The sequence below is a fragment of the Rutidosis leptorrhynchoides genome, chromosome 10, assembly GCF_046630445.1.
Source record: "Rutidosis leptorrhynchoides isolate AG116_Rl617_1_P2 chromosome 10, CSIRO_AGI_Rlap_v1, whole genome shotgun sequence".
Lineage (NCBI taxonomy): Eukaryota > Viridiplantae > Streptophyta > Magnoliopsida > Asterales > Asteraceae > Rutidosis > Rutidosis leptorrhynchoides.
Genome location: NC_092342.1, coordinates 81,863,460 through 82,007,638, shown reverse-complemented (window position 1 = coordinate 82,007,638; position 144,179 = coordinate 81,863,460).

Sequence of the window (144,179 nt, the reverse complement as noted above, 5' to 3'; positions counted from 1 at the left end):
CCAAACCCATATGGTGTGAATCCTATATTTTACTTTTCTGTTTTAAGAACACTATCGAAAACCACCATTTAATTACCTGAAACAATGAACCGCTACTAATGCTAGTTTCCTTCTTCATTTCTCCTTTGTGAACCCCATTAACACAATCTTCATTCACCACCACCCTACGACCACTATAGCCCAAACCGCCACCACCTGCGTGTTACAGCTACTAATATACGCCCCGTCTCCTGTCAACCAAACCGAAACCAAAATGATTGTTGACCCCTCCTGTCCTGATCTATACTCGACCCAAACTAAATCAACACTTCACATTTTCATCTGCAATTCACCAACTTCACCATAAGAACTATCGGTCACCATTATTGCTACGGCTGCTATTTAGTTTTCTGTTATTTTCGATGAACCCCCTTCCAACTGTCGAGCAATCACCTGCAAATTTTTCAATTTCATGTTTAATATGAGAAAACTAAACACCATTCAAAAACTTGTAAAATTCTACTCACCCTGATGACCAATCACCACCAATCCCAACCTCATGCAGCTGCAATATTTTCTGTTGTGCTACACCTTTTTAGCTATCGGACCAATCTACGAAAACTGATGCAGTTCGGTCACTATTGCTTCCATTCTCAGAATCTGCACGACTAACCCAAACATCACCTAATCAGGTAACTGCTAATTCATTGTGATTATAATTTTCCTTTTGATTATTTCATGATTCTTGTTAGATCAACACGTAATAAAAATCATAATAATCAAGAAACAATCGAAGGCCTGATGTATGCTGATGTCCAATTTAATCAAACCCATTCAATTATGCATATACTATAATCGTTTTTGTTCCAAGATAACAAATCAACACCTCCTGTCACTACTTGGGTTCGAAAATTACTACTGCCCTGTTTAGGGTTTGGCTCACCCTTCGAACACCCCTAATTTTTTTATCATCGTCAAACCATCAGAAATATCATTAATTGTTACTATTAATTTACTAAATAAATATACAGAAAGTATAGACGGATTAAGGAAAATTACTAAGAATATAAATGAATCGATTATTACCTGAATTAACTGATGAATTGAATACTTAATCGATTGGCGATGGATGACGATTAAAGATGATTATGAATACTGATATCGATAAATCCATAACCTACTAATCATTGATTGCTGCTTAATCGATTGGTGAAGAAAAATACGATGATGTTTCTGAAACAAAGAAGATTGAAATTAATGACCTGCTAATTGGATTGATTGATACTCGAATGATAGTGAGGATGGACCAATGATCTATTCATCATCGATGGTTAAGAAGAAATCAATGGATAGATTGTTGAACCGAAGATCCCACGAGCCATCACGATTTTTCACCTTCTTCGCTTGTTTCTGCCCTTGTTGTTCTGATTGAGCCACCAACAAACGCACCCTAACTTTCTTTTTAATTTATATTATTAATTATTAATTATTATTATTATTATTATTATTATTATTATTATTATTAATATTAGTCATTATTATTATTACCATTATTATTATTATTATAAATGTCATTATTATTATCATTATCAAATTATTATTATATATATATATATATATTTTTTTGTAAATAAGTATCTTTGATATATGAATGTATTTACCACACATAATACTATAAATATATTAACATTACATATTGTTATATTTTAGAATAATTATACATAATAATATTACAATGTATATATATATCACATAAATATATTCATATAAGTTATACTATAAAATACATTTAAAACCTTGATATAAAATAAATTGAGAATATTAACATAATTATATAATACTTTATGCAACAAAATTAAACACTATTATTATATTAATACTAAGATATAAAAATAAATGACGTATATTTTATATAACAATTATAAATTAGTTATTAAATTTATTTTTAAAGAATATTACTCTAATAATAACTTATTAAGATAGTTTAAGGTATGATCTAAATATAATACTTAGGTATATAAATTTGATAAAAATAATTATATAACATATATAAGAGTATAAATATATCGATATATAACATTTAAAATCACAAAAATATTGCTAAACTAAAAATATTAAATAACAATTGTTTTATAGTTTTATGACATTAATTGACATAAATAATTGGTATAGGTCCGTGAATCCGAGGCCAACCCTACATTGTTCAGTTTCGTCATATGTATTTTTACTACAAAATACAGTATGGTGAGTTCCTTTGATCCCCTTTTTACTCTTTACATTTTTGGGACTGAGAATACATGCGCAACTTTTATAAATGTTTTACAAAATAGACACAAGTAATTAAAATGACATTATATGGTTGAATGATCAAAATCGAATATGCCCCTTTTTATATAGTCTGGTAATCTAAGAATTAGGGAACAGACACCCTAATTGACGCGAACTCTAAAGATAGATCTATCGGGCCCAACAAGCCCCATCCAAAGTACCGGATGCTTTAGTACTTCGAAATTTATATCATGTCCGAAGGAGGATCCCGGAATGATGGGGATATTCTTAAATGCATATTGTGAATGTCGGTTACCAGGTGTTCAATCCATATGAATGATATTTTTGTCTCTATGCATGGGACGTATGATTATGAGAAATGGAAGTATGAAATCTTGTGGTCTATTAAAATTATGAAATGATTCTTTATGATAAACTAATGAACTCACCAACCTTTTGGTTGACACTTTAAAGCATGTTTATTCTCAGGTACGAAAGAAATCTTCCGCTGTGCATTTGCTCATATTAGAGATATTACTTGGAGTCATTCATGACATATTTCAAAAGATGTTGCATTCGAGTCGTTGGGTTCATCAAGATTATTATTAAGTTAATTATATTTAGATATATTATGAAATGCTTTACATGCCTGTCAACTGTCGATGTAACGAAAGTTTGTCTTTTAAAAATGAATGCAATGTTTGTAAAATTTATCATATAGAGGTCAATTACCTCGCGATGTAATCAACTGTTGTGAATCGTTTGTAATCGATATGGACTTCGTCCGGATGGATTAGGACGGGTCTTCACACCTAAGAACAACAATGGAAATGCTCGAGGAAGGGCGTTCAACATCAATTCTGCGGAAGCTCGTGATGATCCAAAGCTAGTCACGGGTACGTTTTCACTTGATGATCAACTTATTTATGTTTTGTTTGATACTGGCGCTGATAGAAGTTTTATATCAAAGGATATTTGTCATAATGTTAAGAGACCTGTTTCTCCCCTAGATAATGTGTATTCCATAGAACTAGGGAATGGTAACTTGATGAGAGCTGATAAGATTTATCGTGATTGTACTTTGACGTTAGAAAGTAAGCCTTTTAGCATTGATGTGATACCTATTAAACTGGGAAGTTTTGACCTTGTGGTTGGAATGGACTGGTTAGCTGATAACAAAGCCGAGGTGGTCTGTGACCTAAAGGCTATTCGTATTCCTATTGCTGATGGTGAACCTATGATGATTTATGGTGAAAAGAATGGCTCACAATTACATCTCATTAATTGCTTGAAAGTCCAGAAGTATGTGAGAAAGGGATGTATCGCGTTCATGGCTCATGTAAGCCAAATTGTACCAGAAGAAAGGAGACCCGAAGACGTTCCTATAGTTAAGGAATTTCTTGAAGTTTTTCCGGAGGAATTACTATCGAGAAATTGAGTTTCAGATAGACTTAGTGCCAGGAGCAGCACCGGTGGCTCGCGCACCGTACGGACTTGCACCCCCAGAGCTTCAAGAGTTGTCTAGTCAATTGCAAGAATTGTTAGACAAGGGATTTATTAGACCGAGTTCTTCGCCTTGGGGAGCTCCGGTCCTGTTTGTTAAGAAGAAGGATGGGTCGATGAGGTTGTGTATCGACAATTATTAAAATAAACCCGAGCGTTTCGTTGCTCAAAAAGCAGTTATCAAAATCGTAACGTTTTTATCGTATTTCATTATCCGAAATAATTATATGAATTAATATCAACCCATATTAATTATTGTAACCCTCCGAAGATCAAGTACGCATTTGTTGCACATAAATACATGATAGCTAAATAATCGCCGTTAAATAAACTAACGGAAGGATAACGGAAGTAACGGAAAAATCAGGGTTGTTACAACACCCCACCAAAATACCATCTGACGGCGTGTTAATTCCGGTCCCACAGTTAACAGTTACGCCCTCTATATGAGACGTTTAAAGCAATTGCATTTAATTTTATTTAAAATAATAACTTTCAAAAACAAAAGTCAAAAATCCCAAAATAGAAACTGATCGTAACCACAAGACAACAGTATTTAAACAGTATAAAAGTTTTAAATGCGAAAGTAAATAATATTCTTTAAAATCAAATGCTGACTCCATGGCCAGACATGCAGCAAACACAGCGGAAGCATACCTCTTAAGGACCTGAGAATAACAACACGCAAAAACAGGTCAACAAATAATGTTGGTGAATCTACAGGTTTAAAATAATGTAACAGTATCTAAAAAATAGTTATCAGAAAAATAGTTTAGTTTCCTTGACCACGAGATTCTATCGCTTGCATAAACCGAGCACCTGAATACTAGCATTAACCCGAGTATAGAAACCACTACACCCGACCTTACCTCATAAAATGTTATACATTTGTTCAAATGTATTTAATGTTCAAAATAAATGCACCACTGCTTTTATAGTGGGTGTGGTTGTCAACCTAACGTATCCGTCCATCTAAATTGTGCTTACACCGATGGTATTAAAAGTATTCAAGCTAGAGGCTTTTTGAACAAACTCATTATGCATATGTGTAGTACTCATGTCAATATAAAAGTAATTGAAAATGTAAATATAACATCGTGTATTCTCATCCCTGAAAAACAAGTAAAAAGCGGGACTGTAGACTCACCTTTGAATAAGCTCGGAATGAAAGACAAATGACTTGTACGGTTTAGACCCGAGTAATGTAACCTAAGTATATGTATGTAGGTTGGTCAATATATGTATCTTATATAAGTGTGGTTTCATAGTGTACGTTGTCTTATTGCTCGACTCGACGCGTTTCAAAGTAAAATTTACTATATCATGCAAGTCAAACAAAGTCAACCGAAGTCAAACCGAAAGTCAAACTTGGTCAATGTGGTCAACTAAAGTCAACATCAGTAGGTTCATGTCAAATATTGGTCAATAAGTCAAACCTAAGTCAAACAATATGTTTTAGGTCATGAATGATCATTTTCACAATTTCAGTTTATCGTTATGCACAAAATTTATGAACACGTAGCATACTTAGCACATTATCCCAAAAAGTCTGGCCAGGGACTCATACGACAATTAAAAGTCAGGAATCAGAAGGGATACATTTGGGGTTTGCCCAGTCAGTTTCTGACCGCGTACTGATTTCATTTTGGCTATAACCGGAGTTAGAAACATGCAATTGATACAATACCAGTGGCCATAGTTCAAGGACAAATCAAACTAACACATATAAAAAATATAGCCACTTTTGTTTAGACAATTTGTACAGTTTATTCGTGCAAGTTGATCATTCAGTTTTCAGCTCAAACCAGAATTCACATAAAGTATGACTCTATTGTGCCCAATGCATAAGGTTTCAGAGATTGACATAAACTAACAATAAGTCACATATCATATTAAGTTTCATTTTCCAGAAGCATACATACTCAATCAATATACAAAATTCACAAAGTACAAAACCGTGTTCAATTTACAGATTCGATTCCCATTTTGTTAGTCACATTCGCATACGATTATCCGAAGATCTAGATACAATTAGCCTATGATATCTACATGAAAGATGAAGTACTTTTAATCTATTTTTCAAATATGCAAAGCTTCAATCACAGAAGTTAACACATTTTATTATACAAGGTTATTTTCATGCAAGTGCTGTATAAAACTACATTTACACTAATTCTAGCATATCTCAGGCTATACATAAGCAAACGACATGATATCCTAGTCTAACTTGAGTGTTTTTAAATTATATTTTCAGTGGTATAAGTCTCACATGCCAATTCATTTTCTATCAATACCAGATTTCTGATCAAGCAACAAAAACACAACGATAATTCAAATCGACATAACTTAATCATACGGAAACGAAATCAAGCGAATCCAAAGCCTAAACTCAATAGTTTTTCGCAAGGAATCTGATTATAAGATAATAATTAACATTTGAAAAACTTAATTTTTCTGATCAAACAAATACAAATTCGTTTTTAAACCCTAGCGCATCAAACAATCAAAATAACGATTACAATTAACACGTACGCGTATAGACTTGAGCAATTGACAACATAACTATGAAACTTTATAAAAATCAGATTTTTAAGAATTAGGGTTCATGCAATTATACCTTTGATCGCTAAATTAAATACACCAACGCGTAGAGGAGATCGAGAATTACAACTTTCGTGTTCAAGGTTTTATCAAAAGATCAAAAATTGAAGGTGATGATGATGGTGATGTTGGGCGACGGTCAAGAGGGCCAGGGAGGGAGAGATCGACTATATTTTTAGGTTTTGGGAAAGAATGCAAGTTACTAGTTAATTTATACATGGACAAAATACCCCTAATTGCAATTAAGTCCCTCCATTAAATTAAAAATTAACAAATAAGGGGGTGGGGGGGTTCGGCCGAATGGGGCCCACTATGGGTTCCCGGACTCTCGTTTTGTAATCCCGTTTATTCGTGGTCCGTTTTAAGTGTCGTTTAGTCGTACCGAAGGCCCGCAACGCTAATCCGATCGTTAAACGCAACCAATCGTTTAATTTATTAAAAACCCAATAAATTAAATATTTTAAAAAGTTAATAATTAATTAAATTAATTATTAAAATAAACCCGAGCGTTTCGTTGCTCAAAAAGCTATTATCAAAATCGTATCATTTTTATCGTATTTCATTATCCGAAATATTTATTTGAATTAATATCAACCCATATCATTTATTGAAACCCTCCAAAGGTCAATTACGCATTTAATACACGTAACCACATAAAAGTTAAATGATCGCCGTTAAATAAACTAACGGAAGGTTAACGAAAGTAACGGAAAAATCAGGGTTGTTACACAGGGCTTTGCAGATATATACTCCTAGTGAATTACTACTACCCGATTGTATGAATTTGATTTATCGTGGTGAAAGGGTAGATAGGAATTTTGACGCGAACGCCGTCTGGAGGCGTATGTCAAACTATAATGTTTTTACGCTGGGAGGTAAACACTCCTACTTACATATTAACAAAGCCGAACTTCGTATAATTCATAGATTTCTGGCTAACTCGATTACACAGAGAGGTCACAATAAAGAGAAAATGACCTTACATGATTTATTTTACCTAAAGTGTATTCGAGACCCAAGAAGCTTTGTTAATATCCCTTACTGTGTTGGTTTTTATTTGTCTAAGATGGTGGAAGGAATACAGGAAGGGGGAATAATAGGAGGAGGTATTTTTGTTACTCTTATTGGAGAGTATTTGGGTGTAGATAGGGACCAAGGGAGTCCACTTTTGGAATGTAGGGAACAGGTTGAGCCTTTAGGATTGAAGGTCTATCAGGGTGCTAAGGTATTAAAGAGCAGACGCAACCAGCCAGTACCCTATGAAGGTAGTCATCCTCAGGTAGAGAGAGTTTCAGATGAGGAAATGGAGGAAGCAGATGACATTAGCGATGTCATTAGGGAAGCTATGACTGACGTCTACCAGCGTATAGATGAGGTAGATATGACAAACGCGGAGAGATTTCGTCGGATGGAGCAGTGGCAAGCCCGGAATAATTACGAGCATTCCAGGCAATGACAGCATGATAGATGGGACTATCATCAGCGTCAGATTATGAGTCGGCTGTCACCTCAGGATCACTACGTTCCGACTCGATCCGCTTACTATCCTCCACACCAGCCCGAGATGAGACCACCATATACTCTCTACAACCCTAACCAGGCCTACCAGTACACCTATCACCAACCATGAAACCCGGACGACGACATGAACTGGAACCCCTATCCAGATGGATATAGTTCCTGTTGGTGATTTCTATGATTTTTATCTTTTTTTGATTTTTATTTATGTTTAAACATATGATATTGTGATACATTAATGTATTGTTAAATATTTTTATTATTTGGTACTAATATTTCATATTTGATTTGAAATTGGGATTTTAAGTCCCATTTCAAATTACAATTCATGTTTATATTTGTATTGTATGTATTTTATTTCATGTACACAACAGGGTAAAACAGCACATTTTCGAAGACTGGCATTAAGTTCAGCAAAAGCTACTAATTTTGACGACAAAAAGAAAAACAAAAGTGATGTAACAACAAGATGGAATGAACAAATGATGTGCACCATTTATCATTCAGCAAACAAACGCCAATATGTTTGGAAACTTTGGTAAAATTTAATCATTTTTCTACGCTAATCACCCTCAATAATTTAAAATTGTTACTGATTTCTTGCAAATGAGGGCATTGCAAGATCTTAAGTGTGGGAAGGGGTTAAATTCTTTCGGATTTTTAAAATTTTTGACTTATACACTTGGTTACCATTAAAAATACTAGTAATGCAGTAGTTGTATTAGAATCTAGTGCTCTCTGATAATAAAGAACAGCCCTAGTCTTATATACTGACTACCCAATTCTAGTAAAATTTTCAAAATTTTCAATTAAATGAATTCAAAATCATGTTTATACATATTTATGAACGATAAAACTAGGTGTTAACACCGAAATTATTGTTACCTCAGAAAGGACATAAATTGAGAAACAACCCAAAATGTTAGAATTCATTTAAAATGGAATAGAGGACAATAAAAAGGCAAAGAAAGGAAAATAAAAGCCAAGTGTGGGAAAAATTACCAAGTTATTTTGAACATATATCACATATTTTTGTACAAATAACTGAAGATACTTTTATTTTGGACAAAATTAACCGTTTTACCCAATTTCTTATAATATATTTGAAAGAAAGATGGATCTACACGATGAATCAATTCCATCATTAAAAGAAAGTAAAGTCTTCCGAAAAAGACACGCGCTTCTTGATTTAGGTCAGGAAGTTGTCGTCCAGACCAGCTGTAGGTTGACGAAAAATCTAGAAAAGTCATCTCTAAAATCAGCAGGAAATCCACGGACCTCAGCATCAAACAGGGTCGCCAAGTGATCAGACTTATCCTAACCATGAGAGGATCTGTCTCGTAAAATGGGGAGGGCGCCATGCAAATTAGCTTGATAAGACTAATGAATCAGATCCCCAGAAAAGGATAATCTCTTTAAAGATTAAAAATCAGCTTTTAAGCCTGATATTACTCAATCCTAGAGATTGACCTTAAAGATTGAGAATTACAAACTCATGGAATTCGATGATATCTAAACTCGAACTTGAACGAGAAAATATTTTGATCAAAAATTACAAACCGATTTATTTTCTGAAAGACCCATTTTTAATGCGTTCATTACCATTGAACGTAAAATCCTAGGAATTCACCTGGAATTCATTAGGTCACCTGAACCAAATTGGGTGTCAATCGTAAGAACGGTGGTTGCATAGCATGGTCAAAGACAGGACCTTGTGTCAGACCGAAAAACTATAGGGTGAGCTTTAGTATTGCTCCTACAAAGGATAGTAATTGCATCCGACACGTTATAGACCATAATTAAAAGCATGTCAGGGGACATTGCCTTAACAGTTGCTTGTTCAACGCTTTCCTTTACAACCGGACGGTAGTTTACCGAAAGGTAATATACGGAGCAATTATACTGGACGTGTTGCTTTCCAAATACAAGGTTAGCAAGTGGGTGACACAAAACCGCAAGTTTTGAGCTAAAATTTTCAAATATGAAACCCACCAAACCCACAAAAATATTTTGCAAACACCGGTGAAGGGTTATTCCGGAAAACTTATCTAGGGTAAAAGCTAGATTGTATTTTCAAAAGATCAAATGTTTTCATAAAGATCCAATTTCCTTAAGGATCTAAATTTTTATAGTCACGTTGGACTGTAAACCACATCGTTACTACCATTGTTCATACCGCCGTATAGAAATCACTGATGTACAAAGTGTGAAGAATAAAGAAGTGATTCTAGTATTTTTATTTCAAGACTATATTTCTTGAGGACAAGCAACGCTCAAGTGTGGAAATATTTGATAATGCTAAAAACGAACATATATTTCATAGCATTATCCCTCAAGAAAGACAAGCTTTTAGTTGCAATTGTTCTATTTACAAGTAATATTCGTTTAAATAATAAAAGGTGAAGACAAAAGACAGATTCGACGAATTGAAGACGCAAACGACCAAAAAGCTCAAAAGTACAAAGTACAATCAAAGTGGTTCAAATTATTGATGAGAAACGTCTCGAAATTACAAGAGTACAAGACGCAAAACGCAAAATACAAGATATTAAATTGTACGCAAGGACGTTCGAAAATCCGGAACAGGGACCAGAGTCAACTCTCAACGCTCGACGCAACGAACTAAAAATTACAAGTCAACTATGCACATGAATATAATATAATATTTAAAATCGTCGGCAAAGCTAGGAAACAAATCATGTGAGCTGGAAAGAGTGGCCATACGATCGCATGGCCTGAAGGCCTAAATCCCATGCGATCGCATGGCAATAGGTAGCAGGCCACATCTATAAATTTCGCGTGTTTTGGCTCAGTTTAAAACATCTTTTTCTCTTCCATCACTCAACGATATATATATATATATATATATATATATATATATATATATATATATATATATATATATATATATATATATATATATATATATATATATATATATATATATATTATAATTTTAAATTTTAAATTTAATTTTAATTCTAATAATAAGGGTATGTTAGCGAATGTTGTAAGGGTGTAAGTCGAAATTCTGTCCGTGTAACGCTACGCTATTTTTAATCATTGTAAGTTATGTTCAACCTTTTTAAATTAATGTCTCGTAGCTAAGTTATTATTATGCTTATTTAATGCCGAAGTAATCGTGATGTTGGGCTAAATATTAAAATTGGGTAATTGGGCTTTGGACCATAATTGGGGTTTGGATAAAAGAACGACACTTGTAGAAATTAAACTATGGGCTATTAATGGGTTTTATATTAACTAAATGATACCTCGTTGATTTAATATATAGACTTATAATTTGACGTATTTATATATAACCACATACGCTTGACTGGGCACGGTGGGCGGGATATCTATAAATACCAATAATTGTTCATTTTGCCGGACACGGGATTGGATTAATAGTTAATAGACTTGTTGAAACAGGGGTGGATTACATTCAAGGGTAATTGGTGTAATTGTTAACAAAGTAGTAAAACCTTGGACTACACGCAGTCGATAACCTGGTGTATTCATTAAACAAAGTATTAAGACCTTGTTACAATTCGAATCCCCAATTAGTTGAAATATTTGACTTCGGGAATAAGAATAATTTGACGAAGACTTTCGCACTTTATGATTATGACTGATGGACTATTATGGACAAATCCGTATGGACATATCAAATAATCCAGGACAAAGGACAATTAACCCATGGGAATAAACTAAAATCAACACGTCAAACATCATGATTACGGAAGTTTAAATAAGCATAATTTATATATTTCATATATAATTGCACTTTTAATTATCGCACTTTTATTTATTGTCATTGTATTTAATTGCACTTTTAATTATCGTACTTTTTTATTGCACTTTTATTTATCGCAATTTCATTATCGTTATTTACTTTACGCTTAAAATTAAGTTATATTTATTTTTAATATTTTACATTAGGTTTTAACTGCGACTAAAGTTTTAAAATCGACAAACCGGTCATTAAACGGTAAAAACCCCCTTTTATAATAATAATACTACTTATATATATTTTTGTATTTTTACAATTATAAAAAAAAAAAATATAGCGTTAAGCTTGGCTAAAGATCCCTGTGGAACGAACCGGACTTACTAAAAACTACACTACTGTACGATTAGGTACACTGCCTATAAGTGTTGTAGCAAGGTTTAGGTATATCCATTCTATAAATAAATAAATATCTTGTGTAAAATTGTATCGTATTTAATAGTATTTTCTTGTAAAAATTAATAGTATTTTATACCACTTCGCTTTAACATCAAGTTTTTACAAGTTTTAACGTTCGTGAATCACCGGTCAACTTGGGTGGTCAATTGTCTATATGAAACCTATTTCAATTAATCAAGTCTTAACAAATTTGATTGCTTAACATGTTGGAAACACTTAATCATGTAAATAACAATTTCATTTAATATATATAAACATGGAAAAGTTCGGGTCACTACAATTCGAACATGAGTTTCATGCTTCACAATAAATTCGGTGGCCACTGAACTATGTTCAAGTGGTTAAATGTGTTGGTAAGTTGTGATTAGGGGCATGAGCAAATAAACCGAAATACCGAAACCGAACCGGTACCGTACCGGCACCGGTACCGAAACCGAACCGAAAGGGATTCGATATCGGTTTCGGTTCCAGGAATCAGACGTTTTCGGTTTCGGTACGGTACGGTACGGTTCCGGTAATTTTTTCGGGAAATCGGTACTTGGTACCGAAACTTAACATTCCAGATTTTATTCTTTATAATAGGCCCATATCATATATCATATATCATATATAACTTATATACTCCATAAAGATCTAGTTACCAATTAAGCTTTAACCTTTAATCCAACTAGAATTATAAACAATACGAGTGTGTTTATCCCACACAGGAAACTCCTATATATGTTTACATGAATTTTTGTTGAACTGTGTTTTTTTTATAAGCAAACAATGTATGCATTTATTCTGATAAAAAGTATCGTAATGTGGCTACATATAATAATGTTTGTAAGTATTGTCATTTTTTCTAGTTTTTTTTTTTTTAGTCTTGATTTGCATTTTGCTAGACACACTATGACAGCCTCCATATTTCGAAGTTTTTTACAACTTGTGATTTCTTAAAAGGCAAGTGAATAGTAGTACAAAAATATAAAAAAAAATTCAACAAATTTTTCACTTTTTTTTTTTTTTTTTTTCTGTTTTCCCGCTTTTTATTGTCTTTGGATAATAATGTAAACAAAAATAAGGTAACTTTTAAAATCGTTTTAAGATACGAATGATACGTTAACTATTTACTTTATTATATTGTTGTTTCAATTAACAATTATTCGTATTTAATATATGACAATTAGTAATTTGGTACATAAAAAAAAAGAGAATTAATTCCCGTTACACCATGCTTTCTACCTCATTATAATCACTATCATTATCATTATCATTAGGGTGGTGATATATTTACCATCATTTTTACTTTATCCACCATAAATTATGCATTAACATGTTGTAATGTACAATCTGTAAATGTACAAATGTGTAAAGTAAAAATGATGTTAGATTTATCAATACCCTTGTCATTATCATTTCATTATTATAATAATAACAATACATAAACAACATAAATTTAGTATAGCGTTTTATTTAATGAAAATGTAACACGATTTAATTTGGCAGAGTAATACTTTTGAAAGTAAACACCAAAGTTCGCATGTCACTGGTGGATGGATCAATCTCTTTTGTTTAGTCCAAGTTAGTGTCAGAATTTGAACTCGGGTACAGATGGCGCGAGTGTAAAATTTAATAAATTTTTCAAAGTCAGCGGGGGTAAACACTGAAAAAATCTTAATTTTTTTTCCCGTTAAATTCCGGTGAAACGGATACCCTTTTATAATACACTCAGTTACCCCTTGGTCCAAACGGATAAGAAAACATTAAGGTATATAAGTTGTTTATTAGTAATGTCACGACAGTGGGTGTTGTCAATTTCTTTTCCATGATGAAAAAATCTCACTCAAAGTAGTTAAATAATGGGCAAATAATGAGAAATGGTAACGTTATCTAAATTATTAGTAAATGTAATATGATTTTTTTCAGATTTTTATAAAGGTAACGTGTTTTTTAGTTTTCGCTCAAATAAGATTGCAATTTAAATATGTGTGAAATTGGAGTTATATTGCCTAGCTGGCAGCCACTTCATCACCATGTGGACACCACATCGACGCCACGTCATCATCCTTTTTTCTTTTAAAATTATAAAAGGTGCACTATATTTATTGGTCATTTTCATATTATCTATTTAATTTTTGAGCTCTTAAACCATTAAACATTATACGCTTGTAATTTGATAGGAATCCTGTTATTGAAATTAAATTGATACTTTGTGTGAACTTCAAGTCCGATAAAGTGTGAATTGATACTTTGAGCTCTTATACCATTAAACATTATACGCTTGTAATTTGTTATGACGGTGGAGTTTCGTACCTTGTTAATTTAGATCGGGTCACTTCCAACGTGAAAAAAAAATGAAGGAAGTTATGATCGAACCCGAAAGTGATGCATGTTTGCCGTGTGTTTCTCCTATTGTGCTCAGTCGGATCCCCCTGTTTTGGTTGAAGTGCCTCTGCAGCGGTAGATGATCCGTTACATGTTGATGCTACTGTTGTTTTTGAATTGGTTGATTCTGTTCCTTCGCTCCCGTGCCAAGGTAAAGTGTGTGAAGGCCTGGAAGTTCTGTTTAATTTACAAGGTTGAGTTTACGTGTTTGCCCTCACAAATCCAGTTCTGATTCAGTTAATACTCATGTTTATATTTGTAGGGATTTGTGTTTTTATTAGGCGTAAACCTTCTCCGTTTGGTTCTAACCATGGGTTATCGATCCCGTAGCAGTATCCTATTAGTGTTTCATGTACATTGACTCCGTACAAGGATTCATTGGTTGGTTCCTCGCCTATCTGTACCATGGTTATGGTTGCAAACAATGTTCTTGAGGTCGATTACGAAGTGGCTACCCCTAGCATCATGATAAAAGGTTCCTCTTCGAAAATGGGTTTAAAGGGGTCGGTCCCTTCCGAGTCAGATCTGGTTGTTGGTTGTATTACGGTTGTACCGATTGACTTTAAAATGGTTGCCTCCAAATTTTGGAAAGCCTTGTGATACTTCGAGCCCATTATCATCGGTTGTGGCTAATGAAAACGGTGAATTGGGGTCGGTTCATCTTTTTGCCGCTTTTTGACAATACGATGAATAATATGGTAGTTAATTCCGATAAGGTCGAACCCTTGACCATTAACTCATATGATGTGTCCTTGAAGTCGACTAAAGCGAAGAAACCAAGAGGAAAATGTTGGGTCCAAGGAGCCGAAAAAGGGAAATTCGCGAAGTTCTTAAAAGATGCTCAAGTTTTTCTTTTTGGGCGATTGCGGTGTAGCGGTGATGTGATGACCAGCCAAAATCGCTATTGACGCGGTACGTTATTCATTGATTTCACAGTGAGGTTTTGACCTCTACATGATACGTTTTGTAAACATTGCATTCTTTTAAAAAGGCACACCATAATTGAATATCAAATTCCAAGGTTTTTGACGTGTGATGATTTCTACATATAGACAATCACCGTAAATAATAGTTTACAATACTACATCCGTTGATAATGCAGACAAAATAAGATATATGGTGATGATTTTGTGAATGCAACGTTTTCTCGAATAAAGCATGTATGACTCCATGCACATAGCTTGTATAACGTATAAGCAAACAGCGGAAGACTTCTAGTAACCTGAGAATAAACATGCTTAAAGTGTCAACACAAAGGTTCGTGAGTTCATAGTTTTAATATTGCGCATGATCTGTATATAAAGGTGGATCACAAAATTTCAGTTGTTTCATCCAGAAACGTTTATCAAAATATTCTACGAAATTGAGCACCCTGGTAACTAAACTTAACGTATATATATAATAAGTACCCCTGTTTTAACATACATGCAACCAACATGTACGATACACGCAAACCAACGTGTACTAAACTCAAATAGCATACGTCTGTTTTATAGTTCAGGCTAGGGTTTCTATACCTGGAACAGACAGGGATGTCAAGCCCTATGGATCCATATACAACTACTCGCGCCCACCAGTTCTTATAACCGGCAGTTACTAGTTACCAAAGCTAAGGGATTTTTGGTTCAAACTCAGTGCAGAATTAAGTATGTACTTGTGTCCATTGCGTTTAAAATAAAGTGCATGTATTCTCAACCCAAAAATATAGATTGCAAAAGCAATTAAAAAGGGATCTATAAAACTCACCTTATCAGCACATAAATTTATTCACCGAAATGTGACCGAAACTCGAAATGCAAAGTAACCGTAGATCTCAACCTAGAGAATATATGTTGGTCAATAAATGTCTAACAAGCTAGGTCGGGTCATAGTGTATCACAATCTTAATGCTCGAGACCGACATGCAAAAGTTAACAAAAGTCATCTCAAAAGTCAATCTGACCCAATATGATCTTTAAATCTATACATGTTTATTATCTTAACATAGTATAAGTCTTGATAATTGAACGAATTTATAGTTTATCAAACTCAAAATATTATTTATTTCAAGAGCTAGATTATATTTGAATTATCATGGCAATCGAAAATATTTTACTATTTCACATAGTTTTTCAATACTTGTAAAATCAGATTATAGTGTTTATAAAACTTTAAAACATGATAAGACAGTCAACTTTGATAATTGTTCTACAAAACGAGACGTGCCTTGTATAGAAATTCATTTACTCGATTAATAATATCTAAAAATCCAATTTATCAATCTCATATACAAGTTGTTTAAATATTAATTTACAGTTTCAAACACAATTTCAATTAACGTCAAACCTAATTCAGTTGACCATATTTTTTAATCCGTTCATCGAAATCACGCGATTTCTAAATGAAAAGTTATTAATTTTTCTATGGCTTTCCAACGACATGCATATCATATACTTTATATCAGTAGTATATGTATCAAATTCGTGATTCATCATAAACTATCTAACGACAAAATTAAAGCATACAAGCATACATAAACATATATACTCGAGCACTAGACATAGATACCCTATATAAAAGATAAGATATGAATGCTCACGTATCAATATTGTGATTCAATATTGCAGGAAAATACGTATACGCAACGGAGATGATAAATACTAGGTTTGACTTGCGAACAATACCCACGAACATTACTCATAACCTCCGTAGCTATAACTCATAGTTTCCTTAGCTTAAACTCGTTTGAATACTCGTTTTGAAATCGTTCGAGCATACTCCCGTCGTAATATTTTATGTATAATACTACTAATAATAATACCAATACTAAAAATAATAAGATTAATAATAATATTAATCTTAATAATAATAATAATAATAATAATAATAATAATAATAATAATAATAATAATAATAATAATAATAATAATAATAATAATAATAATAATAATAATAATAATAATTGTCACACCCCCAAATAGGGCCTAGGGTATTTGTGACTAATTATATCAAATCACAGTTGTATAAACGAGAACGACTCTATATGAGACGTTTTATTGAGTTTTGCAGCGGAAGATAAATAGATTACATTGTATTTAGAGCATTAAATGTTTTTAAATGAATTGGTAAGTAATGCATGAAGACTCCAAGCATGGCAAGAAATCATCATCAAAGCAGCAGATATACAACGGAAGCAATATTTAAGTACCTGAGAATAAACATGCTTAAAAAGTCAACACGAGGTTGAGTGAGTTCATAGGTTTGTCATAAATCAATAGTTCAATATAGTATTAGACCACAAGATTTCAGTTTAAAGTTGATTAATACCAAATATATCAATCGAAAGAGTTGCTGTTTGTAATTTCGCGACTAAACAAAAGTTACCCCGTGACACCTTGTACTGTCAGTGTCGTTGAATCATTATTATGTACCAAAGACCAACTGTCAAATGGACAGAGACGTTACTCTCAATAGCGCTATTCATAATAACTAAGTTTGCATCTTATACCTCAACAATTAACGATATTACGGTGGGGATTTGCTTGACAAAGCACGTATATAGCATAAAAGTTTGAGTACTTGTGTCTAACGTGTAAAACAGTGATAAAAGTCGCGCATGTATTCTCAGCCCAAAAATATATATAAGAAGGGAGCTATGAAAACTCACGATACGATACGATAGTTTGTAGTAAATATACATAGGATGGCACTGAACAAGTACAGAGTTGACCTCGGATTCACGAACCTATATCAAGTATATATATTAAAACATATACTTGTAATCGAATAAATTTATATATTCTTATATATAAATTTATTAGTTAGGCCATTTTTATATTAATATCATATAAGTTTCTTATATTCATTTTATATATTCTAAATAGATAAAGTATAAATTTTATTATGTTATGTGTATATATATATATATATATATATATATATATATATATATATATATATATATATATATATATATATATATATATATATATCATTTGTTTGTTGAAATAGTGATTATGATAATACTAAAATAATATTAGTAATGATAAAAATAATAATAATGATAATATTAACATCAATAATAATGATAATAATATTAATGATTCTATTAATGATAATAATAATGATAGTTTTAATAATAAAGGTAATCTTATTAAAAGTGATAATTTTAATACTTATAATAATAAGAATGATAATAATACTAAAATAATAGTTTTAATCATAATGGTACTACTAATATAACCTAAATGATAATACTAGTAATGATAATAATATTAATTATATTAGTGATAATAATAATGATGTTTTTTTTATATTAGTAATACTAATAACAACAACAATAATAATCATAATAATTACTAATACTAATACTAATAATAATAATAATAATAATAATAATAATAATAATAATAATAATAATAATAATAATAATAATAATAATAATAGAAATAAAAATAAGAGTGTATACCCTTTAAAAGCTTTTCCTAAAAAAATTGCCCAGACCAGGCTCGAACCCGCGACCTCTCGCTAACCTACTAACACCCTTAACTAATGATCTGTTTCATTTTATCTGATTATATCTCATCCCAATTATATTTAATACTTCTTTTCTGTTTTCCCTTTTTCTCCATCTTCTCCAATATTACATCGACCATGAACGAATTCAATACTAAAAAAAACGAATTTGTGGTTTCCCTTAAGACTTGTAAACAACCATAATACTAGAAAGAGGGGTTCTTGATAATCAAAAAAATAAAAACAAAAAAAACAAAAAAACAAAAAACAGCCTCTACTGTTCGCTGTTTCTTTTTAAAAAAATAAATTTGATTTTTGATTTTTGGAATGTTTTAGCTCATGATCCCTACATGAAAAAGTTTCTAAATCATACCTATAAACTTTCTCAATCATCAATTTAACTGGAAACTTCAACACGATTACGAATCTCGCGATGAACACTTAGTTGACTTTTCGAAATTTAAAGTTTGACTCAAAAATTCGAACTCGATAAAAGGAATTGGATTTTGAAACTTTGCAGGTAGATTGAGTAAAGGATTCCTAATACTTCTGCAATTCTAGATTTTGAAAATTGATTCGTTTTTGAATATTTTGAAAAAAGGAAGAAGAACAGAGGTAGCGAGTTTTTAATGGCTTTTCTGTTTTGATTTCCAATTAACAGCAATCTCCAACTATTATATAACTGTAATGTTGTTGTTAATCTAACGTGTAAAGTAGAGATTTTTCATTGTTAAATGATAATGGGTCGATCAAAACAAAATTTTTTGCCAGTAGGATATAAAAAAATAATCAAAAGATATATAAAAAAAATACTGGATCACGAGTAAATAAAAAAAAAATATAAAGCAGGTATCACAATATAAAAAAAATACAGATAGTGATCTTACCTAATTTAGGTATTTGTTGTCTTTTTTCATTTCATTTTTAATTATTATTATTAAATAAATACATTAATAATAATACTAATAATAATTATATTAATAATAATAATAATAATAATAATGATAATAGATAATAATAAAAATTATGATAATAATATAAATATGACAATATTAATAATAAAAATGATAATTTTAATTATAATTAATAATAATGATAATAATCATTATAAAATGTTAATAATAATAATAATAATAATAATAATAATAATAATAATAATAATAATAATAATAATAATAATTATTATTATTATTATTATTATTATTATTATTATTATTATTATATTAATGAAAATATTAATAAGTTGTTTTATAATTATAATAATAATAATGATATTTCATTATATTAATATTAAGTATTAATGATATTTATAATAATCTTAATAATTTTAGTAAAAGTGATAATACTATTAATGTTATTAATAATTATTAATAATAATAACATTAATAATATTTGTAGTAATAATACTTGTAAATAATGATTAGTGATATATTAAAAATGATATTAATAATAATATTAATATAATGAATTAATATTAATGAATAATGGTTCGTGAATCGTCAGAATTAGTCGAGGTTAAATGAAATCGTGTAAAGAATTTGTTTCAATTTTATCGGAAATTTCTGGGTTGTCACAGTATCCCCCTGTTAATAGATATTTTGTCCCGAAATTTAGTTGTTGCCATCATTCGGCGTTGTTTATAAACATGTGAGGATATTTTCATTTTATTTGGTTTTCACATTCCCAGGTATGCTCGGGGCCTTGCGTGAATTCCAACAGATAGAATATTATTTTGTTTCAAAAGTTTAAATCATACGAACCATAACTTCTACAGGTTCTTCGATGAAGTGCATTTTATTTATTAATGCGGAGGTTATTTAAAGGATTTAACAAGAGTGTCCTTTGACTAGGTTATCCTCAAAAGAGATGATGATGCTATACAAGCATTTCAGTACATATGAAATGTGTTATGAATAATAGTGAGCTTATTTAAACCTTGAGCGTTTATGCCACAATATTAGGGTAGACAAAATAGAGAGGAGTTCGTGAAAATCACGGTCATGAAATTTGATAGAGATCGTCATTGTTTTCATCAAGAATGATGAATATGATTTGAAAAATAGAGTTTTATCATCATTGGATAAAATAATTCGATTATAGGAAGAGTATAAATGAAGCTATCATAAGAGTGAAATGTGGAGAATAAAGATTTGTCTTACTTTTGACGTAGTCACGGTTGATTTTTGAAATTCAAGGAATTAAATAAAATCTTTGTAATCTATAAGATTTGATTCTCCGGTAATTAAGGAAATTAGGATTAGGATTTTCTTTGATTAAATGCGGTAAATTGCCTCGATTGCCATGTCTGGAATTTCGCTATAAATTAGCTTCTTCCATTTCATTATCTTCACCGCTTCTATACTTTCTTCCTCAATTCATACTTCCAAAAGATTTGTCAATATGCTTCATCCAGTTCTAATTCTGGATATAGTCCTGACTTTTATATCTATCGTGCTTCTTTTTCATCTGTCGCCGGAAGAGTCAGTTTACTTCTACTATGCTCTTGGTTTTATTGTGTTTTTAGTTCTTCCGTATCTTTATATTGCTATACGCATTGATATACATGGTTTGTAATTTCAGTGTTGTTATCGGGCTTTATATTTTCCCTTATATGTCGAAGCTTCATGCTTTTGTAAAGCAAGTAATGGTCTAGAATTCGTAGGTATGAAGTTTCGAATGAACATAATTAATGTTCTAAGAAAGCAATAGCACGATCTTGATTTGTCAAATTACCAGATAGAATTATCAAGAATATATGTTCTTGATATGTTTAGAGATTAGGTAGAATGTAAGAGTCGTGTAACATGGCAAATGATGATTATAAAGTCTATGAATCATCATCTTCCATTAAAAATTTAGCATGACTTACTGTAATATAATTACGTTGACCTGGCGTCATTATATTATACTAACTCATGCTTCAATTCCCAACACTACTTCAAATCATTCAAAATTTAAACTTATATGTTACAGAAATATAGGAACTAAAACAGTTTCCTTTATGATTTAATAAAGATATCGCAAAGAGATAATTAATTGCGTACAAGAATCGTTATGAAGATATCTTCAGAAATATAAAGGATATTTATAACGAAAGATACGATGATATCTTAGAATTTTCTAAGATCAAATGATAATGAGGAAAATTCTTCTGTAAGGATTTAAGATAAGTAAGGAGCAGGGTAATTGCTATTGATTTCAGCAGATACTGAATCATCTAGATTCTTTGAATACAGGCTTAGTCTTTGTGATTTATCCACAGCTTCCTTTATGTTTTGCTCAATCCGTTTTTCAATACCAGATTTTTTTTTGAGCTTTTCCAACACACAATTCTTTATTATCAAGCTTCTGGTCATTAAGACCATCTAAAGCTTTTACTGCTTCATCTGCATTATTATGGTTAACGAATCTGAATCGTTGGTTATAGTTCTAAGGTGTTTTCAAGAATTTTGAGTTGAAGTGTTTAAGCGTAAGATGCATCCATCAATAGATCTAACGGTTGAAGAAAAGTTGTAAATTTCAAAAGTAATAAATGATAATTTCGGTGGTTTGATGTGATAATTCATCACATAATACGAATGAATATAATTCAGGAATGTAGTGATCTTCAGGAAGTTAACACCTGCTGAAGCTTTACTTGGATTTTGATATGTCAAAATCAGAATATGTAATTGAAAATGGTTGTTCTTTAGTGATCGGATACATATATCTGTGGATGTAAGTAGAATAGTTACTGACTATTGAATCAGAATTGAAGAATATACAATGTAACATATTAATGTGAGATATAAATATTTCTCGGGTATTACCTACCCGTTAAAATATATTCACCATTAACAGTTTGTACAAAAGAATTTTAATTACAATCTTTATGAAGATATATGTTCATATATATATATATATATATATATTCTTTAGATATAATATAGATTTAATGAGTTAATATTAAATTAAGCTCATTTGATTTACGGTTGGAACGAGAATAATGAATCTTCAAAACTTTAAAGTTTACATAATCATCGCGGAATATTTCTCTAATGAAGTTATGAATCAATACTTCATCGTTCAATGTTATTGATATACCTCGGTGAATGATGTTGATGCTTGCGGAATCCTTGTGAAATTCACTTAGCCACATACGTATTTGAATAATACACTTAGTTTATTATGAAATGGAGTTTATTATGCTGAAGCAGTGATTAACGATTGTTAAGTCATTAACAAAGGATGTACATCATAGCATATTAGTGATATGAATTAACCAAGTAGTTACATACTAGTTAAGATTCACACGTAATAGCTTAGTACGAAAAGATTTATTATTGTTCCAAACCATATATATATATATATATATATATATATATATATATATATATATATATATATATATATATATATATATATATATATATATATATATATAATTCTTCAGGAAGAATGAGTCAATACATCTTAACTCATTATTACTAATATTCTTTGGTGGTTGTGGTGTTGTTGTTGCTGATACTGGTGGTGCTGTCGGTGCTGGTTATGCTGCTGATGCTGCTGATGCTCTTAGATTTTGCACCATATTCTCTAGAGCCACTATTCGAGCGCGAAGCTCGTTGACTTCCTCTATTACACCGGGATGATTGGCGGTTCGGACAAGGGGATGAATAAGATCTAGAATTCTAGATATTATATATTCGTGACAGGATATCCTGGAAATGAGGGTGAAAATGGTGTTCCGGATTGGTTCGCCGATAAGTGCTTCAGGTTCTTCGCCAATAGGGCAATGTGGTGGGTGAAAAGTACCACCTTCTTCACTTCTCCATTGATTAAGTAGACTACGAACTCATCCCAATTTATCCAAAATAGATGATGGCTAATTGGTTCGTTTATTCCGGTTACGCTGCCATTGGAGCTCGAGGAGTTCGAGGAATCAAGTGAGAAATCCATCTTATGTGATTGGAATTAGGGTTTTTGATACAAGTTGAGGGTTGAATACTGAATGATATATTTGTCTCCTCGAATATGTATATATAGCAAAAAGATTTCTGTAATTTACGTAGAAAATTTAGGAAAAGTGTTAGACAAACTCCATTGGGATAAGATATGATTTGTCTATACTCTATTTATGCAATAATTGCAGTATGATGTGTCAAGATAAAGAACGATAAGTATGTAATCAGATAATCTTTCGATTAAAGACTTTCAATTCATAATGGCCTATTCAGGTCTAGGGGCTTGAGCTATAGGATCCTTTAAATTGGTAATCCAAACCCTTCCATTCTAGAGTTTCGTAGACGCCACTCATCAAGAAAATTCAATGATAAAAAATAACGAGAAAGCAAAGATTTTGAAAGTAATGAATATGAATAGTAGAGATTTCAAGAATCATGGATAACATTTCATGTAATACACAAAATTATGATAGATGACAAAGGAATGTCGAGAATTTCAAAAATACCCCTGTAGCATTTAAATGTGGTGGCGGAATTGGATAGTACTTAGGAGAGTGAGCAGAGTTATTAGATTGGCTTGACATTCTAAGGAAGATTAATGAATTTAATAAGCATAGTTTCTAAGGTATAGTGTAGCATTTATCAACTAAAGGCAACAATTAATTTAACGACCCGTCAAAGTACACTTGACGACCATCGTTATCTTGGTCCCACAGCTTGATCATAACTCTATATGAATTTAATAAATAACCTTGCATTCTTTATTTAAAAATGATTTCCTATAAAGGAAACCTATCAAAATATGTAAGTTTAGAAAAACCATACATTATTACTTAACCAAAAGTTGACCTAAACAAAGTCTACAACATCCACTATTAAATGTATCAAAATAGAATGCAAGTTAATGTTTAACAAAAGCTGTCATCATAAATATGCAGACTCTCTAAGCACAGCGGAAGCAATCAATCATGAACCTGAGAATAAAACATGCGAGTAACTATCAACAAAAATGTTGAGTGAATTATAGGTTTAATATTGCAAGCAATATTTAATTTAAACCGTAAAAATTTATGTTTAAAAACATAAAAACTCCTTTTTGGACCACAAAATTATATGCTAGAAAACATATAAAACATTATTCCATTTGCCGTGAGCCACCTGGTAACCACTTAACCATTAATTTACCCTTGCCAAACACAATAAATAATATACACCGAACAAGTGTATCTACAACAAAATACGAAGTACTAAACATTCCGATTATAAATTGCTAGCGCGACTAGCTCGAAATGGGGTTGTCAAACCCGATAGATCTATCCGTAGGATTCGCGTTCACCAGTAGAAACCAGTGATTACAGTTACCAGACTAGGGAATATTTTTGTTCAACCCACAATGAATAATTTAAACCAACTTCCACTTATGTCCAAAATATAAAATAAATTGCATGTTTTCTCATCCCAAAAGCTTTAAAATAGAAAAATGGGACTATAACTCACCTTAATAGCAAACGAAGTAACCACACAAATATGCGAACAGCAAATGAAGTAAAGTGATCAGGAATGATCACAACGCCGACCTATAAATAAAGAAGGTCGATATAAATAACTAACTTAGGTCAAGTCTTAGTATGATAGCTATTGTACATGTTGCAAGTAGTCATAGAACAACACTCAATATGCATCGGTTTGATCGGAACAGCTTACGGACACACACTTTCTATTTTTAGAAAGTTTCTATTTTTAGCAGGTTTCCATTTTTGGAAAGTTTCTATTTTTGGAAAGTTTCTATTTTTGGAAAGTTTCTATTTTTAGAAAGTTTCTATTTTTGGAAAGTTTCCAAATTTAGAAAGTTGCTATTTTAGGAAAGTTTATAAGTTAGGAAAGTTTCCTTAATTAGAAAGTCAACAAAAGTCAACTGAAAGTCAAAGTCAACCGAAAGTCAACTCAAAAGTCAACCTTGGTCAAACATAGTCAACGTTAATTTTAAAAGTGTAAGTTATAATAATAATGTAAGTTATAACGTTTATTAAAGTTAGATATGTCTAATTATGTCATAACATAAGTTTAATTAAATTAAAATAAATTATTAAAGTTAATATAATTTTAAATGATATAATTAATATAACATAAGTATTTAATTAATTAATTAAATATTAGTCATAATGTAAGTATTATTAATTAATAATAAATTTTAAATCATATCATAAGTATTATTAATTAATAATGAATTATTAATCATATCATAAGTTTCTAATTATAATTATTAAATCATAAGTATTTAATAATTAAATTATAATTAAATAATAACTAAGCCTTATAATAATTAAATAATTAATTAATCCTTATTATAAGTCTTATAATAGTAATCTCATAATATAAGTTTAATACTTATCATAAGTATTTTCCATTAATAATGAAGTATCATTAATCATATGTTTAATTAAAATGTTAATTAAATCATAAGTATTAATTAAATGATATAATAAATATATATCATAATTTGTAAATAATAATAATTACTTTTTTTTATCATAAGTAATTAAATGATAATGAAATCCATTATTTATATCATAAGTTTAATAATTAATCACAAGTTTTAAATCAAAAGTTCATCGGGTCGTTTCCTGAGCCCCGGGTGTCGGTTTTCGGCGAGCCTTACATATATCTCCGCCTAAGCAAACCACCCGACACTTTGGTAAACTAAAGAACACACCATGGACAGCCCACAAGTCATGATGTACAGCCAATTCACTACTTGGAACTTCAATTCAACCAAAATCGTGTATTAGACGCAACGGGTGATTCGTGGCTCGGATTGAGATGACCCGAACATGAAAGTTCGCCCCACCATCAGTCCTAACACACTAACACACCCTAAAGTCACCAAATATGGTCACAAAGTCGGACCAAACCTGGTTCATACCAAAATCACATTTCAATCTTAACAAAATACCACTTTGATCATATTTAGGGCTCCGGGAATCGAAACGACATGAATCCGGAGTCTAAAATTAATGTCTTGATGAGAGGAACTCATCTAGATACTTTAATTTCACTTTTATATCAGTTACATAACCAGAAATGAACGAATATGCTGCTGTCCCAATTCAATCAAACCGAAAACATATATATTTGAGCATTTCTATGCATACAATCATCAATACAATAACATATAATCATCATACCATCAATATAACATGTAATAACAGAAAAATAAATGAAAAATTGAAAATCTAGGGTTAGAGTTTATACCCAAATCAAGAATTGATGAATATGTACGCGTAGAGATTGAAGAGATGAATCCGATTATGCAAAAAGCCCCTTGACCCAAGTACTAGAAGATGATCAATTGATGATAATGGTGATGTGAAAGTGGCGACCACAAAAGGGAGAAGAGGAGAAGAAAACTTTGAGAGAAAGTTGTTAGGTTTAATGAAATGGAAATAAATTTTGAAGTGTAAATGTGGAATGACAAAAAAAAGCAAGGCTCCCCCCCTCTACAAGGGTTCGGCCGAATTTGGCATGGGGTGGGCCCCATGGTGGGCCAACTTCATAATTTGGATAATTACTTTTAGCCCGAACGCCCGATCGAAGCCCGAAACGCGAAAACGCTACTACGCGATTAATTATTCGGAAAGATAACAAACGCGCGACGAAAAAAAAAATATAAATACTCTATATAATAACATGATCTTAAAATATCATATTTAAAATAATTAGGTTTTAAAATCCCAAAAACTCGACCGTTGGTTTGAAAATCGAGAATATTCGCCGGATAGATATCCGCGACACGTAGAAACGTAAAATTAAAGATATGAATACAAATATTCATATAACACATAATAATTAATATATTATTACAAAAATAATAATATAGGTCATAGAAATGACGTGGCACGAATAACAGTTAACGGTCGTTAAATAATTAACGGTAAAAGATAACGAAAAAAGTAGGGTCGTTACAGTACCTTCCCGTTACGGAAATTTCATCCCGAAATTTAAGCAGGTGCAGGGGTTTCCTCGTCATTTGGGAACAAATGCGGGTACTTCTGCCTCATCTGACCTTCACACTCTCAAGTGAACTCGGGATCGCGTCTGGCGTTCCATCTAACTCGAACAATAGGAATTCTACTCTGCTTAAGAGTCTTAACCTCTCGATCCATAATTTCAACAGGTTCCTCAATAAAATGTAGTTGCTTATCAACACGAAGTTCCTCCAGAGGAATAGTCTTATCGGCCTCGGCCAAACACTTCTTCAAATTCGATACATGATAAACGTCATGAACAGCACTGAGTTCTTGTGGCAATTTCAAACGATAAGCCACGAGTCCAACTTTCTCAATAATCTCAAACGGTCCAACAAAACGAGGATTCAACTTTCCTCTCTTACCAAATTGTACCACACCCTTCCAGAGTGATACCTTTAACATGACAAGATCACCAACTTGAAATTCTAAATCTTTTCTTCTAACCTCGGCATAACTCTTTTGCCAACTCCTGGCGATTCTTAACCTTCCTTTGATCTATACGATCTTCTCGGTAGTCTCATGAATAATTTTTAGACCTGTGAGTTGAGCATCCCCAACCTCATTCCAACAGATAGGAGACCTACACTTTCTACCATACAGAGCATCAAACGGTGCGGCTATAATACTTGCATGATAACTGTTGTTATAAAAAAAAAATTCACCTAGCGGCAAATATCTATCCCACCCATTACCAAAATCAATAAGACACGCTCGTAACATGTCTTCTAACGTTTGAATGGTCCTTTCACTCTAACCCCCCGACTGTGGATGATAAGCGGTGCTCATATCCAAACTTTGTTCTCAAAGCTTCCTGTAAGGATTGCCAAAACCTCTATGTAAATCAACTGTCTCGGTCTGGAATACTATATACAGGAACACCCTGTCTTGAAACAATTCCCTTCAAATACAAACGAGTAAGCTTCTCCATCGAATCTGTTTCCTTAATCGGAAAGAAATGAGCTAACTTTATGAGTCGGTAAACAATAACCCAAATGGTATCATAACCACCCACAGCTCTCGGTAGTTTCGTAATAAAGTCTATAGTAATACCTTCCCACTTCCACTCGGGAATTTCAGGTTGCACCAAAAGTCCTGACGGTTCTGATGTTCAGCTTTAACCTTAGCACAGGTCAAACACTTAGCCACATACGTAGCCACATCAGCCTTCAAATGAGGCCACCAATACAGCTCCTTAAGATCATGATACATCTTTCCTGAATCAGGATGAATAGAGTACCTAGATTTATGAGCCTCCCCTAGAACAAGTTGTCGCAGATCACCAAACTTCGGAACCCAAAGGCATCCCGTAAAATACCGAGTACCATCGGTTCGTACCTCTAACTGTTTACTTAAGCCTCGGACCTTCCAGTTACAAAATTCTCCTCCTTCAAGGCTTCTTATTGAGCTGCAAGAATCTGCCTTGCAAGGTTTGTTCGAATGGTCATATTTAAGGCCCTAAACCTATGAGGTTCAGTCCTCTCTTTACGACTTAATGTATCGGCCACAACATTAGCCTTCCCCGGATGATATAAAAGTTCACAATCATAATCGTTCAACGTCTCAATCCATCTTCGTTTCCTCATATTCGACTGTTTCTGATCAAGGATATGTTGAAGACTTTTGTGATTAGTGTACGCAGTACATTTGACTCTATATAAGTAATGTGTCCAATTCTTAAGCGCAAACGCAACAGCTCCCAATTCTAAATCATGGGTTGTATAATTCTGTTCATGGATCTTCAACTGACGTGACGCATAAGCGATGACTTTCTTTCGTTGCATCAAAACACAACCAAAGCCTTGACGTGAAGCATCACAATAAACGACAAAATCATCATTATCATCAGGTAGTGACTATATCGGAGCAGTAGTCAACTTCTTCTTCAAAATCTAAAAAGCAGTCTCTTGTTCATCCTTCCACTCATACTTCTTCCCATTGTGCATTAAAGCAGTCAGAGGTTTCGCTATACGAGAGAAATCTTGAATGAACCTTCTATAGTAACCTGCCAACCCTAGAAACTGACGAATCTGAGTAGGAGTCTTCGGAATTTCCCACTTCTCAATTGCCTCAATCTTGGCAGGATCAACTTGTATTCCCTGTTCACTAACAATATGTCCAAGGAATTGAACTTCTCTTAACTAGAAAGCACACTTAGAGTACTTAGTGTACAAATCGTCTTTTCTCAATAAATCAAGCACTAACTTCAAATGTTCTTCGTGCTCTTCATCATTCTTAGAATAAATAAGGATGTTGTCGATGAAAACAATAACGAATTTGTCCAGATAGGGTATACACACATGGTTCATGAGGTCCATGAACATAGCAGGTGTGTTGGTTAATCCGAACGACATAACAAGAAATTCTTAGTGACCATAACGGGTACGGAAAGCGGCTTTCAGAATATCAGTTTCTTTAGCCCGCAGTTGGTGATAACCGGAACGAAGATCAATCTTAGAATAAACGGACGAACTTTGAAGTTGATCGAACAGATCATCAATTCTACGAAGAGAGTAACGATTCTTAACCGTAAGCTTGTTTAATTCACGATAATCAATGCACATTCTGAATGAACCATCTTTGTTCTTAACAAACAAAACAGAAGCTCCCTAAGGGGACGAACTGGGACGAATGAAATATAGTTACAACAATGAAGGAAGAAATTTATGGATTAGTCACATCGGTGGCATAGATATTTAAGGCAATTCTCTCAAAGGAGATAACGAGGATCATAGACTTCAAAGTGAATTTTCATTACATTTCCGAAAGGAAGACGTACGAAAGGTGTGATATTTCAACGAGAGTGTACTTCCTTGTACAATGAGCGAGGAAATCTAGGATTCATCCATATTCTTAAATTTATGTGCGGATGAAAAGAACGCGAATCATGGGTTATAAATAATGGCCGCCTCCAGGTGAGATGAATCTCTAAAAATAATTTCGTGCACCTCAAAGTATTGAATCCTAGGATTGATGTTTACGAGGGTGTTGTGGTTGACAGCGATTATTGAGAGTAGAAACTCCTCAAACGGTCTAGTGAAATATATATCCATGATACCCACTATAACAACAGTTGGGGTAGAAACCCACATAGCACCTTTTCTACAATAGGGTGAGCACCGAGTGTACCCCGGAAAATTGATTTATCGGTCCGTGTTTCGGCCATGTCCAACCATAAGAGGGAAAATTTTATGAGCGCAAGACTTTCCAACAATTTTCATAAAACCGGAATCCAAAGTGGTGTAAGAGTTTCTATCAATGAACTTAATGGTAAGTTTCATCCTTAAACGGAGAATAAGAAGAACCGTGATCCAAACACTCTGTAGAGTAATGCGAAAATTTGATAAGATCAATCAAAAGGGGTTTTGAAAAAGCTTTAATCGTTTGATGTGACAACATAAACGGAATGAAGTTCTTAGTAATTTAGAAGTATGTACAATGTGTACCATTTTATATAAAATAATCTGACTTAATTAAACAACTCAATAAAGGTGTGGTTTTAAAATAATTTTGAAGGCATAATTTAGTATGTACTAATCAAAATAAGTTAAGGTAAACTTATTCATTTGAATCTATACGTACATATATGATTTTATAAATTGTATACATGACAAAATATTTTATTACTCCTATTCGCCCATAAATCCGTGAGAACCACCCAATTACACAACTGTGTAAATCTCCCGATGATAAATAGAGTATCTGTATTTCATAGGTTACAAGTTGAAGTAAGATCGTGAAAGATCGAGTAAATGACCTGAATCGTCGTGCGACATAATGTTACGAGGTCATGAAAACCAATGAGTTAAATGTTGTTTTGACTAATATCAGGACATAAGTCCTTGGGCCAAAATTGTTCCCGAGCGAAGCTGTTGCTAACAAGCGAGATATGAAGGATAGAGCATGAGATAGATAATCAGGTTAAAACGAGCTTCTCGTATATCAACTAATAAGATAATGAATATTTTCCCTACCCATGTAATACATCGAAATTTCTAAATGAGTACTGTAAAAATTTTCTTTGAATCGCTTTCTATTCCTCATGTCACAATATTGGGACTTCCTTATGAATTAACGTAATATAATCACGTTGGCCTGACGCCATTATATTTCACTAACTCATAGTTCCATTCCAATATCACTACATGAGGTCAGGACAGGCGATCAACCTCGAATTTCCACACAATTTCTCTAAAATGATTTCCTAAATAATGTGCTAAGGATATCACAAGAGACAAAAATATCAAAAGTAATGAATAGGAGTAATGATGACATAAAAATGTCTTCGAAGTACCAAGAATCTCTAAAAGTCAAGAATGACGTTTTCCGGTTCAAAAACCAAAGCACATAGGCACAACGGCACAAAGGCACGTAATATAACAAGAATGTTATATACCTAAACATAATAGCTGACATTGAAATGTCGAGCAATTAGAAGTCAAGAATGACATCTCGTGTAATATGACTCAAACATTATCTATACTTAACCATAACAGATGACATAGAAATGTCGAGAATTTCAGAAGTCAAGAATGACATCCCTCGGTTTCACTACCCGAGGTGTTTTTATAAGGATAAGTTCGCATGAGTCGGAGAATTCGTTTAAGTCGGAATGGGAGTTCCTCCTGGATTCAGAACATAATTGGAATGTATGTATGATAACAATATACATACCAATACGATACAAATAATCACATGTAATAATATATTATAGGCCGGGCTGTAGACTAGACTCATTAATGCACCCTATTGACTCGGGTAACGACATCAATGCAGCATAATTCCCTACAACCAGAGCTCTGATACCAACTTTAACGACCCGTCAAAGTACACTTGACGACCATCGTTATCTTGGTCCCACAGCTTGATCATAACTCTATATGAATTTAATAAATAACCTTGCATTCTTTATTTAAAAATAATTTCCTATAAAGGAAACCTATCAAAATATGTAAGTTTAGAAAAACCATACATTATTACTTAACCAAAAGTTGACCTAAATAAAGTCAACAACATCCACTATTAAATGTATCAAAATAGAATGTAAGTTATTGTTTAACAAAAGTTGCCATCATAAATATGCAGACTCTCTAAGCACAGCGGAAGCAATCAATCATGAACCTGAGAATGAAACATGCGAGTAACTGTCAACAAAAATGTTGAGTGAATTATAGGTTTAATATTGCAAGCAATATTTAATTTAAACCGTAAAAATTTATGTTTAAAAACATAAAAACTCCTTTTTGGACCACAAAATTATATGCTAGAAAACATATAAAACATTATTCCATTTGCCGTGAGCCACCTGATAACCACTTAACCATTTATTTACCCTTGCCAAACACAATAAATAATATACACCGAACAAGTGTATCTACAACAAAATACGAAGTACTAAACATTCCGATTATAAATTGCTAGCGCGACTAGCTCGAAATGGGGTTGTCAAACCCGATAGATCTATCCGTAGGATTCGCGTTCACCAGTAGAAACCAGTGATTACAGTTACCAGACTAGGGAATATTTTTGTTCAACCCACAATGAATAATTTAAACCAACTTCCACTTATGTCCAAAATATAAAATAAATTGCATGTTTTCTCATCCCAAAAGCTTTAAAATAGAAAAATGGGACTATAACTCACCTTAATAGCAAACGAAGTAACCACACAAATATGCGAACAGCAAATGAAGTAAAGTGATCAGGAATGATCACAACGCCGACCTATAAATAAAGAAGGTCGATATAAATAACTAACTTAGGTCAAGTCTTAGTATGATAGCTATTGTACATGTTGCAAGTAGTCATAGAACAATACTCAATATGCATCGGTTTGATCGGAACAGCTTACGGACACACACTTTCTATTTTTAGAAAGTTTCTATTTTTAGCAGGTTTCCATTTTTGGAAAGTTTCTATTTTTGGAAAGTTTCTATTTTTGGAAAGTTTCTATTTTTAGAAAGTTTCTATTTTTGGAAAGTTTCCAAATTTAGAAAGTTGCTATTTTAGGAAAGTTTATAAGTTAGGAAAGTTTCCTTAATTAGAAAGTCAACAAAAGTCAACTGAAAGTCAAAGTCAACCGAAAGTCAGCTCAAAAGTCAACTTTGGTCAAACATAGTCAACGTTAATTTTAAAAGTGTAAGTTATAATAATAATGTAAGTTATAACGTTTATTAAAGTTAGATATGTCTAATTATGTCATAACATAAGTTTAATTAAATTAAAATAAATTATTAAAGTTAATATAAGTTTAAATGATATAATTAATATAACATAAGTATTTAATTAATTAATTAAATATTAGTCATAATGTAAGTATTATTAATTAATAATAAATTTTAAATCATATCATAAGTATTATTAATTAATAATGAATTATTAATCATATAATAAGTTTCTAATTATAATTATTAAATCATAAGTATTTAATAATTAAATAATAACTAAGCCTTATAATAATTAAATAATTAATTAATCCTTATTATAAGTCTTATAATAGTAATCTCATAATATAAGTTTAATACTTATCATAAGTATTTTCCATTAATAATGAAGTATCATTAATCATATGTTTAATTAAAATGTTAATTAAATCATAAGTATTAATTAAATGATATAATAAATATATATCATAAGTTGTAAATAATAATAATTAATTGCTTTTATCATAAGTAATTAAATGATAATGAAATCCATTATTTATATCATAAGTATAATAATTAATCACAAGTTTTAAATCAAAAGTTCATCGGGTCGTATCCTGAGCCCCGGGTGTCGGTTTTCGACGAGCCTTACATATATCTCCGCCTAAGCAAACCACTCGACACTTTGGTAAACTCAAGAACACACCATGAACAGCCCACAAGTCATGATTTACAGCCAATTCACTACTTGGAACTTCAATTCAACCAAAATCGTGTTTTAGATGCAACGGGTGATTCGTGGCTCGGATTGAGATGACCCGAACATGAAAGTTCGCCCCACCATCAGTCCTAACACACTAACACACCCTAAAGTCACCAAATATGGTCACAAAGTCGGACCAAACCTGGTTCATACCAAAATCACATTTCAATCTTAACAAAATACCACTTTGATCATATTTAGGGCTCCGGGAATCGAAACGACATGAATCCGGAGTCTAAAATTAATGTCTTGATGAGAGGAACTCATCTAGATACTTTAATTTCACTTTTATATCAGTTACATAACCAGAAATGAACGAATATGCTGCTGTCCCAATTCAATCAAACCGAAAACATATATATTTGAGCATTTCTATGCATACAATCATCAATACAATAACATATAATCATCATACCATCAATATAACATGTAATAACAGAAAAATAATTGAAAAATTGAAAATCTAGGGTTAGGGTTTATACCCAAATCAAGAATTGATGAATATGTACGCGTAGAGATTGAAGTGATGAATCCGATTATGCAAAAAGCCCCTTGACCCAAGTACTAGAAGATGATCAATTGATGATAATGGTGATGTGAAAGTTGTTAGGTTTAATGAAATGGAAATAAATTTTGAAGTGTAAATGTGGAATGACAAAAAAAAGCAAGGCTCCCCCCTCTACAAGGGTTTGGCCGAATTTGGCATGGGGTGGGCCCCATGGTGGGCCAACTTCATAATTTGGATAATTGCTTTTAGCCCGAACGCCCGATCGAAGCCCGAAACGCGAAAACTCTACTACGCGATTAATTATTCGGAAAGATAAAAAACGCGCGACGAAAAAAAAAATATAAATACTCTATTTAGTAACATGATCTTAAAATATCATATTTAAAATAATTAGGTTTTAAAATCCCAAAAACTCGACCGTTGGTTTGAAAATCGAGAATATTCGCCGGATAGAAATCCGCGACACGTAGAAACGTAAAATTAAAGATATGAATATAAATATTCATATAACGCATAATAATTAATATATTATTACAAAAATAATAATATAGGTCATAGAAATGACGTGGCACGAATAACAGTTAACGGTCGTTAAATAATTAACGGTAAAAGATAACGGAAAAAGTATGGTCGTTACAATTAAAGGCACTATGGTCAAGGAAAGTTGTAGTCCTACATTGCTAAGGTACCTAATTATATAAGGCGTACTTAAAATGCAATCCTGGTTCTCTACAACAATACTACTCTGATACCAATCTGTCACACCCCCAAATAGGGCTTGGGTATTTGTGACTAATTATATCAAATCACAGTTGTATAAACGAGAACGACTCTATATGAGACATTTTATTGAGTTTTGTAGCGGAAGATAAATAGATTACATTGTATTTAGAGCATTAAATATATTTAAATGAATTGGTAAGTAATGCATGAAGACTCCAAGCATGGCAAGAAATCATCATCAAAGCAGCAGATATACAGCGGAAGCAATATTTAACTACTTGAAAATAAACATGCTTACAAAGTCAACACGAGGTTGAGTGAGTTCATAAGTTTGTCATAAATCAATAGTTCAATATAGTATTAGACCACAAGATTTCAGTTTAAAGTTGATTAATACTAAATATATCAATCGAAAGAGTTGATGTTTGTAATATCGCGACTAAACAAAAGTTACCCCGTGACTCCTTGTACTGTCAGTGTCGTTGAATCATTATTATGTATCCAAAGACCAACGGTCAAATGGACAGAGACGTTACTCTCAATATCGCTATTCATAATAACTAAGTTTGCATCTTATACCTCAGCAATTAACGATATTACAGTGAGAATTTGCATGACAAAGCACGTATATAGCATAAAAGTTTGAGTACTTGTGCCTAACGTGTAAAACAGTTATAAAAGTTGCGCATGTGTAACAACCCTACTTTTTCTGTTACTTCCGTTAATGATCCGTTAGTTAATTTAACGGTGATTATTTGACTTTTATGTTTTTATGTGTATTAAATGCATACGTGATCCTTGGAGGGTTATTTAAATTAATATGGGTTGATATTAATTGGTAAAAATATTTCAGATTAAAGAAATGCGATAAAAACGTTACGGTTTGGAAAACTGCTTTTGAGCAAACAAAACGCTCAGGTTTATTTTAATAATTATTTTAATAATTATTAACTTTTAAAAATATTTAATTTATTGGGTTTTAATAAATTGAGAGGTTGGTTGCGTTTTAACGATCGGATTAGCGTTCTGGGACGTCGGTACGACTAAACGACACTTGAAAGGGACCACGAGCAAGCGCTTTTGCAAAACACGAGCCCGGAAGCCCACCCCATGGGCCAATCAGCCGCCCCATACCCCCTCCCCCCTTAGAAGTTGATTTTTAATACTTGAGGGACTTGTTTGGTCATTATATGATAGTTTAACCCTAATATAAATACTTGTGTTTAACCCTAACTTACTCATAACTCTACGTAATCCCCTACCGGTCGATTTATTCTTCCCCTCTCCCTCCCAAAACTGTCGCCCATCACCACCACTCTACCACTTTCAATTTTTGATTTTTGGTCAAGACCCGAACACGAAACTTGCAATTCTCTTCGTCCTCTACGCATTGGTACTAACAATTTGATGATTAGAGGTATATAATCCCTAACCCTAATTTCATAAATCTAAATTTTGTCCAATTACATAGTGTATGTTAGTTTATTGCTCGATCCATCATGTTTGTATGCGTTATTAGTCGTTGATTTGATCGTATTACATGTTTTGTATGAAAAACGATTTGGATGTAGTGACCCGAACTTTTCCATGTTTATATATATTAATTGAGATTGATATTTACATGATTAAATGTTTCCAACATGTTAAGCAATCAAACTTGTTAAGACTTGATTAATTGAAATATGTTTCATATAGACAATTGACCACCCAAGTTGACTGGTGATTCACGAACGTTAAAACTTGTAAAAACTATATGATGACATATATATGGATATATATATATATATATATATATATATATAGTTAACATGATACTATGATAAGTAAACATATCATTAAGTATATTAACAATGAACTACATATGTAAAAACAAGACTACTAACTTAATGATTTTTAAACGAGACATATATATAACGATTATCGTTGTAAAGACATTTAATGTATATATATCATATTAAGAGATATTCATACATGATAATATCATGATAATATAATAATTTAAAATCTCATTTGATATTATAAACATTGGGTTAACAACATTTAACAAGATCGTTAACCTAAAGGTTTCAAAACAACACTTACATGTAACGACTAACGATGACTTAACGACTCAGTTAAAATGTATATACATGTAGTGTTTTAATATGTATTTATACACTTTTGAAAGACTTCAATACAATTATCAAAATACTTCTACTTAACAAAAATGCTTACAATTACATCCTCGTTCAGTTTCATCAACAATTCTACTCGTATGCACCCGTATTCGTACTCGTACAATACACAGCTTTTAGATGTATGTACTATTGGTATATACACTCTAATTATTAGCTCTTAGTAGCCCATGTGAGTCATCTAACACATGTGGGAACCATCATTTGGCAACTAGCATGAAATATCTCATAAAATTACAAAAATATGAGTAATCATTCATGACTTATTTACATGAAAACAAAATTACATATCCTTTATATCTAATCCATACACCAACGACCAAAAACACCTACAAACACTTTCATTCTTCAATTTTCTTCATCTAATTGATCTCTCTCAAGTTCTATCTTCAAGTTCTAAGTGTTCTTCATAAATTCTAAAAGTTCTAGTTTCATAAAATCAAGAATACTTCCAAGATTGCAAGTTTACTTCCAAGTTTTCTAAATCCATTCCAAGTAATCATCCAAGATCAAGAAACCTTTTTTACTTATAGTAGGTTATCTTTCTAATACAAGGTAATAATTATATTCAAACTTTAATTCAATTTCTATAACTATAACAATCTTATTTCGAGTGGAAATCTTACTTGAAATTGTTTTCGTGTCATGATTCTGCTTCAAGAACTTTCAAGCCATCCAAGGATCCTTTGAAGCTAGATCTATTTTTCTCATTTCTAGTAGGTTTATCCAAGGAACTTGAGGTAGTAATGATGTTCATAACATCATTCAATTCATACATATAAAGCTATCTTATTCGAAGGTTTAAACTTGTAATCACTAGAACATAGTTTAGTTAATTCTAAACTTGTTCGCAAATAAAAGTTAATCCTTCTAACTTGACTTTTAAAATCAACTAAACACATGTTCTATATCTATATGATATGCTAACTTAATGATTTAAAACCTGGAAACACGAAAAACACCGTAAAACCGGATTTACGCCGTCGTAGTACCACCGCGGGCTGTTTTGGGTTAGTTAATTAAAAACTATGATAAACTTTGATTTAAAAGTTGTTATTCTGAGAAAATGATTTTTATTATGAACATGAAACTATATCCAAAAATTATGGTTAAACTCAAAGTGGAAGTATGTTTTCTAAAATGGTCATCTAGACGTCGTTCTTTCGACTGAAATGACTACCTTTACAAAAACGACTTGTAACTTATTTTTTCGACTATAAACCTATACTTTTTCTGTTTAGATTCATAAAATAGAGTTCAATATGAAACCATAGCAATTTGATTCACTCAAAACGGATTTAAAATGAAGAAGTTATGTGTAAAACAAGATTGGATAATTTTTCTCATTTTAGCTACGTGAAAATTGGTAACAAATCTATTCCAACCATAACTTAATCAACTTGTATTGTATATTATGTAATCTTGAGATACCATAGACACGTATACAATGTTTCGACCTATCATGTCGACACATCTATATATATTTCGGAACAACCATAGACACTCTATATGTGAATGTTGGAGTTAGCTATACAGGGTTGAGGTTGATTCCAAAATATATATAGTTTGAGTTGTGATCAATACTAAGATACGTATACACTGGGTTGTGGATTGATTCAAGATAATATTTATCGATTTATTTCTGTACATCTAACTGTGGACAACTAGTTGTAGGTTACTAACGAGGACAGCTGACTTAATAAACTTAAAACATCAAAATATATTAAAAGTGTTGTAAATATATTTTGAACATACTTTGATATATATATGTATATATTGTTATACGTTCGTGAATCAACTAGTGGCCAAGTCTTACTTCCCGACGAAGTAAAAATCTGTGAAAGTGAGTTATAGTCCCACTTTTAAAATCTAATATTTTTGGGATGAGAATACATGCAGGTTTTATAAATGATTTACAAAATAGACACAAGTACGTGAAACTACATTCTATGGTTGAATTATCGAAATCGAATATGCCCCTTTTTATTAAGTCTGGTAATCTAAGAATTAGGGAACAGACAGCCTAATTGACGCGAATCCTAAAGATAGATCTATTGGGCCTAACAAACCCCATTCAAAGTACCGGATGCTTTAGTACTTCGAAATTTATATCATATCCGAAGGGTGTCCCGGATTGATGGGGATATTCTTATATATGCATCTTGTTAATGTCGGTTACCAGGTGTTCACCATATGAATGATTTTTATCTCTATGTATGGGATGTGTATTGAAATATGAAATCTTGTGGTCTATTATTATGATTTGATATATATAGGTTAAACCTATAACTCACCAACATTTTTGTTGACGTTTAAAGCATGTTTATTCTCAGGTGAATACTAAGAGCTTCCGCTGTTGCATACTAAAATAAGGACAAGATTTGGAGTCCATGTTTGTATGATATTGTGTAAAAACTGCATTCAAGAAATTGATTTCGATGCAACATATTTGTATTGTAAACCATTATGTAATGGTCATGTGTAAACAGGATATTTTAGATTATCATTATTTGATAATCTACGTAAAGCTTTTTAAACCTTTATTTATGAAATAAAGGTTATGGTTTGTTTTAAAAATGAATGCAGTCTTTGAAAAACGTCTCATATAGAGGTCAAAACCTCGCAACGAAACCAATTAATATGGAACGTTTTTAATCAATAAGAACGGGACATTTCAGTTGGTATCCGAGCGTTAGTCTTAGAGAACCCGAATTTTGCATTAGTGTGTCTTATCGAGTTTGTTAGGATGCATTAGTGAGTCTGGACTTCGACCGTGTTTACTTGAAAAATGATTGCTTAACAAATTTTGTTGGAAACTATATATTTTTAACATGTGAATATTATGTGATATATTAATCTCTTAACGCGTTTGATATTATGTGATAGATGTCTACCTTTAGAACAAGTCCAATTGACTCACCTAATAATAATGAAGAGTCAAATGTAAATTGGAATGATTCGTGGACTGATTCACAAGTTCCCGAAGAGGAACCGGAAGAAGAGTCGGAACCGGAAGAAGAATCAGAACCGGAAGAGGAGGAACCGGAGGAGGAAATAGAACCGGTGGGGGAAATAATAAAACGGTTAAGTAAAAGAAAATCCTCAACCAACCGACCAAGGTTAATTATGGTCAATGGTGTTTCCGCCAAGGAAGCAAAATATTGGAAGGATTACCAATTCTCCGATGAATCGGATTCCGACGAGAATTCCGATGATGTTATAGAAATTACCCCAACTGAATTTAAAAAGGCAAAAGAAAATAATAAGGGAAAGGGCATAACAATAGAGAAATCTAATTGCAACCCCGATGAACTTTATATGTATCATCAACCCCCGAAGCCCTTAAGTTGTAACAATGACCCGGGAACTTCTAAACCACCAGGTTTTTCTAAACCAATGTGGAAAATGACAGCTCGTATTAGGAGAACATCATATATCCCTAGAAACTTGGCAAAACGAACCAAAACCGAAGAAGAAGAAACGAGCAAGTCGGAATAAGATAGTTGTATTCGTGTGGTGTAATATATGTAATATAGTGTGCTTATGCTTTAAGATATATGTAAAAATTGCTTGTATTAAAAAGTAATTTTTTTTATGAATCTAACTCTTGTCTATTTTACAGTTTAAAAACACAAAATGGATAGACAACCCAATATTTTAAGAGACCTATCCGGAGACATGATTGATGAAATCTTGTCTAGAGTCGGTCAGAATTCCTCGGCACAACTATTTAAGGAGAAATCAGTTTGTAAGACATTCGAAGAACGTTCCAAGAATGTCTTGGTTTATAAGAGACTTTCGTTTGAAAGATGGGGGATATCACATTGGGAAACCCATAAGTTACGATGTGTTTACTTTGACGCATATATTGCGGGGAACCCAAATGCTATTTTACGCAACGAGTTAAGAAATTATTTTGACTCAATGTATCCGAATATAGGACTTCATGATTTAGAAAAAGCGGCTAACATGCAACATAAAGAAGCATGCTATGCTTACGGGTTAGTAATGTTCGCTTCTCACCAAAGTGAGAACAAGAACATCGGGCTACAACTATTAAACAAAACGTTCCCACAAGTAACGGAGTCGGTAATTGGGGTAAGAAATGAGGTTTTTAGATTGTTACGGGACTGTTGGACATTACGTAACCCTCGTCCCTTTGAGAACGTTACAACACGCTGTCTTATCAACGGCCATAACGGTTATGTTCCACAAGACCAAGGATGGGAAGTAGTCCTAGTAAAACCAGAATGCATGACTTGTTTCTGGACGTATGAATTACGTGTCTTTATTGCCTTTGCTGAACGACTTGTGTACTAGCTAGAATTATCTTCACAACTATCTTGTATCAAAGTTATTGTGTGCTATATTTCATGCTTTATGTAAAATAAGCGGTATTGTAAGTTTGTAAAATATTGTATAAAAGTTTGAATGCGAAATATTATTATAATCAGTTTTTCATATAGAATTGTAGTAGTTGAATTGTATATTAGCTACTAAGTATGAACTTAACGAGTAGGTACTACCCGAATTTAAACTTATAAAACGCTAATATGAAGAAAAAGCTTTTATAAATGAGTTCATATTATGCTATGAAATACTATTAACTACTCTTAATATTCTGTATGATTAACTTGTTCCATTTGACTATTTTGAAGGAAATGGCACCGACTACTCGACACACCGTGAATATGAATGAAGAGGAATTCCGTACTTTTATAGCTTCAAACATAGCCGCAGTACAGGCTGCGCTACATACCAACAATAACCTTGGATCTAGCAGTACAGGAAATCGTGTAGGATGCACCTACAAAGAATTCACTGCCTGCAAACCTTTGGAATTTGATGGAACCGAAGGACCAATCGGATTGAAACGGTGGACCGAGAAGGTCGAATCGGTGTTTGCCATAAGTAAGTGTACTGAAGAGGACAAAGTGAAGTACGCTACGCATACCTTCACAGGTTCTGCGTTAACATGGTGGAATACCTATCTAGAGCAAGTGGGACAAGATGATGCGTATGTACTACCGTGGTCAGCATTCAAGCACTTGATGAACGAGAAGTACCGTCCCAGAACTGAGGTCAATAAGCTCAAGATAGAACTTAGAGGGTTACGAACCCAAGGATTTGATATTACCATGTACGAAAGACGATTCACAGAATTGTGCCTATTGTGTCCGGGAGCGTTCGAAGATGAGGAAGAGAAGATCGACACGTTTGTGAAAGGATTACCGGAAAGAATCCAAGAAGATATAAGTTCACACGAGCCCGCCTCCATACAACAGGCATGTAGAATGGCTCACAAACTAGTGAACCAGATTGAAGAAAGAATTAAAGAACAGACTGCTGAAGAGGTCAATGTGAAGCAAGTCAAAAGAAAGTGGGAGGAAAACGGTGATAAGAATCACCAATACAACAACAACAGCAATTACAACAATTATCCCAACAAACGCAACATCAATCGCAACTACAACAAACTGCCCAACAACAACAACAACAACAACAACAACAACAACTACAACAATCATCCCAACAACAATAATAATCGCAACAACAACAACAACAACAACAATCAGAAGCAGCTATGCCAAAGGTGTGAAAAGTATCACTCGGGGTTTTGCACCAAATTTTGCAACAAGTGTAAAAGAAATGGTCATAGCGCGGCAAAGTGTGAGGTCTATGGACCAGGGGTTAATAGAACGAAAGGAACAAATGGTGTCGGAAGGAGTAATGGCGGAGTAAGTAGTGTCGGAGCAAGTTATGCCAATGTAGTTTGTTATAAATGTGGAAAATCGGGCCACATTATTAGAAATTGCCCGAACCAGGAGAACACGAATGGACAAGGCCGCGGAAGAGTTTTCAATATTAATGCGGCAGAGGCACAGGAAGACCCGGAGCTTGTTACGGGTACGTTTCTTATTGATAATAAATCAGCTTACGTTTTATTTGATTCGGGTGCGGATAGAAGCTATATGAGTAGAGATTTTTGTGCCAAATTAAGTTGTCCATTGACGCCGTTGGATAGTAAATTTTTACTCGAATTAGCAAACGGTAAATTAATTTCAGCAGATAATATATGCCGGAATCGAGAAATTAAACTGGGTAGCGAAATATTTAAGATTGATTTGATACCAGTAGAGTTAGGGAGTTTTGATGTAATAGTTGGCATGGACTGGCTGAAGAAGGTGAAAGCAGAGATCGTATGTTATAAAAATGCAATTCGCATTGTACGAGAAGAAGGAGAACCCTTAATGGTGTACGGAGAAAAGGGCAACATGAAGCTACATCTTATTAGTAATTTGAAGGCACAAAAACTAATAAGAAAAGGTTGCTATGCTGTTCTAGCACGCGTCGAGAAAGTACAAACTAAAGAAAAGAGCATTAATGATGTTCCCGTCGCAAAAGAATTTCCCGATGTATTTCCGAAAGAATTACCGGGACTACCTCCACATCGATCTGTTGAATTTCAAATAGATCTTGTACCAGGAGCTGCACCAATAGCTCGTGCTCCTTATAGACTCGCATCCAGCGAGATGAAAGAACTGCAAAGCCAACTACAAGAACTATTAGAACGTGGTTTCATTTGACCAAGCACATCACCATGGGGAGCTCCTGTTTTGTTTGTCAAGAAGAAGGATGGTACATTTAGGTTGTGTATTGACTACAGAGAGTTGAACAAACTTACCATCAAAAACCGTTATCCACTGTCGAGAATTGACGACTTATTTGATCAACTACAAGGCTCGTCGGTTTATTCGAAGATCGATTTACGTTCTGGATATCATCAAATGCGAGTAAAGGAGGATGATATTCCAAAAACTGCTTTTAGGATGCGTTATGGTCATTACGAGTTTATGGTTATGCCGTTTGGATTGACTAACGCACCAGCTGTGTTCATGGACCTTATGAACCGAGTGTGTGGGCCATATCTTGACAAGTTTGTCATTGTTTTCATCGATGACATACTTATTTACTCAAAGAATGATCAAGAGCACGAAGAACATCTGAGAAAAGTGCTAGAAGTATTGAGGAAAGAAAAACTGTACGCTAAGTTTTCAAAGTGTGCATTTTGGTTGGAAGAAGTTCAATACCTCGGTCACATAGTGAACAAAGAAGGTATCCAGGTGGACCCGGCAAAGATCGAAACCGTTGAAAAGTGGGAAACCCCAAAAACTCCGAAGCATATACGTCAATTTTTAGGATTCGCTGGTTACTACAGAAGATTCATCCAAGATTTCTCCAAAATAGCAAAACCCTTGACTGCATTAACGCATAAAGGGAAGAAATTCGAATGGAAGGATGAACAAGAAAAGGTGTTTCAATTATTGAAGAAAAAGCTAACTACGGCACCTATATTGTCATTGCCTGAAGGGAATGATAATTTTGTGATTTATTGTGACGCATCAAAGTAAGGTCTCGGTTGTGTATTAATGCAACGGACGAAGGTGATTGCTTATGCGTCTAGACAATTGAAGATTCACGAGCAAAATTATACGACACATGATTTGGAATTAGGCACGGTTGTTTTTGCATTAAAGACTTGGAGGCACTACTTATATGGGGTCAAAAGTATTATATATACCGACCACAAAAGTCTTCAACACATATTTAATCAGAAACAACTGAATATGAGGCAGCGTAGGTGGATTGAATTGTTGAATGATTACGACTTTGAGATTCGTTACCACCCAGGGAAGGCAAATGTGGTAGCCGACGCCTTGAGCAGAAAGGACAGAGAACCCATTCGAGTAAAATCTATGAATATAATGATTCATAATAACCTTACTACTCAAATAAAGGAGGCGCTACAAGGAGTTTTAAAAGAGGGAAATTTAAAGGATGAAATACCCAAAGGATCGGAGAAGCATCTTAATATTCGGGAAGACGGAACCCGGTATAGGGCTGAAAGAATTTGGGTACCAAAATTTGGAGATATGAGAGAAATGGTACTTAGAGAAGCTCATAAAACCAGATACTCAATACATCCTGGAACGGGGAAGATGTACAAGGATCTCAAGAAATATTTTTGGTGGCCGGGTATGAAAGCCGATGTTGCTAAATACGTAGGAGAATGTTTGACGTGTTCTAAGGTCAAAGCTGAGCATCAGAAACCATCAGGTCTACTTCAACAACCCGAAATCCCGGAATGGAAATGGGAAAATATTACCATGGATTTCATCACTAAATTGCCAAGGACTGCAAGTGGTTTTGATACTATTTGGGTAATAGTTAATCGTCTCACCAAATCAGCACACTTCCTGCCAATAAGAGAAGATGACAAGATGGAGAAGTTAGCACGAGTGTATTTGAAGGAAGTCGTCTCCAGACATGGAATACCAATCTCTATTATCTCTGATAGGGATGGCAGATTTATTTCAAGATTCTGGCAGACATTACAGCAAGCATTAGGAACTCGTCTAGACATGAGTACTGCCTATCATCCACAAACTGATGGACAGAGTGAAAGGACGATACAAATGCTTGAAGACATGCTACGAGCATGTGTTATTAATTTCAGAAACAGTTGGGATCGACATCTACCGTTAGCAGAATTTTCCTACAACAACAGCTACCATTCAAGCATTGAGATGGCGCCGTTTGAAGCACTTTATGGTAGAAAGTGCAGGTCTCCGATTTGTTGGAGTGAAGTGGGGGATAGACAGATTACGGGTCCGGATATTATACAAGAAACTACCGAGAAGATCATCCAAATTCAACAACGGTTGAAAACCGCCCAAAGTCGACAAAAGAGCTACGCTGACATTAAAAGAAAAGATATAGAATTTGAAATTGGAGAGATGGTCATGCTTAAAGTTGCACCTTGAAAAGGCGTTGTTCGATTTGGTAAACGAGGGAAATTAAATCCAAGGTATATTGGACCATTCAAGATTATTGATCTTGTCGGACCAGTAGCTTACCGACTTGAGTTACCTCAACAACTCACGGCTGTACATAACACTTTCCACGTCTCGAATTTGAAGAAATGTTTTGCTAAAGAAGATCTCACTATTCCGTTAGATGAAATCCAAATCAACGAAAAACTTCAATTCATCGAAGAACCCGTCGAAATAATGGATCGTGAGGTTAAAAGACTTAAGCAAAACAAGATACCAATTGTTAAGGTTCGATGGAATGCTCGTAGAGGACCCGAGTTCACCTGGGAGCGTGAAAATCAGATGAAGAAGAAATACCTGCATCTATTTCCAGAAGATTCGTCAACACCTTCAACAGCTTAAAATTTCGGGACGAAATTTATTTAACGGGTAGGTACTGTAGTGACCCGAACTTTTCCATGTTTATATATATATTAATTGAGATTGATATTTACATGATTAAATGTTTCCAACATGTTAAGCAATCAAACTTGTTAAGACTTGATTAATTGAAATATGTTTCATATAGACAATTGACCACCCAAGTTGACCGGTGATTCACGAACGTTAAAACTTGTAAAAACTATATGATGACATATATATGGATATATATATATAGTTAACATGATACTATGATAAGTAAACATATCATTAAGTATATTAACAATGAACTACATATGTAAAAACAAGACTACTAACTTAATGATTTTTAAACGAGACATATATGTAACGATTATCGTTGTAAAGACATTTAATGTATATATATCATATTAAGAGATATTCATACATGATAATATCATGATAATATAATAATTTAAAATCTCATTTGATATTATAAACATTGGGTTAACAACATTTAACAAGATCGTTAACCTAAAGGTTTCAACACAACACTTACATGTAACGACTAACGATGACTTAACGACTCAGTTAAAATGTATATACATGTAGTGTTTTAATATGTATTTATACACTTTTGAAAGACTTCAATACACTTATCAAAATACTTCTACTTAACAAAAATGCTTACAATTACATCCTCGTTCAGTTTCATCAACAATTCTACTCGTATGCACCCGTATTCGTACTCGTACAATACACAGCTTTTAGATGTATGTACTATTGGTATATACACTCCAATGATTAGCTCTTAGCAGCCCATGTGAGTCACCTAACACATGTGGGAACCATCATTTGGCAACTAGCATGAAATATCTCATAAAATTACAAAAATATGAGTAATCATTCATGACTTATTTACATGAAAACAAAATTACATATCCTTTATATCTAATCCATACACCAACGACCAAAAACACCTACAAACACTTTCATTCTTCAATTTTCTTCATCTAATTGATCTCTCTCAAGTTCTATCTTCAGGTTCTAAGTGTTCTTCATAAATTCCAAAAGTTCTAGTTTCATAAAATCAAGAATACTTCCAAGATTGCAAGTTTACTTCCAAGTTTTCTAAATCCATTCCAAGCAATCATCCAAGATCAAGAAACCTTTGTTACTTACAGTAGGTTATCTTTCTAATACAAGATAATAATCATATTCAAACTTTAATTCAATTTCTATAACTATAACAATCTTATTTCGAGTGGAAATCTTACTTGAAATTGTTTTCGTGTCATGATTCTGCTTCAAGAACTTTCAAGCCATCCAAGGATCCTTTGAAGCTAGATCTATTTTTCTCATTTCCAGTAGGTTTATCCAAGGAACTTGAGGTAGTAATGATGTTCATAACATCATTCAATTCATACATATAAAGCTATCTTATTCGAAGGTTTAAACTTGTAATCACTAGAACATAGTTTAGTTAATTCTAAACTTGTTCGCAAATAAAAGTTAATCCTTCTAACTTGACTTTTAAAATCAACTAAACACATGTTCTATATCTATATGATATGCTAACTTAATGATTTAAAACCTGGAAACACGAAAAACACCGTAAAACCGGATTTACGCCGTCGTAGTAACACCGCGGGCTGTTTTGGGTTAGTTAATTAAAAACTATGATAAACTTTGATTTAAAAGTTGTTATTCTGAGAAAATGATTTTTATTATGAACATGAAACTATATCCAAAAATTATGGTTAAACTCAAAGTTGAAGTATGTTTTCTAAAATGGTCATCTAGACGTCGTTCTTTCGACTGAAATGACTACCTTTACAAAAACGACTTGTAACTTATTTTTCCGACTATAAACCTATACTTTTTCTGTTTAGATTCATAAAATAGAGTTCAATATGAAGCCATAGCAATTTGATTCACTCAAAACGGATTTAAAATGAAGAAGTTATGGGTAAAACAAGATTGGATAATTTTTCTCATTTTAACTACGTGAAAATTGGTAACAAATCTATTCCAACCATAACTTAATCAACTTGTATTCTAGAAGTAAAAATAAATACTAAGGCAAAAACTATACTTAATACTAAAAGTTGTAACTAGATTCTAAAAATTTAAAGGTAATAAAATTAAAATTTTTTTTTTTTTAAATTTTTTTTTTAGTACAATACTTACAACTAATAAAAAGAAAATATTACGGAGTAGGCAAAAATGGGTTGGCAGAATCTTTCTTTGAATGCTTTGAACTTGTAAATCACATGGGGTTGAACATTGGTTTTTGTGTGTGATTCATTGAATTTTGTGTAGGTAGTCACAAGTCCCAGTGAACTAGCTAGCCTACTGATCCTATCACTCTTTTATTTTAATTTTTATTTTAATTTTTTTTACGGTAGATTTTTGGGAGTAGTTGGCCATAGGGTGTCACCAAATTGTACGAATTTAAATGTAGACAATTTAAAGAATTAGAAATCAAAAATTGTCACCAAATTGCTTCTTACTTGCTTTCTACTTTATGTTGGCCGAGATAACCCACAATTGGAACAAGCCAATTGAAATCCCTTTTTGTGATTTTTTTTTTTAATAGAAACAACCAATTATTGGTTTAAAATATTGTTTGATTGAATAACTACAAACAGTGGCGGAACTTGACTCCGACTCGAGAGGGGGCGAAACTAATTGAATGGGGTAAAAAACTAATCGAAGGGGGGCAAACACTAAAAAAAAACCTTATTTTTTTGTAAATTTTTTTTTTTTTTTAGAGTAAAATTTTTTTTTTTTTTTAAAAAAAAAACGAGATTTTTTTTTTCTTTTTTAAATTTTTTTTTTTTTTTATATAGCGTTTCGCTTCGGCGGTCCCCGGCAGCGGCGCCAAAAATACTTGATGTCGTAGGGGGTGTATACAAAATAGTATTATTTTTAGTGCGAAATACTATTAAATATGCTACAATTTTACACAAGTTATTTATTTATTTATCGAGTGGATATACTTAAACCTTGCTACAACACTTATAGGCAGTGTACCTAATCGTATTATAGTATAGTTTTTAGTAAGTCCGGTTCGTTCCACAGGGAGCTCGTGAAGTATAACACTATATTTTTTTACACACAATAATTGTAAAAATACAAATATATATATATATATATAAGTAATATTATTATTATAAAGGGGGGTTTTTACCGTTTAATGACCGGTTTGTCGATTTTAAAACTTTAGTCGCAGTTAAAACCAAATGTAAAATATTAAAAATAAATACAAGACTTAAATTAAAGCATAAAGTAAATAACGATAATGAAATTGCGAATAATAAAAGTGCGATAAAATAAACTTGCGATAATTAAAAAGTACGATAATTAATAGTGCAATTAAATACAATAACAATAAAAATGATAATTAGAAGTGAAATTAAATATAAAATAAAGGAAATTAAATATGAAATAAAAGAATTATGCTTATTTAAACTTCCGTAATCATGATGTTTGACGTGTTGATTTTAATTTTATGTCCATGGGTTAATTGTCCTTTGTCCTGAATTATTTAATATGTCCGTTTGGTTTTTGTCCATAACAGTCCATCAGTCATAAATATAAAGTGCGAGTGTCCTCATCAAATTATTCTTATACCCGAAGTTAAATATTCCAACTAATTGGGGACTTAAACTGTAACAAGATTTTAATACTTTGTTTAATAATTACACCAGGATGTCGACTGAGTGTAACCCAAGGTTTTAATATTTTGTTATCAATTATACCAAGTGTCCTTGTACATAATTTCACCCCTGTTTTAATTATTCTAGTGGCTATTAATCCATTCCCGTGTCCGGTTAAATGAACGATTATTCGTACATATAAATACCCCGCCCATCGTGTCCGATTGAGTGTATATGGTAATTTATAGGGACGCCCAATTGTAAATCTTTATATTAACATTAACAAACTATCATTTAGTTAAACAAATATAAAGCCCATTAATAGCCCATAGTCTAATTTCCACAAGTGTCGTTCTTTTGTCCAAACCCCAATTATGGTACAAAGCCCAATTACCCAATTTTAGTAATTAGCCCAACATCATGATTACTTCGTTTTAAATAAGCATAATAATAACTTAGCTACGAGACATTAATGTAAAAAGGTTGAACATAACTTACAATGATTAAAAATAGCGTAGCGTTACACGGACAGAATTTCGACTTATACACTCAAACGATCTCTATCATAAATCTTATTATTATTATAATTTAAAATTAAAATTAAGATTATTGTTATATCTTATTACATTAACATTATGATAGAGATTTTTAGATATTGATATTGATAATAGATTTTTAGGATAGAAAAAGGGATGATCCATTTCAACGAAATACGTCGCCTTTTATAGGCAAATTATAAATTTGAATTTTCATTTATGACCCCTGAACTATGCTCAATTAACAACTTTTTATTATTTAATATTATTCTTATTATGAATTATTTAAATATTATATTTTATTCTTGTGCATAGTTGACTCGTAATTTTTACACCGTTGCATCGAGCGTTGAGAGTTGACTCATGTCCCGGTTCCGGATTTTCGAACGTCCTTTCGTACTATTTTATATCGTGTACTTTGCGTTTTGTAACTTGTACTCTTGTCATTTTTAGACGTTCTTCATCAATAATTTGAACCTTTTTGATTGTATCTTGTACTTTTTAGCTTTTTGGACCTTTTTGTCTTCAAATCGTCGTTTTCGCCTTTTGTCTTCGCACTTATTTAAAATAAACGAATATTACTTGAAAATGGAACAATTGCAACTAAAATCTTGTCTTTCTTGGGGGATAATGCTATGAAATATATGTTCCTTTTTAGCCTTATCAATATCCCCACACTTGAGCGTTGCTTGTCCTCAAGCAATATAGTCTTGAAAAACACTTGAATCACTTCTTTATTCTTCACACTTTGTACATCAGTGATTTTAATATGGCGGTATGAACAATGGTAGTAACAATGTGGTTAAAGGTGGGTGTGTCATCCACAGTTGCCTTGGGTTTAGGTCAACGACACTTGCAATCAAATAGCCGATTTACTTTCGGTTTCCAAAGCAAAGTGCACATTTGAAAGGCGGTTTACAGTCCCACATGACTATAAAAATTTAGATCCTTTAGGAAATTGGATCTTTATGAAAACATTTGATCTTTTGAAAATTCAAGCTAGATTTTACCCTAGACAAGTTTTCTGATTTGATCCACCATCGGTGTTGCAAAATATGTTTGTGGATCAATATTTTGGCTACAAACTTTTAGGTTCATGTAATCCACTGCTATCCCAGTATCGGAAAGCACACATCCAGTTTACTTGTTCCGTATATTACCTTTCGGTAAACTACCGTCCGGTTGTAAAGGAAAGCGATGAACAAGAAACTGTTAAGGCAATGTCTAATGACATGCATTTGATTATGGTCTTTTTAACGTGTCGGATGCTAGAACTATCCTTGGTAGGAGCAATAGTAAAGATCATCCTATAATTTTTCGGTCTGGCACAAGGTCCTGTCTCCGACCATGCTATGCAACCACCGTTCTTACGGTTGACACCCGATTTGGTTCAGGTGACCTAATGAATTCCAGGTGAATTCCTAGGATTTTACGTTCAATGGTAATGAACGCATTGAAAATGGTTTTTCAGAAAACAAATCGGTTTGTAATTTTTCATCAAAATATTTTCTCGTTCAAGCTCGAGTTTAGATATCATCGAATTCCATGAGTTTGAATTCTCAATCTTTAAGGTCAATCTCAAGGATTGATTAATATCAGTCTTAAAAGCTGATTTTTAATCTTTAAGGAGATTATCCTTTCTGGGGATCTGATTCATTAGTCTTATCAAGCTAATTTGCACGGTGCCCCCCCCATTGTACGAGATAAATCCTTCTCATGGTTAGGATAAATCTGACCACTTGGCTACCCTGTTTGATGCTGAGGTCCGTGGATTTCCAGCCGATTTTAGTGATGACTTTTCTAGATTTTTCGTCAACCTACAGCTGGTCTGGACGACAACTTCTTGACCTAAATCAAGAAGCGCGTGTCTTTTTTGGAAGACTTTACTTCCTTTTAATGATGGAATTGATTCATCGTGTAGATCCATCTATTCTTTTAAATATATTACAGTAAATTGGGTAAAACTGATTAGTATTGTCCAAAGCAAAAGTACCTGCAATAATCTTGTACAAAAATATGTGATATATGTTTTAAAGAACTTGGTAAATTCTTCCCACACTTGGCTTTTATTTTTTTTCTTTACCTTTTTATTTTCTTCTATTCCATTCTAAATGAATTCAAGCATTTTGGGTTGTTTCTCAATTTATGTCCTTTTCGAGGTAACGATAATTTCGGTATTAACACATAGTTTTCGTTCATAAATATGTATAAACATGATTTTGAGTTCATTTAGTTGAAAATTTTTCAAATTTTCACAAAATTTGGCAAATAAACCAAGTATAAACCCGAGAGAATTTATAACCCTTCCACACACTTAAGATCATGCAATGCCCTCATTTGCAAGAAATCAGTAACAATTTAAATTATTGAGGGTGATTAGCGTAGTAAAGTGATTAAATTTTACCAAAACTTCCAAACATATTGGCGTTTGTTTTGAATGATAAATGGTGCACGTCATTTGTTCATTCCGTTTGTTGTTACATCACATATAATTTTGCATCTTGTTGTTAAAATTAGTTACTTTTGCTGAACTTAATGCCAGTCTTTGAAAACGCGTTGTTTTACCCTGTTTATAAGATAAACTACAAACAAATATATACATACTTTTTTTTTTTAAACCTTTAACTTATAAAACAAATATTAATTAATTTTAAAATTTTGTTTCTTTTAAGAATGAGGGCGTTTTGGAACGATGCCCTAGTCCGACCCTCGACAAAATTTTAAAATTTGTCTTTTTGTAGCGATTGTTTTAAAAGCTAAGATTTTTGGGTTTTTTCAATGTTTTTGGCATACTTTAATTCAATAAGATTAAAAATAATGATAATAAAAGTTCTCGTCCCTCCCTCGGGTAAAGCAATTTCGGTTCAAAGACCTAGTCTTCAACTTATGACGAATTTTAAAAATCATATTTTTAACTTAATGAGATAAAGTAAATTTTTGTTTTTAAATTCACACAACTTAAATATAAAATTCAAAATTAATATTAAAAATTCACACCAAACTTAAAATTTGAAATGCATAAAATTAAAAATTCATATTTTAAAAATTAAAAATTCACACCAAACTTAATTTTAAAAATTCACATTATAAATTCACACCAAACTTATATTAATTTTTCAAATATTTACAATTTTAAATATATTGTTTTTACAAAGTTTACAATATTAATTTAAGATTTAAATATTAATTTTAAAAACATGGTAAAAATAAAATTAAAAATCTTTTTGGCTTTTTATCCCACTTTAATCAATCAAATATTATCAAAAATATGCGCCCCTCTTTTCGGTAAAGTAATTTCGGTTCCAAAACCTAATTTAACTCATGACGAATTTTTGAAATATTTTGGGTTGATTGATTAAAGATATTTATACCTTAAGAATAAACGTTAAATTTCGCAGTGATGTAATAAATTTTTGAATGATATCAATAATTTCGGTCGCCAAACCTAATTTTATTTAATACCAATTTAATACTTTATAGAGAACAAATTAGCGTTTATTATCAAAAGGTTAAAAATAAAAATAAATAAAAAATAAAAACTGTACAGACTTACCTGTGAGATAGTATTCTTAGTTATATGATCTATCCCATTCATAAGATAGTCGGTTTAATTGGTTTTCCATAGCTTCATAGGCGTAACCTCGAGCATTCAGTGTCTTTTCTTCTAAACATATGAACGGTCCGTCTCTACATAAAGTAACAAATTCGGTATTTGAATAGGTTTGATTATTTGAACATTTACCTCCATGTGACCATTTTCCGCATTTGTGACATCGTTCTAGGTGTCGTGCTCTTCTTTTCGCTGCGGATTTTGATTTTCCTTTACCAAATTGTAACTTATTATCTTCACATCTGGATTCTTTTCTAACTCCGTCCATTCTTTCTCTGATTACTGATACTAATTCACTCGGGAGTATGTCATTATTACGTTTAGTGATCAAAGCGTGTAGCATTAGACCATGGTTTAGTTCACAGGCAGTCTTCATTTCCTAAAAAAAATAAAAATTCAGAATGGGGGGAGAAGACTAGTTCTTTAGGGTCTGCTAGGGAAAGACCATTCGGGTTCCATTTTCGAGAACTACATGAAAACAGACAATCTAACTCTAACAGAAATACATATTATCCTTTAAAGACTTGATTCTCCCCACACTTAGTTAGCTGTGGTATCGAAATTGTGATTAACTTCATTGTCGAATTTCATCGGACTATCTATGTAGTGTTTAACTCTGTGACCATTAACTTTAAATTCAATCCCATTTGAATTTATTAATTCTATCGTTCCGTATGGGAAAACTCTTTTGACTATGAATGGTCCAGACCATCTTGATTTCAATTTTCCAGGAAATAGCTTGAATCGTGAATTGAAAAGAAGAACTCTGTCTCCTTCTTTAAATTCTTTTAAACTTCTGATTCTTTTATCATGCCATTTCTTCGTTCTTTCTTTATAGATTAACGAATTTTCGTATGCTTCATGTCTTAATTCTTCTAATTCGTTTAGTTGACTTAATCGTAGACGTCCAGCTTCATGTAAATCAAGATTACATGATTTCAAAGCCCAAAATACTTTGTGTTCAATTTCTACTGGAAGATCACATGCTTTTCCATAAACAAGTCTAAAAGGTGTGGTTCCAATTGGAGTTTTGTAGGCTGTTCTAAAAGCCCAGAGTGCATCCTCCAATTTAATGGACCATTCCTTCGGATTTGATCCTACGGTTTTCTCTAGAATACGTTTTAAAGCTCGGTTGGTATTTTCAACTTGTCCACTTGTTTGTGGATGATATGCGGTTGAGATTTTATGAGTTACTCCATATCTTTTAAGAACTTTCTCAAGTTGATTATTACAAAAATGAGTACCCCGATCACTTATTAAAGCTTTCGGTGTTCCAAACCTTGCAAAAAGACGTTTTAAAAAGTTGACTACAACTCGTGCATCGTTAGTTGGGAGAGCTTGTGCTTCCGCCCATTTAGATACATAATCAATGGCTACGAGAATATAGAGATTATTATGAGATTTTGGAAATGGACCCATAAAGTCAATACCCCAAATGTCAAATACTTCACATACTTGGATAACATTTTGTGGCATTTCATCACGTTGACTTATTTTTCCTGCCCTTTGACAAGCATCACAGGATTTGCAAAGAAGGTGTGTGTCTTTGTAAATTGTAGGCCAATAGAATCCAGCTTCATAAACTTTTCTAGCTATTAGTTGAGGCCCATAATGCCCTCCTGTTGGTCCTGTGTGACAATGGTTTAATATTTTACTAGCTTCATCTCCAAATACACATCGGCGTATTATTCCATCGGGACAACTTTTAAACAGATGTGGATCTTCCCAGAAATAGTGTTTTATATCACTGAAGAATTTCTTTCGTCTTTGGTACGATAATCCTTTTTCAAGGAATCCACAAACTAAGTAGTTTGCATAGTATGCAAACCATGGAATTTCTTTATAATCTATCTTCAATAGATATTCATCAGGAAAGTTGTCTTGTATGGCTGATTCATTTAGAACTTCTAATTCGGGATTTTAAAGACAAGAAAGATGATCAGCGGCGAGATTTTCTGCTCCTCTTTTATCTCGGATTTCAATATCAAACTCTTGTAAGAGTAAGATCCAACGGATTAATCTTGGTTTAGCATCTTGTTTTGAAAATAGGTATCTAAGAGCAGAATGGTCGGTATAGACCACCGTTTTTGCTAGAACGAGATATGATCGAAATTTGTCAAAAGCAAAGACAATAGCAAGGAGTTCTTTTTCAGTAGTTGTATAGTTCGTTTGTGCTCCTTGTAATGTCTTACTAGCATAATATATAGGTTGAAATCGTTTTTCAATCCTTTGTCCTAAAACGGCTCCCATTGCAAAATCACTTGCATCGCACATTAGTTCAAATGGTAGATTCCAATTTGGTGTTATCATGATCGGCGCATTAGTGAGTTTCTCTTTAAGAATATTTAAAGATTTGATACACTCATCTGAAAAGATGAATGGCGCATCCTTTTCTAGGAGTTTATTCATAGGAGTGGCAATTTTAGAAAAATCTTTTATGAAACGTCGGTAAAAACCGGCATGCCCTAGAAAACTCCTAACTCCTCTAACATTGGTGGGATGTGGAAGTTTAACAATTACATCTACTTTAGCTCTATCCACTTCAATTCCTTCTTTTGAAATTTTATGTCCAAGAACGATGCCTTCTTTAACCATGAAATGGCATTTCTCCCAATTAAGTACTAGATTGGATTGTTCGCATCTAAGAAGCATTCGTTCCAGATTAACTAGACATGATTCAAATGTATCATCGAAGACTGAAAAGTCATCCATGAAAACTTCCATGCATTCTTCTATCATGTCGTGAAAAATCGCCATCATGCACCTTTGAAAGGTTGCAGGGGCGTTGCAAAGTCCAAATGGCATGCGTTTGTAATCAAAAGTACCATAAGGTCATGTGAACGTGGTTTTCTCTTGATCTTCGGGTGCTATTGGAATTTGAAAATATCCGGAAAATCCATCTAGAAAACAATAGTAACTATTTCCGGCTAATCTTTCCAACATTTGATCAATGAAAGGTAAGGGAAAGTGATCTTTTCTGGTGGCGTCATTTAATTTTCTATAATCAATACACACACGCCATCCTGTTACAGTCCTAGTAGGAATAAGCTCATTTTTCTCATTTGTAATGACAGTCATGCCACCCTTCTTAGGTACGCATTGAACTGGGCTTACCCATGGACTATCAGAAATTGGATAAATTAAACCTGCATCTAACAGTTTAATAATTTCTTTCTTAACAACATCTTGCATATTAGGATTTAGTCTTCGTTGGCGTTGCACATACGTTTTATGACCTTCTTCCATAAGGATTTTATGTGTGCAATACGAAGGACTTATTCCTTTAATATCATGAATCTTCCATGCAATGGCTGGTTTATGAGCTTTCAACACAGAAATGAGTTGTAATTTCTCATTTTCAGTAAGAGAAGACGATATTATTACAGGTAATTCAGATTCACCATGTAAATAAGCGTATTCCAAATGGTTTGGAACTGGCTTTAACTCTAATTTCGGAGGTTCTTCTATCGATGATTTGTATCGATATTTGTCTTCTTCTTTTAGCATTTGAATTTCTTCTGTTGTTGGTTCATATCCATTAGCTATAAGTGTAGCTAACATTTCAGCTTCATCAATTGGTTCATTACCTTCTCCTAAAGAACATTCTCCTGTTCCTTGTAATTCTGGAAATTCTTCTAATAATTCTGCATGTGCATCTATAGTTTGAATATAATAACATGTATCATCTGCAGATTGTGGTTGTTGCATTGCTCTATCAACTGAAAAGGTAACACTCTCATCCTCTATACTTAGGGTCAGTTTCTTACCGAACACGTCTATCATTGCTTTAGCCGTGTTTAAGAATGGTCTTCCTAATATGAGAGGAACTTGAGAATCTTCTTCCATGTCCAGAACAACAAAATCTACTGGAAATACTAAAGTACCAACTTTAACTAGCATGTTCTCCATTATCCCTCTAGGATATTTTATTGATCTATCGGCTAGTTGTATGCTTATTCTTGTTGGTTTCAATTCTCCAAGGTCTAGTTTAGCGTATAGTGAATACGGCATTAAATTTATACTAGCACCTAAATCTGCTAATGCTTCTATTGAACTAAGACTTCCCAGAAAACATGGAATTGTGAAACTTCCTGGATCAGATAGTTTTACTGGTATCTTATTCAACAGTACTGCTGAACAATTAGCATTCATAGTAACAGCCGAGAGTTCTTCCATTTTCTTTCTATTCGTGATCAGATCTTTCAAGAATTTAGCATATCTAGGCATTCCTGAAATCACATCAATGAAAGGAAGATTTACATTTATCTGTTTAAACATATCCAAGAATTTGGATTGCTCGGCTTCAAGTTTCTCTTTCTTCATTTTACTCGGGTAAGGAAGTGGTGGTTGGTATGGTTTAACATAAGGTTTATCCTTAACTGTGTTATCTTCATTAACCTTTTCAACTACCGGTTCTTTTTCCTTATCTTGATCAGGTTGTGGTTCTTGTGGAGTAGGAATAGTTTCATTAGAAGTTACAGGTATTTCCGGTGGTTTAAGTGTTGTACCACTTCTTGTGGTAATGGCTTTAGCTGTTTCATTCCGGGGGTTAGCATTTGTATCACTAGGTAGACTTCCCGGTTTTCTTTCACCTATTAACCTTGCTAGGTTACTTACTTCTTGTTCCAGATTTTGAATAGAAGCTTGTTGATTTCTAAATGCTTGAGCATTTTGTTCATTGGTTTGTTTCTGAGAGGTGAAAAACTGCGTTTGAGTTTCAACTAGCTTCGTCATCATATCTTCTAAATTCGGCTTTTTATCATCGGTTTGTTGTGGTGGTTTGTTTTGAAAATTTGGTCTTTGCTGATTGTAATTATTATTGGATACTGGTTGATTGCTAGGACCTTGTTGGTTGTTGTATGGAATATTTCGGTTATAATTTTGGTTTTGATTGTAAATCGGTCTTGGCGGTTGATAATTATTCTGATAATTATTTCCAGGCCTTTGGTTTATGTATGAAATATTCTCTCTTTGTTCCATTGTTAATTCAATACTGAGACAATCTTTTGTCAAATGTGGTCCTCCACACTGCTCACAACTAATTCGTATTGAGTGAATATCCTTAGTCATCTTTTCCATTCGTCTCTCCACAGCATCTATCTTTGCGGAAATGGAATCTAAGTCATGGCTAGAATCGGCTCTAGCTGCTTTAGATGATCTAACGATATCTTTTTCTTGGTGCCACTCATGTGAGTGGGAAGCAGTGTTATCAATAATTTTGTAAGCATCAGTTTCGGTTTTCTTCATAATAGAACCACCAGCTGCTATATCTATGTCTTTCCTTGTAGTGATGTCGCATCCTTGGTAGAATATTTGTACTATTTGACAGGTGTCTAAACCATGTTGCGGACATCCTCTTAACAACTTTCCATATCTTGTCCATGCCTCATATAGAGTTTCATTCGGTTTCTGTGTGAACGTAACAATTTCTGCTTGAAGTCTTACGGCTTTAGATGCAGGAAAGAATTGTTTAAGAAATTTGTCAACTAAAACATCCCATGTATCGATCGCCCCTTCAGGTAACGATTCCAACCAATCTTTGGCTTCTCCCTTTATAGTCCAGGGAAATAACATGAGATATATCTGTTCATCCTCCACTTCTCGGATTTTAAATAGTGTGCAGATCCTATTAAAGGTACGTAGATGTTCATTAGGATCTTCCTTCGGCGCACCACTAAATTGGCATTGATTAGTCACCATATGTAGAATTTGTCCTTTGATTTCATAATCTGGCGCATTAATGTCAGGATAAGTAATTGCGTGACCTTGGCCAGTGCGTTTAGCTCTCATTCGGTCTTCCATACTTAGAGGTTCCAGATTCTCCATAATTGAATTTGTTGAATCGGTATCACTAGATGATTCTGATTTAATGGTTCGTTCCTCAACAATCTCTGTTTGAATGATTGGTGGTTCCGGAGGAAAGTTTAATGGTTCAGGATCTACGAACCGTTCCTGAATATTCTCTGGATTCTCAATTGTGAGGTTGGGTTCAAAAAATGGATTATCGGAGATTTGAATTGGAGTACTTGGTCGACTGGATGACGATTCTAAAGAAAAATCAACGGCGACAATATTTGCTAGATGTCTTGATCGAGTTACAGGTGGTGAACGTACAAAAGGTGGTGAACGTCTTGCTCGGTGCATTCACTGAATATCCTATTAGTTTTTAAAAAGGAAAGAAAAATTATATAAGTTATCCAATCAATAGACTTTTCTGATTTTGCCCACGTTTCGAATAGCCAAAAGATGCAGCAGAGGGGCAGGATTCGTTTGGTCTCAATATAATTGAGGACTGTTTGGCTCCAATAACCCGGTCCACGTACAAATCCAACTATTACTACGAACCAGAAAATTTTGATGTCTATCAATTTAACCACTTAAAATAAATTTTCGTAATTTTAAGAAATTTAGAGAAGAAGTAGAAAAAATTCTAAGTCCTAAAAACTAGAATGGCGAGAAATAAGAGAGAAAAAGATTGCGCGTCGAAAAGTATCGAAAAATGAAAAAGACGAAGAGTGGTTTGTAAACACGCGGTTAATCCAACATTATAACTATCACTATCTTAAAATTAAAACTACAAATAGAGATCACTAATTGGAATTGTAATTGATACATAGGTAAACGGCGTCGAAAGATAAATAAAAATAAGAAAGTAGCACGAAAAATAGCGTCGCAAAATTTTAAGGCACCTAAATCTTAGTCTAAAGAAAAAGCACTTAAGGGATTTTACGGCAAAGCCTAAAAATTCTAGAAGTAAAAATAAATACTAAGGCAAAAACTATACTTAATACTAAAAGTTGTAACTAGATTCTAAAAATTTAAAGGTAATAAAACTTAAATTTTTATTTTTTTTAAATTTTTTTTTTAGTACAATACTTACAACTAATAAAAAGAAAATATTACAGAGTAGGCAAAAATGGGTTGGCAGAATCTTTCTTTGAATGCTTTGAACTTGTAAATCACATGGGGTTGAATATTGGTTTTTGTGTGTGATTCATTGAATTTTGTGTAGGTAGTCACAAGTCCCAGTGAACTAGCTAGCCTACTGATCCTATCACTCTTTTATTTTTATTTTTATTTTTATTTTTTTTACGGTAGATTTTTGGGAGTAGTTGGCCATAGGGTGTCACCAAATTGTACGAATTTAAATGTAGACAATTTAAAGAATTAGAAATCAAAAATTGTCACCAAATTGCTTCTTACTTGCTTTCTACTTTATGTTGGCCGAGATAACCCACAATTGGAACAAGCCAATTGAAATTCCTTTTTGTGATTTTTTTTTTAATAGAAACAACCAATTATTGGTTTAAAATATTGTTTGATTGAATAACTACAAACAGTGGCGGAACTTGACTCCGACTCGAGAGGAGGCGAAACTAATTGAATGGGGTAAAAAACTAATCGAAGGGGGGCAAACACTAAAAAAAAACCTTATTTTTTCGTAAAAAATTTTTATTTTTTTTAGTGTAAATTTTTTTTTTTTTTTTTTTTTTTAAAAACGAGATTTTTTTTTTCTTTTTTAAATTTTTTTTTTTTATATAGCGTTTCGCTTCGGCGGTCCCCGGCAGCGGCGCCAAAAATACTTGATGTCGTAGGGGGTGTATACAAAATAGTATTATTTTTAGTGCGAAATACTATTAAATATGCTACAATTTTACACAAGTTATTTATTTATTTATCGAGTGGATATACTTAAACCTTGCTACAACACTTATAGGCAGTGTACCTAATCGTATTATAGTATAGTTTTTAGTAAGTCCGGTTCGTTCCACAGGGAGCTCGTGAAGTATAACACTATATTTTTTTACACACAATAATTGTAAAAATACAAATATATATATATATATATATATATATATATATATAAGTAATATTATTATTATAAAGGGGGGTTTTTACCGTTTAATGACCGGTTTGTCGATTTTAAAACTTTAGTCGCAGTTAAAACCAAATGTAAAATATTAAAAATAAATACAAGACTTAAATTAAAGCATAAAGTAAATAACGATAATGAAATTGCGAATAATAAAAGTGCGATAAAATAAACTTGCGATAATTAAAAAGTACGATAATTAATAGTGCAATTAAAGACAATAACAATAAAAATGATAATTAGAAGTGAAATTAAATATAAAATAAAGGAAATTAAATATGAAATAAAAGAATTATGCTTATTTAAACTTCCGTAATCATGATGTTTGACGTGTTGATTTTAATTTTATGCCCATGGGTTAATTGTCCTTTGTCCTGAATTATTTAATATGTCCGTTTGGTTTTTGTCCATAACAGTCCATCAGTCATAAATATAAAGTGCGAGTGTCCTCATCAAATTATTCTTATACCCGAAGTTAAATGTTCCAACTAATTGGGGACTTAAACTGTAACAAGATTTTAATACTTTGTTTAATAATTACACCAGGATGTCGACTGAGTGTAACCCAAGGTTTTAATATTTTGTTATCAATTATACCAAGTGTCCTTGTACATAATTTCACCCATGTTTTAATTATTCTAGTGGCTATTAATCCATTCCCGTGTCCGGTTAAATGAACGATTATTCGTACATATAAATACCCCGCCCATCGTGTCCGATTGAGTGTATATGGTAATTTATAGGGACGCCCAATTGTAAATCTTTATATTAACATTAACAAACTATCATTTAGTTAAACAAATATAAAGCCCATTAATAGCCCATAGTCTAATTTCCACAAGTGTCGTTCTTTTGTCCAAACCCCAATTATGGTACAAAGCCCAATTACCCAATTTTAGTAATTAGCCCAACATCATGATTACTTCGTTTTAAATAAGCATAATAATAACTTAGCTACGAGACATTAATGTAAAAAGGTTGAACATAACTTACAATGATTAAAAATAGCGTAGCGTTACACGGACAGAATTTCGACTTATACACTCAAACGATCTCTATCATAAATCTTATTATTATTATAATTTAAAATTAAAATTAAGATTATTGTTATATCTTATTACATTAACATTATGATAGAGATTTTTAGATATTGATATTGATAATAGATTTTTAGGATAGAAAAAGGGATGATCCATTTCAACGAAATACGTCGCCTTTTATAGGCAAATTATAAATTTGAATTTTCATTTATGACCCCTGAACTATGCTCAATTAACAACTTTTTATTATTTAATATTATTCTTATTATGAATTATTTAAATATTATATTTTATTCTTGTGCATAGTTGACTCGTAATTTTTACACCGTTGCGTCGAGCGTTGAGAGTTGACTCATGTCCCGGTTTCGGATTTTCGAACGTCCTTTCGTACTATTTTATATCGTGTACTTTGCGTTTTGTAACTTGTACTCTTGTCATTTTTAGATGTTCTTCATCAATAATTTGAACCTTTTTGATTGTATCTTGTACTTTTTAGCTTTTTGGACCTTTTTTTCTTCAAATCGTCGTTTTCGCCTTTTGTCTTCGCACTTATTTAAAATAAACGAATATTACTTGAAAATGGAACAATTGCAACTAAAATCTTGTCTTTCTTGGGGGATAATGCTATGAAATATATGTTCCTTTTTAGCCTTATCAAAGTCTAATTATGATCTGGAGTTTTTCATATTTACTTGAATTTTGTACTATGAGATAATGTGCTAAGAATGCTACGTGTTCATAAATTTTGTGCATGACGATAAACTGAAATTGTGAAAATGATCATTCATGACCTGAAACGTATTGTTTGACTTAGGTTTGACATGTTAACCAATATTTGACATGAACCTACTGATGTTGATTTTAGTTGACTACTTTGACCAAGTTTGACTTTCGGTTTGACTTCGGTTGACTTTGTTTGACTTGCATGATATAGTTGACTTTTACTTTGAAACGCGTCGAGTCGATCAATAAGACAACGTACACTATATGAGATACATATATTGACCAACCTACATACGTATACTTAGGTTACATTACTCGGGTCTAAACCGTACAAGTCATTTCTCTTTCATTCCGAGCTTATTCGAAGGTGAGTCTACAGTCCCGCATTTTACATGTTTTCAGGGATGAGAATACACGCTGTTATATTTACATTTTCAATTACTTTTATATTGACATGAGTACTACACATATGCATACTGAGTTTGTACACAAAGCCTCTAGCTTGAATACTTTTAATACCATCGGTGTAAGCACAATTTAGATGGACGGATCTGTTAGGTTGACAACCTCACCCACTATAAAAGCAGTGGTGCATTTATTTTGAACATTAGATACACTCGTACAGGTGTATAACATTTTAGGAGGTAAAGGCGGGTATAGTGGCATCTATACTCGGGTTAATCTTAGTATTCAGGTGCTCGGTGTATGCAGCGATAGAATCTCGTGGGCAGGGAAATTAAACTATTTTTCTGATAACTGTTTTTCAGATACTATACAACGATATTTAAACTATGGTTTACGATCAAATGAGATAAAACTTGACAGGGTGTTGTCTACAAATGATTGAAATTTGACATGGTAGTGTCAAGAAACTTTTGAAATGAGAAACAGTGTTGTCTAAAAACTTTAACATTAAACTTTGGTGGTCTTTCACTAGTAAATGTTTTCGAAATGTTAATCCTTAAACATACTGTATTGTTTACCTAAAACCTGTAGATTCACTCAACATTATTGTTGACCCGTTTTGCGTGTTTTATTCTCAGGTATTAATTGCTTCCGCTGTAGAATATTGCTGTTACGTAGAAGTCAAGCCAAGCACTGGGACCAGAGTTAACATTCCGTTAAAGGGATTTGACGGGGTGTTACATTTGGTATCAGAGCTTTGGCTATAGGGAACTAGGATACATTAGTGTGTCTAATTGTAGGGCGCATTAGTGAAGTCTAGTCTATAGCTGTGTGTCTTGGATGACTTTTATACACCATACCTGCACTATTTGCTTCACAATGCTACATGTAGGGCTACACATTACATCACATACATATATGCCTTATACCATACAACATGGACTTGGACTAAATATACTATATCACGAAACACATATGTACACACGAAGCAAGATTTAACTAAATTAAGTTGACTACGCTATCTTGAACTTACGGAGTGATGTCGAAATGGATATGTGAGATAGCGTAATGTAATGACCGGTGTTACATTACAGTGACTCATATAGAAGTTCTGACATCGCAAAATAAGGAATTGGGAGCGAGTCAAGTAGGTTACTTGGATAAACACCGTTGTGAACACAAACTGTATAACCTTAAATATGAGAAGAGACTTACACTGTACAAACTAATTGTTATTATAACTTATAAGTAACTTGTAAGCATGACACCACTCCTCATCGCTCGACACTTCCTGCCACCACCGATCACCACCCGTCACTACAAAGACACTACTTAAACATACTCGTCATCTCATACCACTACTCAGTACTGTTTATTGCTGCTAACTACTACTCCACGCTGCCTCTGACTACTAGTCACGATTGATCACTACTACTCACTGCTTGTCGATACTAAATACTACTTAACTGTACTCCTTGCTACTTGCTACTACTCAATACTACTCATTACTGCTTACCACTACTAAGTAATACTCGACACTACCAACACCTCCGCATTCTACTACTCGCTAATGTGCATCACAACTCATTTCTGATACGTCTTTAGAAGAGGAATTCCTGATAACTGCCCGCACAATAAGTAGTAGATATTGTCCACTCGATTACCAACTTACCTATCATTCAGCCATCCGCCGTCCATGATTTTGTTTTCCAACACGAGCCTACCGACTGAAGACCATTATGCCTTATTTGGTGCATTATAGTACATGTGCATATACTTATGATGTGAACCTGCTATCTAACAACTTATACGTCACACAACCCATCGCTACTTATCGCTAACGCCACCACTCATTACTACTAGTAATACTACCAGTTACCATATCCCTCATCATTTTGTTCCAACATACTATTCTTCAGAGACAATCATTTTCATTATACCCACAAACATTACCAACCAAATTTGAACACATCGATGTGAACTACACTTCACCTGTTCCTGCGAGACACACCCGTCTGGGAGTTTGTACCAACCCTTTTTCGATTAAATATCAGATTTTGTTTGAGTTGCCATTACACCTTGTTCATTTTTGTTTTCCATGAAAATCATCACGTTCTCGCTCATCAACCATAATGTTTATATATGCTGTCAACACCGGTGCTGAGAGAAGCTTTAACGCTAGAGAAACTGGTCACGACGTTTATAAACATGTACCTTCCTTAGACAACGTGTACTCTATAAAACTATTAAACTGGGAAGTTTTAACTTGGTGGTTGAAACAAACTGGTTATCTGACGAAACAACCGAGGCAGCTGCGGCCAGAAGACTATTCAAATTTCTTTCAACAACGATAATAGTGTACGAGGAAGAGATCAGTACACCATCATGTTACACTAATTACTCGAAGGTCCAGAAGTACAGGAGATGAGAATGTCTCACAATTCTAGCACATGTGAGTAAAGATGAGCCGACATTTAAGAGACCTGAATATTTCCCAACTATTAGAGATTGTCCTGAGGTTACACGTCCACCCCACCGTGAAGTCGAATTTCAGATTGATTTGGTGCCAGCAGTTGCACCCGTTACGCGTACAATATACACATTTGTACCTTTAGAACTACAAGAGCTTCCCATAGTGAAGAACATGAGGGTTGTAATGCCCTAAATTGTGACATGTACTAGAAGGTGTGTCACATAACCACGACTTCCCAAGTTGGAGCTCCAGTCTTGTTTGATAAGAAGGAGGATGGGTCGATGAGATTGTGTATCGACTACAGAGAATTGAACAAGTTGACAATCAAGAATCGGTATCTGCTACCGAGGATTGATGACTTACTTGATCAGCTACAAGGATCTAGTTGTTATTCAAAGATTGATTTGAGATCCGGGTATCACCAACTGAGAGTCAAAGAAGCTGACGTCCCGAAGACAGCGTTTAGAACACGTTATGGGCATTATGAGTTTACAGTGATGTCGTTTGGTTTGACAAACGCACCAGTAGTGTTCATGGACCTCATGAACTGTGTGTGTAAGCCATACCAAGATAAATTCGTCATTGTGTTCATTGATGATATATTGGTGTACTCCAAGAACAGAGAAGAGCACGAGCAACATCTACGTTCGATATTGACTATGCTTAGAGAAGATCAGTTGTATGCAACGTTCTCTAAGTGTGACTTTTGGTTACCAGAAGTACAGTTTCTTGACCATGTTGTAGGGGCCAATGGAATACAGGTCGATCCAGCAAAGATTGAGTAGGTTAAGAATTGGGAAACTCCAAAGATGCCAACGCAGATTAGGCAATTTTTGGATCTAGCTGGTTACTACAGGAGATTCATTAAAGGATTCTCTAAGATCGCCTGACCATTGACTGCATTGACTCATAAGGGCAAGAAGTTTGAGTGGTCAGAACCGCAAGAGACTGCATTTCAGTTGTTGAAAGAGAAGTTAACAACTGCACCAGTATTGTCTCTACCTGAGGGAAGTGAAGATTTTGTTATTTATTGTGGTGCCTCACGTCAAGGAAAGGGTTGTGTGCTTATGCAACGAAATAAGGTTATTGCTTATGGATCGCGTCAGTTAAAGATTCACGAGCAGAACTACACTACACACGACCTTGAGTTAGGAGCAGTTGTCTTTGCACTTAAAATGTGGAGACACTACCTGTTTGGAACCAAGTTCACTATCTTCACCGACCATAAGAGTTTACAGCACATATTCGATCAGAAGCAACTCAACATGAGACAACGACGTTGGATGGAACTACTTAACGATTATAACTGCGAATTTCAATACCATCCGGGCAAGGCGAATGTTGTGGCAGATGCCTTGAGCAGAAAGGAGCGAGAGAAACCTCTTAGGGTTAAAGCGCTTAACATAGTTGTCCGTACGAATCTCACATCACAAATCCGCGAAGCACAACAAGAAGCCATGAAACAAGAGAATGTTGATGTTGAATTTCTCAAAGGGATGGATAAGAAGTTTGATATCAAGGAGGACGGAACACGGTACTTTGCTAACCGAATTGGGTACCAAAGTTTGGTGGATTGAGAGAACTAGTGTTGGAGGAAGCACACAAGTTGAGATACTCAATTCATCCGGGATCAGATAAAATGTACCAAGATTTGAAGGCATTTTATTAGTGGCCGAATTTGAAAGCTGACATTGCTACCTATGTCGAGAAATGGTTGACTTGCGCCAAAGTCAAGGCTGAGCATCAGAAGCCATCAGGATTATTAACTCAACCAGAGATTCCCCAGTGGAAGTGGAAAGGTATTTCCATGGACTTCATTACGAAACTGCCAAGAACGGCGGGAGGTCACGATACTATTTGAGTTATCGTAGATCGTCTCACTAAGTCCGCACACTTCTTACCGATAAGGGAAACTGATAAAATGGAGAAGTTGGCTCAGATCTATATTAAGGAAGTCGTCTCTAGGCATGGAGTGCCTATATCCATTATATCCGACCGCGACAACAAATTTACTTCCAGGTTTTAGCAGTCATTACAGAAAGCAATGGGGACCCGTTTAGATATGAGCACAGCATATCACCCCCAGACGGATGGCCAGAGCAAACGAACTATTCAGACTTTTGAGGACATGTTGAGAGCATGTGTCATTAATTTCATAAACGGATGGGATAAGTATTTACCACTAGCTGAGTTCTCATACAATAACAGCTACCATGCGAGTATTAAAGCTGCACCTTTCGAGGCATTGTACGGAAGGAAGTGTAGATCTCCCGTTTGTTGGAGCGAGTTGGGAGATAGTCAGTTGACAGGTCCTCAGATTATTCAGGAGACAACTGAGGAAGTTCTACAGATTCAGGAACGATTGAGAACGGCTCGAAGTCATCAAAAGAGTTACATCGATGTTAGACGGAAGGACATAGAGTTCCAAGTTGGTGACAGGGTTATGCTTAAAGTATCACCTTGGAAGGGTGTTGTACGATTTGGGAAATGAGGTAAACTGAGTCCTAGATATGTTGGACTGTTTGAGATAACTGAAAGAGTCGGACCAGTAGCTTACAGATTGGAACTGCCACAAACACTCAGCGGTATTCATGACGTTTTCCATGTATCCAATCTAAAGAAGTGCCTAGCCGATGATAATTTGATTATTCCTTTAGAGGACGACAAACTTCATTTCAATGAGGAACCTGTTGAAATCTTGGGCCGTGAGGTCAAGCAGTTGAAACAAAGCAGAACTCCTATCGTTAAAGTTTGGTGGAATGCAAGAAGTGGACCAGAGTTCACGTGGGAGCGTGAAGATCAGATGAAACGGAAATACCCGCAACTGTTTCCAGAAGGAACTACTTCAGCTGACGTTCACTAAAATTTCAGGACGAAATTTTCTATAACAGGTGGGTAATGTAACAACCCTACTTTTTCTGTTACTTCCGTTAATGATCCGTTAGTTAATTTAACGGTGTATTAAATGCATACGTGATCCTTGGAGGGTTATTTAAATTAATATGGGTTGATATTAATTGGTAAAAATATTTCAGATTAAAGAAATGCCATAAAAACATTACGGTTTGGAAAACTGCTTTTGAGCAAACAAAAGCTCAAGTTTATTTTAATAATTATTTTAATAATTATTAACTTTTAAAAATATTTAATTTATTGGGTTTTAATAAATTGAGCGGTTGGTTGCGTTTTAACGATCGGATTAGCGTTTCGGGATGTCGGTACGACTAAACGACACTTGAAAGGGACCACGAGCACGCGCTTTTGCAAAACACGAGCCCGAAAGCCCACCCCATGGGCCAATCAGCCGCCCCATACCCCCTCCCCCCTTAGAAGTTGATTTTTAATACTTGAGGGACTTGTTTGGTCATTATATGATAGTTTAACCCTAACTTACTCATAACTCTACGTAATCCCCTATCGGTCGATTTCTTCTTCCCCTCTCCCTCCCAAAACCGTCGCCCATCACCACCACTCTACCACCTTCAATTTTTGATTTTTGGTCAAGACCCGAACACGAAACTTGCAATTCTCTTCGTCCTCTACGCATTGGTACTAACAATTTGATGATTAGAGGTATATAATCCCTAACCCTAATTTCATAAATCTGAATTTTGTCCAATTACATAGTGTATGTTAGTCTATTGCTCGATCCATCATGTTTGTATGCGTTATTAGTCGTTGATTTGATCGTATTACATGTTTTGTATGAAAAACGATTTGGATATTTGTGATACTGATATGATGGACTTGTTTTTTTTAAATTATTATTATCTAGATGTAAAGAGACCCAAAAATTAATAACTTTAGGCTCAAGTATCAATTGATTTCGTTATGGTATGCTCTAGATATGGTAAGTTAAAGATTTGTTATGATCTTGTTATGAATCCGAATTTTCTGTGATGATTGCTTTGTGAATTATGGCATGACATGTTAATAATTGTAAAGAGGACTTAAAAACAATCAATTTAGACTAAGATATCATAGCAATCGGATATGGGAAAGTCGTGTTATGCTTGTTTGATTAATGTGTATTTCAGGTTACTGCGAATCTGTGAAACCTGTAACTAAATGCGAATTGTATGAAATGGGCTACATGGTTTCCTTTTGTTATTTTACCACTGATATTTAAACTTGTTTGTGATAAACTCCAATTGACCGTTTGTTAATTACTATTTTCTAGATTAAACAAGAATTTTTTGAAAACTGTTGTTCGTGCTGAATTTCTGAAACAGAACATCCTATTTGATTTAATAAACTGTACAAATTGGCTAAACCAAAGTTGCTCGTTCTCGGATATGTGTTAATGTGATTTGTCCTTGAACTATGTCCACTGGTCTTGTATCAATTGCATATTTCTAACTCCGGTTATAGCCAAAATGAAATCAGTGCGCGGTCAGAAACTGACTTGGCAAACCCCAAATGTATCCCTTCTGATTCCTGACTTTTATTTGTCGTATGAGTTCCTGGCTGGACTTTTTGAAATTGATTTTAAGTATAATTATGATCTGAAGTTTGTCATATTTACTTGAATTTTGTACTATGAGATAATGTGCTAAGAATGCTACGTGTTCATAAATTTTGTGCATGACGATAAACTGAAATTGTGAAAATGATCATTCATGACCTGAAACTTATTGTTTGACTTAGGTTTGACATGTTGACCAATATTTGATATGAACCTACTGATGTTGACTTTAGTTGACTACGTTGACCAAGTTTGACTTTCGGTTTGACTTCGGTTGACTTTGTTTGACTTGCATGATATAGTTGACTTTTACTTTGAAACGCGTCGAATCGAGCAATAAGACAACGTACACTATGAAACCACACTTATAAGAGATACATATATTGACCAACCTACATACGTGTACTTAGGTTACATTACTCGGGTCTAAACCGTACAAGTCATTTGTCTTTCATTCCGAGCTTATTCGAAGGTGAGTCTACAGTCCCGCTTTTTACATGTTTTCAGGGATGAGAATACACGCTGTTATATTTACATTTTCAATTTCTTTTATATTGACATGAGTACTACACATATGCATACTGAGTTTATACACAAAGCTTCTAGCTTGAATACTTTTAATACCATCGGTGTAAGCACAATTTAGATGGACGGATCTGTTAGGTTGACAACCTCACCCACTATAAAAGCAGTGGTGCATTTATTTTGAACATTAGATACACTCGTACAGGTGTATAACATTTTAGGAGGTAAAGGCGGGTATAGTGGCATCTATACTCGGGTTAATGCTAGTATTCAGGTGCTCGGTGTATGCAGCGATAGAATCTCGTGGGCAGGGAAATTAAACTATTTTTCTTATAACTGTTTTTCAGACACTATACAACGATATTTAAACTATGGTTTATGAGCAAATGAGATAAAACTTGACAGGGTGTTGTCTACAAATGATTGAAATTTGACATGGTAGTGTCAACAAACTTTTAAAACGAGAAACGGTGTTGTCTAAAAACTTTAACATTAAACTTTGGTGGTCTTTCACTAGTAAACGTTTTCGAAATGTTAATCCTTAAACATACTGTATTATTTACCTAAAACCTGTAGATTCACTCAACATTATTGTTGACCCGTTTTGCGTGTTTTATTCTCAGGTATTAATTGCTTCCGCTGTAGAATATTGCTGTTACGTAGAAGTCAAGCCAAGCACTGGGACCAGAGTTAACATTCCATTAAAGGGATTTGACGGGGTGTTACAGCATGTATTCTCAGCCCAAAAATATATAAAAGAAGGGAGCTATGAAAACTCACGATACGATAGTTTGTAGTAAATATGCATAGGATGGCACTGAACAAGTACAGAGTTGACCTCGGATTCACGAACTTATATCAAGTATATATATTAACACATATACTTGTAATCGTATAAATTTATATATTCTTATATATAAATTTATTAGTTATGCCATTTTTATATTAATATCATATAAGTTTCTTATATTCATTTTATATATTCTAAATAGATAAAGTATAAATTTTATTATGTTATGTGTGTGTGTGTGTATATATATATATATATATATATATATATATATATATATATATATATATCATTTATTTGTTGAAATAGTGATTATGATAATACTAAAATAATATTAGTAATGATAAAATAATAATAATGATAATATTAATATCAATAATAATGATAATAATATTAACAATTCTTTTAATGATAATAATAATGATAGTTTTAATAATAAAGGTAATCTTATTAAAAGTGATAATTTTAATACAATGATAATTTTAATACTTATAATAATAAGAATGATAATAATACTAAAATAATAGTTTTAATCATAATGGTACTACTAATATAACCTAAATGATAATACTAGTAATGATAATAATATTAATTATATTAGTGATAATAATAATGATGTTTTTTTATATTAGTAATACTAATAACAACAACAATAATAATAATAATAATTACTAATAATAATAATAATAATAATAATAATAATAATAATAATAATAATAATAATAATAATAATAATAATAATAATAATAATAAGAGTGTATACCCTTTAAAAGCTTTTCCTAAAAAAATTGCCCCGGACCGGTATCGAACCCGCGACCTCCCGCTAACCTACTAACACCCTTAACCAATGATCTGTTTCATTTTATCTGATTATATCTCATCCCAATTATATTTAATACTTCTTTTCTGTTTTCCCTTTTTCTCCATCTTCTCCAATATTACATCGACCATGAACGAATTCAATACTAAAAAAAACGAATTTGTGGTTTCCCTTAAGACTTGTAAACAACCATAATACTAGAAAGAGGGGTTCTTGGTAATCAAAAAAATAAAAACGAAAAAAAAAAAATTGCCTCTGCTGTTCGCTGTTTCTTTTTAAAAAATTAAATTTGATTTTTGATTTTTGGAACGTTTTAGCTCATGATCCCCGCATGAAAAAGTTTCTAAATCATACCTATAAACTTTCTCAATCATCAATTTAACTGGAAACTTCAACACGATTACGAATTTTGCGATGAACACTTAGTTGACTTTTCGAAATTTAAAGTTTGACTCAAAAATTTGAACTCGATAAAAGGAATTGGATTTTGAAACTTTACAGGTAGATTGAGTAAAGGATTCCTAATACTTCTGCCATTCTAGATTTTGAAAATTGATTCATTTTTGAATATTTTGAAAAATGGAAGAAGAACAGAGGTAGCGAGTTTTTAATGGCTTTTCTGTTTTAATTTCCAATTAACAACTATCTCCAACCATTATATAACTGTAATGTTGTTGTTAATCTAACGTGTAAAGTAGAGATTTTTCATTGTTAAATGATAATGGGTTGATCAAAACAAAATTTTTGGCTAGTAGGATATAAAAAAATAATCAAAAGATATATAAAAAAATACTGGATCACGAGTAAATAATAAAAAATATAAAGCAGGTATCACGATATAAAAAAAATACAGATAGTGATCTTACCTTATTTAGGTATTTGTTGTCTTTTTTCATTTTATTTTTAATTATTATTATTAAATAAATACATTAATAATAATACTAATAATAATTATATTAATAATAATAATAATAATAATAATAATAATAATAAAGATAATAGATAATAATAAAAATGATGATAATAATATTAATATGACAATATTAATAATAAAAATGATAATTTTAATTATAATTATAATTAATGATAATGATAATAATCGTTATAAAATGTTAATAATACTAATAATAATAATAATAATTATATTAATGAAAATATTAATAAGTTGTTTTTTAATGGTAATAATAATAATGATATTTCATTATATTAATATTAAGTATTAATGATATTTATAATAATCTTAATAATTTTAGTAAAAGTGATAATACTATTAATGTTATTAATAATCTATCTATATTATATATAATAACAAAGTCCTTTTTTCCTAATCATTTTCAAAAAATTTAAAATGAAGAAAAAATAACCATTAGATCAAAAACCAATTTTCAATATCACCCATTAGTTCAAGTGATCACTCAACATTTGTCTCTCTCCTCACTTTCTATTGTTTATTGACAAATATGCCCATTATACACAAATACTGCGTACAGCACAACACCGCATCCATTTTCATTATTCACAAACGAACAAAGCTAGCAGCACATCCAAAGACAATTGGCAAAAAAAATTAGGGTTTGCGATTCAATTAGTCATCATACTTCAACATGGATCTATCCAATTATGAATCTGAAATTAGGGTTCACGAATTATTAAGGTTCGAACATGTTGAATCCATTTGCTACATCTTTATGAATCAGAAAATCGAAAACGGATAATTGACGATGCAATTAGGGTTCGCGATTCATAGAATTGACGAAGCATATGAGATTCTTGTATCTCATATCAGCAAATCGAGAGCAGAGAATTGATGAAGCATTAGTGATAGCGATTCAATTATGGATCAGAGTCCAATCTACTTTTTTGGATTCGCGAAGCATCAGGTTTTCACTATTTTAGATTTCGGACTATTTTATGATGTTTTGATTATGTTTTATGTTTAACTTTTTGACGTGATTCCACTTCCAAATCTAAATTTACAGAACATACATGGACCAAATACTCTTTCCCTCATCGTATTTGGATTCCAGATCGTCCTTTCTTTTCTATCGTTTGAAGCTTAAAATCCATCCAAATCTGATTGTGCAACAGATTATTCTAAGGATACCAACATTACGCTGCCTTGATTAGGTATTATATTTTTAGTATTTTATACTTAAAAAATTAGGGTTTGTTTAATTTTTGATATCGATAACCAGCGATAGAAAGCGCAGTGTATCAATTATGATGTTATAATTTGGTATTTTTTTACGTTTTTTAAAGGTTAGGGTCATCCGATTATACACAACGATCATCCATCTAAATTGATACTCATTTGTTTGTTTATTCGATTGAACAATTTAATCAAAAATACCATCCAGGAACAGTATCTCTTACTGTTTGTTCAATTTGTTTATTATTTTTGTTACATTCTGAAACATCGTTTACGAATATGAAGGCTTGATTATCGTTTATAAATCTTTTTTAATTTTGGTTATCCTATTATTTATTGAGTTCTCATCAAGAAACTATCATTTGCAGATGATTGATTACTGAAAAAGAAACAACTCTGTCGATTTCAAAGCTAAGGTCAGTTTGCAGGATTATGACACAAGTAGCTATGATTTATCTGCTGATGTTTGATTTGGTATTGTTTTGTTTATTTAATTAGAAGAAGGAGAAGATTAGTACGAGAAATATTGTTTTATAATGGACGATGTCGATGACGATGATCAGGATGAAGAGGACGAGGATAGGGCAGATAGTGAGGAGGAAAAGCAACAGAAAAAGCTAAGAAAGAAAAAAAGGTAGGTTCGCATTTTAAATCTTCACTTTTTGATCGTTAATGTGTTAATGTGTGGTTGGGTTACCGTTACAACTTATTGACACCTTATGGTGTATCAATCGAAAGATAATCAGAGAAGACATACGTTCGATGAGGATGACTGTGAGCTACTTCAAGAAAATGTTGGCGTTTGACGTCCAAAAGTTGTAAGTTTTTTGCTCTACTTTGTTATCTTCACTTCATAATCTATTGATGGTTTTCTTAATACTACCGTCCCAATTTGTTATAGCAAAAAGTTCTAAAGACTAAAGAAAGCAAGGGCTGATGGTGATGAAAGGCCGTCTGGATTTTCTGATGAGGAGGAATTTGAAGAAACCGGGAAGAGTGGGCGAAGTGCAGAGGTCAAGATTAATCTATATCTATATTATATATAATAACAAAGCCCTTTTTTCCTAATCATTTTCAAAAAATTTAAAATGAAGAAAAAATAACCATTAGATCAAAAACCGATTTTCAATATCACCCATTAGTTCAAGTGATCACTCAACATTTGTCTCTCTCCTCACTTTCTATTGTTTATTGACAAATATGCCCATTATACACAAATACTGCGTACAGCACAACACCGCATCCTTTTTCATTATTCACAAACGAATAAAGCTAGCAGCACATCCAAAGACAATTGGCAAAAAAAAAATTAGGGTTCGCGATTCAATTAGTCATCATACTTCAACATGGATCTATCCAATTATGAATCTGAAATTAGGGTTCACGAATCATTAAGGTTCGAACATGTTGAATCCATTTGCTATATCTTTATGAATCGAAAAATCGAAAGCGGATAATTGACGATGCAATTAGGGTTCGCGATTCATAGAATTGACGAAGCATATGAGATTCTTGTATCTCATATCAGCAAATCGAGAGCAGGAATTGATGAAGCATTAGTGATCATGATTCAATTATGGATCAGAGTCCAATCTACTTTTCTGGATTTGCGAAGCATCTGGTTTTCACTATTTTAGATTTCGGACTGTTTTATGATGTTTTGATTATGTTTCATGTTTAACTTTTTGACGTGATTCCACTTCCAAATCTAAATTTACAGAACATACATGGACCAAATACTCTTTCCCTCATCGTATTTGGATTCCAGACCGTCCTTTCTTTTTTATCGTTTGAAGCTTAAAATCCATCCAAATCTGATTGTGCAACAGATTATTCTAAGGATACCAACATTACGCTGCCTTGATTAGGTATTATATTTGTCGTATTTTATACTTAAAAAATTAGGGTTTGTTTAATTTTTGATATCGATAACCAGCGATAGAAAGCACAGTGTATCAATTATGATGTTATAATTTGGTATTTTTTATGTTTTTTAAAGGTTAGGTTCATCCGATTATACACAACGATCTTCCATTTGAATTGATACTCATTTGTTTGTTTATTCGATTGAACAATTTAATCAAAAATACCATCCAGGAACAGTATCTCTTACTGTTTGTTCGATTTATTTATTATTTTTGTTACATTCTGAAACATCGTTTACAAATATGAAGGCTTGATTATCGTTTATAAATCTTTTTTAATTTTGGTTATCCTATTATTTATTGAGTTCTCATCAAGGAACTATCATTTGCAGATGATTGATTACTGAAAAAGAAACAACTCTGTCGATTTCAAAGCTAAGGTCAGTTTGCAGGATTATGACACAAGTAGCTACGCTTTATCTGCTGATGTTTGATTTGGTATTGTTTTGTTTATTTAATTAGAAGAAGGAGAAGATTAGTACGAGAAATATTGTTTTATAATGGACGATGTCGATGACGATGATCAGGATGAAGAGGACTAGGATAGGGCAGATAGTGCGGAGGAAAAGCAACAGAAAAGGCTAAGAAAGAAAAAAGGTAGGTTCGCATTTTAAATCTTCACTTTTTGATCATTAATGTGTTAATGTGTGGTTGGGTTACCGTTACAACTTATTGATACCTTATGGTGTATCAATCTTAAGATAATCAGAGAAGACATACGTTCGATGAGGATGACTGTGAGCTACTTCAAGAAAATGTTGGCGTTTGACGTCCAAAAGTTGTAAGTTTTTTGCTCTACTTTGTTATCTTCACTTTATAATCTATTGATGGTTTTCTTATTACTACCGTCCCAATTTGTTATAGAAAAAAGTTTTAAAGACTAAAGAAAGCAAGGGCAGATGGTGATGAAGGGCCGTCTGGATTTTCTGATGAGGAGGAATTTGACAAAACTGGGAAGAGTGGGCGAAGTGCAGAGGTCGAGATTAATCTATATCTATATTATATATAATAACAAAGTCTTTTTTTTTCCTAATCATTTTCAAAAAATTTAAAATGAAGAAAAAATAACCATTAGATAAAAAACCAATTTTCAATATCACCCATTAGTTCAAGTGATCACTCAACATTTGTCTCTCTCCTCACTTTCTATTGTTTATTGACAAATATGCCCATTATACACAAATACTGCGTACAGCACAACATCGCATCCATTTTCATAATTCACAAACGAACAAACTAGCAGCACATCCAAAGACAATTGGCAAAAAAAATTAGGATTCGCGATTCAATTAGTCATCATACTTCAACATGGATCTATCCAATTATGAATCTGAAATTAGGGTTCACGAATCATTAAGGTTCGAACATGTTGAATCCATTTGCTATATCTTTATGAATCGGAAAATCGAAAGCGGATAATTGACGATGCAATTAGGGTTCGCGATTCATAGAATTGATGAAGCATATGAGATTCTTGTATCTCATATCAGAAAATCGAGAGCAGAGAATTGATGAAGCATTAGTGATCATGATTCAATTATGGATCAGAGTCCAATCTACTTTTTTGGATTCGCGAAGCATCAGGTTTTCACTATTTTAGATTTCGGACTGTTTTATGATGTTTTGATTATGTTTCATGTTTAACTTTTTGACGTGATTCCACTTCCAAATCTAAATTTACAGAACATACATGGACCAAATACTCTTTCCCTCATCGTATTTGGATTCCAGATCGTCCTTTCTTTTCAATCGTTTGAAGCTTAAAATCCATCCAAATCTGATTGTGCAACAGATTATTCTAAGGATACCAACATTACGCTGCCTTGATTAGGTATTATATTTGTCGTATTTTATACTTAAAAAATTAGGGTTTGTTTAATTTTTGATATCGATAACCAGTGATAGAAAGCGCAGTGTATCAATTATGATGTTATAATTTGGTATTTTTTTACGTTTTTTTAAAGGTTAGGTCATCCGATTATACACAACGATCTTCCATCTGAATTGATACTCATTTGTTTGTTTATTCGATTGAACAATTTAATCAAAAATACCATCCAGGAACAGTATCTCTTACTGTTTGTTCGATTTGTTTATTATTTTTGTTACATTCTGAAACATCATTTACGAATATGAAGGCTTGATTATCGTTTATAAATCTTTTTTAATTTTGGTTATCCTATTATTTATTGAGTTCTCATCAAGGAACTATCATTTGCAGATGATTGATTACTGAAAAAGAAACAACTCTGTCGATTTCAAAGCTAAGGTCAGTTTGCAGGATTATGACACAAGTAGCTATGATTTATCTGCTGATGTTTGATTTGGTATTGTTTTGTTTATTTAATTAGAAGAAGGAGAAGATTAGTACGAGAAATATTGTTTTATAATGGACGATGTCAACGACGATGATCAGGATGAAGAGGACGAGGATAGGGTAGATAGTGAGGAGGAAAAGCAATAGAAAAAGCTAAGAAAGAAAAAAAGGTAGGTTCGCATTTTAAATCTTCACTTTTTGATCGTTAATGTGTTAATGTGTGGTTGGGTTACCGTTACAACTTATTGATACCTTATGGTGTATCAATCTTAAGATAATCAGAGAAGACATACGTTCGATGAGGATGACTGTGAGCTACTTCAAGAAAATGTTGGCGTTTGACGTCCAAAAGTTGTAAGTTTTTTGCTCTACTTTGTTATCTTCACTTCATAATCTATTGATGGTTTTCTTAATACTACCGTCCCAATTTGTTATAGCAAAAGTTCTAAAGACTAAAGAAAGCAAGGGCTGATGGTGATGAAGGGCCGTCTGGATTTTCTGATGAGGAGGAATTTGACGAAACCGGGAAGAGTGTGCGAAGTGCAGAGGTCGAGATTAATCTATATCTATATTATATATAATAACAAAGCCCTTTTTTCCTAATCATTTTCAAAAAATTTAAAATGAAGAAAAAATAACCATTAGATCAAAAACCGATTTTCAATATCACCCATTAGTTCAAGTGATCACTCAACATTTGTCTCTCTCCTCACTTTCTATTATTTATTGACAAAAATGCCCATTATACACAAATACTGCGTACAGCATAACACCGCATCCATTTTCATTATTCACAAACGAACAAAGCTAGCAGCACATCCAAAGACAATTGGCAAAAAAAAAATTAGGGTTCGTGATTCAATTAGTCATCATACTTCAACAAAAGCATTTAAAAAGGGAGCAAATGAAACTCACTATATTGTATTTTGTAGTAAAAATACATATGACGATACTGAAACCACCCGACCCAATCCATAGGGACGAATACAATAACATATGATTACATCGCGAGGCATTTGACCTCTATATGATACGTTTTATAAACATTGCATTCTTTTGAAAAGATATACCATAAATGAATATTTAAAATTCAATGTTTTCGACATCTGATGATTTCTACATATAGACAATCACCGTAAATAACAGTTTACAAGAATACTTCCGTTGACAATGCAGTCAAAATAAATACACGGTGATGATTTTGTGAATGCAATGCTTCATCGAATAAAACATGTATGACTCCATGCACATGGTTTCTCTAACATATATTCAAACAGCGGAAGACTTCTAGGAACCTGAGAATAAACATGCTTTAAACGTCAACATAAAGTTGGTGAGATATAGGTTTAATGCTAGCAGCGTTATAAATATAGACCACAAGATTTCATATACATAAACGTTTTAATAAAAATATTCTAAGTGGTTGAGCACTTGATAACCATACTTAACATTTAATCAACGTCGCATATTCCCTTTATTATGAAATCTCACTACACTGTACCAAGTGTAATCACCAAAACGAAGTACTGTGCAACCGTTGAATACTGGTCGTCCAGTCCGGTTGGGGTTGTCAGGCCCGATAGATCTATCAACAGGATTCGCGTTTACAATACCACATGTAAATAGTAGTTACCAAGCTACAGGGAAGTATGCCAGTGGTACAACTCAACGTAGAATATATATTTTAATCACTTGTGTCCATAACGTAAATCATAAAATGCATGTATTCTCATCCCGAAATATTTAGAGTTTAAAAGTGGGACTATATACTCACTTTTGCCTTGAAGGTATTTAACTCGACTTGGTCTCCGATAGATATCACGAACCTAACCATATATATAATATATCAACATATTTTCTTTTCAATTAATCGTTACATATATACTTATAATACTTTTAATATTTTCTTAGTCCGTAGTTAGCAGTCCGATATTAGTGGTCCACAATTAGTTGCTCAATAAAATAAATAAATAAAGACCCCATCGTATTCGTATTGATCAGAATTAATCTCGACCCATGGTACCATGTTGTCAAATGACGTGTTGCGTACATAAAGTACCGTGTTGTTAAATGACGTGTTGCGTACAATCATGAGGTCTTATGATTAATCTTCTCGTGTTGTTTACGGGTGGTCCTGAAATATGTAAAATCAAATCATAAGTAATTATATATAAAATATCATATTAATTAGAAAAGATATGATTAATTTACTTTATCTCCAAATATTTTCGTAGCTAAACTAGCTTCGGATACCCAATCTTGTTTTAGTCGTAGTTTCTTCATTACAACTCCGTTTTTGTTGGTTCAACTTGCCACTTCCTTGAATCGAGTCAAATTTTAAGAATATGAACTAAAAATACCTTAGTTCATATTCAAAGTCACAGGTTATAGGTCAAACTTTGATAAAACTTATGAAAGTGATCATTTCCGTTGTAAAAACAACATCTAGATGATCATTTTTACAAAAATACTTACACTTTGAGTTACACCATGAGATTTTTATATATTAACATATTCATAAGAAATATCATTTTTCCAGAATATAAACTTCCAATTCAAAGTTCAAGATGGTTTTTAATTATCCAACCCAAAACAGCCCCCGGTTGCACTCCGACGACGTAGATTCAGTTTTTAAGGTGTTCTTTGTAAAACCAAGTTATATCTTGTTAAGTTAGCATATCATTATGATATATTACAGGTCTTGAAGTGTTTTAAAAGTTAAGTTAGAAGGGTCTATTTAGTTTGCAAACAAGTTTGAAATCATTCAAACTATGTTCTTGTTGTTAAAATTTTACAACATAAAATAAGATAGCAATATAATTATGAATCGAACAAGATTATGAACAAGGTTACTACCTCAAGTTACTTGGACAAAGTTACTGTAAGAGATAAGAAAAAATCTTGGAATCAAAGAGTGGTGGAGTTAGATCAAAAGGTTGGAAGTATACTTCTTCAAATGGGTGGTTATTTTGATATGTTCTTGAAAGAATTTTCTTATGGTGTTTAAGGCTTGTAATTGAAGCTAAATGATGGGGAAAATGCTTGGAGATGATCAAGTATGAAGTTAGGAGTATTTTGAGAGAGAAATGAGGGTTTAGGTATGAGAAAATGGAGTGAAGAAATGGTGTTCATTCATAAAAACGTTTTTAGTTTATAAAGAAAGAAAAGGATTCCTAATTTTGTTTTCTTACTAATAATTCATGCTACTTGACAAATCCTAGTTACCTCATATCTAGGGCAGTAATAATGTTGATTAGGATGTTGATTTGATGTGTATATACCAATAGTAAATACATATAGAAGCTGGGTATGATACGGGTACATATACCCTAGATATATGTATAGAAATCTTGAGGAAACGGAATGAGAATTCAAATATAGCTATCTTTTGTGAATATACTTATATTGTTTTATGTATTTAAGTCCTTAAAAATGATTAAATACATTATATATACGATACATGTATAAGCATTATAGGTTATAAGTATATATATCAAAGAATGTTATGTATAGTTATCGTTTTGAAAACTTAAGTTAGTAGTTTCAAAATATACTTATAACTCATTGTCATTAGTACACAATGAGATGTTAAACCATCCTTAGATCATGTTAAATATATATAAATACATATATATACACAAACGTATAATTATCGTATGTTATATAGTTCGTGATATCATCGGTCAAATTGGACGGTCAAACGTTGTGTAAAACTCTTTTCAAAAACACAAGTCTCAACAATTTGGATTGCTTATCATGTTGGTAAGGTTCAATTTATGTAAATATTAATCTCATAAGTATAAAATGATTGGAAAAATCTGGGTCGTTACAGTAACTACCCGTTAAATAAATTTCGTCCCGAAATTTGAATGGGATGGTCATGGCTGACAATAAGTATGTTTTCATGATGTATACAAGTTGGAAATTAGAGTTTTATTATCATCAAGTAATATTGATAAAGCAATTTTATTTTTGTGAAGAGTACGAGTGAGGCTATCACCAAAAGGTGAAATGAGTAGGTATAGATTCGTCATATCTTTTGACGTAGATAGGATTGATTTCCAAGTTCACGAGATTTGGAGTAAAATCTTCATAATGAGATTTGATTCTTCGATAATCAAGGAAATTAGAATCCGCTTTAAATGCGATCATCTATTTTGATTACTCTGTCGGATCTTTTACTATAAATCCACCTCCCTTCATTTCCTTACAACTCATACCTTCTATTCTTCCTCCCTCAATTCATACTTTAAAACATTTATCAGTATGCTTCATCCAGTACTGATCCTGGATATACTCTTAACTTTTATCTCTGTCATTCTTCTTTTTCATCTACTTCTGGAGGATTTTATTTATTTCTACTATTACCTTGGGGTTATAGTATTGTTAATTCTCCCGTGCCTTTACGTTGCAATACGTATTGATATACACGGTTTGTAATTTATTTGTTGTTGTCGAGCTTTATATTTTCTTTTATATTCAACAGTTCCATACTTCTGTTTCCTCTTCTCGATTTCGAGTCAAGCGAATAATGGTCCGGAATTCGTAGGTATGGATTTTGAAATAAACATAGTTAATGTTCTAAGAAGGAAATAGTAATTGCACGATCTTGATTTGGTAAGTTACCAGAATGTCCGAAAAGATAGAATTATCAAGGAGATATGTTCTTAATATGTTTGGAGATTGGGTAGAATGTAAGAGTTGTGTAACATGGCACATGATGACGTTATGATCTGTGAATCATAATGTTCCATTTAGAAACTCAGCATGAATTACTGTAATATAATCACGTTGATCAAGTGTCATTATATTATACTAATTCATGCTTCAGTTTCCAACACTACTTCAAAACATTCATATTTTAAACTCGAATTTTTCAGAATTTAGAAACTAACACAGTTTCTTTTATGTTGTAATGCAAATATTGTGAAGAGATAAATGATTTTTGATGAGGATAGTTGGGAATATATCTTCAAGAATATCGGAGATATTTATAATGAAAAATACGATGATATCTTAGAATATCTAAGATCAGGGAATGACGCGGAAAATCTGTCTGTGAAGGTTTAGAATAAGCAGTAAGGTTCTTACTAACGGTTTCAGCAGACACTGAATCATTTGAATCCTTTGAAGGTAGATTTCATCATTGTGATTTGTCCACGACCTCCTTTATACTTTGCTCAATCCGTTTTCCAGTACCAAATTTTTCATTCGAGCTTTTCCAATCTATTATTCTTTATTGTCAAACTTCTGACCGTAATTGTTGTCTACTGTCTTTACCACTTTATCAGTCTTTTCCAAAACTTAATAGCACTAATTCGTAGACTGGAGCATTTTTCAGAAACTTCACATTTGAAATATGTAATTCTTGGGGATAGATGTTGTATATATATATATATATATATATATATATATATATATATATATATATATAACTGCCGAAATAGAAATGCTGCGAGATTTCAAAATACCAATTGTTGATTCCGCCAAAGGGGTAACGAGTTGCTGGTACATCTACTGATAATGTCGTGGAATATAAAAGGTTCCCTGGTAATAAAAGGGTAATTGTATGTATTACAGGTTATAATAAGGCTACTTCGAATGGAAAGTCGAGGTTGACTTGCTGAAACTGTGACAAAATTTGCTATTTTGAAAAGGAATCGCAAAGTTATTTTTCCTAATAAATGCTAAAAGATTTAACGCGGATACGTGTTAAATTATGTCCTTGGTTTCGAGAGCTTTTCAGGTGCAAGACTGTGGGTAATGTGTGGTTGGATCATCATCTCGATTGTCCATTATTTGAAGTGTCTTCGGAAATTTCGAAGGGTTTGATCATAGATTGTAATTGTTAATATACATATGATATTTTAGGACTTTGAATGATACAAATATTTTTCTGGGTTCCAAGAATCGAATGATGTTCTAGCATAGTTTTGAAGTCAAAGTATAGTTTTGAAAGATGTAAGAGTCCTAAGAGTGATGTCTTCTGTTAAGTCTTGACTTGGATTTCATTTTGTCGTAATCAAATTTGGATGAGAATGGTTGTTTTGATTTCTATGAAAGAATGTATATTATTGTGAAGGTAGTGAGTATAGTTGATGATTGTTGAATCAGAGTTGAAGAATATAATCATACTAATTGTGAATTTATATATCTCTCGGGTATTACGTACCCGTTAAAAAAAAATTCACAAGTAATGTTTTGTACCAGAGAATTTTATTACAATCTTTATGAAAATATATGTACATATATATCTTCTTCAGATGTAATCATGAATTTAATAAGTCAATATAATATTAGACTCATTTGATTTTCGGTTTGAGCTAGAATAAGTAATCTCTAAAACGATTAGGAACCACATATTCTTCACAGAATATTAATGAAGTTATGGATCAATACTTCATTATTTATTCTTATATATATTTCCTTAGTAAATCATGCTGATATTCATTGAACTCTTGCTAACTTCGCAAGATATGAATGTTGTTTCCCAGTAAGCTTCGAGTAAACTGAAGATGAAAGTGTAAAATCAAATATATTATTGAATAATACACTTGGTTTATTATAAAATGAAATTCATTGAATTGAAACAGGGATTGTAGTTAACGATGATTAAGTTGCTGACGAAGGACGTACATCATTGCATATTTGTAGTATGAATTTAAACGAGTAGTATCTACCCTTTTTCAATTCATACTTAATAGCTTAGTCCGAAAAGATTTATTTTGGTTTCCGAATTCATATATATAAAATATTTATATAAATTCTTCAGAAGAATGAGTTAAGACTTCATAACTCGTTGATGCAATATACGCGTTATTGATGATGTCCACGGTGATTCTTGAACTGGTGGAGCTTGTGATGTTAAAGTTGCTGATGATTCTAACGATGTTGACAGCACTGACTGTGTTGGTGAGGCTAAGGGTACTGCTGATGCTGTTGGTAAAACAAGTCTAGCTTGTACCTTACGCATCATTCTTGTCGGGGTTTCTACTCTTCCTTTTATCATTTCTGTCCACTCATCTGATTGATGGTTAAGGCAGAAATAGGTAATCTCTATGTCTTTAGAGATTACATAATCACCATAGAATGTTTCTCCGATGAAGTTATGAATCAATACTTCATCGTTTGTTGTCGTTGGTACTTCTTGGTATCTATGGTGCGTGTGATGTTGATATCCGAGGTACGGATGGTGATATTGACGCGTGTGATGCGGATGTGATTGTTGGTGGTGGTAATGATCATGTTGATGTTGATGATGGTGATAACGTTGATGCTGGTGATGCTGCTGGTGCTTAGGATATTGAGGCTTGCGTTGTTGATGTTATTGACGGTACTGGTTATGCTGCTGATGCTGCTGATGGTGTTTGTAACCTTCGTACCGTATTCTCCAAAGCCACTACCCGAGTGCGAAGCTCGTTGACTTCTTCTATTACACCGGGGTGATTGTCGGTTCGGAAGAGCGGATAAAAAAAATCTAGAATTTGATGTAGTATATAATCGTGACGAGATACTCTGGAAATGAGAGAGAAAATGGTTTCTCGAACAGGTTCGCCGGTAAGTGCTTCAGGTTCATCGTCAAGAGGGCAATTTGGTGGATGGAAGGGATCACCTTCTTCTTGTCTCCAATGATTGAGGAGGCTACGAACCCATCCCCAATCCATCCAAAATGGATGATGACTGATTGGTTGATCAATTCCGGTCACACTGCTTTCGGAGCTTGAGTGGTATTCCATATCGGAATCCGAGGGACTTCAACTAGTGACGAGTTCCATTTCGTATGATTGAATAAAGGATTTTTCGATATGAAATGATTTTCTGGCTATTGGGTGGTATTCTAATTATATAGAATATCCACATATATAGAACAAAAGATCTCATAGATTACGGAGGGATTTACAGAATATGTCGGACAAAGTTTACAGTAACAGATACGCGTAGATATGAATTAGCAAATACGCTAAGATATGAATTTTGTCTATACACCATTCATGCAATGAATGCAGTAAGACGCGTTTAGACTTAAGATGATAAGCAGGTAATTTCCTACAGATGATAAGTAGATGATTTTCGACACAAAATGATAAGCAAAATTTTGACATACAGACACGGTCGAAGTCCAGACTCACTAATGCAACCTAACGACTTATCAGTTAGACACACTAATGCAGACCTGGTTCGCTAAGACCACCGCTCTGATACCACATGAAACGACCCGACCCAATCCATAGGGACGAATACAATAACATATGATTACATCGCGAGGCATTTGACCTCTATATGATACGTTTTATAAACATTGCATTCTTTTGAAAAGATATACCATAAATGAATATTTAAAATTCAATGTTTTCGACATCTGATGATTTCTACATATAGACAATCACCGTAAATAACAGTTTACAAGAATACTTCCGTTGACAATGCAGTCAAAATAAATACACGGTGATGATTTTGTGAATGCAATGCTTCATCGAATAAAACATGTATGACTCCATGCACATGGTTTCTCTAACATATATTTAAACAGCGGAAGACTTCTAGGAACCTGAGAATAAACATGCTTTAAACGTCAACATAAAGTTGGTGAGATATAGGTTTAATGCTAGCAGCGTTATAAATATAGACCACAAGATTTCATATACATAAACGTTTTAATAAAAATATTCTAAGTAGTTGAGCACTTGATAACCATACTTAACATTTAATCAACGTCGCATATTCCCTTTATTATGAAATCTCACTACACTGTACCAAGTTTAGTCACCAAAACGAAGTACTGTGCAACCGTTGAATACTGGTCGTCCAGTCCGGTTGGGGTTGTCAGGCCCGATAGATCTATCAACAGGATTCGCGTTTACAATACCACATGTAAATAGTAGTTACCAAGCTACAGGGAAGTATGCCAGTGGTACAACTCAATGTAGAATATATATTTTAATCACTTGTGTCCATAACGTAAATCATAAAATGCATGTATTCTCATCCCGAAATATTTAGAGTTTAAAAGTGGGACTATATACTCACTTTTGCCTTGAAGGTATTTAACTCGACTTGGTCTCCGATAGATATCACGAACCTAACCATATATATAATATATCAACATATTTTCTTTTCAATTAATCGTTACATATATACTTATAATACTTTTAATATTTTCTTAGTCCGTAGTTAGCAGTCCGATATTAGTGGTCCACAATTAGTTGCTCAATAAAATAAATAAATAAAGACCCCATCATATTCGTATTGATCAGAATTAATCTCGACCCATGGTACCATGTTGTCAAATGACGTGTTGCGTACATAAAGTACCGTATTGTTAAATGACGTGTTGCGTACAATCATGAGGTCTTATGATTAATCTTCTCGTGTTGTTTACGGGTGGTCCTGAAAGATGTAAAATCAAATCATAAGTAATTATATATAAAATATCATATTAATTATAAAAGATATGATTAATTTACTTTATCTCCAAATATTTTCGTAGCTAAACTAGCTTCGGATACCCAATCTTGTTTTAGTCGTAGTTTCTTCATTACAACTCCGTTTTTGTTGGTTCAACTTGCCACTTCCTTGGATCGAGTCAAATTTTAAGAATATGAACTGAAAATACCTTAGTTTGTATTCGAAATCACAGGTTATAGGTCAAACTTTGATAAAACTTATGAAAGTGATCATTTCCGTTGTAAAAACAACATCTAGATGATCATTTTTACAAAAATACTTACACTTTGAGTTACACCATGAGATTTTTATATATTAACATATTCATAAGAAATATCATTTTTCCAGAATATAAACTTCCAATTCAAAGTTCAAGATGTTTTTTAATTATCCAACCCAAAACAGCCCCCGGTTGCACTCCGACGACGTAGATTCAGTTTTTAAGGTGTTCTTTGTAAAACCAAGTTATATCTTGTTAAGTTAGCATATCATTATGATATATTACAGGTCTTGAAGTATTTTAAAAGTTAAGTTAGAAGGATCTATTTAGTTTGTAAACAAGTTTGAAATCATTCAAACTATGTTCTTGTTGTTAAAATTTTACAACATAAAATAAGATAGCTATATAATTATGAATCGAACAAGATTATGAACAAGGTTACTACCTCAAGTTACTTGGACAAAGTTACTGTAAGAGATAAGAAAAAATCTTGAAATCAAAGAGTGGTGGAGTTAGATCAAAAGGTTGGAAGTATACTTCTTCAAATGGGTAGTTATTTTGATATGTTCTTGAAAGAGTTTTCTTATGGTGTTTTAGGCTTGTAATTGAAGCTAAATGATGGGGAAAATACTTGGAGATGATCAAGTATGAAGTTAGGAGTATTTTGAGAGAGAAATGAGGGTGTAGGTATGAGAAAATGGAGTGAAGAAATGGTGTTCATTCATAAAAACATTTTTAGTTTATAAAGAAAGAAAAGGATTCCTAATTTTGTTTTCTTACTAATAATTCATGCTACTTGAAAAATCCTAGTTACCTCATATCTAGGGCAGTAATAATGTTGATTAAGATGTTGATTTGATGTGTATATACCAATAGTAAATACATATAGAAGCTGGGTATGATACGGGTACATATACCCTAGATATACGTATAGAAATCTTGAGGAAACGGAATGAGAATTCAAATATAGATATCTTTTGTGAATATACTTATATTGTTTTATGTATTTAAGTCCTTAAAAAGTGATTAAATACATTATATATACGATACATGTATAAGCATTATAGGTTATAAGTATATATATCAAAGAATGTTATGTATAGTTATCATTTTGAAAACTTAAGTTAGTAGTTTCAAAATATACTTATAACTCATTGTCATTAGTTCACAATCAGATGTTAAACCATCCTTAGATCATGTTAAATATATATAAATACATATATATACACAAACGTATAATTATCGTATGTTATATAGTTCGTGATATCATCGGTCAAATTGGACGGTCAAACGTTGTGTAAAACTCTTTTCAAAAACACAAGTCTCCACAATTTGGATTGCTTATCATGTTGGTGAGGTTTAATTTATGTAAATATTAATCTCATAAGTATAAAATGATTGGAAAAATCTGGGTCGTTACAGTACCTACCCGTTAAATAAATTTCGTCCCGAAATTTGAATGGGATGGTCATGGCTGACAATAAGTATATTTTCATGATGTATACAAGTTGGAAATTAGAGTTTTATTATCATCAAGTAATATTGATAAAGCAATTTGATTTTTGTGAAGAGTACGAGTGAGGCTATCACCAATGAACAATGCAGGGCTGGCCTCGGATTCACGAACCTATATCATTTGTATATATATTTATTAAACCATGTACTTGTAATTTAACAAATATATATATATATATATATGTATAAATTTATTAGTTATATCATAATTGCATTGTTATTATGTATATATTTTATATATTCATTTTGTATATTAAAATATTCATTTTGTTATATCATTTTTATATTAATAATATATATATATATATATTTCATATGTTTATTTTGTATATAAAAATATTAAATTTTATTATGTTATACTTATTAACTATATATATATATATATATATATATATATATATATATATATATATATATATATATATATATATATATAATTGGTTAGTTAAAACAGTAATTTAGTAATACTGCGTTAATACCTGAGAATAAAATGAGCAAATGCACAGCGGAAGATTCCTTTCATACCTGAGAATAAACATGCTTTAAAGTGTCAACCAAAAGGTTGGTGAGTTCATTAGTTTATCATAATCGATCATTTTTATCATTTTAATAGACCACAAGATTCTCATTTTTCATAAATATCATTACACTCGCAAGTGTATAAAATCCATTCGTATGATGAACACCTGGTAACCGACATTAACATAATGCATATAGAATATCCCCCGCATACTTGCAAGTATGCCATAATATTGGCAATCGCAATCACCATTTAAATCGAAGTACTAAAGCATTCCAAATTCCAGAATGGGGTTTGCTAGGCCCATAGATCTATCTTTAGGATTCGCGTCAATTAGGGGACATTTCCCTAATACTTAAGTTACCAGACTTGAAGGGGCGATATTCGGTATAGTAATCCAACCATACAATGTAGTTTTAAGTACTTGTGTCTATTTCGTAAAACATTTATAAAAGTAGCGCATGTATTCTCAGTCCCAAAAATATATATTGCAAAAGAATTTAAAAAGGGAGCAAATAAAACTCACTATATTGTATTTTGTAGTAAAAATACATATGACGATACTGAACAATGCAGGGCTGGCCTCGGATTCACGAACCTATATCATTTGTATAGATATTTATTAAACCATGTACTTGTAATTTAACAAATATATATATTTATATATATGTATAAATTTATTAGTTATATCATAATTGCATTGTTATTATGTATATATTTTATATATTCGTTTTGTATATAAAAATATTCATTTTATTATATCATTTTTATATTAATAATATATATATATATATATATATATATATATATATATATTTCATATGTTCATTTTGTATATAAAAATATTAAATTTTATTATGTTATACTTATTAACTATATATATATATATATATATATATATATATATATATATATATATATATATATATATATATATATATATATATATATATATATATATATATATATATATATATATATAATTGGTTAGTTAAAACAGTACTTTAGTAATACTACGTTAATATTTGTAATATTAATAGTGATTATACTTAATAAATATGATGATATTATTTATGATTCTGTTAATAAGAATGCAAATGATAATTTTGAATAATAAATCTCATAATAATGTTTGTATCAGTAATTTTTAATAAAAAAAATAATTTACTAATAATGATACTGAAAATATTAACTTTTGTTATTAATACTTATTATTTGATAATAATAATTATATCAATCTTATTATTAATAGTAATCTTAATAAAAACACTTTTGTTAATAATAATAATAATCGCAATCATAATATTAATATTTATAATACTTATACTAATAGTAAGGATATTAATAATAATAATATTTATAATTGTAATTAGGGTTATGGTGATAATAATAACAAAGAGTACTAATACTTGTATTAGTAATAATAATAGTAATAACTAATGTTCGTAATACCTAATAATAATAATACTAATAATTATTATAATTTCAATACTTAGTAATATTACTAATAATAATAATAACAATAACAATAATAATAATAATAATAACAACAATAAATATAGTAATAATGGAAATGATAATAATAATAATTATACTTCTAATAATAACCTTAATATTAATATTCATAATAGTAATAAAAATAATAATAATAATAATCATAAAAATAAAAGAAAAGGAAACTACCTCACAAAGAGTTTTTTTTTTAAAAAAAGGCTGCTCACGCCGGGGCTTGAACTCGCGACCCCTTGCTCACATAACCAACACACAAACCACTCCTCCAATTCATGTTCCCTGATTAAAACCCAGTTCATTAAAATATAACCCGTATTATGTATCCCTTTACTCATATTCTTCCTTAAACCATTCCGTCGACTAGGGTATATCCAAATTCAGAAATTTATTGATGTAGCTTTTAGACTTTCAAACGAAACAGAAATCATAGTTTGAGAGGAGTGAACTCACAGGAGAAAAAAAATTAAATCAAAGTTACTAAAAGGAAAATATATATATATATATATATATATATATATATATATATATATATATATATATATATATATATATATATATATATATATATAATAAAAGTAACCCGTTATGAACTTGAATTGCAAATTCGTTTTCCACTTGGTTTTAGACCCTAGTTCCTTCATGAAAGATGTTGTAAATGGCCACCATAACCCTCAGGATCCATTAATTTAACCAGAAACACAACCCTGACTTCGAATTTCCCAATGAACATATTTTTTTTGACTTTTTAAATTTAAACTTTGACTTAAAAATTCGAATTTGATTTAACGAATTGGAACCTGAGAATTTAAGGAAACATTCATGATGGGATTTAAAACATTTCTGTATTTTCAGAATTTTAAAATAGACTCGATTTTGAATTATGAGCAAAAAGTGGAGTATTCAGGCAGTCGATGGTTTCCTTGCTTGTTTTGGGTTTTTAAATCTGATTTGCAGTAAATAATAATAATTAGCAGAATATGATAATGATATAGGTGATAGTAATCGATAGGTTGATTTCAACAAACAAGAAAATATTGATTTTGTGTTTGCTAGTGGGATTTTGGATGACAGCAATTCACGAGTGGCTCATTATATCAGAAAAAAATAAAATGAAATAGATAAAGAAAATGACACGCTCAAATCTGTATATGTATTTAATTTATACGGATTAATTTATATTAACAACTATAATACCATTAATAATAATAATAATAATAATAATAATAATAATAATAATAATAATAATAATAATAATAATAATAATAATAATATTACAATAATAATAATAATAATAATAATAATAATAATAATAATAATAATACTAATATTACAATAATAAATAACATTAATAATAACAATAACACTAATACTAATAATAATATTATTAGGAGTAATAACAATAATAATCATGTTTTAAAAAAAATATGAAAATGATAATAACACTATTTGTGGTGATACCAAATAATATTAATAATATTAGTAATAATAATATGTCAATTTAAATGTATCAGGTTTCATATCTATATATAACATTATAATATTAATGATATTGATTTTAATATTACTATTAATATTTTTTTTATAATAATGAAAGTAATAATAATAACAATTTTTAATCTAATAACTATACTCTAACTTGTAACTACATACATTAATATTATATTTTATTAATTATGTAATATTTGATATCTATATAATATAACTTATTTATATTTAATATTTATATATTTTAACAATATACTTTATAGTAATTGTTATGTATAGAAATCATATTTATGTTCAAACTATTATATATAATTATGTTTTTAAATATCAAGTTTTATTATTTAGATAAATACATTAATTATATATATATTGAAACAATTAGACTCAAAGTATGACATTATACATTTAATACTTTGTTAACGTTGCCAATTTATGTTTGAAATAATTTATATTCAGTATCTTCAATATATTTAGTTTTAGTTGTTTAAAGTTATATTTCATAATCATATAATAGTTCATTAATCTATTTAATTTATTATATATCTATTTCTGTTTATATTTAAATGTTCGTGAATCGTCAGGAACAGTCGAAGGTTAGATGAATGTATGAACACAGTTTAAAATTCTTGAGATTTAAATTAACAAACTTGGCTTATCGTGTCAGAATAGTATAAAGTTTAAGTTTAAATTTGGTCAGAAATTTCTGGGTCGTCACAGTACCTACCCGTTAAAGAAATTTCGTCCCGAAATTTGAGTGAGGTCGTCATGTCTAACAATAAAAATGTTTTCATGACGAACATGAGTTGATATATAGAGGTTTATCATTATTAACTAATATAGATAAAACGATTCGATTATGTGAAGCGTACAAGTGAAGCTGTCACAACAGATTGAGATAGAGATTTAACTTTTGACGTAGTCATGGTTGATTTCCGGAATTAAGGAATTTAAAAGAAAACCTTGAAAATCTATAAGATCTGATTCTTCAGGATTTAAGGAAATTAGGATCCTCTTTAATTAAATGCGATAATCTGTTTTGATTGCTCTGTCGGATATTTCACTATAAATCCACCTCTTCCGATTTCTTTATTTTTACCACTCTTAAAACTTTCTTCCACAATTCCTTCTTTTGTCTTCTCTTCTCGACTTTAAGTAGCAAATAATGATCCAGAATTCGTAGATATGAACATAGTTAATACTTTAACAAAGAAAGGGAAATAACACGATCTTGATTTGTCAAATTACCTGAATCACTGAGAATAGAACTATCAAGAATATACTTTCTTGATATGTTTAGAAGTTAAGCAGAACGAAAGAGTTATGTAACATGGCACATGATGACGTTATGATCTGTGAATCATCACGTTCCATTAGAAACTCAGCATGACTTACTGTAATATAATCACGTTGATCAAGTGTCATTATATTATACTAACTCATGCATCAATTTCCAACACTACTTCAAAATCATTCATAATTCAAACTCGAATTTTTAAAGAAATTTAGAAACTAAAGTAGTTTCTTTTATGATGTAATATAGATAGCACGAAGAGATAAATAATTCCAGACGAGAATATTTATGAAAATATCCTCAGAAATATCGAAGATATTTATGATGATATTTTGGAATTTCCAAGTTCGAAGGTTGATGAAGAAAAATTTTTCGCAAGATTTTAATATGACTTCGGAGCAAGATATTCTCTATAGATTTCAACGAATCCAGAATTACCTGGATTCTTTGAATATAGGGTATGGTCCTTGTATTTGTCCTTAGTCTCCTTAGTGGTTAGCTCAATCCGTTTTCCAGTTCCAACTTTTCTGAGCTTTTTCAACATACTATTCTTTATCATCAAATTTTCGACGATTAAGGTCGTTTACGGTTGCCTACAGTTTCTGCTGCTTCATTCAGCTTTTTCAAAGTTCAATGTATTGATTCGTAGGCTGGGTGCTTTTCAAAATTTCAGAATTGAAGATCGTAATTTTAGGAGATAATTGTTATATGTATACATACAACTATTGATGTAGAAATGTTACGAGATTTGAAATACTGATTGCTGATTCTCGGTAATTTATGGCTATTCTTGTTACAAGATGCGGATGAGTATATGATAGGGTTTTAATGAACAAATATAATGGTTCTTCGGAGAGATTTAAGTCAATGAGTGATGAAGTTGCTGGTAAGTTTACTGCTAATGTGGTGGAATATAAACGGTTCCCCGATAACGATGACGACATGCAAATTTATATATCGAGGTTATAATAAGGCTAATTCGAATGGAAGTCGAAGTTGATTTGCTGAAGCTGTGACAAAATTGGCTAATTTGAAAAGGAGTTGCAATGTTATTTTCGGTAATAACAATGCCAAAGGAGCTAGCACAGACACGTGTTAAACGTTTACTCAGGTTCCGAGTGTTTTCAGGTGTATAACTATATGCATAAATCTTTCCTTCCGTAGATAAAGTACGGTTGGTTCATCCTCTCAATTGAGGTGTTTTCAAGAATTATGAAAGGTTTGAATCGCAGATTGTAATCGTCAAGATACAAATGAGGTTTATGATGAAATCAAGTGGCAAACTTGAAGAAATGTTTAGTTTCATATGTTATAATCAATATTTTAATTCATTTTAATTGTCCAATATTATTAGTCCACAGTCGATAGTCCACAGTTAACAGTCCAATAATTCATATATAGTTTAATATATAATATTCGAATTAATTAATACGTATCGTGACCCGTGTACATGTCTCAGACTCGATCACAACTCAAAGTATATATATTATTGTAGAATCAACCTCAACCCTATATAGAGAACTCGATCATTACTGCATATAGAGTGTCTATGGTTATTCCAAATAATATATATAGATGCGTCGATATGATATGTCAAAACCTTGTATACGTGTCCCGATATTTAAAGTGCGTAAAATAAATAACAGAAATTAAATGATGATAAATAAAATTGCGAGAATTAAAATTGAGATAAATAAAATACGATAAATAAATTGCGATAAATAAATTGCGATAAATAAAAGGTAATACGGAATTAACAGTTAGCTGGGAACAGTTAGCGTGGATTCTTAACAAAATTTCTCATAGTTAATTTGTTTGTTTCTAACAAAATTTATTTTGTCCAATGTTTTCTTCATTATACCACTTGTTGGATTTTGATAAATCAAAATCCAAATATGAAATTGGATGAAAATAATTATTCTGCGGTGAATGAATTCGTATATCTGTGGATGTAGGTAGGATAGTAAATGACTGTTGAATCGAAATTGTAAGAATGTACAGTGTAACTTATTAATGTGAAATCTAAATATTCCTCGGGTATTACCTACTCGTTAAAATATTTTCACCATTAACAATTTGTACAAAAGAATTATAATCTTTATGAAAACATATATACATATATATTTTCTTTAGATGTAATAATGGATTTAATGAGTTAATATGATATTAACTCATCTGATTTACCGTTAGAACAAGAATATATAATCTCTAAAACATTAGAGATTACATAATCGTCATGTCGAACGAAGATAAATGATGTAGAACATCATGTAGAACGATGATTATACTCGAGGTACAGAATGAGATGTTGAGGCATGTGATGTTGAAACTTGGGTTATTGGTGGTACTGTTGGTGTCGGTGATGTTGCTGAAGCTGGTAAGTTTTGCACCATATTCTCCAAATTAATTACTCGAGCGCGAAGTTCGTTGACTTCTTCTATTATTCCAGGATGATTGTCGGTAGGAACGAGCGGATGAATAAGGTTTAGAATTTGAGATAGTATATAATCGTGGCTAGATATTCAGGAAATGAAGGTGAAAATGGTGTTGCGGATAGGTTCGCCGGTAAGTGCTTCAGGTTCTTCACCAAGAGGTGAATTCGATTGACGAAAAGGATCACCTTCTTCTTGTCTCCAATGATTAAGTAGGCTACGAACCCATCAGATGCATTGGGGATGGCTGATTGGCTGATTCATTTTGGTGACGCTGCTTCCGGAGCTTAGGTGAAACTCCATATCGAAATAGCGGTCGGAATCCGAGGAATTCGAACTGGTTGAGGGATTCATCTCGTACGATTAGATGAAGGATTTTCGATAAGAAATAGATTATAGGATGTAGATTAGTACCCTACAATACATAATTTACATATGCATATATAATACTAAAATCCCATAAGTTTCGGAGGAATCTACGGAATTTGTCAGGCAAAGGTAACAATAACAGATACGCTAAGATATGAATTAGCAGATACGCTAAGATATGAATTTTGTCTATACACTATTCATGCAATCATTGCAGTATGATGTGTCTAGACTAAAAATGATAAGCAGATAATTTTTCGACAACAATGATAAGCAAAACTTTTGACATGCAGACACGGTCGAAGTCCAGACCCATTAATGCATCTAAACAACTATCAGTTAGACACACTAACGCAAGACCTGGTTCGCTAAGACCACCGCTCTGATACCACATGAGACGACCCATCCTAATCTATAAGGACGAATACAATAACATATGATTACATCGCGAGATTCTTGACCTTTATATGATACATTTTACAAACATTGCATTCGTTTTTAAAAGACAAACTTTCTTTACATCGAAAGTTGACCGGCATGCATACCATTTCATAATATATCTAAACTATAAATGACTTATTAATATTCTTGATGAACTCGATGACTCGAATGCAACGTCTTTTGAAATATGTCATGAACGACTCCAAGTAATATCTCTAAAATGAGCAAATGCACAGCGGAAGATTTCTTTCATACCTGAGAATAAACATGCTTTAAAGTGTCAACCAAAAGGTTGGTGAGTTCATTAGTTTATCATAATCGATCATTTTTATCATTTTAATACACCACAAGATTCTCATTTTTCATAAATATCATTACACTCGCAAGTGTATAAAATCCATTCATATGATGAACACCTGGTAACCGACATTAACATAATGCATATAGAATATCCCCCGTATACTCATAAGTATGCCATAATATTGGCAATCACAATCACCATTTAAATCGAAGTACTAAAGCATTCCAAATTCCAGAATGGGGTTTGTTAGGCCCATAGATCTATCTTTAGGATTCGCGTCAATTAGGGGACATTTCCCTAATTCTTAGGTTACCAGACTTGAAGGGGCGATATTCGGTATAGTAATCCAACCATACAATGTAGTTTCAAGTACTTGTGTCTATTTCGTAAAACATTTATAAAAGCAGCGCATGTATTCTCAGTCTCAAAAATATATATTGCAAAAGAATTTAAAAAGGGAGCAAATAAAACTCACTATATTGTATTTTGTAGTAAAAATACATATGACGATACTGAACAATGCAGGGCTGGCCTCGGATTCACGAACCTATATCATTTGTATATATATTTATTAAACGATGTACTTATAATTTAACAAATATATATATATATATATATATATATATATATATATATATATATATATATATATATATATATATTTATATATATGTATAAATTTATTAGTTATATCATAATTGCATTGTTATTATGTATATATTTTATATATTCATTTTGTATATAAAAATATTCATTTTGTTATATCATTTTTATATTAATAATATATATATATTTCATATGTTCATTTTGTATATAAAAATATTAAATTTTATTATGTTATACTTATTAACTATTTATATATATATATATATATATACATATATATATATATATATATATATATATATACATATATACATATATATATATATATATATATATATATATACATATATATATACATATATATATATATATATATATATACATATATATATATATACATATATATATATATATAATTGGTTAGTTAAAACAGTACTTTCGTAATACTACGTTAATATTTGTAATATTAATAGTGATAATACTTAATAAATATGATGATATTATTTATGATTCAGTTAATAAGAATGCAAATGATAATTTTGAATAATAAATCTCATAATAATGTTTGTATCAGCAGTTTTTAATAAAAAAATAATTTACTAATAATGATACTGAAAATATTAACTTTTGATATTAATACTTATTATTTGATAATAATAAATATATCAATCTTATTATTAATAGTAATCTTAATAAAAACACTTTTGTTAATAATAATAATAATAATCGCAATCATAATATTAATACTTATACTAATAGTAAGGATATTAATAATAATAATATTTATAATTGTAACTAGGGTTATGGTGATAATAATAACAAAGGGTACTAATACTTGTATTAGTAATAATAATAGTAATAACTAATGTTCGTAATACTTAATAATAATAATACTAATAATTATTATAATTTCAATACTTAGTAATATTACTAATAATAATAATAACAATAACAATAATAATAATAACAACAATAAATATAGTAATAATGGAAATGATAATAATAATAATAATTATACTTCTAATAATAACCTTAATATTAATATTCATAATAGTAATAAAAATAGTAATAAAAATAATAACAATAATTATAAAAATAAAAGAAAAGGAAACTACCTCACAAAGAGTTTTTTTTTTAAAAAGGCTGCTCACGCCGGGGCTTGAACCCACGACCCCTTGCTCACATAACCAACACACAAACCACTCCACCAATTCATGTTCCCTGATTAAAACCCAGTTCATTAAAATATAACTCGTATTATGTATCCCTTTACTCATCTTCTTCCTTAAACCATTTCGTCGACCAGGGTATATCCAAATTCAGAAATTTATTGATGTAGCTTTTAGACTTTCAAACGAAACAGAAATCATAGTTTGAGAGGAGTGGACTCACAGAAAAAAAAAATTAAATCAAAGTTACTGAAAGGAAAAAATATATATATATATAATAAAAGTAACCCGTTATGAACTTGAATTGCAAATTCGTTTTCCACTTGGTTTTAGACCCTAGTTCCTTCATGAAAGATGTTGTAAATGGCCACCATAACCCTCAGGATCCATTAATTTAACCAGAAACACAACCCAGACTTCGAATTTCCCAATGAACATATTTTTTTGACTTTTTAAATTTAAACTTTGACTTAAAAATTCGAATTTGATTTAACGAATTGGAACCTGAGAATTTAAGGAAACATTCATGATGGGATTTAAAACATTTCTGTATTTTTAGAATTTTAAAATAGACTCGATTTTGAATTATGAGCAAAAAGTGGAGTATTCAGGCAGTCGACGGTTTCCTTGCTTGTTTTGGGTTTTTAAATCTGATTTGCAGTAAATAATAATAATTAGCAGAATATGATAACGATATAGGTGATAGTAATCGATATGTTGATTTCAACAGACAAGAAAATATTGATTTTGTGTTTGCTAGTGGGATTTTGGATGACAGCAATTCACGAGTGGCTCATTATATCAGAAAAAAATAAAATGAAACAGATAAATAAAATGATACGCTCAAATCTGTACCTGTATTTAATTTATACGGATTAATTTATATTAACAACTATAATACCATTAATAATAATAATAATAATAATAATAAGAATTATAATAATAATACTAATATTGTAATAATAAATAACATTAATAATAACAATAACACTAATACTAATAATAATATTAATAGGAGTAATAACAATAATAATCATGTTTTAAAAAAAATATGAAAATGCTAATAACACTATTTGTGGTGATACCAAATAATATTAATAATATTAGTAATAATAATATGTCAATTTAAATGTAGCAGGTTTCATATCTATATATAACATAATAATATTAATGATATTGATTTTAATATTACTATTAATATTTTATTTTTTTATTTTATTTTTTTTATAATAATGAAAGTAATAATAATAACAATTTTTAATCTAATAACTATACTCTAACTTGTAACTACATACATTAATATTATATTTTATTAATTATGTAATATTTGATATCTATATAATATACCTTATTTATATTTAATATTTATACATTTTAACAATATACTTTATAGTAATTGTTATGTATAGAAATCATATTTATGTTCAAACTATTATATATAATTATGTTTTTAAATATCAAGTTTTATTACTTAGATAAATACATTAATTATATATATATTGAAACAATTAGACTTACATTAATTATATATATATTGAAACAATTAGACTCAAAGTATGACATTATACATTTAATACTTTGTTAACGTTGCCAATTTATGTTTGAAATAATTTATATTCAATATCTTCAATATATTTAGTTTTAGTTGTTTAAAGTTATATTTCATAATCATATAATAGTTCATTAATCTATTTAATTTATTATATATCTATTTCTGTTTATATTTAAACGTTCGTGTATCGTCAGGAACAGTCGAAGGTTAAATGAATGTATGAACACAGTTTAAAATTTTTGAGATTTAATTTAACAAACTTGGCTTATCGTGTCGGAATAGTATAAAGTTTAAGTTAAAATTTGGTCGGAAATTTTTGGGTCGTCACAACTTATAGGTCTTTCTTTAGAGGATATTGTTGAAGATGAACAACGCGAAGAGGAAGAAGATGGTGACATAGGCGAAGAAGAAGATGATGAAATGGTTGATTTCATTGTAGATGAAGGGGAGGTTGATAGACTAAAACATCACAATCTTTCATTTTCAGATGAAATGGCTGATTTCAAAGTACAATTGATCGAGGCTATTAAACATTAAAATCTTTCCTTTTCAGATCATTTTCCTAATTTTGATTTTGGAAACCCAAGTTGGTTGCTGCAAGTACATAAGTTCGATATCGGATGTGGTTGCTTATTTGGTGTTTGATACAATATTTTTAAGTCTTATACATAATTTTTACTTGTTTTCGGATTTATATAGTTATCATGATTAAAGTTATGCAGAATAAACTGCTTAAACCCTCCTTAAAGATTTCAGCATCTGAATATACTTATTGAATGACGCAGGACCAATGTGAAGTCGATAACACTTTTGCTGAAGTCTGCCAATAAAAGTTATCAAGTCATGGTGAGTTATGATGTTTTATGTTGTTGAATTTTTTTTTAAAGTTCAAGTACCTCACTAATTCGTACTTTTAGCTATTGCTCTATCGCAAAATATATATGTTATTGGGAGCTGAAGACAAGTTCACAAACTTCATATTTCCAATAATGGTCTACGTTATCTACATGTGACCGATAGAAATATAGAATCCTTACTTATTTTTCTCTCACCGTTTGGTATTTTAAGTTTATGCTAAATTTAGTATCTTCAGGCTTGCCGTGGATCTTGTGGGTTTGCTCACATATATATTTTATTTTAATAAATGCAAATGAAATATTGGATGGACGGACTTTTATATGCATTACTATCAGTCTTGGTGCACTAGGGACACTCCTTTTTCAGAGAAAAGATATAGGTGGCAAGATGGTCGGGACAGGCGAATAGGGTGACCGGTCAATAGGTAATGCTTCATCTACCCCTCTGATGTGTGCAGGGTAGTATACGAAATAGTTATATTTTTACTACGAAATACTATTAAATACGATACAATTTTACAAAAGTTATTTATTTATTTATATAGTTGATATACCTAAACCTTGCTACAACACTATAGGCAGTGTACCTAATCGTAGAGTAGTGTAGTTTTTAGTAAGTCCGGTTCGTTCCGCAGGGAGCTAGCTAAGTCTAACGCTATAAATATTTTAAACTATATATATATATATATATATATATATATATATATATATATATATTATTATTATTATAAAAGGGGGGTTTTACCGTTTAATGACCGGTTTGTCGATTTTATGTCTTAAGTCACAATTAAAACCTAATGTAAAATATTAAATATAAATACAACTTAATTTAAAGCGTAAAGTAAATGACGATAAATAAAAATGCGATAATTTAAAGTTCGATAAATAAAATGACGATAAATAAAATTGCGATAATTAAAAAGTACGATAATTAAAAGTGCGATAAGATATAAAATAAAGGAATTGTGCTTATTTAAACTTCCGAAATCATGATGTTCGATGTGTTGATTTTAGTTTATTGCCATGGGTTAATTGTCCTTTGTCCTGGATTATTCGATATGTCCATACGGTTTTGTCCATAATAGTCCATCAGTCATAAATATAAAGTGTGAGGATCTTCGTCAAATTATCCTTATACCCGAAGTCAAATATTCCAACTAATTGGGGATTCGAACTGTAACAAGGTCTTAATACTTTGTTTAATGAATACACCAGGTTATCGACTGCGTGTAGTCCAAGGTTTTAATACTTTGTTAACAATTACACCAATTACCCTTGAATGTAATCCACCTCTGTTTTAATGAGTCCATTGACTATTAATCCATCCCCGTGTCTGGTAAAATGAACAATTATTGGTATTTATAGATATCCCGCCCACCGTACCCGATTAAGCGTATGTGGTTATTTATATATACGTCAAATTGTAACCTTTATATTAAATTAACAAGATATCATTTAGTTAATTAAATATAAAGCCCATTAATAGCCTATAGTCCAATTTCCACAAGTGTCTTTCTTTTGTCCAAACCTCAATTATGGTACAAAGCCCAATTACCCCGTCTTTAATATTTAGCCCAACATCACGATTACTTCGATTTAAATAAGCATAATAATAACTTAGCTACGAGACATTAATTTAAAAAGGTTGAACATAACTTACAATGAGTATTAATAGCGTAGCGTTACACAGACAGAGTTTCGACTTACAAACTTACAACATTCGCCACTATAACCTTATTATTAAACTTAAATTAAAACTAAAATTATAAAATATAAATATAAATATATGGTGGATAGATAGATAGAAAAAGGTGTGTTGAATCGATCAGAATGTGCGGCCTTTTATAGGCCCACGTTTCACTGTACAGCTCCGCGAGTGCGGAGGTTTTCTTCATCACAACTCCGCGAGTGCGGAGCTCTGGATTCCAGCTCATAGATTAAATCCAAAACGTGGGATGCATATAATTATAATATATAATAATATATATAATTAATTATATATTATATTATATTCTTGTGCATAGTTGACTTGAAATTTTTGATCCGTTGCGTCGCGCGCTGAAAGTTGGTTCATGTCTCGGTTCCGGATTTTCGAACGCCTTTTCGTACGATTTAATATCTTGTACTTTGTGTTTCACGGCTTGTACTCTTATAATTTTTAGACGTTTTTCATCAATAATTTGAACCACTTGGATTGTACTTTGTACTTTTTAGCTTTTTGGTCATTTGCGTCTTCAATTCGTGGAATCTGTCTTTTGTCTTCACCTTTTATTATTTAAACGAATATCACTTGTAGATAGAACAATTGCAACTAAAACTTTGTCTTTCTTGAGGGATAATGCTATGAAATATATGTTAGTTTTTAGCATTATCAAATATTCTTACACTTGTGCGTTGCTTGTCCTCAAGCAATATAGTCTTGAAATAAAAATACTAGAATCACTTCTTTATTCTTCACACTTTGTACATCAGTGATTTCTATACGGTGGTATGAACAATGGTAGTAACATTGTGGTTTACAGTCCCACATGACTATGAAAATTTAGATCCTTTAAGGAAATTGGATCTTTATGAAAACATTTGATCTTTTTGAAAATTCAATCTAGCTTTTACCCTAGATAAGTTTTCTGGAATAACCCTTCATCGATGTTTGCAAAATATTTTTATGGGTTTGGTGGGTTTCAGATTTGAAAATTTTAGCTCAAAACTTGCGGTTTTATGTCACCCACTTGCTAACCTTGTATTGGGAAAACAACACGTCCAGTATACTTGCTCCGTATATTACCTTTTGGTAAACTACCGTCCGGTTGTAAAGGAAAGCGTTGAAAAAGTAACTGTTGAGGCAATGTCCTGTGACATGCTTTTGATTATGGTCTATATCGTGTCAGATGCAATTACTATCCTTTGTAGGAGCAATAGTAAAGATCACCCTATGGTTTTTCAGTCTGGCACAAGGTCCTGTCTTCAACCATGATATGCAACCACCGTTCTTACGGTTGACACCCGATTTGGTTCAGGTGACCTAATGAATTCCAGTGAATTCTTAAGATTTTACGTTCAATGGTAATGAACGCATTAAAAATGGGCTTTCAGAAAACAAATCGGTTTGTAATTTGATCAAAATATTTTCTCGTTCAAGCTCGAGTTTAGATATCATCGAATTCCATGAGTTTGAATTCTCAATCTTTAAAGTCAATCTCAAGGATTGAGTAATATCAGGCTTAAAAGCTAATTTTTGATCTTTTAAGGAGATTATCCTTTCTGGTGATCTGATTCATTAGTCTTATAAGCTAATTTGCACGGTGCCCCCCATTGTACGAGACAGATCCTCTCATGGTTAGGATAAGTCAGACCACTTGGCGACCCTGTTTGATGCTGAGGTCCGTGGATTTCCAGTTGATTTTCAAGAAAACTTTTCAAGGTTTTTCGTAGACTCTACAACTGGTCTGGAAGACAACTTCCTGACCTAAATCAAGAAGCACGTGTCTTTTTCTCGGAAGACTTTACTTCCTTTTAAATCAAGTGGCACATTTCTTTCAAATATATTATAAGAAATCGGGTAAAACTGATAAAATTGTCCAAAACAAAAGTATCTTTAATTATTTGTACACAAATATGTGATATATGTTCTAAATAACTTGGTAACTTTTTCCCACACTTGGCTTTTATTTTCCTTTCTTTGCCTTTTTATTTTCCTCTATTCCATTTTAAATGAATTCAAGCATTTTGGGTTGTTTCTCAATTTATGTCCTTTCCAAGGTAACAATAATTTCGGTGTTAACACCTAGTTTTATCGTTCATAAATATGTATAAACATGATTTTGAGTTCATTTAGTTGAAAATTTTGAAAAATTTTACTAGAATTGGGTAGTCAGTATATAAGACTAGGACTGTTCTTTATTATCAGAGAGCACTAGATTCTAATACAACTACTGTGTTACTAGTATTTTTAATGGTAACCAAGTGTTTAAATTAAAATTTTTTAAAAATCCGAAAGAATTTAACCCATTCCTACACTTAAGATCTTGCAATGCCCTCATTTGCAAGAAATCAGCAACAATTTAAATTATTGAGGGTGATTAGCGTAGAAAAATGATTAAATTTTACCAAAGTTTTCAAACATATTGTTGTTTATGTTGAATGATAAATGGTGCACATCATTTGTTCATTCCTGCAATTGTTATTTCACATATATTTTGCATCTTGTCGTCAAAATTAGTTGTTTTTGCTGAACTTAATGTCAGTCTTTGAAAATGCGCTGTTTTACCCTGTTTTGTACATGAGATAAACTACAAACACATATATACATATTTTTGAAGTTGGGTATATCACCTCACATTCAAAAATTATTAAAAATCTAATAATAAAAGTTAGAAAATTATAAAAACTATTATAGTATCAAAAGAAATATTAAAAGTATAAAATTACAAGTTACCAAATAAATAAAAATAGGCATAAAAGAAAATTAGGGTTGATGAGGATAGTGCCAGTAGGGATTCCATTCATAGCCGTATGTGCTGTAAAATGCTTGAGCTGGGTCATATGTAGGGTACCGTGGTCGGTCTGTATAGTCCAGGGAGGAAATACGGACATTGGAGTAGGAATGTAGTTTGTATTTATGTATGTACAATGACTTATGATTTGGTTTTGATGATACTGCCAATCTTGAAATGCTCGTTGTCTAGCCATTTCATACTCATGTTGAGCCATAAAAATTTGCATTTCTGTCATCTGATTCCCCCCTCCCGCATTACCTTGCTGCTGATCTCTTTCGACCTGTGGATGATGGCCATCATATGGTGCTGCAGCATTATTCGTTTCTTTAAAACCTTAGCAACATGATATACTTTCAAACCAATTGTATCACGGGGTTCTGGTGCTGCAATTATTAATCTCCCCTGACTTCTATCGACACCGAGATACTCAGCAATTAAAGTAACAAAGATACCACCTCCTATTATACTATTAGGCCGTAAACCCCTAACCATAGCCGATAAATAATAACCCACACAATAAGGTATACTCACAGCGCTCTGTGGGTCTCAAATACACATGAGATAAAATAAATCATTCTCATTTACCTTTTCTTTGTTCCTACCTCGCTGTGTAATCGAGTTTGCTAAGAACCTATGGATTACTTTTAGCTCAGCTCTATCAATACCAGTATAAGAGTTATTCCCCCCACGAAATCGGTTATGGCTAGTCATTCTACTCCATATTTCATTCATATCAAAATTTTCATCAACCCTCCTACCATTAACTATCAACCTTTGACAATCAGTAAATGCTAGTTCCTCAGGCGTATATATACACAAAGCCTGAGCCATGTCTAGTAGAGACATATGGCGCATCACACCTCCTAATAAAATTCTAATAAAACTCTGATCGGTTAAGGTAGCTACCCGATCATTTATTTCAACACTACATAATAATTCCACACACCATTCTCTATATACACGCCTACGTATATTGAACAAACATTGCCAATCATTAAAAGTAGAATTACCATACCTTTATGTAAGTAATTCTCTGATTGGATCGGCTAATCCCACTGTTTCTAACGGTTCCCAATCTATTACCCTGGGTACTTCAACAACATTAGACTGAAGGGTGTGCAAGTTCCTCTGATATTTTGGATAATCTATCCAATGTCGGTCAAACCTTAAATTAGGGTGTAAATCTGCCAATTCTATATTTGAATTTGAAATGAATTGATGCGGTAGATTTTGTCTATATTGGTTGTTAATCTCCTGTTCTTCTGCATTCTAAGAAGGAGCATTGTGAGCCTGAGATGCGGATGAAGATTCACCCCTTTCAGTCTGCAAAACACATTAAACACAATTTTTGTGCATCCAAATATGCATTAGTGTTAGCAAAATCATAAATCAAAACAATCATAATGACATGTTTAATCCATATTAAACTTTATACGCATTTTCGTAATATTAACAATTCTACACTTTTACAAATAAACATATATGAAAATGTATACAATGTTCCTTAGCATTCATCTTCTAAATCATGTCAAAAATAATCATTATAGCAATTAAACGAGTTCCAAATGGCATTCATATTAATTAAATCGAGTTCATGCATTTTTGACTCAAAAAGTCCACTTTAACACTTAAAAATCATGTTTAGGATCAAAGTTTTGATCATTTAGCAACCTAAACATGTTACACTACTTAATTAAGCATGAACCATCAATAAAATTCCGCCATAACCCGTTTATGTCAAAAAGCCCTAATTTTGCTCAAGAACACGAACCATAGATTACTCAAAATTTGAAGTTTAAGGCTTCTAATCATGTTAAATAGCATCAATCTAGGTTATACAAGCATAATACACAAACAATTTAAGCATAATTAAACTAGAAATCATCAAAATTAAATTAGGTATAAATTTATTCAAGAACACTAAAAATCCGAATTAAAGAGTATTTAGATGTAGAAATTACCGATCTCCTTGAGTAACTTCTTGGTAAGATCCTTCTCAACATGATTTTAGCAAAAAATTTGATGTTTAACGGTGAAAAATTTCGAATTTGAGAGCGTTTTGTGTGTGTTTTTCGCAGAAAATTGGGTGTGGTGTGTTGGGAACTGGTCAGTTCGACCAGTTAACCCTTTCAGAATTTTTATTTCTCCGCTAGTGCGGATGTGGGGTCACCCCAAACTCCGCGAGTGCGGATTTCATTTTTTATTTTTTATTTATTTTTTTTATATAAAAACCTTATACTTATAATAAAATTAATTTTAAAAATTTGTTTCTTTTAAGAGTGAGGGCGTTTCGGATCGTTGTCCTAGTTCGTATCTCAACAAAATTTTAAAATTTGTCATTTAAAAGCGTTTGTTTTAAAAGTAAAGATTTTTGGGTTTTTTAATATTTTTGGCATACTTTAATTCAATAAGATTAAAAATAATGATAATAAAATTTCTCGTCCCTCCCTTGGGTAAAGCAATTTCGGTTCAATGACCTAGTCTTCAACTCACGATGAATTTTAGGTATCAAATTTTTAACTTAATGAAATAAAGTACATTTCTGTTTTTAAATTCACACCAAACTTAAATTTAAAATGCATAAAATTAAAAGTTCATACTAATATTATTAATATTATTATACATTAATTTTACAAACTTATATTGAAAATATTAATTTTTAAAATATTTAAAAACTCAAATATATTGGTTTTAGAAATTTACAATAATAATTTAATATTAATTTAAAAACAAGGTAAAAATTAAAAATCTTTTTGGTCTTTTATCCCACTTTAATCAATCAAATATTATCAAAAATATACGCCCCTCTTTTGGGTAAAGTAATTTCGACTATATTACCTATTTTTACTCCTGATGAATTTCTGAAATATTTTGGATTGATTGATTAAAGATATTTATACCTTAAGAATAAACGGTAAATTTCGCAGTGATGTAATAAATTTTTGTATGATATCAATAATTTCGGTTTCGCATACCTAATTTTATTGAATATCAATTTAATACTTTATAGCGAACGATTCAGCGTTTATTATCAAAAGGTTAAAAGCAATAAATAAAAAATAAAAACTGTACATACTTACCTGTGAGATAGAATTCTCAGAGACATGTTTTAGCCGACTCATAGGAGAGTCGTGTGATTTGGTTTTCCATAGCTACATAAGCGTAACCTCAATTCTTCAATAACTTTTCTTCTAAACATATGAACGGTCCTTCTCTGCATAGAGTAACAAATTCGGTATTTGAATATGTTTGATTGTTCAAACATTTACCTTCGTGTGACCATTTTCCGCATTTATGACATCTTTCAAGGTGTCATGCTCTTCTTTTTGTTGCGGATTTTGATTTTCCTTTACCAAAATGTATCTTATGATGATTCTTCCTGAGTTCTTTCCTTACTTCGTCCATTTTGCCTCTTATGAATGATACCAGTTCACTCGGGAAAGTGTTATTATTACGTTTAGTAATCATAGCGTGTAGTAGTAGACCATGATTCAGATCCAAGGAATTCTTCATCTTGTAAAACCTAAAAGAAATAAAAATTCAGAATGGAGGGAGAAGATGTAGTGACCCGAACTTTTCCATGTTTATATATATTAATTGAGATTGATATTTACATGATTAAATGTTTCCAACATGTTAAGCAATCAAACTTGTTAAGACTTGATTAATTGAAATATGTTTCATATAGACAATTGACCACCCAAGTTGACCGGTGATTCACGAACGTTAAAACTTGTAAAAACTATACGATGACATATATATGGTTATATATATAGTTAACATGATTTTATTATAAGTATGTATCTCATTAGGTATTTTAACAATGAGTTATATACATAAAAATGAGACTATTAATTTAAGAAACTCGAAAACGATATATATAACGATTATCGTTATAACAACGTCTTACTAGGTACATATGAATCATATTAAGATATTGATACACTTGGTTAATTATGTTAAATGATAAGTAAATATATTATTAAGTGTATTAACAATGAAATACATATGTAAAAATAAGACTACTAACTTAATGATTTCGAAACGAGACATATATGTAACGATTATCGTTGTAACGACATTTAACTGTATATATATCATACTAAGATATATTATATATCATAATATCATGATAATATAACAATTTAACATCTCATTTGTTATAATAAATAATGGGTTAACAACATTCAACAAGATCGTTAACCTAAAGGTTTCAAAACAACATTTACATGTAACGACTAACGATGACTAAACTACTCAGTTAAAATGTATATACATGTAGTGTTTTAATATGTATTCATACACTTTTGAAAGACTTCAAGACACTTATCAAAATACTTCTACTTAACAAAAATGCTTACAATTACATCCTCGTTCAGTTTCATCAACAATTCTACTCGTATGCACCCGTATTCGTACTCGTACAATACACAGCTTTTAGATGTATGTATTATTGGTATATACACTCCAATGATCAGCTCTTAGCAGCCCATGTGAGTCACCTAACACATGTGGGAACCATCATTTGGCAACTAGCATGAAATATCTCATAAAATTACAAAAATATGAGTAATCATTCATGACTTATTTACATGAAAACAAAATTACATATCCTTTATATCTAATCCATACACCAACGACCAAAAACACCTACAAACACTTTCATTCTTCAATTTTCTTCATCTAATTGATCTCTCTCAAGTTGTATCTTCAAGTTCTAAGTGTTCTTCATAAATTCTACAAGTTCTAGTTACATAAAATCAAGAATACTTTCAAGTTTGCTAGCTCACTTCCAATCTTGTAAGGTGATCATCCAACCTCAAGAAATCTTTGTTTCTTACAGTAGGTTATCATTCTAATACAAGGTAATAATCATATTCAAACTTTGGTTCAATTTCTATAACTATAACAATCTTATTTCAAGTGATGATCTTACTTGAACTTGTTTTCGTGTCATGATTCTGCTTCAAGAACTTCGAGCCATCCAAGGATCCGTTGAAGCTAGATCCATTTTTCTCTTTTCCAGTAGGTTTATCCAAGGAACTTAAGGTAGTAATTATGTTCATAACATCATTCGATTCATACATATAAAGCTATCTTATTCGAAGGTTTAAACTTGTAATCACTAGAACATAGTTTAGTTAATTCTAAACTTGTTCGCAAACAAAAGTTAATCCTTCTAACTTGACTTTTAAAATCAACTAAACACATGTTCTATATCTATATGATATGCTAACTTAATGATTTAAAACCTGGAAACACGAAAAACACCGTAAAACCGGATTTACGCCGTCGTAGTAACACCGCGGGCTGTTTTGGGTTAGTTAATTAAAAACTATGATAAACTTTGATTTAAAAGTTGTTATTCTGAGAAAATGATTTTTATTATGAACATGAAACTATATCCAAAAATTATGGTTAAACTCAAAGTGGAAGTATGTTTTCTAAAATGGTCATCTAGACGTCGTTCTTTCGACTGAAATGACTACCTTTACAAAAACGACTTGTAACTTATTTTTCTGACTATAAACCTATACTTTTTCTGTTTAGATTCATAAAATAGAGTTCAATATGAAACCATAGCAATTTGATCCACTCGAAACGGATTTAAAATGAAGAAGTTATGGGCAAAACAAGATTGGATAATTTTTCTCATTTTAGCTACGTGAAAATTGGTAACAAATCTATTCCAACCATAACTTAATCAACTTGTATTGTATATTATGTAATCTTGAGATACCATAGACACGTATACAATATTTCGACCTATCATGTCGACACATCTATATATATTTCGGAACAACCATAGACACTCTATATGTGAATGTTGGAGTTAGCTATACAGGGTTGAGGTTGATTCCAAAATATATATAGTTTGAGTTGTGATCAATACTGAGATACGTATACACTGGGTCGTGGATTGATTCAAGATAATATTTATCGATTTATTTCTGTACATCTAACTGTGGACAACTAGTTGTAGGTTACTAACGAGGACAGCTGACTTAATAAACTTAAAACATCAAAATATATTAAAAGTGTTGTAAATATATTTTGAACATACTTTGATATATATGTATATATTGTTATAGGTTCGTGAATCAACCAGTGGCCAAGTCTTACTTCCCGACGAAGTAAAAATCTGTGAAAGTGAGTTATAGTCCCACTTTTAAAATCTAATATTTTTGGGATGAGAATACATGCAGGTTTTATAAATGATTTACAAAATAGACACAAGTACGTGAAACTACATTCTATGGTTGAATTATCGAAATCGAATATGCCCCTTTTTATTAAGTCTGGTAATCTAAGAATTAGGGAACAGACACCCTAATTGACGCGAATCCTAAAGATAGATCTATTGGGCCTAACAAACCCCATCCAAAGTACCGGATGCTTTAGTACTTCAAAATTTATATCATATCCGAAGGGTGTCCCGGAATGATGGGGATATTCTTATATATGCATCTTGTTAATGTCGGTTACCAGGTGTTCACCATATGAATGATTTTTATCTCTATGTATGGGATGTGTATTGAAATATGAAATCTTGTGGTCTATTGTTACGATTTGATATATATAGGTTAAACCTATAACTCACCAACATTTTTGTTAACGTTTAAAGCATGTTTATTCTCAGGTGAATACTAAGAGCTTCCGCTGTTGCATACTAAAATAAGGACAAGATTTGGAGTCCATGTTTGTATGATATTGTGTAAAAACTGCATTCAAGAAACTGATTTCGATGTAACATATTTGTATTGTAAACCATTATGTAATGGTCGTGTGTAAACAGGATATTTTAGATTATCATTATTTGATAATCTACGTAAAGCTTTTTAAACCTTTATTTATGAAATAAAGGTTATGGTTTGTTTTAAAAATGAATGCAGTCTTTGAAAAACGTCTCATATAGAGGTCAAAACCTCGCAACGAAATCAATTAATATGGAACGTTTTTAATCAATAAGAACGGGACATTTCAGTTGGTATCCGAGCGTTGGTCTTAGAGAACCAGAATTTTGCATTAGTGTGTCTTATCGAGTTTGTTAGGATGCATTAGTGAGTCTGAACTTCGACCGTGTTTACTTGAAAAATGATTGCTTAACAAATTTTGTTGGAAACTATATATTTTTAACATGTGAATATTATGTGATATATTAATCTCTTAACGCATTTGATATTATGTGATAGATGTCTACCTCTAGAACAAGTCCCATTGACTCACCTAATAATAATGAAGAGTCAAATGTAAATTGGAATGATTCGTGGACTGATTCACAAGTTCCCGAAGAGGAACCGGAAGAAGAGTCGGAACCGGAAGAAGAATCGGAACTGGAAGAAGAATCGGAACCGGATGAAGAAATAGAACCGGTGGGGGAAATAATAAAATGGTTAAGTAAAAGAAAATCCTCAACCAACCGACCAAGGTTAATTAGGTCAATGGTGTTTCCGCCAAGGAAGCAAAATATTGGGAGGATTACCAATTCTCCGATGAATCGGATTCCGACGAGAATTCCGATGATGTTATAGAAATTACCCCAACTGAATTTAAAAAGGCAAAAGAAAATAATAAGGGAAAGGGCATAAAAATAGAGAAATCTAATTCCAACCCCGATGAACTTTATATGTATCGTCAACCCCCGAAGTCCTTAAGTTGTAACAATGACCCGGGAACCTCTAAACCACCACGTTTTTCTAAACCAATGTGGAAAACAACGGCTCGTATTAGGGGAACATCATATATCCCTAGAAACTTGGCAAAACGAACCAAAACCGAAGAAGAAGAAACAAGCGAGTCAGAATAAGATAGTTGTATTCGTGTGGTGTAATATATGTAATATAGTGTGCTTATGCTTTATGATATATGTAAAAATTGCTTGTATTAATAAGTATTTTTTTTTATGAATCTAACTCTTGTCTATTTTACAGTATAAAAACACAAAATGGATAGACAACCCAGTATTTTAAGAGACCTACCCGAAGACATGATTGATGAAATCTTGTCTAGAGTCGGTCAGAATTCTTCGGCATAACTATTTAAGGCGAGATCAGTTTGTAAGACATTTGAAGAACGTTCCAAGAATGCCTTGGTTTATAAAAGGCTTTCGTTTGAAAGATGGGGGATATCACATTGGGAAATCCATAAGTTACGATGTGTTTACTTTGACGCATATATTGCGGGGAACCCAAATGCTATTTTACGCAATGGGTTAAGAAATTATTTTGACTCAATATATCCGAATATTGGACTTTGTGATTTAGAAAAAGCGGCTAACATGCAACATAAAGAAGCATGTTATGCTTACGAATTAGTAATGTTCGCTTCTCACCAAAGTGAGAACAAGAACATCGGGCTACAACTATTAAACAAAACGTTCCCACAAGTGACGGAGTCGGTAATTGGGGTAAGAAATGAGGTTTTTAGATTGTTACGGGACTGTTGGACATTACGTAACCCTCGTCCCTTTGACGACGTTACAACACGCTGTCTATCAACGGCCATAACAGTTATGTTCCACAAGACCAAGGATGGGAAGTAATCCTAGTAAAACCAGAATGCATGACTTGTTTCTGGACGTATGAATTACGTGTCTTTATTGCCTTTGCTGAACGACTTGTGTACTAGCTAGAATTATCTTCACAACCATCTTGTATCAAATTTATTGTGTGCTATATTTCATGCTATAAGTAAAATAAGCGGTATTGTAAGTTTGTAAAATATTGTGTAAAAGTTTGAACGCGAAATATTATTATAATCAGTTTTTCATATAGAATTGTAGTAGTTGAATTGTATATTAGCTACTAAGTATGAACTTAACGGGTAGGTACTACCCGAATTTAAACTTATAAAACGCTAATATGAAGAAAAAGCTTTTATAAATGAGTTCATATTATGCTACGAAATACTATTAACTACTCTTAATATTCTGTATGATTAACTTGTTCCATTTGAATATTTTGAAGGAAATGGCACCGACTACTCGACACACCGTGAATATGAATGAAGAGGAATTCCATACTTTTCTAGCTTCAAACATAGGCGCAGTACAGGCTGCGCTACATACAAACAATAACCTTGGATCTAGCAGTACAGGAAATCGTGTAGGATGCACCTACAAAGAATTCACTGCCTGCAAACCTTTGGAATTTGATGGAACCGAAGGACCGATCGGATTGAAACGGTGAACCGAGAAGGTCGAATCGGTGTTTGCCATAAGTAAGTGTACTGAAGAGGACAAAGTGAAGTACGCTACGCATACCTTCACAGGTTCTGCGTTAACATGGTGGAATACCTATCTAGAGCAAGTGGGACAAGACGATGCGTACGCACTACCGTGGTCAGCATTCAAGCACTTGATGAACGAGAAGTACCGTCCCAGAACCGAGGTCAATAAGCTCAAGACAGAACTTAGAGGGTTACGAACCCAAGGATTTGATATTACCACGTACGAAAGACGATTAACAGAATTGTGCCTATTGTGTCCAGGAGCATTCGAAGATGAGGAAGAGAAGATCGACGCGTTTGTGAAAGGATTACCGGAAAGAATCCAAGAAGATATAAGTTCACACGAGCCCGCCTCCATACAACAGGCATGTAGAATGGCTCACAAACTCGTGAACCATATTGAAGAAAGAATTAAAGAACAGACTGCTGAAGAGGCCAATGTTAAGCAAGTTAAAAGAAAGTGGGAGGAAAACGGTGATAAGAATCACCAATACAACAACAACAGCAATTACAACAATAATCGCAACAATTATCCCAACAATCGCAACATCAATCGCAACTACAACAAACGGCCCAACAACAACAACAACAACAACAACAACAACAACAGCAACTACAACAATCATCCCAACAACAATAATAACCGCAACAATAACAACAATCAGAAGCAGCTATGCCAAAGGTGTGAAAAGTATCACTCGGGGTTCTGCACCAAATTTTGCAACAAGTGTAAAAGAAATGGTCATAGCGCGGCGAAGTGTGAGGTCTACAGACCAGGGGTTAATAGAACGAAAGGAACAAATGGTGTCGGAACGAGTAATGGCGGAGCAAGTAGTGTCGGAGCAAGTTATGCCAATGTAGTTTGTTATAAATGTGAAAAACCGGGCCACATTATTAGAAATTGCCCGAACCAGGAGAACACCAATGGACAAGGCCGCGGAAGAGTTTTCAATATTAATGCGGCAGAGGCACAGGAAGACCCGGAGCTTGTTACGGGTACGTTTCTTATTGACAATAAATCTGCTTACGTTTTATTTGATTTGGGTGCGGATATAAGCTATATGAGTAGAGATTTTTGTGCTAAATTAAGTTGTCCATTGACGCCTTTGGATAGTAAATTTTTACTCGAATTAGCAAATGGTAAATTAATTTCAGCAGATAATATATGTCGGAATCGAGAAATTAAACTGGTTAGCGAAACATTTAAGATTGATTTGATACCAGTAGAGTTAGGGAGTTTTGATGTGATAATCGGTATGGACTGGTTGAAAGAAGTGAAAGCAGAGATCGTTTGTTACAAAAATGCAATTCGCATTATACGAGAAAAAGGAAAACCCTTAATGGTGTACGGAGAAAAGGGCAACACGAAGCTACATCTTATTAGTAATTTGAAGGCACAAAAACTAATAAGAAAAGGTTGCTATGCTGTTCTAGCACACGTCGAGAAAGTACAAACTGAAGAAAAGAGCATCAATGATGTTCCCATTGCAAAAGAATTTCCCGATGTATTTTCGAAAGAATTACCGGGATTACCCCCACATCGATCCGTTGAATTTCAAATAGATCTTGTACCAGGAGCTGCACCAATAGCTCGTGCTCCTTACAGACTCGCACCCAGCGAGATGAAAGAACTGCAAAGCCAATTACAAGAACTTTTAGAGCGTGGTTTCATTCGACCAAGCACATCACCGTGGGGAGCTCCTGTTTTGTTTGTCAAGAAGAAAGATGGTACATTCAGGTTGTGTATCGACTACCGAGAGTTGAACAAACTTACCATCAAGAACCGCTACCCACTACCGAGAATCGACGACTTATTTGATCAACTACAAGGCTCGTCTGTTTATTCAAAGATTGACTTACGTTCCGGGTATCATCAAATGCGGGTGAAAGAAGATGATATTCCAAAGACTGCTTTCAGAACACGTTACGGTCATTACGAGTTTATGGTCATGCCGTTTGGTTTAACTAATTCACCAGCTGTGTTCATGAACCTTATGAACCGAGTGTGTGGACCATACCTTGACAAGTTTGTCATTGTTTTCATTGATGACATACTTATTTACTCAAAGAATGACCAAGAACACGGTGAACATTTGAGAAAGGTGTTAGAAGTATTGAGGAAGGAAGAATTGTACGCTAAGTTTTCAAAGTGTGCATTTTGGTTGGAAGAAGTTCAATTCCTCGGTCACATAGTGAACAAAGAAGGTATTAAGGTGGATCCGGCAAAGATAGAAACTGTTGAAAAGTGGGAAACCAAAACTCCGAAACACATACGCCAGTTTTTAGGACTAGCTGATTACTACAGAAGGTTCATCCAAGACTTTTCCAGAATAGCAAAACCCTTGACTGCATTAACGCATAAAGGGAAGAAATTTGAATGGAATGATGAACAAGAGAAAGCGTTTCAGTTATTGAAGAAAAAGCTAACTACGGCACCTATATTGTCATTGCCTGAAGGGAATGATGATTTTGTGATTTATTGTGATGCATCAAAGCAAGGTCTCGGTTGTGTATTAATGCAATGAATGAAGGTGATTGCTTATGCGTCTAGACAATTGAAGATTCACGAACAAAATTATACGACGCATGATTTGGAATTAGGCGCGGTTGGTTTTGCATTAAAGACTTAGAGGCACTACTTATATGGGGTCAAAAGTATTATATATACCGACCACAAAAGTCTTCAACACATATTTAATCAGAAACAACTGAATATGAGGCAGCGTAGGTGGATTGAATTATTGAATTATTACGACTTTGAGATTCGTTACCACCCGGGGAAGGCAAATGTGGTAGCCGATGCCTTGAGCAGGAAGGACAGAGAACCCATTCGAGTAAAATCTATGAATATAATGATTCATAATAACCTTACTACTCAAATAAAGGAGGCGCAACAAGGAGTTTTAAAAGAGGGAAATTTAAAGGATGAAATACCCAAAGGATCGGAGAAGCATCTTAATATTCAGGAAGACGGAACCCAGTATAGGGCTGAAAGGATTTGGGTACCAAAATTTGGAGATATGAGAGAAATGGTACTTAGAGAAGCTCATAAAACCAGATACTCAATACATCCTGGAACGGGGAAGATGTACAAGGATCTCAAGAAACATTTTTGGTAGCCGGGTATGAAAGCCGATGTTGCTAAATACGTAGGAGAATGTTTGACGTGTTCTAAGGTCAAAGCTGAGCATCAGAAACCATCAGGTCTACTTCAACAACCCGAAATCCCGGAATGGAAATGGGAAAATATTACCATGGATTTCATCACTAAATTGCCAAGGACTGCAAGTGGTTTTGATACTATTTGGGTAATAGTTGATCGTCTCACCAAATCAGCACACTTCCTGCCAATAAGAGAATATGAAAATATGGAGAAGTTAGCACGACTGTATTTGAAGGAAGTCGTCTCTAGACATGGAATACCAATATCTATTATCTCTGATAGGGATGGCAGATTTATTTCAAGATTCTGGCAGACATTACAGCAAGCATTAGGAACTCGTCTAGACATGAGTACTGCCTATCATCCACAAACTGATGGGCAGAGCGAAAGGACGATACAAACTCTTGAAGACATGCTACGAGCATGTGTTATTGATTTCGGAAACAGTTGGGATCGACATCTACCGTTAGCAGAATTTTCCTACAACAACAGCTACCATTCAAGCATTGAGATGGCGCCGTTTGAAGCACTTTATGGTAGAAAGTGCAGGTCTCCGATTTGTTGGAGTGAAGTGGGGGATAGACAGATTACGGGTCCGGAGATTATACAAGAAACTACCGAGAAGATCATCCAAATTCAACAACGGTTGAAAACCGCCCAAAGTTGACAAAAGAGCTACGCTGACATTAAAAGAAAAGATATAGAATTTGAAATTGGAGAGATGGTCATGCTTAAAGTTTCACCTTGGAAAGGCGTTGTTCGATTTGGTAAACGAGAGAAATTAAATCCAAGGTATATTGGACCATTCAAGATTATTGATCATGTCGGACCAGTAGCTTACCGACTTGAGTTACCTCAATAACTCGCGGCTGTACATAACACTTTCCACGTCTAGAATTTGAAGAAATGTTTTGCTAAAGAAGATCTCACTATTCCGTTAGATGAAATCCAAATCAACGAAAAACTTCAATTCATCGAAGAACCCGTCGAAATAATGGATCGTGAGGTTAAAAGACTTAAGCAAAACAAGATACCAATTGTTAAGGTTCGATGGAATGCTCGTAGAGGACCCGAGTTCACCTGGGAGTGTGAAGATCAGATGAAGAAGAAATACCCGCATCTATTTCCAGAAGATTCGTCAACACCTTCAACAGCTTAAAATTTTGGGACGAAATTTATTTAACGGGTAGGTACTGTAGTGACCTGAACTTTTCCATGTTTATATATATTAATTGAGATTGATATTTACATGATTAAATGTTTCCAACATGTTAAGCAATCAAACTTGTTAAGACTTGATTAATTGAAATATGTTTCATATAGACAATTGACCACCCAAGTTGACCGGTGATTCACGAACGTTAAAACTTGTAAAAACTATACGATGACATATATATGGTTATATATATAGTTAACATGATTTTATTATAAGTATGTATCTCATTAGGTATTTTAACAATGAGTTATATACATAAAAATGAGACTATTAATTTAAGAAACTCGAAAACGATATATATAACGATTATCGTTATAACAACGTCTTACTAGGTACATATGAATCATATTAAGATATTGATACACTTGGTTAATTATGTTAAATGATAAGTAAATATATTATTAAGTGTATTAACAATGAAATACATATGTAAAAATAAGACTACTAACTTAATGATTTCGAAACGAGACATATATGTAACGATTATCGTTGTAACGACATTTAACTGTATATATATCATACTAAGATATATTATATATCATAATATCATGATAATATAACAATTTAACATCTCATTTGTTATAATAAATAATGGGTTAACAACATTCAACAAGATCGTTAACCTAAAGGTTTCAAAACAACATTTACATGTAACGACTAACGATGACTTAACTACTCAGTTAAAATGTATATACATGTAGTGTTTTAATATGTATTCATACACTTTTGAAAGACTTCAATACACTTATCAAAATACTTCTACTTAACAAAAATGCTTACAATTACATCCTCGTTCAGTTTCATCAACAATTCTACTCGTATGCACCCGTATTCGTACTCGTACAATACACAGCTTTTAGATGTATGTATTATTGGTATATACACTCCAATGATCAGCTCTTAGCAGCACATTTGAGTCACATAACACATGTGGGAACCATCATTTGGCAACTAGCATGAAATATCTCATAAAATTACAAAAATATGAGTAATCATTCATGACTTATTTACATGAAAACAAAATTACATATCCTTTATATCTAATCCATACACCAACGACCAAAAACACCTACAAACACTTTCATTCTTCAATTTTCTTCATCTAATTGATCTCTCTCAAGTTCTATCTTCAAGTTCTAAGTGTTCTTCATAAATTCTACAAGTTCTAGTTACATAAAATCAAGAATACTTTCAAGTTTGCTAGCTCACTTCCAATCTTGTAAGGTGATCATCCAACCTCAAGAAATCTTTGTTTCTTACAGTAGGTTATCATTCTAATACAAGGTAATAATCATATTCAAACTTTGGTTCAATTTCTATAACTATAACAATCTTATTTCAAGTGATGATCTTACTTGAACTTGTTTTCGTGTCATGATTCTGCTTCAAGAACTTCGAGCCATCCAAGGATCCGTTGAAGCTAGATCCATTTTTCTCTTTTCCAGTAGGTTTATCCAAGGAACTTAAGGTAGTAATTATGTTCATAACATCATTCGATTCATACATATAAAGCTATCTTATTCGAAGGTTTAAACTTGTAATCACTAGAACATAGTTTAGTTAATTCTAAACTTGTTCGCAAACAAAAGTTAATCCTTCTAACTTGACTTTTAAAATCAACTAAACACATGTTCTATATCTATATGATATGCTAACTTAATGATTTAAAACCTGGAAACACGAAAAACACCGTAAAACCGGATTTACGCCGTTGTAGTAACACCGCGGGCTGTTTTGGGTTATTTAATTAAAAACTATGATAAACTTTGATTTAAAAGTTGTTATTCTGAGAAAATGATTTTTATTATGAACATGAAACTATATCCAAAAATTATGGTTAAACTCAAAGTGGAAGTATGTTTTCTAAAATGGTCATCTAGACGTCGTTCTTTCGACTGAAATGACTACCTTTACAAAAACGACTTGTAACTTATTTTTCCGACTATAAAGCTATACTTTTTCTGTTTAGATTCATAAAATATAGTTCAATATGGAACCATATCAATTTGATTCACTCAAAACGGATTTAAAATGAAGAAGTTATGGGTAAAACAAGATTGGATAATTTTTCTCATTTTAGCTACGTGAAAATTGGTAACAAATCTATTCCAACCATAACTTAATCAACCTGTATTGTATATTATGTAATCTTGAGATACCATAGACACGTATACAATGTTTCGACCTATCATGTCAACACATCTATATATATTTCGGAACAACCATAGACACTCTATATGTGAATGTTGGAGTTAGCTATACAGGGTTGAGGTTGATTCTAAAATATATATAGTTTGAGTTGTGATCAATACTGAGATACGTATACACTTGGTCGTGAATTGATTCAAGATAATATTTATCGATTTATTTCTGTACATCTAACTGTGGACAACTAGTTGTAGGTTACTAACGAGGACAGCTGACTTAATAAACTTAAAACATCAAAATATATTAAAAGTGTTGTAAATATATTTTGAACATACTTTGATATATATGTATATATTGTTATAGGTTCGTGAATCAACCAGTGGCCAAGTCTTACTTCCCGACGAAGTAAAAATCTGTGAAAGTGAGTTATAGTCCCAATTTAAAATCTAATATTTTTGGGATGAGAGTACATGCAGGTTTTATAAATGATTTACAAAATAGACACAAGTACGTGAAATTACATTCTATGGTTGAATTATCGAAATCGAATATGCCCCTTTTTATTAAGTCTGGTAATCTAAGAATTAGGGAACAGACACCCTAATTGACGCGAATCCTAAAGATAGATCTATTGGGCCTAACAAACCCCATCCAAAGTACCGGATGCTTTAGTACTTCGAAATTTATATCATATCCGAAGGGTGTCCCGGAATGATGGGGATATTCTTATATATGCATCTTGTTAATGTCGGTTACCAGGTGTTCACCATATGAATGATTTTTATCTCTATGTATGGGATGTGTATTGAAATATGAAATCTTGTGGTCTATTGTTACGATTTGATATATATAGGTTAAACCTATAACTCACCAACATTTTTGTTGACGTTTAAAGCATGTTTATTCTCAGGTGAATACTAAGAGCTTCCGCTGTTGCATACTAAAATAAGGACAAGATTTGGAGTCCATGTTTGTATGATATTGTGTAAAAACTGCATTCAAGAAACTGATTTCGATGTAACATATTTGTATTGTAAACCATTATGTAATGGTCGTGTGTAAACAGGATATTTTAGATTATCATTATTTGATAATCTACGTAAAGCTTTTTAAACCTTTATTTATGAAATAAAGGTTATGGTTTGTTTTAAAAATGAATGCAGTCTTTGAAAAACGTCTCATATAGAGGTCAAAACCTCGCAACGAAATCAATTAATATGGAACGTTTTTAATCAATAAGAACGGGACATTTCACTAGCGACGTTCCTAGCTACATTGTGATAGTGGTGGTAAGTCCCAACTCCAGTTCTTATTCAATTTGATGCTAGGGTTTGAACTCGCATGTTTTTGAGAAAACTCATCTAGGTCACAAATGGGCGTTTGAAGCAAATTGTGAGTGTTGTTGACATTGTTGGTGGATTTTGGGTTGAAAAAAGTTTAGGTCATGTTAGGGCTTGAAAACATCAACAAAAATGTTGGTGAGTTATAGGTTTAACCTATATATCAAATTTTATAATAGACCACAAGATTTCATCTTTCAATAACATGCAATCTGCATAAAAATCATTTGTATGGTTGAACACCTGGTAACCGACATTAACAAATGCATCTAGAATATCCCCATATATAAATATCGAAGTACTAAAGCAGTTCAAATTCTCTGATTGGGGCTTGTCAATGGCCCATAGATCTATCTTTAGGATTCGCGTCAATTGGTGGCAATTATAATAAACATCAATTCTTAGGTTACCAAGTTCAACAAGGGCGATATCCGGTATAACGATTCAACATAGAATGTAGTTTCAATACTTGTGTCTATTTTGTAAATTATTTTCAAAACTGCATGTATTCTCAACCCAAAATATTAGATTTTAAAAGTGGGACTATAACTCACTTTCACATATTTTTACTTCGTCGGGAAGTAAGACTTGGCCACTGGCCGATTCACGAACCTATAACAAATATGTACATATATATCAAAGTATGTTCAAAATATATTTACAACATTTTTAATACGTTTTACTATTTTAAGTTTATTAAGTCAGCTGTCCTTGTTAGTAACCTACAACTAGTTGTCCACAGTTAGATGTACAGAAATAAAGCAATATATATATCTCGAATCAATCCACGACCTCGTGTATACAAGCCTCAGACTAGATCACAACTCAAAGTATATATAATATTTTGGAATCAACCTCAACCCTGTATAGCTAACTCCAACATTACTGCATATAGAGTGTCTATGGTTGTTCCGAAATATATATATAGATGGGTCGATATGATATGTCAAAACTTTGTATTCGTGTCTATAGGATCCCAAGATTACATAATATATTAGAATACATGTATAATACAATATGAGTTAGCTAGGATATGATTAATATAGATTTGTTACCAATTTTCACGTAGCTACAACAAGAAAAATTATCCAATCTTGTTTTACCCATAACTTTTTCGTTTTAAATCTATTTTGAGTGATTCAAGTTGCTATGGTTTCATATTGAACTTAATTTTATGAATCTAAACATAAAAAGTATAAGCTTATAGTCAGAAATACAGATTACAAGTCGTTTTTATAAAGGTAGTCATTTCAGTCGAAAGAACGACGTCTAGATGACCATTTTGGAAAACATACTTCCACTTTGAGTTTAACTATGATTTTTGGATATAGTTTCATGTTCATAAGAAAAATCATTTTCCCAGAAGAACAACTTTTAAATCAAAGTTTATCATAGTTTTTAATTAACTAAACCAAAATAGCCCGCGGTGTTACTACGACGGCGTATATCCGGTTTTACGGTGTTTTTCGTGTTTTCAGGTTTTAAATCATTAAGTTAGCATATCATATAGATATAGAACATATGTTTAGTTGATTTTAAAAGTCAAGTTAGAAGGATTAACTTTTGTTTGCGAACAAGTTTAGAATTAACTAAACTATGTTCTAGTGATTACATGTTTAAACCTTCGAATAAGATAGTTATACATATATGAATCGAATGATGTTATGAACATCATTACTACATCAAGTTTAGTAGGTAAACCTACTGGAAATGATGAAAAAATAACTTGAGCTTCAAAGGATCTTTGATGGCTTGGAAGTTCTTGAAATAGAATCATGACACAAAAATAAGTTCAAGTAAGATTATTACTCGAATTAAGATAGTTATAGTTATAGAAATTGAATCAAAGCTTGAATATGAATATTACCTTGATTTAGAAAGATAACCCACTATAAATAATAAAGGTTTCTTGATCTTAGATGATTGCTTGGAATGGATTAGGAAACTTGGAAGTAAACTTGTAAACTTGGAAGTGTTCTTGATGTGTTCTTGAGTAATTGTTTTTATGATGATTATAGGTAATAACCAAAGCTTGTATTTGATGATTTTTGCTGGAAAAATAGTAAATTAGACGTTCATGGAAGAGTGTGTGTGTTTTGATAGAGAATTGGGAAGAAAATTGGAAGTGAAATGGAGTAGGTGGTGAGTGGTGAAGGTGAGTGGGGTTAAAAGGAGTTCTTGTTTTTGTTTCCTTGCTCATAAGTGATGCTAGATGCTAAATGAGGGTTCCCACATGGTTAGGTAACTCACATGGGCTGCTAAGAGCTGATCATTGGAGTGTATATATAAATAGTAAATACATTTAGAAGCTGTGTATTGTACAAGTACAAATACGAGTGCATACGAGTAGAATTGTTGATGAAAATGAATGAGGATGTAATCGTAAGCATTTTTGTTAAGTAGAAGTACTTGGATAAGTGTCTTGAAGTCTTTCAAAAGTGTATGAATACATATTAAAACACTACATGTATATACATTTTAACTGAGTCGTTAAGTCATCGTTAGTCGTTACATGTAAATGTTGTTTTGAAACCTTTAAGTTAACGATCTTGTTAAATGTTGTTAACACGTTGTTTATTATATCTAATGAGATGTTAAATTATTACATTATCATGATATAATGATGTATTAATATATCTTAATATGATATATATACAGTTAAATGTCGTTACAACGATAATCGTTACATATATGTCTCGTTTAGAAATCCTTAAGTTAGTAGTCTTGTTTTTACATATGTAGTTCATTGTTATTATACTTAATGATATGTTTACTTATCATTTAACATGTTTATATATAGTGTATCAATATCTTAAAATGATTCATATGTAATTAGTAAGACGTTGTTATAACGATAATCGTTATATATACCGTTTTCAAGTTTCTTAATTCAATAGTCTCATTTTTATGTATATAACTCATTGTTAAAATACTTAATGAGGTACACACTTATCATAATATCATGATAACTATATATATATATATATATATATATATATATATATATATATATATATATATATATATATATATATATATATATATATATATATATATATATATCCATATGTATGTCATCATATAGTTTTTACAAGTTTTAACGTTCGTGAATCGCCGGTCAACTTGGGTGGTCAATTGTCTATATAAAACCTATTTCAATTAATCAAGTCTTAACAAGTTTGATTGCTTAACATGTTGGAAATACTTAATCATGTAAATATCAATTTTATTTAATATATATAAACATAGAAAAGTTCGGGTCACTACAGCTGTGGTGTCGAAATTGTGATTAACTTTGTTTTCAATTGGACTATCAACAACTTGTATATCTCTGACTTTTGCTTCAAGCCAATTGTTGATTTCCTCTGTAACTTTCACAAATTCAACTAACATTGCCTTTTCTTTAGGCGACAAATTGGATACTAATCGGTTACATAACTTAAAGTTTCCCTTAATCTTAGCATCTTGAATCCGTTTATAAAGTTTCTTCGTTGAACAGTTGAAAACGGGTTCATCTAATTTCGTATCAACAATGGGGTTCTTTGTTATTGGTTCATCATTAGGTGTTTCTTCATCTTCTCCACACTTAGGCATTTTTATTGGTTCAACAGTTTTGGTTGGTGGAGATCTAAACTTTCGGTTCACAAAGGTAACCGATTGTCACCATCCCTAAGTGTCATTCTACCTTCTCTTACATCAATGAATGCTTAGGTGGTTGTTAAAAATGGGCGACCTAAAATTAGAGGAATATCAAGGTCTTCCTCTATATTAATAACTATAAAGTTTGCAATAAAGGTCAAACTTCCCACTTTAACAAGTAAATTATTGGTTATTTCAACCGGGTGTTTAATTGTTTGATCAAATAATTGAACACCTATTTTGGTTGGTCTTAATTTACCTACACCTAATCTTTTATATAAGGAAAGAGGCATAATATTTGCACTTACTCCTAAATCTGCGAGTCCATTATACATAGCACCATCATTAAGCAAGCAATAAATAATAAATTCACCAAGGTCTCCTACTTTAGTAAGTAGAGTTGGTTTGTTAACCTTTTCCGGGTGATCTTTTCTTGGTTCTTTCACTTCTACTTGAACTTCTTGTTCACATTTTTCTTCGTTTCTTGGAATGGGAGGTTTGTATAGGAATTCTTCTTCATCACTCCAATTTGAAGCTTTCCCGTCTTCCAATTTTGGTTTTTCAAATGTTGTTGATAACATATTTATGTTTTCATTCTGAGGGTTTTCTTGAGTGGTGAAATTATGATTAATTTCATTGTCAACTTCCATTGGACCATGTATGTAATGTTTAACTCTGTGACCATTAACTTTAAATTCAATCCCATTTGAATTTATTAACTCTATTGTTCTGTATGGGAAAACTCTTTTGACTATGAATGGTCCAGACCATCTTGATTTCAATTTTCCAGGAAATAGCTTGAATCGTGAATTGAAAAGAAGAACTCTGTCTCCTTCTTTAAATTCTTTTGAACTTCTGATTCTTTTATCATGCCATTTCTTCGTTCTTTCCTTATAGATTAACGAATTTTCATATGCTTCATGTCTTAATTCTTCTAATTCGTTTAGTTGACTTAACTGTAGACGTCCGGCTTCATGCAAATCAAGATTACATGTCTTCAAAGCCCAAAATGCTTTATGCTCAATTTCTACTGGAAGGTGACATGATTTTCCGTAAACGAGTTTAAAAGGTGTGGTTCCAATTGGAGTTTTGTAGGCTGTTCTAAAAGCCCAGAGTGCATCCTCCAATTTCATGGACCATTCCTTTGGATTTGATCCTACGGTTTTCTCTAGAATACGTTTTAATGCTCGGTTGGTATTTTCAACTTGTCCACTTGTTTGTAGATGATAAGCGGTTGAGATTTTATGAGTTACTCCATATCTTTTAAGAACTTTCTCAAGTTGATTGTTACAAAAATGAGTACCCCGATCACTTATTAAAGCTTTCGGTGTTCCAAACCTTGCAAAAAGACGTTTTAAGAAGTTGACTACAACTCGTGCATCGTTAGTTGGGAGAGCTTGTGCTTCTGCCTATTTAGATACATAATCAATGGTAACGAGAATGTAGAGATTAATATGAGATTTTGGAAATGGACCCATAAAGTCAATACCCCAAACGTCAAATACTTCACATACTTGAATGACATTTTGTGGCATTTCATCACGTTGACTTATTTTTCCGGCCCTTTGACATGCATCACAGGATTTACAAAGAAGGTGCGCGTCTTTGAAAATTGTAGGCCAATAGAATCCAGCATCGTAGACTTTTCATGCTGTAAGTTGAGGCCCATAATGCCCTCCTGTTGGTCCTATGTGACAATGGTTTAAGATTTGACTAGCTTCATCCCCGAATACGCATCGGCGGATTATTCCATCGGGACAACTTTTAAACAAATGTGGATCTTCCCAAAAATAGTGTTTTATATCACTAAAGAATTTCTTTCGTTTTTGGTACGACAACCCTTTTTCAAGGAATCCACATACTAAATAGTTTGCATAGTCTGCAAACCATGGAATTTTACTATAATCGATTTTCAAGAGATATTCATCAGAAAAGTTATCTTGTATGGCCGATTCGTTTAGAACTTCTAATTTGGGATTTTCAAGACGAGAAAGATGATCAGCGACGAGATTTTCTGCTCCCTTTTTGTCTCGGATTTCAATATCGAACTCTTGTAAGCGTAAGATCCAACGGATTAATCGTGGTTTGGCATCTTGTTTTGAAAATAGGTATCTAAGAGCAGAATGGTCGGTATAGACCACCGTTTTAGCTAGAACGAGATATGAACGAAATTTGTCAAAAGCAAAGACAATAGCAAGGAGTTCTTTTTCAGTAGTTGTGTAATTTGTGTGTGCTCCTTGTAATGTCTTACTAGCGTAATAAATAGGTTGAAATCGTTTTTCAATCCTTTGTCCTAAAACGGCTCCCATTGCAAAATCACTTGCATCGCACATAAGTTCAAATGGTAGATTCCAATTTGGAGTTATCATGATCGGCGCATTAGTGAGTTTTTCTTTAAGAATATTAAAAGATTTGATGCATTCATCCAAAAAGATTAACGGAGCATCCTTTTCTAGGAGTTTATTCATAGGAGTGGCAATTTTAGAAAAATCTTTTATGAAACGTCGGTAAAAACCGGCATGCCCTAGAAAACTCCTAACTCATCTAACATTGGTGGGATATGGAAGTTTAAAAATTACATCTACTTTAGCTCTATCCACTTCAATTCCTTCCTTTGAAATTTTATGACCAAGAACGATGCCTTCTCTAACCATGAAATGGCATTTCTCCCAATTAAGAACTAGATTTGATTGCTCGCATCTAATAAGCATTCGTTCAAGATTAATTAGATATGATTCAAAAGTATCACCGAAGACTGAAAAGTCATCCATGAAAACTTCCATGCATTCTTCTATCATGTCATGAAAAATCGCCATCATGCACCTTTGAAAGGTTGCAGGGGCGCTGCAAAGTCTAAATGGCATGCGTTTATAAGCAAAAGTACCATAAGGGCATGTGAATGTGGTTTTCTCTTGGTCCTCGGGTGCTATTGGAATTTAAAAATATCCAGAGAAACCATCAAGAAAATAATAGTAACTATTCCCGGCTAATCTTTCCAACATTTGATCAATGAAAGGTAAAGGAAAGTGATCTTTTCTGGTGGCGTCATTTAATTTTCTATAATCAATACAAACACGCCATCCTGTTATAGTCCTAGTAGAAATAAGCTCATTTTTTTCATTTGTGATGACAGTCATGCCACCCTTTTTAGGTACACATTGAACTGGGCTTACCTATGGACTATCAGAGATTGGATAAATTAAACCTGCATCAAGCAGTTTAATAATTTCTTTCTTAATAACATCTTTCATATTAGAATTTAGTCTTCGTTGGCGTTGCACATACGTTTTATGACCTTCTTCCATAAGGATTTTATTTGTGCAATACGAAGGACTTATTCCTTTAATATCATGAATCTTCCATGCAATAGCTGATTTATGAGCTTTTAACACAGAAATGAGTTGAGATTTTTCATTTTCCGTAAGAGAAGACGATATTATTACAGGTAATTCAGATTCATCATGTAAATAAGCATATTCCAAATGGTTTGGAAGTGGCTTTAACTCTAATGTCGGTGGTTCTTCTATCGATGATTTGTATCGATATCTGTCTTTTTCTTTTAACATTTGAAGTTCTTCTGTTGTTGGTTCGTATTCATTAGCCATGAGTGCAGCTAACATTTCAGCTTCATCAATTGGTTCAGTTCCTTCTCCTAAAAAACATTCTCTTGTTCCTTGTAATTCTGGAAATTCTTCTAACAATTCTGCATGCGAATCTATAGTTTGAATATAATAACATGTATCATCTGCAGATTGCGGTTGTTGCATGGCTCTATCAACAGAAAAGGTAACACTCTCGTCCTCTATACTTAGGGTCAGTTTTTTACCGAACACGTCTATTATTGCTTTAGCCGTGTTTAAGAATGGTCTTCCTAATATGAGAGGAACTCGAGAATCTTCTTCCATGTCCAGAAGAACAAAATCTACTGGAAATACTAAAGTACCAACTTTAACTAGCATGTTCTCCATTATCCCTCTAGGATATTTTACTGATCGATCAGCTAGTTGTATGCTTATTCGTGTTGGTTTCAATTCTCCAAGGTCTAGTTTAGCGTATAGTGAATACGACATTAGATTTATACTAGCACCTAAGTCTGCCAATGCTTCTATTGAACTAAGACTACCCAGAAAATATGGAATTGTGAAACTTCCTGGATCTGAGAGTTTTTCTGGTATTTTATTCAACAGCACTGCAGAACAATTTGCATTCATAGTAACAGCCAAGAGTTCTTCCATTTTCTTTCTATTTGTGATTAGATCTTTCAGAAATTTAGCATATCTAGGCATTCCTGAAATCACATCAATGAAAGAAAGATTGACATTTATTTGTTTAAACATATCCAAGAATTTGGATTGCTCGGCTTCAAGTCTTTCTTTTCTCATTTTACTCGGGTAACGAAGTGGTGGTTGATATGGTTTAACATAAGGTTTAGCCTTAACTGTGTTATCTTCATTAACCTTTTCAACTACCGGTTCTTTTTCCTTTTCTTGCTCAGGCTGTGGTGCCTGTGGAGTGGGAATAGCGTCATCAGAAATTACAGGCATTTCAGGTGGTTTAAGTGTAATACCACTTCTCGTGGTAATGGCTTTAGCTGTTTCATTCCGGGGGTTAGCATTTGTATCGCTGGGTAGACTTCCCAGTTTTCTTTCACCTATCAACCTTGCTAGGTTGCTTACTTCTTGTTCCAGATTTTGAATAGAAGCTTGTTGATTTCTAAATGCTTGAGCATTTTGTTCATTAGTTTGTTTCTGAGATGTGAAAAATTGAGTTTGAGATTCAACTAGCTTTGACATCATATCTTCTAAATTTGGCTTTTTATCATCTGTTTGTGGTAGTTTAATTGGAAAAATAGGTCTTTGCTGATTGTAAGTATTGTTGGATACTTGTTGATTGCTAGGACCTTGTTGGTTGTTGTATGGAACATTTCGATTATAATTCTGATTGTAGTTTGGTTTTGCCGGTTGATAATTATTCTGATAATTATTTCCAGGCCTTTGGTTCATGTATGAAACATTCTCTCGTTGTTCCATTGTTTGTTCAATACTGAGACAATCTTTTGTCAAATGTGGTCCTCCACACTGCTCATAACTAATTCGTATTGAGTGAATATCTTTAGTCATCTTTTCCATTCGTCTCTCGAAAGCATCTATCTTTGCGGACATGGAATCAAAGTCATGGCTAGAATCGGCTCTAGCTGCTTTAGATGATCTAACGATGTCTTTTTCTTGATGCCACTCATGTGAGTGGGAAGCAGTGTTATCAATAATTTTGTAAGCTTCAGTTGCGGTTTTCTTCATAATGGAACCACCAGCTGCTATATCGATGTCTTTTCGTGTAGTGATGTCGCATCCTTGATAGAATATTTGTACTATTTGATAAGTGTCTAAACCATGTTGCGGACATCCTCTTAACAACTTTCCAAATCTTGTCCACGCCTCATATAGAGTTCCATTTGGCTTTTGCGTGAACGTAACAATTTCTCCTTGAAGTCTTACGGCTTTAGATGCAGGAAAAAATTGTTTAAGAAAGTTTTCAACTAAAACATCCCATGTATCAATCGCCCCTTCAGGTAACGATTCTAACCAATCTTTGGCTTCCTCCTTTAAAGTCCAGGGAAATAACATGAGATAGATCTGTTCATCCTCCACTTCTCAAATTTTAAATAGAGTACAGATCCTATTAAAAGTTCGAAGATGTTCGTTTGGATCTTCCTTCGGCGCACCACTAAATTGGCATTGATTAGTTACCATGTGTAGGATTTGTCCTTTGATTTCATAATCTGGCTCATTAATGTCTGGTTGAGTAATGGCATGACCTTGGCCAGTGCGTTTAGCTCTCATTCGGTCTTCCATACTTAGAGGTTCTAGATTTTTCATGATTGAAATTGTTGAATCTGAATCACTAGAGGATTCTGATTTAATGGTTTCTTCCTTGACAATCTCTGGATGAGTGATTTGTGGTTCAGGAGAAATGATTAGTGGTTCAGGATCTCTGAATTGTCCCTGAATATCCTCCGGGTTCTCAATTGTGAGGTTGGGTTCAAAAAATGGATTATCGGAAATTTGAGTTGGAGTACTTGGTCGACTAGATGATGATTCTAAAGAAAAATCAACGGCGACAATATTGGTTAGATGTCTTGATCGAGTTACAGGTGGTGAACGTATGAAAGGTGGTGAACGTTTTGCTCGGTGCATTCACTGAATGTCCTATTAGTTATAAAAGATAAAAATTATATAAGCTATCAAATTAATAGACTTTTCTGATTTTGCCCACGTTTTGAATAGCCAATATATGCAGCAGGTAGCCAGGACCCTTTAAATCGGAAGCCCACAACTCGCCACTAACAAATCCAACTATTACTACGAACCAGAAAATTTTGGATGTCTATCAATTTAACCGCTTAAAATAATTTTTCGTCGAAATTTAAAGAAAATAAAGAAAATTCTATGTCCTAAAAACTATTGCGTCGAGAAATAAGAAAGAAAAAGAGTGCGTCGAAAAACGTCGAAAAAATAAAAGTTTGAAAAATAATAAAAAGAAAGTAGCGCGTCGAAACTTTAAAGCCTAAAAACTAAGAATTAAAACTTACGTCTAAAGGTATTAAAGCTTAAAAGAATTCTATATCCAAAACGGTAATAACTTAAAAAGTACTAAAATCTATTGAACTAAAGCGATAAGCGACGTCGTAAATTCTAAAGCGTCTAAGTCTTAGTCTAAAGAAAAAGCATTTAAGGGATTTTACGGCAAAGCCTAAAAATCTAGAAATATAAAATAACTATGGCAAAAACTAATCTTAAAACTAATTACGAATGATAGCAATACAAATATTACGATTAAACTAATAAAAAGATGTAAAATATAAAAATAAGCTTAAAGTTATAAATAATACAATTTTTATAAAAATATTATTTTTATATAGAGTAATTTATAAAAATATTAGTGTTATATATTAATAAAACTAATTAAAACTTAAAAATACAAAATTTAATTAAAACTTAAAACTAATTATATTAAATTACTAAACCCTAATTATAATTAATAATAATTAATTTTAACCCTAATTTCGTAATAAATGAGGTACCAGGTCGCAGATGTCAGACGGCTCCACGAGTGCGGACGTCTTCTGCCCAAAAACTCCGCGAGTGCGGAGGATGCAGATTCAAACGAGCTGTAGGTTCAAATTCGTTCGACAGGTTTAGTTTTTAATATTTTTTATTTTTTTTTTAACTTTTTACTTTTAATTTATATTTTCTGTTTTTAGTTTTTATAAAATATAACTTAAATAAAAGTTATATTTTAACAATTATTTATTAGATTTTTATAATTCTAAAAAAAATAAACTTTTTAATTAAAACACCTAAATAGATATATATTTTTTTATGTTTTTATATTTTTGTTTTTAATATTTAAAACTTATATTTTTACAAAAATAGATTAAAACTTAATAAAAATCTTTTTTTTATAGCGTCGCTTCGGCGTTAAATTTTCCCCGGCAGTGACGCCAAAAATACTTGATGTGTGCAGGATAGTATACAAAATAGTTATATTTTTACTACGAAATACTATTAAATACGATACAATTTTACAAAAGTTATTTATTTATTTATAGAGTGGATATACCTAAACCTTGCTACAATACTATACGCAGTGTACCTAATCGTAGAGTAGTGTAGTTTTTAGTAAGTCCGATTCGTTCCGCAGGGAGCTAGCTGAGTCTAACGCTATAAATATTTTAAACTATATTTGTATATATATATATATATATAAAAGTAATATTATTATTATTATAAAAGGGGAGTTTTACCGTTTAATGACCGGTTTGTCAATTTTATGTTTTAAGTCACAATTAAAACCTAATGTAAAATATTAAATATAAATACAACTTAATTTAAAGCGTAAAGTAAATGACGATAAATAAAAATGCGATAATTTAAAGTGCGATAAATAAAATGACGATAAATAAAATTGCGAAAATTAAAAAGTACGATAATTAAAGTGCGATAAGATATAAAATAAAGAAATTGTGCTTATTTAAACTTCCGTAATCATGATGTTCGACGTGTTGATTTTAGTTTATTACCATGGGTTAATTGTCCTTTGTCCTGGATTATTCGATATGTCCATACGGTTTTGTCCATAATATTCCACCAGCCATAAATATAAAGTGCGAGGATCTTTGTCAAATTATCCTTATACCCGAAGTCAAATATTCCAACTAATTGAGGATTCGAACTGTAATAAGGTCTTAATACTTTGTTTAATGAATACACCAGGTTATCGACTGCGTGTAGTCCAAAGTTTTAATACTTTGTTAACAATTACACCAATTACCCTTGAATGTAATCCACCCCTGTTTTAATGAGTCCATTGACTATTAATCCATCCCCGTGTCCGGTAAAATGAACAATTATTGGTATTTATAGATATCCCGCCCACCGTACCCGATTAAGCGTATGTGGTTATTTATATATAAGTCAAATTGTAACCTTTATATTAAATTAACAAGATATCATTTAGTTAATTAAATATAAAGCCCATTAATAGCCCATAGTCCAATTTTCACAAGTGTCTTTCTTTTGTCTAAACCTCAATTATGGTACAAAGCCCAATTACCCCGTCTTTAATATTTAGCCCAACATCACGATTACTTCGATTTAAATAAGCATAATAATAACTTAGCTACGAGACATTAATTTAAAAAGGTTGAACATAACTTACAATGAGTATTTGTATCGTAGCGTTACACGGACAGAGTTTCGACTTACAAACTTACAACATTCGCCACTATAACCTTATTATTATTAAACTTAAATTAAAATTAAAATTAAAATTATAAAATATAAATATAAATATATCGTAGATAGATAGATATAAAAACGTGTGTTGAATCGATCAGAATGCGCGGCCTTTTATAGGCCCACGTTTCACTGTACAGCTCCGCGAGTGCGGAGGTTTTCTTCATCACAGCTCCGCGAGTGCGGAGCTCTGGATTCCAGCTCATAGATTAAATTCAAAATGTGGGCTGCGTATAATTATAATATATAATAATATATATAATTAATTATATATTATATTATATTCTTGTGCATAGTTGACTTGAAATTTTTGGTCCGTTGCGTCGCGCGCTGAAAGTTGGTTCATGTCTCGGTTCCGGATTTTCGAAAGCCTTTTCGTACGATTTAATATCTTGTACTTTGTGTTTCACGGCTTGTACTCTTGTAATTTTTAGACGTTTCTCATCAATAATTTGAACCACTTGGATTGTACTTTGTACTTTTTAGCTTTTTGGTCATTTGCGTCTTCAATTCGTCGAACCTTTTATTATTTAAACGAATATCACTTGTAGATAGAACAATTACAACTAAAAGCTTGTCTTTCTTGAGAGATAATGCTATGAAATATATGTTCGTTTTTAGCATTATCACCCTCCAGATGAATAAGTAGCTACACTTTAAATCCGTCATCTTATGCCTCATGACGCTCTCCAACTATTTTGAGTCTTTGTTTCTAACAAAGTTTATAACTTTTTTGAAAAAATATTAATGGTTTTTTTTTTTTTTTTTTTTTTTGTGATGAATCTATAGGTGGATATGGGCCTTAATTAAATGGATTGAACAGAAAAGGAATAAACTATTAGGAGGAGCAAGATCTCCAAGGACTCACAAAGAACTCGGTGGGATGGCGACCACAGTTCTCATTAACGGGTTTCATAGTCAAAGAGTCGATTTGATAAACACTTTTCAAAAAGTTTTTTGTGAGTAATTTCAGTGGTCCCTTTCCAGATAAAGAATAAGATAAGTGTATGGGGTAAAAAACATACCGAGTGTCTATGAAGTGGACTTTTTCGATCAATTTGGTGGTTTGAAGATTTAACAGCTAAATTAATAATATTTCAGAAGACCACCACTCATATTTTATTTGGTGCACACTGGTATGTGTATAGTTTGTTTTTACATTAAAATATTTTGTGTGCAGGTATATGATATATATAGCTCATAAGGAATTAGCAGAGCGTTATGGATTCAGTGAGTTTGTTACTCATGCAGTTACTCAAAAAGTAATACATAGAAATAATGGAGGCACAATACCAACTACCGAGGTAGTTTTACTTTTCCCTATAGTAAGGGATCTATTCTATAGAAACAAAAAAAAAGTGCTTTGCGATCAAACTTAAAATATTGTTCATTTATGGCTACCTATTCTTCGCCCTCATAGTAGTAGGCTAAAACTGACAAATTATGCAGTTGACGTCTTTTTTGGTTGTGTTAGGAACAACAAGAGGCTGAGATTAAAATGTTATGAAAGAGCCTTATGTTCAAATTGACAGCTTTGCCAACTTTTGTTCGTGAAACTTCTCATAAGAGTTAACAAAGGTCAGTTTGGAGCAACTTACTAAGCAATTTCTATCTATTATTAGTTGTCATACTTTGACTTTAAATGTGAATCAAACTACCTCAAGTTCCGTAAATGATATGTATTGATCTTTGGAGAAAAAAGAAGTTGACAAACATATATTGAATAATTGGCTACTTAGTGTGTTTATATGCGCATTACTAATGTAATTATGTGATTTATCAGTTGTAGTAACATGAAATGCTGTGGGGAAGTGTAGCATAGAGTATCGTAGCGGAATGTAGGAAGTTGTTCGGCAAACCTAAATAAACATACATTTGATTATGGTATTATTAAATTATTTCTTTGAAATTCATTCAAATACATATCGTTACATATTTTTTGTGTATAGGATGATCTTTATAATTTTTTAACTTCTTATTTAGGGCTTTCATCATAATCATGTATAACTATTGAGGTAGGACTTTCAGTATATGTTTTGTTGGGTAATTTTTAACTGCAGTTTTAAACCAAGATTCAAATTCCCTTAATGCTACACCCTACGGGAGTCGAACTCCCGACCTCTCGCTAAAAGAGGCAGACCACTATTACATGAACTACAACAACACAAGGTTAGGTAACTATTACTCCGTATTAGTTATTAGTTATATTATGTAATACATTAATAACCCAATCATTATCTGTAACGACCCGACTTTTTCGACTTGCTTTTGTGCTTTGTATTTTAGCGAAACTGCGTATTTGTGCGTACTATGTTACTTTATACTCTGGAAACTTGATATACGTGGTTTACTTCCAATTATATGTTAAAACGTGTCTTAGAGTACGTAGGATACTTAACTTGTTCACCGGATGCTTTTATAACCGTTAGTGTTATTTAACGTTTCGAATAAACCACGAACTGCGCGCACATTTAACTTTTGTCGTAACCGGAATATTATGACTGCGAAATATTAATTATTATTTTATAATAATAATTACCTGGGCTTTTGGATGCTTAATTTTAATTAATTATTTACTAGATCACAATAGTTAGTCTTGTTGGACTTTCTACCTTATTGGGCCTTAGCCCACCCTACACTAGCTAGTGGCCCAATTAATTAGCCCAAGTATTATTACTAGTGACCCATAATAAATAAAATAAATTAATTAATGAGTCATACTAGCATTTGGATAAGGATTATCCATATTGTTACATGTGATTCTAGCATAAGTACATGCTTTAGATAACCACTAACCAAAAAGCAAAATAGTGTCTCCCCTCCCCTCCCCCTTGAAAATCACGGCCATATGGACCTCCATCTCATCAATCCATGTCAAATTTTGCCTATAAATACTAGCCATTTCCTCTCATTTTACACATGCTCTCATTTGAATTTCACACACTTACTCTCTTACTTCCTTTCTAGCATTTCTCACTTGTAAGTTTTTGATATTTTTTTTCTTCTTTCACCTTTCTAATTCGTGTATCATCATCATTATGGAAGATCAAGCTCTTTAGCCTTGATCTTGATTATATCTTGTTGATTCAAGCATGAATCCTTCAAGAACATGGAAGATTCAAGCTTTCTAGCTTTGAATCTTCACCAACTTTGTAGATCTATATTTTTCTTACTTTAATCTTGTTGTTTTGTTAAAAAGATTCAAACTTTTGTTTGTTATCTTCATATATCTTAAAGATCCAAGCTTTATGCTTCAAGATCTTCAAGAACAACAAAGATGCAAGCTTTCTAGCTTGAATCTTCATATCTTGTTGTTGAATCTAAGTTTTCTAGCTTATGATCTTGTTGTTTTGTTATAAAGATCAAAACTTGTGTATATGGTCTTCATGAAATTTAAAGATCAAAGCTTTATGCTTCAAGATCTTCAAGAACAATAAAGGTTTAAGCTTTCTAGCTTTGCAACCTTGTAACTTGTGTGAATAGGATCCAAGCTCTCTAGCTTAGGGTTCCATCACTTCATTTGACTTAGATCATGTTCATACTTATTTGATTGATGTAAAGTTTGTAACTTTGTTGTAAATAGGACTTGTAATTGTGTTAAGACTAAGGATATGATGTAACCTTGGTTCATCATCCATCTAAGACTCTTAAATGAGTTGTGTTACCACTTGGTCTTAACATATTGTGTATTGATGGTAGAATCTTGGTCAAAAGTGATGCTAAACCATCAACGAGTTGTACACTTGAAGCTACAAGCATCAAGGATGAGAACCGTGATGAGCATCAAGCACCAAGAACCCCACCGGAGCACTTGTCCACTGATTTTCGTATCTGATCAGGCCACCTGGGCTACTGAAAAGTTTATTTTCAGTTAGTTCGGTTCGAGTATATGATTTTCCGTTTAGGCCTCGTCTTAATCCGAGTTACGGTTTAGGATTTATGGCCCTCCGAGAGTCACTACACCCTATTAACGTTGTGCTGAAATTTCTGACCTACTCGCACTTAAACCGTCGCCACGGTCAAACGAAGACGAGTTAGGTTCTGAAAATTGGTCAGCTGTTAGGGAACTCATATACGGAGCCATAGCCACTGACTATGTGTCTTTTCAATTTACGTAGAGGTCGTAGAAGCTGACCGAACTCAGCCTATTGTTTCGATCTCTATTCTTGTCGAACTTACTTAGCTTTTATGATGATGAATGATAATGATGATGACACTTAAACTTATTTTATGCACTATTAGAATTTATAAAAATAACCTACTGACCTAGTAACCCTTGATTTAGGTTGACGACCTTTCGGACAGACTTACTACTTGCGTACTTTCATTACCGACTTTACCGCTTTTATCACTGTGAGTTATAGCATCCCTTTTTACTTTAACTATTTTGGGACTGAGAATACATGCGCTTTTTACGTTTTACATACTAGGCACGAGTACTTAAACTTTATATGTGTGTGGGTTATACAACGGCATAAACATTCCCCTTAGCACGGTAACGTTTAGTCATTGGTTTTGAACCGGTGAACGCGAATCTTAGATATGGATCCATAGGGTTTGACATCCCCACTCGGGCTAGTCGCGCTAGCATTTAATGGATGTTTAATACTTCGTGAACATACGCACTCGCCAAGTGTACTTTCAGGGGGTTATAAACGTTAAGTCTAGTTACCGGGTGCCCACGGTTATACATATACTTTTCATACTGTTTTGATACGCTGTTTGCAGCACTGAAATCTCGTGGCCTATCTTACGTTATTATTACAACTTAAACTATAGCTCACCAACATTCGTGTTGACTTTTAAGCGTGTATTTCTCAGGTGCCTAGAGGTTTCTTGCTTCCGCTGTGAGATTTGCTGTCTTGCTGTTAAGGACCTGCTGTATTAGTTATCCGCTGCATTACTAGAGATGTCTCATTCATGGAACATCTCTTTTGCATTCGTAGTTTATGTTAATTTCAAACAATGGCTTTGTAACGACCTTAGGGTCAAATACTTATGTCTATGCTCCTATTCGTATGATACACGTTATCTTTTGTAAAACGCTATCTTTTTATGAATGCAAACTGGTTTTCAAACAGCATATAGTGTTTGACCGTGTGAAGATCCTGTTGTTGACGAATCGTACACGATGGTTTTGTACGGGGAGTCACATTTGGTATCAGAGCATTGGTTGTAGGGAATTAGATTGCATTAGTGAAGTCTAGACCGACCCGAGTAGGATTCACTAATAGGACTAATCTACAACTTGCTAGTTTACTTGTTTCTGCGAGACTTACTGCATGCTATTGCTTATCTTTACTGCCATGCGAACTTGTTGTATGCTTATTTCCGCTATTGCATGATTACTATCTACTTTCACATGTTATTTCTGTTTAGCACTGTTATTATTACTGCCATGCTAGGTTGCTGTAGTGCCTAATATGTGCTTGCTTTATGACTTACTGACATAGAAAAGTTATTTTTCCTTGTTCAGATGTCGGATATTCCACCTGTCATCATTTTGGGCAGCGATTCAGACTCGTCAGCCACCTCACCTACTGCTGCTACCGACACACAGGTCCCGTTAACCAGTGACCCTGGCTCTTCATCCTCCGGAACCAGCAGCCATACGCCTGCTCCAATGGTTACCTCAGACGGAGCCCAGGACCTCCCGGAGATTCCAGCTCTACTTGCCCAGGACCCTCGGAGCCACAGCCCCGCTCCGGTGGTATTGTGAT